Source organism: Peromyscus maniculatus, chromosome 4 (genome assembly GCF_049852395.1).
Source record: "Peromyscus maniculatus bairdii isolate BWxNUB_F1_BW_parent chromosome 4, HU_Pman_BW_mat_3.1, whole genome shotgun sequence".
Classification (NCBI taxonomy): domain Eukaryota; kingdom Metazoa; phylum Chordata; class Mammalia; order Rodentia; family Cricetidae; genus Peromyscus; species Peromyscus maniculatus.
Genome location: NC_134855.1, coordinates 56,815,014 through 56,948,471, shown reverse-complemented (window position 1 = coordinate 56,948,471; position 133,458 = coordinate 56,815,014). Strand labels below are relative to the sequence as shown.

Genomic DNA, 133,458 nt, shown 5'->3' with positions numbered 1-133,458 from the left:
AGCTTCCTAAATTTTCCTAATTATGTCTTCAATTCTATGCACATTTATGAGAGAACTCAAAATAATTGCTGATGCTGGTGTAGTAGAGTATACAAACATATTTTGTTTTAAAAAGAATGCAGCTGTCTTTTTGAGAGCCTTCAGGAGATGAAATTACATGACTCACCCACGTGGGATGGTCCCAGAATTTATAGCTTGCACATGGAATTTTTCCAACACTTGCTCTTTACATTAGGAATGAATGGTTAAATTTGGAAATGCTGTCTTCCTACTACACATTGAAGACTTCTGCTGTATTTCTGAAGGTTTTTTAAACCCAGAGTGCAAAGCTACATGTTTTTAAAAAGCTATGACCCACCTTCCATCTATTGCAACTTCTAATGTTGTTGCAAGTTCAGATGTGAATAACTCCTCATCAATATTGAAGTGTTTTAGTTTGAAGCAATTATGTCCTGGAGCAATAGCAAAGGATTTGAGAGCATAATTATAAATAGTGAGATGTTATCCCTACCACAAAAGAAAATGTTGGCATTCAACCCAATTATTTTACACAGCAAATAATGGCATTTTCACCTGATAACATGAGACAATAGGAAAGGATATGACACAAGGATTAGGCAGCATCTGGAAATTGCAGAGGATTGTATCAGCCCTTGTTTTACTGTGGAACACTTAACTCACTCAGAGCATCCATCTTTCTCAAGCCCTACCCACAGTGATTAGCTAGGTCTCATCTACAACCTTTCAAAACAATACTTCAGCTGGGGATCTGGGATTCGAACACATGAGTCCACAGGGAACATTCCAGACACAAACAGCCTCCCGGATCTATACCAATGATACTTCCTCTAGCTAGTCAAGCCCATTAAGCCTGCATAAGGAACAGAAGTTTGTAGGGATTTACATCCTTAACTCTGATTGACCTGGTAGGCATAATACCCTAGCTTCCTGGGAACTGCCCAGGACAATCTCTGCAATGTACTCACATAACTGGAGAGTGGCTTTGTATCTCTAGGGCTCAGTTCAGCCTTGCACTGGCTTGGCCTCCTTTCCTTCCTATTACCAGTGTCTAGATAAGTTATTCTCAACCTGTGGGTCACAACCCTTGAAAAATAATCCCTTCACATAGGTTTCCTATGACCATCAGAAAATAGATATTTACATTATATTTCTTAACAGTAGCAAAATTATAGTTGTGAAGTATCAACAAAAATATTTTTATGGTTGGGATCACCACAACATGAGGAACTGTATTAAAGGGTTGCAGCATCAGGAAAGTTGAGAACCGCTGGTCTAGATCTTCCTAATTATTTTTCTTGGTAGAATTTCTCAGTAAACTGATTTCCCATAAACTTTCACCTAAGAATCTGATTTTAGGGAGCTGTAATATAAGACAATGATAGAGAAAAGGGGGAGAGAAAAAAGACATAAATATGATAACATTCATGTGTCAACTTGAATGAGCCACCAGTCCCCAGATGTTTGCTTAAACGTTATCTCTGGATGCAATTTTGAAGATGTTTCTGGAATACCAATGTTTGAATTGGTGGACCTAGGGAAGCATAGTGTCTTCTCACTGTGATCATCATCCCTTGAAGGCTGGAGCAGAACAGGAGGCTGGGCAAGAATGAACTCATCCTCTCTTCCTGATAGTCTTTGAAATGAGGTACAGTTTAGGCTTTTCCTGACATTAGCCTGTGATTTGGACTGGTGTTACTAGATCTCTTAGTTTCCACGTCTGTGGACTACAGATCTTAGAACTTCTCAACCTCAGTAATGCCATAAATTAATTTTAATAAGTTGGTATCTGTATCTATCTATAATCTACCTATATATTTCTATTTATCCATCCACCATCTATTGATATATCCATCTATTATTTATCCATTCACCTATCATCACTTTAGTTTTTTTGTTACTGTGACAAAGGACCCGACAAAAACAACCTAAGGTTTTGTTTTGGCTTATGTTCCAGGGGACAAGTAATCATGGTAGCACATGCATGACAGTGAAAACAGCTTTATATGAGGCAACAGGTGGCCACTTTGTGTATGTACATAGTCATGACACAGGGAAAAATGAATACTGATGCTCAGCTCATCTTTTCTTGATTTAGTCTAGGAACCCTGATATGGGCATGTGATCGTTCTATCCACATTAAGGGTGGGTCTTCCATCCTTGATTAGGCTTTTCTGGATGAAATAAATTAGACAGGGTCTTGCGATTTAGCCAAGGATAGCTTGGAACCATTGTCTTGGCTATATTTCCTAAATGTTGAAGATTATAGGCATATACCACCAATTCCAGTTGTGAATATTATTATAAATGAGAAAAAATACAAGAAATTTTAATAAAGTACAAGTCTTGACAAACACAGAAGTTCAGAATATACTTTATTAATTATTGTCTCCATAAACTCCTTTTCCGCACATGCTTGGTAGTGTAAGCTTTGATTAATTCAAAGAGTAAATAGAAAGATAACTTTGTTTGGGCTTCTGAGTAACAGAAGGGTTAGAGTTTAATTGAAAGCTGAGAAACAGTTTTATTGATTTTAACATCAGAGCATTGGAATTCCAGTGATATACTAAGTTGGTTTTTCACATTTTAAAGAATCTGTCAGTCTTCTTTTCTCTTTCTCTTCCTTCTTCCCTTCCTTCCTCTCTCCCTCCCTTCCTCCCTCTCTCTCCCCCCCCCTCTCTTTTTCTTTCTTTTTTGGCTTTCACCAACATACCTCAATCAGTTTTGTGTGCACGATGATCTGATTGACAATTATGAAGAATATATAAAATCCATCTGCTTAAGTTTTACATGATAACAAAACAAATACTTTTTATTACATTTGTCTCTGTGTGTGTGTGTGTCTGTGTGTGTATCTGTGTGTGTGTCTGTGTGTGTGTCTATGTGTGTCTGTGTGTGTCTATGTGTGTGTCTGTGTGTATGTGTCTGTGTGTGTGTTTACATGTGCACAAGCATATGCACCACAGAACACATATGGAGGACAATGTGCAGAATTTATTCTCTCCTTCCACCATGTGGGGTTCAGGGATGGAACTTGTCACCCCAAAATGCTAGAAGAAAGGATTTTGCATGCACTTACTATAAATAAGTGTTTAAAGGATGAGAAGGCCCAATTGGTTGAGAGTGCTTGCTGTGAAATCATGAGAAACCAAGTTTAGAGTCCCAGTACCTATGCAAAAAAAACCCCAAACAAACAAACAAACAAACAAACAAACAAAAAACGGATCCTTAGAGCCAGAGCTCACAGGCCAGCCAACCTAGCTGAATTGGTGAGCTTCAGGTTCAGTGAGAGACCTAAAAACCGAGGTAGAGGGTAACCACGAGAGACACTACAATGTTGACATTGAACCTCCACATGCAGGCACACATATGTGTGCATGGGCATGCCTGTGTGTAGACACACACATGGAGCAATGATGAATGTGCTTAATTTAGCACAAACTAAGCATTACACAGTGGAGATCTACAGTGAAATATTATATGCTGTCTCTTAAATATGTGTAGTGTATCTGTTCTATGTATTTTTTCCAGTTAAAATAATATCTACCTCGTAATAGAAGATGGTAAAACTGTGTGATCAAATTCTTCTTCTACAATATACATCAACTTATTGATATATCTGGCTAAATTATTTCTACAAAGTAAATAGGTTTTACAGGGTTTTCTTCTGAACTTTTAATTATGAAAAACCTCCAAATACAGAACAGTAGCACAGTAAGCATCCAACATCTTCTGCCTTTACTCAACAACATGGAGCACTTTGGCCATGTTTCCTTCATGTCTGCCTTTGTCAACTCATGGCATCATTGACAAGTTTGTACAAGACTCTCTCTGACTCTGCCAAACTTCTTTAGGAAAGATGAACGAGATTTTCTAAAATATGATAACATATACTTAGATGTGTAAAACATGAAACTTCTCTCAAAGACATTCATTGTGGAGAACAAATAGGCTGTCTGATAATAATGATAAATTATATTTTCTGCAATTCTATATGTACTGAAATACTATATGTACTATTTGCAGAATTTACTGCATATGCCCCATTAGCTAATGTCTTTCTGACAGGAACCAACTGTCATAACCTAACGATGCAGAGAAGCTGACTGTAAACAAGATAAATCTTTTGATCTGCTCTTGAACAGAAGCCCCTAGATGCTCACAGCATTGCAATGCTGTCCCATTGGATGGTGTGTTGTATGACAGGTTGAGGCATACCATGGGAAAAGACAGAGTAGGGAGGAATAATGGTCTGGCCTTGTATGAATGTGCTCCCTAAAAGTTCATGTGCTGAAAACTCAACCCCAAGTTTATGATCATGGTGTTTAGAGGATGGGCCTCTGGAGGCAATGAGGGTCAGAAGGGGATTAAGAGCAGGGCCTCCATGATGGCATCTTTGTCAGAAGAAGCACAGATATGACATACCATGCTCACTCTGTCTCATCATGCCATGCCCTCCACTGTGCTTTGATGTAACAAGATGGCTCTCACCAGATGTGAATCCAGATGGTGTGGATGTGGAAGTACATTACACCATTTTTCAACTTTTCTATGGTTAGGGAAAGAGTCTAAAATTAAGGTATCATATGACACTCGTGAACTCAGCAGAGAGGAAGCTGATGCCCAGGACAGCCTAGGGATCTGGCCAAGATTACAGCACAGGTTCCTCCTTATAGCTACTTCCCCTGATTAACAGAGGCTAGCTCCCACCTCAGGGATGTGGCTTTGTTACAATAAAGGGTAGACCTGCACTTGCTCCTCATCCTATAGGTAGCATCTTCTTTTCAAGACAACAGAAATGCACCGGGATTGGAATAACAAGCTAACAATTGATTTCCAATATTCTCCTTATGAGGAAAGTTCCCACTCATGTTTTAGGCTTTGACTGATCACCTTGGTGAGTCATTGACTGAGATGATTACTTAAGCTCCCTTTATTGGTATATGTGGGTTTAAAGACTTTCTTGTAGGGTCCTCTTCACCCCTTATTATTTAAGTATACTTACAATGATTAAAAATAAGGAATAACTACAAATCTATACAATGCATATGTTTCCTTAAACATATAGTTCAACTCTTAATACAACTTTAGTGGTAGAAACACCCTGAAGTGAAAATTAATATAGAAGATATGTAATTGTGCCCTTAGCTCTGATATATTCAAGATTAAAATTACTGTCAGCTTCAAATAATGCAAAGACAAAAACACTACAGGTTTTAAAATATATATGTATATTTCAGATCCTGTAATACAAATTTAGTGAGGGAATTATTTTTGTGAATGTGTGTATGTATATATAATACACATGCAGATGCAGGTATGTGTTCCATTGATGCCAGAGGTCTTCATAAGTCATGTTCTTTGATCACTCTCCCCAAATATTTTTGAACAAGGAACTGCCATGGAACCAGAGCTCACCAACTGACAAGACTAGCTGGTCAGCGAGCTGAGGGGTCCTCCTGTCTCTGTCTCTCATCTCTGGGATTACAAGCACACACGGTCACGCCTGGCATTTTTTCATGAGTAAAAAGGTGATCCCAATTCAGGTCCTCATGTTTGATTATCAAATACTTTATCTACTGAGCCCCAGAAAAATGTATGTCAGGAAACTATTTCATATGACTATCAGTTCACTGTTTGTATCTGAGCCAGTCATTCTGTTGACATTTCAGGGGCACAGGAGGTTTTAGGCATAAAATTTGGTCCTTTGTGAGAGATCTGAGATTCAGAAAGTAAGCCAGGCCTTTTCTGTGCTGCCCTGGGATGGATCCATATGGTGTTGTTCTCAGTTCCCAACATAACTTAAAGAGAAACTTACAGAATGTCTGGAGCCCTTGACATCCTGCAGATGAAGGAGGAGGATGTCCTCAAATTACTTGCTGCAGGAACCTACTTAGGGGGCACCAACCTTGACTTTCATATGGAGCAGTACTTCTACAAAAGGAAAAAATACGGTATCTACATCATAAATCTGAAGAGGACCTGGGAGACGGTGCTGCTTGCAGCTGGGGCTATTGTTGCATTGAGAACCTTGCTGATGTCAGCGACATCTCCTCCTCGAGGAACACTGGGCAATGTGGAGTGATGAGCCTGAGACTTGATGGACTCAGGGACCTCAAAGAGTGGCAGAATGATCTGCTCCCATCCTGTCAGTTTGGCTTCATGTCCTGACAACCTCAGCTGGTATCATGGACCTTGAGGAAGCAAGATGAAGACACAGGAGGGGAAATCCCGGGACACTTTTTTTCTAGAGATGTAAAACACAAATAAAAAGCCTCCATGGACTGTGGGGGGGAAAAGAAAATAAGTCAGTTAGTAAAGATTGTGTGGGAATAACATTCAAATCACCAGACTCTTAAAATCTACTCCCACCCGCCCACTTCTCTTACTGGAATTTGTTGACACACAGTCTTTCTAGGTAGCCCAGACTGGCAGCAAGCCCCTAATCCTCCTGCCTTAGCCTCCGTATTGATGGGATTGTAGGCCTATTCCATTACATTCACCATTCAGATTTCTATTATTTAAGTAGAAGATGTGAGTCTGTATTTATAAAATTAAAAAACAAACAAAAAGCCCCATGCTGTCCATAAAGGTTAAGAATTGTAGTTAAAGAAACAGAAGGTTTCTTCCTAAGCATCTCATATCCCCCTTTTGAATTTCACTTTAGTGGTGCAAGCATGTGTCTTCAAGGTAGAACATGTGTCCAATCTTGAGTTTTACATGATCATTAGTGTGGAGACCTTCAAGTCAAGCGCACTAATGCCCTTTTAGAAAGGGTCCTTGGAGAATTGCTAACTGAAGAGAGCAACTGAGTTTATTTTTAAATGATTCATGTAATTAAAGTTTAACATAATTGGACATGAATTGTTATTGGAGTTTCATTTCTGCATCCTGAAGTACACATGGTGGGAAACTTTTAGTCATAAAGCATTTCTCTCTCAAGGATGTAAATGCCTTTGACATTGCTGGATGGTTCTGTCACTGAGGGAATGGGCACCATCTGTCCCTGCTTAACTGTGCTCCGAGCATTGACCTGACAGCACATGGGGAAACTGGAGAAGCCTGAAGGAGTATCACCATTCCTTTTTAACCCAGTAATGAGTTATCTGAAGTGTTAGAAAACCACGAGTTTCTCTGAAATGAAGACAGTGGAATTATTGTCAGTCTGGAAAAGATTAATTATGCAGGTTCAGAGAGAGAATGAGACAGAAGCTATCTGGGTTCAGAACCAATAACCTTTTCCAGCTGCCATAGAGAAGTAAAAAGGGAGAGAGACACTCTCTATTTGCTGGGGATTTCACGGAGACCGCTGAGTTAGACGGAGGTAAGAAAACATAGCAGTACAAACAGAGGCTAAGCAGTGAGAGAGTTAGATATTCAGATGAGGACAATGTTGTGCTTAATCTAAACAAACTCAGTCATTACAATTCACCTTTCATCTTAATCCACCGTAGTCAGCCCCTAAAGAGAAATGAACACAGGTGTCAGATCATCGGCAGGGGTTTAATTTCCTGTGACCCACACATCTAATTTTATAAGCAGTCTATTATCTCTACTTACATTACATATGTGTAGCTAATTAGCTCGTCATATTCTCCCTGAAACATTGGTTTCCTCTTTCTTTGGTGCTTCCACTTTCTGTTCCTGGAAACAGCATTACTTGTTCAAAGTCTCAACCCCACCATAAATACCACCCCTCCCCCTTCCAGTTACTAGCCAACTGGTTCTACTTCCAGAATACCTCTCCGCCTTGTTACATTCTCTTTGTGTTAAATAACACAGCCACAGTTCAAATCCTTCCTCATTGCCATGCATATGCATTCTAAATATTATCCAGTGATATTCCTTATTCTCGGTCCTCTCTGGAGTCTGGTTTATAACTTGTTTTCCTGCAGAACAGTTTAAATCTCAATAGTCCTATGTTCTCAAACTTTAGCTATTCTAAAAGTATCCACAGAATAAGGCCTAAGCACAGGCAGATACCATGATTTCACATCCAGTGAATAAATGCTTTTGATCTAACTCTGTGCTTTTTGCCCTGGATATTCTTGCCTGGATACCTAATTTATGAAAGTTCTAAGGGTCTAGGTGGTCATTACTTTCTTTTTGTCCTTTAAGACCTAAGTCAAAGCTCAAATCCTCCATAGGATTTGATTCTTGATTTCTTGATTCCTAAAGCTATAAATAGCATTAGTAGTTAATAATCCCTGGGATAGGGTCAGAAGAATCCATCTAAGAACATTATAAACATTAAGACATTAAAATCATATAACCCTGGACTACATACGCATTTTGTCAGTCCAAAGCATCTTTTTAAAAAATGATTGTTAGTTGGCCAGCACCAGTCTGTAGCCTAAGGAACATTCCAAAAAGAACATTGAAAATAAAGATGGATGAGGCCTCTTACCATACTTGGAAGTCTGGATCAATCTATAATAATAATAAAAAAAAGTACTGATGAACGTTTAGAGTACACTTGCATGCCACCTGTGTTTTCAAAAGGAAACATGACTGAATAATGTGGTATTTGATAGAGTAGATGAACATGAAAGTGAGACAGAACCCAGAGGTACGGTTTTATATGTTGATGATGAAGGAACACCTGTTCTCTGCACTCCATGCCCACATTCTGTGATGTCACACACTGTTCTTATTTGCCCTTTCTTGTAATTCCACACCTGTTCATTCTCTTCTCTGGACCAGATTAAAATCACTTCTTTTTTGAAACCCACTAAAGAGAAAAGTAAATTCACTTTCTTCTTCAATTGCTGGGCCTGTCGTAACTGCAGTTATGACGGTCTTCATGCTGCTGCCAGGCTTACTTTGTTTGTGTGTTGTTTACACCATCCCTATACTCATAGATAAGGTCCTGAGCTGTGAAAACTGAAAATTAGTCAACCTGTGAAGCATTAGGATTTAGTAAAATGCTAGATGAGTAGGTTTTTGCTAAGTACATATACGTGAAGAGATGTGTGCATATACAGCAAATATGCAAGCTCTAAGTTTCAGGAGAAAATTCAACTAACTTACTGGTAAGGAACCTAAGATTTCAACCCAAGACTTCTTCCTCTTAGGACAAAGCTAACTCCTCCAACTAGACCGGCGCCCATGAAATTGAGCATAAAGCTTTGGGTATTGAAAGTAAGGGCCATTCTTTGAGACTTAAGATTTTTAAAAAGTAACAACTTCACACAGAAGCTTAACTTTAACAGGCTTTGAATACAATTACATTTCTTTACGTAGCACATTTACAACAGATTGTTCAAGTAAAGCAAAACAAAATAGAAGTGATGAGAGAGGCATATGTATCTGTAAATCTGCTCTTCACAGGACTGTCAGGTCATTAAACTCAGTGGATCAGGGCCTGAACTAGTATTTGACTGAACTATATTTCAGCATGAAAAAATAATGAGGAATGTCTCCCCAGTGTTTCTGGTTCCATGGGATATGAGACAACTAATGCAGCCTGCTCACCATGTCAACTATTATTTTAGTCAGGGAAAGGAACCATGTGACTAGTTTTCAAAACAAATCGACTATTTCAGGTTACTTGAGATTCTTGCAAGTGATTGCGAGCAGACTAATGGCAGCCGAATCTCAAGTCCATATTGTAAGCTGATTAGCTAGGTATCCCATTTCATAATTGAGTCCAGCTGTGTCTATTTGGGACCTGGTGGTTGAACAATTCCAAGAAACATTTCCTCTATCAACACTATCTTTAGAAATGACAAGGCTACCAGTAAAGTTTTTTTTAATGGTTATGCTTATGCCAGCATTGAGATAAGACATTCTAATTTTAACAAAGGCATAGGACATTACTAAAGGAACCGTGCAGCTCTGTTTGTAGAAAGATCTCTTTTATTGTTGGAGTTTATATTCCCATACCCAATCACATTGGACATCAGGGAGTGAGAGAGGTCAGACCATGTAGGTCATTGGTATGATGCGTTCTTGTTTCTTCTTATGCATTCCTTTTCCATACCAGTTTTAAAGAATCATTTGCAGTTTGCTGTCAATTTATGCAGAGCTGCTATGTTATGTCATTTTGGTCAAAATTGGATTGTACAAATTCAGAACTCTAATCTGAGATCATTCAATTTCCAAGATTACTAGATTTACATATTAATAACTCATGCTATTTTCCTTTTTACTAGCTGTAATTGAAACCAGAATTTATGGCTTGGAATCTTTAAAAAGTCCAAACGCACTAGCCAAGTGCATCAAGCCTGTAGCCTGGCTACACTGTCATGGAGACACAAATCTAGAAGGCTGGGGCTCTGCATTTCACTCTGCTCTTCCCCAAGGGATGGTTCTCACTACATTATTTAGTATGTACTCAAACACACCCAGCAAACCCCAATGTCAAATGATAAATATAGGAGAGTGTTTGTGGCCCATTGATTAAAAATGTGATCTGTGATCACTTTATATCATTTTTTATCATAACATGTACATAAAAACAAGTAAATCACAATATTCGCCTCTGGATTTATCTTGCCAGCTCCCATAGTATCGATTAACAGGAAAAGAAAAGGTAAATTTTTTGCTTCTGTGTGCATGTGTCATGAGCTATGGATTTGGGGTGTCATACTTCTGAAATAGCAGGGCCTTCTGTAAAGAAAGGTATCTAGAAAGTTTTGACTCATTCAAATCATGCCTGTTCCCTTGACTGTTAGGGGAAAAAAGCAAGCAATGTTAGGTGATGTAATTCTCAGTTCAGTTTGGAGAGATTTTATTCCCATGCTTAATGGCCAATTAAAGAGTTATTCCAACAGCTATCGTCGGCTGCCTTTAACTTCAAAATGCTCTTGCTTTTAGTTAACAACAAAACGAATGGGAAAATGTTGCCCACTGAAGCTCTGTTTAAAAGAAAGGCCTCTGCAATGCACGGCTTGCTTGGATATTGTTTAATCAAAACCCGGGAACAGAGACTCAAATCAGAATATAGCTGAGCTGAGGAATGCGGTCAGAGATGGTAGGAACTGAAGAAGTTATATTTCTCAAAATAAATTCTCTGTATAGCATCTAATTTTGCCCATAATTTTTAAAATACTGCTCTGCTCAGGACACAAAGAGAGCTGCTCCAAGGAATGTCCAGCTGTAACTCAGTTCCCACATCTGCACCTTCTCACAGGGCTGGCACTCATGAATGGTACAAGGGAGGAGGTGGCTGCGATAGGTGCAGATAACAGCTGAACAGCTCATCAGTTCATCCACTGACCAAGGAAAACAATAAAAGCTTTGTAGACTAGATTCATGTATGCCAGACCTAAGAAAGGAAATTTTTGTCAGGTTGAAGGAGGAATATATTCTAGGTAATATAAATTAAGAACAAGTCACACAGTATGGGGAAAATATGGGAACAGTACTTGGCTTGATTGACTTGGAGACATAGCAAAGAGGAGACAAGAGGGACATACTACTAAAGTCCATGAAGGGTTATATTAGAGAGAGGCTGAAAGCTTCATGGCCTTTTTAATTTTTAACTGTTTCTGTTGGCCAGGAAGTCTCCACTAGGAAATCCCAGTGAAGCCAGGACAAACTGACTTGGCCTGGGTTGACCATTCTTAACTCTTACTTCACATGGGGACACCAGAAAGTTCTTTATCCTTCATTATTTGTAGCTATTCAGATACAGTGGTCTAAAAGGAGCTTTGGAAGGGCCACTAAACCAGTTTCTCCAGAAGCCAGCTCCTCAGCTTTTGGAATATATTAGCAGTGATCCATGTCCCTGTAATTGAGACTACCAGAGGTGACCTCATGCCTTAAGTACAGCATGGGCTCTAAGGACAAGTTGTGAGGATTAAATACTGACCTTACCACATACCATATAGGTAGTTTCTATAGCCACACACCCTTTAGCACCTTGATTTAATTATAAAACACAGTTACAAGGGTCTCTTCTTCATAGATGTGCTCTGGAATTTGAATGAGGCAGCATTGGTGAAGCATGTACTTAAACTTCACTGGGAAATTAGTGAGTACTCATGTTCAATATTAATTGTCACTATTTTCAGCCAAATATAAACACTGCATTCAGCCTGATATGTTACAGCAGAAGCAAGGAACATAGGACATTGATGTATTTCTTTAGGGCACTTGCAGAATTCCTATTTGTTTCTCCCTGTCTCTGTCTTTGAGGTCTGTTCTTTATTTCTACAGAAGTAAACAGAAACACTAACAGTCAGTGACTTTCCAAGATTCTCACAGAAATCCACAGGCAAAGCATCTATGATAGGAGTCTGAGTCTTCCAGCCAGGAGGTCATAAATCACTTTCAAAATACAAAATGGAGTTCAGCCAGTTACTTGCTAGCCCTTATCTTTTAGAAGCCACCCTCACATCACAGAAGCTTTCACTGCTCCATTTAACATGGCTGAGCCATGCTCCTTATGCAGATGCTCTAGTTTGTGATGTCTAGAGATGCAGCACATGGTCATGTTGACAAGATAGAGGAATGGAGGAGGATTAAGGCCGTTCAGCAGCTGAAAACTCATGTCCCACTATTTTTAGATGACCATTAAACTCACTGCTTTTAATAGTATTTGAAAGTTCTATTTCCCCACCCACCTAGACTACAGTTACAGAGGAGGAAAAAAATTCAACATTTTGTCTGTTTATCTTCCAAATTTCCCAGGAGACAGCCCTTGAGACCTTAAAATACTGTACTCCATATTAGGTAACACATGGCAGGCTGTCTGTATAGGCCACTTCCTTTTAATGAGCAAATGGGCTCTAACCCTCCCCTTCCTCAGCTCCAGGAAGAAGGAAAGAATATTTCTCAGGCCCCCTGGCTCTCTAGATTGTAGATAGGCTTGGCCCTTGGGAAACAATGATGAAAGATTGGAGGAAAGGCTGAGGAACAAGGTCAAGGTATTTCTCCTTTTAGCTCCCTGCCTCCCAAGGCATCTTTAGTACTGCCAGCTCTCCCAATCTGCAGATGGTCGTCTCTCACTCTATGGTTCCCACTACCAAACTCTGGCCACTTGCATCTCCCCTGACCCTCCAGCCCTAAGTATGTGAGGTTTCCTGCTAAAGGTAACCTCTGGCTTATTCACCATCTGTTTGTTCCTTGGCCCACAAACTATGTAAACTGTCCAATGTGGAAGTTCCTTTGTTTGTAATGTTCATGTTGAGTATTTCCCACCTGGGTTTTATCTGCCATTTAAAACAAATATGTTGGTTGGAGTTTTCCTTAATGTCCTTACCCCAGGAGCAAATCAGATACCATTTCAAATCTTCACTGTTCCCATTTTACATATGCATCTATTTCAATGCTTGCCAGGGTCCCAGTGGCTTGGTAGTGTCTTCAGATTTTGCAGTCACTAATGACTTACCCTCCTCTTTCCCTTTCTAGTCTATAACTTCTCTAAGTGCTCACTGTCAGAGATTAGAAAGCTAACTCATTGTCTTAACTTTCAATAAGAAGATTATTTGCTTAAAGTACAATCTTAGTTGTATGCATTGTATACATGCATGTGTGTGTGTGTGTGTTCATGCTGTGCTGGTATATATTCATACACCGACTATAGGACAACCCTGAATATTGTTCTTCAGGTTCTATTCATCCTGTGTCTTTGGTTTTGTTGTTTGTTGTTTGAGACAGACTCTCACTGGACATGAGTCCATTGTGTATGCTAGCTTGTCTCCCCATTTCTGGGATTGCAAGCATACCATGATGCCTGTTTTTCTAAGTGGCTTTTTGGGGTCAAACCCAGGATCTCTCAATAGGAAGGCAAGAACCTTCGGACTCCATCATAGTAAAAACTATGCTAACACAACACCTGAGACTAGAGAGTTCACAATGAGAAAAAAAAATGTTGGCTTGTAGTTAGTCCTAGAGTTTTGGAAAACCAGCATCAGGGGATCAACATCATCAAGGGCCTGATATCTGTGGAAGTCTTTATGGCCAAGACATCCTTTGGCAGAAAATGGAAAGCAAGAGCAAGAGGATAAGAGACCTAAACTCACCTTTTCATAACATTATCAATCCACTTATAAGAATATATAATACCTAAGGTGCTAATCATTTCTTTGGGCTTCATATGAATAATGTTACAATAGCAACTAAATTGCATCATGAGCTTGGAGGGTACAAACTCAGATTATAGCATCCTCTATACCTGGAACTCCTCCAGTTTAGCCTGTGTTTTTAGCAGCATTTATGCTGTCTTAATTATCTTGCTCAAAATGCCACACAATTCAAGTCCACCCTCATCACTGTGATGAGCAATTAGTTGCTACCAATAGTCAATGTTCACAATGGCTCCTGTAACCACTTTCTTTCCTCAACATCACTGCCACATTCAGACCCACCTCAATTATACCTGGATGGCTGTTTAAAGCTCACTTGAACCTGCTTGTCTGCCCCTAAGTGTCTGCAGTTCTTATTAGTATTATGTAAAGTTAACCAACCATAACATCTTTATCATAGCTCTTGATTATAGCTTCCTTTTGCTGATATTGCTAATAAGACTGTTCAAATTTAACTTGGCTTTGATGGTCTCCATAGTCAAAACGCATTCTCAGCAGCAATCTAATGTGTAAAACATCTCATCTGGTCATTCTTATTAATACAAGTTAGATTCTGTGATTTACTTCTTCAAAATTGACCCTCAAGGTAGATATGATAATAAACAAATTATACACTTGATTTTTTTTTTAGTTCACCTACTCATCAAGTGGCTACAAGTTCTACAGGCAGTTATATTGTTCTGTGTCTCTCTAAATATTTGGTGTCTTGTCCTACCTGGTATTAATCTCCTGGGTTCCTGAAAGACTGAATCTGGCCTAGTGAAGAAGGCATACATGTGTGAAAATTGGCTTTGTGCTAACTTAAATAATCTGTTGTGAATATACTGATGCTTTCTAATTTTCTTGTATATAACCTCTGAGTTCCCCCTGGAGGCTTTGGAGACAAGATAGCCCACAATACATCACATCGTTTTCAGAAACCCATTTTGGTCCATACAGAATTCATGAAGTGCTTCAGAAACAAATAGAACTTAGATGACATGAGCATCCTGGGGAGGTTGGGATCTGGTTGAGCACGTTCAGATGCCTTCAGATCAAATCACTGCTTCTGTGCTCAGAACCCTTGAAATGGCAGGCTCCAGGCTTATGGACATATTCAAGGACTTCCTGAGGGACAAGCTGGCTGACCGATGATATTTAGGAGGCCTCTATAAAATGATCAAGAAAGGAAAAATGAACTTGCATAGTTTACTGTTGCCAATAAATACACTACTAATTTATCTGGGGTAATGAAAGCTTCAAAACAGTTCCTAAATCTTTTGCTGAACATCTGTGCTAAATGTGGGTGGTCATGATAGCAGCAAATAAACTCAGTTTTTTGTTATTTATTGGCATGAGTTAAAATGTGTAATGCAATTCGTTTACTAAAGACACGGTGCTGAAACTATAGCACACTGCTTTTGATTTGAAGAAATATATTTTCTTCCATATGGAGTTTTCTAGTAAAATTCAGCATTCTAAAATTAGTTTACAAAACAATTTAGAGAGAAAAAAATCCTATCAACCCATATAAAAAGTGAACACAAAACTATTTGTAAGTAATGGTTGGAACAGTTTTTTTAATTTTCTTTAGTGAAGCTATGTGTTGGCATTCATCTCCTCTTCCTTCCAGGCTGGGTTAGTCTCCTCCTGGTTTCTAAACTTTAAGCCATAAGACGTTGTAGGAGTATTGGAGGACTAAGTGTATCAAGCAGCTTGATCCTTTGCTTTGCTCATGAGCTCAAAACTGGAAGATTGTAAGTCCCACAGCTCTGATAAATGATTTTACCACATGCCTCCCAGTCATTAATCCCTGACCTATCTCCCTTAATTCTGTGCAGTTGCAGCACTTGACAGGCAATGACAAAGGCAGCCATTGTACCAACCCAGAATGTACAAAGACACTACACAAGACTGAAAAATCCGGGGCAACCATTGTATCAACGCAGAGTGTACAAAAACACTACACAAGACTGCAAAAGCCGGGACCACCCCCCTCAAGTCCACCACTCCCAGTAACCAAAAACATGCAACTTCATTGTCAAGTAACATACATAGAGAGTTCTTAAGTGAAAAGATTATGCTCTCGGGATATATAATACATAATATGATATATAATATGCTCATACATACATGGTCACAGGAGAAAATAAATCCATGTAGTAATATGGAATTGCTTTTTTGAACTTAGGCCTGGACATGTAATAAATTGTGACAGAAAAAAATTCCTGTCACTTAGAGGCTAAGTAAAGTTTGACATGATCAAGACATGAGAAGTAGGAGTGAAAAGAGAGTAAGGGGAAGCAGGAAGCCAACCTCTGAGGTTTTATTAGTTGTTGAAATGGTGAAAACTTTACAGTACAATATGTGTTCCTCTTCTGAGGCAAACCAAAGGTATATTTCTCAAGGTTCTGCTGCTATTAGCAGCGTTGATGGAGGATTTTTTATACATTTGTAATAGATAGAAATAAACCAGAAAAAAAAAAGAAGAAAAAAAAAAGTGGTGGAGGAAAAGGTGAACACTGCAAGAATACTCAAAAGGGCTGAGAGTTGCGAATGCCAAGAATGGCTTTGCATAGTAAATGGAATAGAACAGCTCTGAACTATAGCTTACTTTTCCTGGTTTGGTCTGACAGAATGATTGAATGCTTTTGTACAAAAATCAGAGCCTTAAAAACAAGGATTTGGTGAGATTGTAAAAATGGTGTGCCACTTTGGCAAAACAGTTTGGTGGTTGGTCAAAATGCAAAACATTGTTACTCTGTTACTCAACAATTCTACCCTTAGGAATATATCCTCAAACTACTGAAAATGTGCACCTATGAAACATGTACATGAAGGTTTACAGCAGTGTGTTGCTAATAGTAAAAAAGTTAAAACAACTCAAATAGCTATCAAATACTGGAGAGAAATAAAATGTGGCTTATTCATACAATAGAATATTATTAAGACATAAAAATGAATGAGAAACTGACAGATTAAATGACTTTGGTGAACCTTCAAAAAAAAAAAAAAAAAAAAAAGAAAATGGTGGCACTCACACCTTTAATCCTAGCATTCCAGAGATAGAAATCCCTTTGGATCTTTGTGAGTTCAAGGCCACATTGGAAATAGCCAAGCACGGTCACACGCCTTTAATCCCAGAAAGCCAGCCTTTAATCCCAGGGAGTGGTGGTAGAAAGTAGAAAGATATATAAGGCGTGAGGACCAGAAACTAGAGGCATTTGGCTGGTTAAGCATTTGGCTGGTTAAGCATTTGGCCTGGTTAAGCTTTCAGGCTATGGAGCAACACAGTACAGCTGAGATTCATTCTGGATGAGGACACAGAAGCTTCCAGTCTGAGGAAACAGGACCAGCTGAGGAATTGGCAAGGTGAGATAGCTGTGGTTTGTTCTGTCTCTCTGATCTACCAGCATTGACCCCAATAACTCGCCTCGGGTTTGATTTTATTAATAAGAACCTTTAAGATTCCTGCTACACCCAACTGCAGCCTCATGCTCTCCTCCCACTCCATCCCCTGCCTCCCGCCCCCTCCCCCAAGCCATTTTCTTCGTTAGTGATGGGGGGGGGGCAGAGCACTGAGTGGAGCCATCCCTGGGCTGGTGGTCCTGAGTTCTACAAGAAATAGGCTGAGCCAGGTGGCTGCTGTGGCACACGCCTTTAATCCCAGCACTCAAGAGGCAGAGTCAAGCGGATCTCTGTGAGTTCAAAGCCGGCCTGATCTCCAAAGCGAGTTCCAGGACAGGCACCAAAACTACACAGACAAACCCTGTCTCAAAAAAACAAAACAAAACCATGCTGAGCAAATGAGCAAGTCGGTAAACCGCACCCTCCGTGGCCTCTGCATCAGCTCCTGCCTCCCGGTTCCTGCCCAGTTTGAGTTCCTTCAGTGACGTCCATGTGGAAGTGTAAGCCAAATAAACCCTTTCCTCCCACAAAAAAAAAAAAAAAAAAAAAAAAAAAAAAAAGAAATGGTGAAAAAGACTCAGAGCATCATCGTTGTAATAACAGAACATTAGCAATCCTGAAATTAGCAAACGAGAGCCCTAGGTGTCTTTATCTGTAAGACTAAAAATTTATACTACTGATCTAAATAATAGAAAAAAATGTGGCTTTGATTCCCAACTACTTAAGTCATGTGTCTTTCCCTGGCTTTTTCCCCCACAGATAAACTGTATCACTTGATTCTGATCTGTAATTGTGAAATGTAATTTGGCCTAAACAGAATGATAGGCAAGGGGCAGATAGAGACAATTATTTTCATGCCCTAATTCATGAATGTTAACAAGCCCTATAGACAACAATAATTAATTGCTTTTCTTCCAAGTCTCTTGACTTAATTTAACAAAGAAAATACTAATGGATTTTGAGAGAAACTAGAATTATCTGTATATAGCTAATGAGGAGACTAAAAATATGCTGAAAAACTCATAAATGCATGAAGGGAAGCATCTTGAACAGAAACAAAGGCTTTGGAAAGCTAAATATACTGTTGAACCAGTAAAGGAATAAGCAGTAATGTGAGTATGGGAGGAGTAAAGTACAGAAATAAAGATAATTAGCTAAATTTAATATCGAATAACTACAAATCAGTAAGAAAAAGATGATGGAGTAAAACATCCAAAAAAGAGCTAGTAATAAATCTATTTCTATGTGCGTGTTCACACATGCATATATAATTAGATTGCCATAAATATTTCCAAGGTAAAGTGCTTTAAAAATGTACAAAATATTTAGGGAAAATAGCGGTGAATATAATTGTTCCTTTATGATAGGGTGGACATTTTTAGTTTTAAAAATATGAAACTATAGAAAGTGTTGAGTCACAGATTTGAAAACATAATAATGTCTCCACCCCAGCATCAATTTTTATCTTTACAAAAAGGGGAAATAGATATTTACAACATATGTGAAAGGAACCAGCTCTATCTCATTTCCCAGCTCAATCTAAATGGTCTTATGTATTTATAAAACAACATTTGGCGATCATCAAAAGATGTTGTTTGGCCATGCATAATCTCAGGTTTAAAGTTGCCGTGAAATGCTCCTTTTTAAATGCCAGGAAAATGCATTCATCTGAGGGAGTGTCTCATACTGGAAACTTACTATACCCATCAGGACCAAGTTACAGCATAATGGTGAAATCAGACCAGAGGAAAGAACAAAGATGGTGGCCTGCTGGGGGGGCAGGGCCTGGGAGCTGGGAGTGGTGAAGTCAAGAATAAGGAGTTAGGAGATAGAAGTATCCTAGCCCTGTGTTCTTGAATAAAACCCCAGATACTAGTGGAATTTTAAGAAGGCAGAGAGGTAGAGGGACGCAGTTTAGTTGTAGAGTGCTTACCTAGCATGTGCAAGGCCCTGGGAGAGAGAGAGGAGGTGGTTAAAGGGTGGAGAGAGGCACAGATGGAAGGTCTGTGCCCCTCTCCCAACCTGGAAACCTAGAGAGATGAATTGAGTACAAATGAGCATCTCAAGTGCTCAGTAAAAGATGAAACCCTGAGGGAAAGAGCTCCCTTGAATTCTTGGAGACTGAATATGACCAAAGCTTGAGTAGAGCCAATTCAGCCACAGCAACTGAAGTGCAAGAGGATTCTGGCTGAGATGTAACCAGAGAAGGCAAGTCAGCGTCCAGACTCTCATCAGGCCAAGAGAACAGCAGTGGGCATATCCTGCCAGGCAGGTTGTTATTGTAATATGCAGAGTCAAGTGTTGGGTGAGGCCACTGATGTATTTTCTCTTCCAGCAGCTGGGATAGCATTTCTGGCACTATGTAAGCTGACCAAAAGGAAAAGAGGGATTGATTTCTCTATGCCCTACATCCAAAGTGAATGCTTCCTTCAGCAATAGAGTCTTACCGTTTAATTTCGGTAGGCAACTGAGAGCAGTGGCAATAGCCTACACTATTTTGGGTGTCTCTATGGCCTCCCTCACCAAGAATTTGTAGGGAGCTATTTCATGACTGGCATCGACATTTTCATTTAAAAACCCATGTTATTTCTGGATATTATTGTCCACCCAAGGATGGAACTCTTGGTATCCTGTTAAAAGTACTTTTTAAACATATATATATATATATATATATATATATATATATATATATATATGTATATATGTATATATATATTAATTAGCTTAAAAACTAGAGGATTTTGGTAAGACTTTTTCATATATCATTTTAAAAAGTAGGATAAAAACATAATGCAAAAGACAAATTTAAAACTTACACAATAAAATAATCTGTATCACTAATAATCAGTAAAGGAATATATGTGAAATGAAAGCAACACACCCTTTCTTTTCATTATGTATATGTATGTGTGCTGGTGCAGGTGGGCTCATGCTGCAGTGACATGGAGGAGGAAGAGGACAAATGTGTTTTTGACATGGGTTCCCTTTTCTACTTTTACATGGGCCACAGGGAGTGAACTCAGGTTTTCATAGCAAATGCCGTTACTTGATGGGCCATCTCATCAGCCCAACACACCCTTCTGTGCTGCCACACAATTCAGCATTCACTGTTATACACATGGTGCTGGAGATACTGTTCAGTTGCTCTTCCAGAGGATCTGGATTCTACTCTCAGCAACCATATGGAGGCTCATGAACATCTGTAACTCCTGTACCAGGAGATCCAACACCCTCTTCTGGCCTCTGTAGACACTGCACTCAAGTGGTATACAGACAGTCCTGCAGGCAAATGTGTGTGTGTGTGTGTGTGTGTGTGTGTGTGTGTGTGTGTGTGTACATATATATGTATATATATATACACATATATGTATATAAATTATTTTTTTAAATGAAAACATTTCTTTTTAATGCTATATGTTAGAGAGAATACATAGATACAGTTCTGGGGGAACTTAGTAACACATGTTTAAAATTTTCAATTACTTTGATAATGTTCCTTCCAAGAGAACAATCTAAGAGTTACGTGAGAACATATCAAAGAGACCTTCTATGAGGTAATTGGTCAAATTCAGCTTCCTACAAGAAAGATGATCAATATGAAGACATCTTGGATGTATAAATACAGACAAGGAGAGGAGTTCCATGATACACTGTTACAGAAAGCCAGTTCTAAATTAATATGCAATTTAGAAAGCATAGAAAATTATAGCTGAACAGACCCAGTCAAAGCCAAACAGTAGCGGTAGGCTAAAATATTTTTATATAATAGAAAAGTGGTATTCAAAATTTGTTAGTATTTTTAAAGAATACTCGTTGTTAATGATAATCTTTGGGGTAAAACATAAAACTCCACACAAACAAACACCCATGCAGTAAGTACTTTGAGTAGGTAGAATTCCTCATACTTTGTCTATATTTTTTGACATCAAGTATTGAAGTTTCAACAACAACAAAGAACAACTTTATCTTAGGAGAAATAATATTGGCTAGTTCCATTTAGCACTGAGCAGTTCATTTTTTGCCAGCGTATCTAATAAAGGAGTCATTCCGTAGCTCTGGTCTTAAACAAACTGGACGCATTTTCCTTTGTTCTTTGGCAAGAGTGAAAATTGTGATAATCTTTCCTTTTTCAGCTCAGATGATAAATATCTTCATTCAATGAACACAGTAGAGAGAATTCACAGGATTTCCTCTAAGTGGAATACATTTGGAGATGGGATGTAAAACACTGCACTCACGTCATTAAAGTTTTATTGTTTGGAGCTTGTATTCTAGGTTCAAATTGGTGAATGAATAAATAAATAAATAAATAAATAAATAAATAAATAAATAAATAAATAAATAAATAAATCAGATTTGTGAGATGGTGTTATTAAATGCTGCACTGCAAAATGGCCCATTGCTTTTAGAAGACATTAAGCATTGGCAAACTACCAAGTCCCTCTGCAGACAAAACTATGAACGTAAGTAAGAGGCCTTTCATCATGATGCCATTTGGAGATGAGGCTCTTCTTCTCCCTTCTCAAGGAACAGTGTCAGTGGATTTATCATCAAATACAGAGAGAACTCCTGTCCTCTCTAAGTTCTCCATAGTGCCTGGGGAAAGGAAACACCTTCCTATACATAGATACTACTCTCTTTCAGCTCCTTAATACCCAGCTCATACACATCAGGAAGTGCTGTGTCCTGTGCAGGCAGCTGGTTAGCAGAGTCCATCAGGATTAGTGACACACTAAGAAATGTTGGGAAGGTACCAAAAGAAAATTAGGACATTAAGACATCAGATAATCAAAGTATGTTAAGCACCCTTGAAGGGTTCACATTTGCCATTTTACAGTACAAGAAACAGTTACATCGGCAAGTATTGGTAACTAAAGGCAATCAGTGTCAAGACTGTAGAGCAGATCTTTTCCTCCTAAACCAAGGAGTCATTCTTAAACCATCAAGTATTACAGCTGCATGTAAATAAACACGGTTTCAACTTATTATGGATTGAGGAGTATTAAGAGTAACTCTTTATTCCCTGAGACTTCACTATTAAATTTCCAAGCATACTTTGTGCACATTGTATAGTGTATATTTGTATGTAGGGGTGCAGGGGTGCATGACTGTGTGTTCACATGTGCGTAGAGGCTAGAGGTTGATGTCCATTGTCATCAATCACTCTTCAAATTGTTTTTGGTGACAGGATCTCTCCCTGAATTGGCTAGACTAGGAGGCCCAGAACAAGCTCTAGAAATTTCCCTAACTTTGATTCCCCATAAGGAATGTGCTGCCTGCCATGCTTGGCTTTTTGCATGGGGTCTAGGTATCCTGGTTTGCACAGCAAGTGTTTTCCTGCCATTACATACTTTTAGTAACTGACTCATTTGATCATGTTAGTTTCTTCTCATGAAGTATGAACAATTTTAAGAGTATGCTTAGATAAAGGACAACAATATACTCCAGAAAACTACAATCAGCAGGATGCACATGTGGCTGTGTGTTTGGGAGAAGGATTATTAAAAATGAATAGATTCACACAAGTTGGTCAAATCTAGTCCTTGGTAAAGGTAAGCAGGTGGGAGACTACAGAGAGCTATACTCTGAGGTCACAAGCAGACTATCAACAGCAGTCCTTCTTGCTAAGGGAGCTCAGTTTTAAGGACTTCCATTGATGGAGCAAGGCCTACGTATAAGACAAAGGACAACCCACTCTAAATCCTGCCATTTAAATGTTAGCCTCTCCAAAAATACTTTCACAGAGGCATACAGATTAACGTTTGATCACATGTCTGCTCCAGCAAAGGTGTCAGAAGATTAAAGAGCATGAGCAAGGATACCAACCAGATCATAATCTCATAATCTGTCTGACCGTAGCCAGGTTTGATCCTAAACCACAGGTTTCCATATCCTTAATGACTGGCAACGTCTGACCGGATGACATGGTGTGCTTGTCTGTGTGAGTCCATTGACATCTCAAAGCATTGCTCATTCTCTTTATAAAAAGTCGTACAAAGCTGTACATGTCAATGTGTCTTGCCACAAATTCCCACGTAAAGCAGAGACCCGTGGAACTGCTACCCGAAGCAAGCACTCTCAGGCTTCTCCACTCAAAGCAGCAGAGAGTGCTACGTAACCAGCAGGCCTTGGAGAAAGCACCCGCTCGGTGGCACCGTTAGGTGTTTCTTGACTCCTCAGACCTCCTGAAACTGGAACAAACCTTCATATGGAAATGGGATGTGGAGAATGCCTGGTGCTTGGCTGTTTAGTGACCTGCAAGATGCCTGGAAATTTAAAAACAAAAACCTAGCACTCTTCAAAGACCTGGATTAAAAAAAAAAATTAAGAGGAAGGAGACAAGGCCAAGGTAAAACTTTTCTTTGGAATGTGGGTTTGCTTGCCTCCCTCCGTAGGGAGACGCAGACATTCTGAAGCCCTACCTGAGGCTAGTGTGCAGCCTCACTTAGAGAGCGCTGGGTAATGTGCTGAAAGGGGTATTTATTCCTCTCCTCCAATAACATAAAGCCCAGGCTTCTGACCTCAAGATCCCAAACCTTAATGTACAAGGTCAAGTTACATTTCTCTGGAGCTTAATGTAGGAAACAAGAAAGTCTTACTCCCATTAACTACTTCCAGCCAGTGCCAATGAGAATTGGACTCCCACTCTCTTTAACACTTACGCAACAAATTATACTAATCACTAAAATATGAACTTCACTAAACTAAATAACCTACTAAATGATAATGGATTTCAAGATGCTTCCAGACTCTGCAACTACTAATTAAACACAGATCAGTATCTGGTGTCATGGCCTCTCCCTGGATCTGTGGGGCACGTCAGGCCGTGGTGATGAATGAATGCCCTCTCCCAGCAAAAGAGCCTTTCATCATTCCCAGTCAATGCTGTGGTTGTTTGAATTTATCAGGACCATGGCAGCGTAAGTGTCCTGTGATCATTTAGAGCATAAACAGTCTAATAAAAAATATATTCCTTCAGAATGACATCGCAAAATCACTGACTTCCTCGATGATCTCCATTCATTCATGGAAGGACACTTTAGGATAACTAGATGACTTTTAAAGCCCAAAGATGTAAAAATGAGAAATAAACTAAAACTCAGAGGGAAACAAAAACATAAATGAGTCTGAATGTTTCAATGTCTCAAATCATGTTTCATCCTACACTTTTCAAAGCCAAAGTTTGTTGATAAAATAATTTGGTGTGGATATGTTTTTGATTTTGTGAGAACAGGCTTGCAGACTCAATTCATACATGTTAGTGGGCACAAGGATGCAATTCATTTTTATTGATAGCAATAAAACTTTAAATTCCTCTTATTTTCCTTGGCCTGATATGGAATTCTCAAAAGCAGTATTTTTATCACTTTATTTCTGGAAATATAACCAGGATGATCCTAAATTAACATCTCTGGTCTTAAATTAGAATTTGTGATGAAGGTTAACACTATGATTTGGAAGGGTGCCCTAAAGATGTGTGCTAGGAATCTAATCCCAGGGCAGCAGTATTGAGGGGTATGGCTTGTGAGGGGTCACTCTATCTGGAGGGTTCTGCTCTCATGACAATGGGTGACTTATTATGGGGAGTGGGTTCCCCACAAAAGGGTGAGTTAAGCCCCCTGTGCATATTCTCTCTAGTCCTTCTGCCTCCTGATACCACAGGATGAAATATGAAGAAAGCCTTGACTAGATACTGTCTTCTCAAACTGTAGACTGCAAAAAGGAAAGTATTGCTCCATAAGTTACTGGGTCTCAAGAATCATGTTATAGTAGAAAAAGAAAGAAAAGCAGAAAGAGAGAGAGAGAGAGAGAGAGAGAGAGAGAGAGAGAGAGAGAGAGAGAGACAGAGACAGAGACAGAGACAGAGACAGAGACAGAGAGACAGAGAGAGAGACAGAGACAGAGAGAGAGACACAGAGAGAGACAGAGAGAGAGAACTGCTGGTTATTTACACTATTTCTATAGATCCACTAATAGAAAAGGTTCTGCTTACACAAAAATCTTTTCAAGGTTTTGGAAATACCCAAAACCCATATTTTCATGATTTGGGTTCAATGGTTAAGCAGATGAGAGTAAACATTTTAAGCTATTCTCTCTGCTTAAAGAGCAATGTCTGCAAGCACAGGCATAAATGTATGGATAAAAGTTGCATCAGTTCCCATTTTCACAAAAACTAGCTGCATAGTGTTTCTTCTTGACAGTTAGTTAGAAGACAGTGATATTAGTTTAGATAAAAATTATTGAAAAGCATCAACTTAAAACTAATTTTTCAGCCGGGCAGTGGTGGCGCATGCCTTTAATCCCAGCACTCGGGAGGCAGAGCCAGGCGGATCTCTGTGAGTTTGAGGCCAGCCTAGGCTACCAAGTGAGTTCCAGGAAAGGTGCAAAGCTACACAGAGAAACGCTGTCTCGGAAAAAAAAAAAACAAAAAAAAAAAAAACTAATTTTTCAATTCCAACATTGGAAATAGGGGTAATTTTTTTCTTTCCATTGTAGATTTATATACATAGAGGTAGGTTAAACTTCCCTTTAGCTAACGCTATAAAAATGAATAAGAAAAATTGTCACAAACTTCTTCACCTTTTAATATTTCAAGTGGAAAAACAACTATATCAATTTATATGAGAAAACCCAATTTCTCAAAAAAGAAAAAGCTGCAAGTTCTGGCATATAAGATCTGGTAATGCTATCACTGAGGACTGTATATGAAGAACTTCAGTGGTTACCAAGAACCATCCCATAAACAATGCTACCATGTGACTAACCTGTAGTTAGGTGTTCTTTTTTTTTCATTCTTTGGGGGCCTGCCACCCAGCCCCCAAATACATACATGGAGACTTATTCCTACTTATGAATGCCACGCCTTATCTTGACTTGTTTCTAGCCAGATTTTCTAACTTAAATTATCCTGTTTCTCTCTGCCCACCAGCCCCTCCTATTTCCCTCTCCTGCCTAGCTATTGAGTGTTCAGCTTTTTATTAAACCAAGCAGATGTTTTAGGCAGGCAACGTAACACAGTTTTACAGAGTTAAACAAATGCAACATAAAAGAATGCAACACATCTTTGCATCATTAAACAAACATTCTGCAGCATAAACGAATATAACACATCTTAAACTAATATTCCACAACACTCACTCAAGCAAACCTGGCAACCTTCTTCAAACTCTACTCCTGATAACCAGATATAGAGTTGTCTCCATCTTAACAATGCCTGCTAGGAACTGCCATCTCTTTGCCTCTGCTTCCACTCATCTAGGCTCTCTCTCTCTCTCTCTCTCTCTCTCTCTCTCTCTCTCTCTCTCTCTCTCTCTCTCTCTCTCTCTCTCACACACACACACACACACACACACACACACACACACACACACACACACACGAGTAAGTCACCTTCAGTTCCTGGACATGTGTATTTCTTTCTCTCCCAGGATCTTGATTGGCTGCTAACCTTGTCCAATCCTTATGCACACTATCATTGCACTCTTATATACATACAAAGTAAGTAAGAAACTGTTTTAAAATTATTAAACAAATATTATACACCTTTTCAATAAATTAGGTGTATCTATCTTGTACAGCTACCTGCTTCCAAAAGCATATAAAACAGAAGTCCAGCGATTCATAGTAAGACTATGACAATCAAGTTATATAAAATAAAATGAAAAGCCCAATTCTCAGATACCCAATTACTTTAAAGCTTCTATTCTTTGGTTCTATGTCAATTCTGCAAAGTAGAGCAGCAATGATCTTCAGAATTATGTGGATACTTACAATCTCAAGATTACTTCACGTAACTTAGCAAGGTGAGTTCCAAACTAGGATGACTCTTTAGTTCATAGATGATGGACAGACCCTGAAGTAAATAATACCTTGTCTACATTACTAGGCTAAGTTGAAAGGCAACACCATCACCCAACCTCCTGTTGTCTAATTTTCTCCAAAAAATTATTGTATATTTGAAAAAGAAACATTGACTATCACCAACATTACTGAAGTCCTACTGCGTACGAAGGGGAAAAAATCCATTAGCACCCACATCCTCCATGTTTTACCTCAGGACTCAGTTTAGTAATGAAAAATATAACCACAAACACATTAGAGGAACTGAAGACTGGGTGGGGTCACAAGAGTCTCTCACAAGGTGTCAAGAGTAATGATAACCCAACCATCTTGCTATCAACTTACAGTTTAAAACATAACTAATAATGTGAACATTCTATCCTAAACTCACTACCAAGTGACTTTTTGACAAGAGTTTCTATTGGATTGTTGTGTGTTTAAAGGAAACTTTTACATACCAAAATACTGAAAGTCACAAGGTGATGCATGCTCCTAACTCCTATTGTTTGAAGAAAATTTTGGTAGGCTTAAATGCTTCCTAGACCTAGGTAGAGTACATTAACAATAAAGTAAGTAGGTTTTTGTTTTGCTTTTAATAAATGGCTAGCTGAAAAACTTGAGTAACACAGTCTAAGAATTCACAGTATTTCAATAACATTCCTTATTGTGATTTGTGAATACTAAAAAGAACAGTCAACATGTATCACAGAGTTACTTATTTTGGGGGTTAACTTTGGACTGATACGTTGGGTAACTACACATACCACTTTGTGGTCCTGCTGTCTCCGTGGGGTCAAAAGCATTTATAGTAATGGTCCTAGTGACTTTTGTTTTTAATGATATCACTATAAATACATTGAAATGAGTTACACTCTATAAACAAGGGCAGCATCAAGAAGCATCACCCACCTCTGAATTAGGAGAAAAAAATCTTCATCTAGACTCACAGTTCTGCCCTGGTTCTAGAGAAGTATGCCAGCTAGTCACTCTTCTAGATGGTAACATTTGTCTTTCCAAATGTAGTCTAATTGAAGTAGAATTGCATCACTTTGCCCTCTGCTCTTCCTCCTTCTAGCCATTCCCAAGTACTTTCCTTCCAACCCCTCCCATATCCACCCCATTCTCAAGTTGATAGCCTCCTGTTCTTTGAATATTATTGTTATACGTGTGGGTAATATATAAATACAACCTGCTAATTTCTGTTGTTTATGTTGGTTTCAGGGATGGCCAACTACATTGAATAACCAATAAGGAGCCTCATCCTTGGGAGAGGCTAAGTCTTCCTCTCCCAGCAGTCATTAGTTGCTCATAGTTCTTTGTCTAGAGGCATGACCCCAGAAAATCTTCCCCTTCCACATTAGCATGTGCATTGGTACTGCCATTGTTCTGATCTTGTGTATGCAGCCATTTCTAAAAAAGATTGCTTCACAGCAGGCTTCCTGGTATTCTGGCTCTTACTAGTTTTCCAATCCCCTGTCTGAGATGTTATCTGAACCATCACAGATGCAGGAGCTGAGATGTAGATATATCCACCAGGGCTGGGCTCACCATTGATCTCTGCATTGTGTCCAATTGTAGTTTTCTGGGATGGTCTCCATTTGCTGTAAAGAGGGCCTTTTTTGATGAGGGGTGGTAGCTACACATATCTGAGAATTTAGATCTAAGAGAGCAGATGTGAGAGAATATTCAGTTTGTCTTTCTGGATCAGGATTACCTCATTTAATGCAATCTTTTCTAGATCCATTCATTCACCTACAAATTCCATGATTTCATTTTTTTCTCTACAGCTGATACAGCTGAATAGCAGTTCATTGTGTATGTTCATCACATTTTCATTGTCCATTCATCCTTTTAAGAACATTTAGGTCTGGTCCATTTCCTGGCTGTTGTAAATAGGATGAGCAGCTACGAACATTGCTGAACAAGCATCTAAGGAGCAAGGCGTCAAGTCTGTGGACACACAGGGTAGATTAATTTTTAGCTTTTTTGAGGATTCGCTATATCAATTTCCAGAGCAGCTGCATCAATGTACATTCCTACCAACAGTGAATGAGGGTTCTCCTTTCTCCACACCCTCAGCAGCATTTGTTGTCAGTTGTTTTGTTTATCTTCGCCATTCTGGTTGGGGTAGGATGAAATCTCAGTGTTGTTTTAATTTGCATTTCCTTAATTGCTAAGGATGATGAACATTTTTAAAGGTATTTCTTGTTCCTTTTTATTTATTCTTTGGAGAACTCTCTGTTTAGTTCCCTAGTTCATTTTTTAATTGGGTCATTTGTTTCCTTGACTCTTTGTTTTTTTGAAGTTTCTTTTCTTTCTTTTTTTTGTATATTCTGGATATTAATCCTCTGTTAAGTGTATGGCTGGCAATGATTCTCTCCTCTTCTGTGGGCCTTTTATATACTCGACTGGTTCTTTAGCTATGTGGAAGATTTCTGGTTTCCCACTTGTCAATTGCTGGCCTCGATACCTGGGCAAATGGAGTCCAATTCAAGAAGTCCTTTCCTACTCCTACATTTTGTAAGATACTACCTATGTTTTCTTCTACAGATTCAGTGTTTCAGATTTCAAATTGAGATCTTTGGCCCATTTAGATCTAATTTTTATGCAGGATGATACATGCATGTCTAATTTTATTCTTCCACACATGGAGATCCAGTTTTCTCAGCATCATTAGTTGAAAAGGCTGTCTTTTCTCAGCATAGGTGTTTTGCCTCTATTTCAAATATCAGATGGCTATAATAACAAGTACTCATGTTTAGGTCTCCTATTTTATCACGGGTCTGCTGTCTGTTTTTGTGCTAGTATCATATTGTTTTTATTACTATAGCTCTATCATAAATCTTGAAGTCTTGAACAGCATTCTATCCTGAGTTCTTTTTTTTTTGCTTGAGATTGCTTTGGCTATCTAGGGTCTTTTCTGGTTCCTTACGGATTTCAGATTTTTGTTTTGTATGTTTCTCTTTCCTCTTTCTATAAAGAATGCTATGGGCATTTTGATTGGGATTGTACTGAATCTGTAAATTTCCTTTGATAGCACAGTCTTTTTCATAATATTAATTCTACCAATCTACGAACATGAGATGTCTTTCCATTTCATAGTGTCTTTTTCTTCAGATATTTTAAGTTTTCATTATATTCACCTCCTTGTTTAGGTATATTCTAAGATATTTTATTGTCTTTAATGCTACAGTGGCATTTATTGAGTGCTTTTGATATGCAGGGACAATGCCAATCTCTTTACAAATATTAACTAACTCACCTGGTCCATCCTTGTACACAGCTGACACAGAGAGAAATCAGGACACAGAGGGTTTCGTAGCTTGTCTGAGGTTTCCAAGAAGTGGGGTCATAGAGCTAGGGCTCAAAGCCAGAATGTCCCTATCCAGAAACTCACCCTTACCCTGGTCGAGTTCCCCACCTGTCTACCTTTCTGTAGCACCCTGCAAATATTGTCTTAACAACTGGTTAAATCTCTCCTCAATTCCTATTTGATAGTTTCCTTCTTATGAAAGAAGCAATAAAAGAGCTGGAAACTTTGAGTTTTATGACAATGAGTTCACTAAGGTAGCAAGGACTTTAAAATTCAAGGCTGGCAATTAAGCAAGTGGGGACTTCACAGGAAATGTTTATTTGTCCCCAGGGAGTCATTACATCTCTCCTCATTTAAGTGATTCAGTGTATGCTTTCGAGGGTTCGACAAAACCCATATGTCAGCTGCCCCAGCCAGCATTTTCGAGATAACTCCAAGAAACCAAGGCCCTGTGCATGTGTTTTAAAATGTACTAACAGTTGGATATTAACAGTTGGATACTGCCAAAACTCAAGTTCCAAAGAGTTAGCCCAAACACATGGCTTTTATCAGCTTCCCAAAGCCCAAGAGAGGTTTCATCAGTCACTGATCAAAGGAAGCAGCAGGAATGGATCCAAGCACGAGGCAGGACATGTGGAAGGTCCTCCACTCAAGCACATCCTGGCACAGAACTTCGCTGGGTATGGGCACAGCATAGAGGCCCTGGTTAGATATTCTAGTGAAGTGGCACCTATGTAAAGACAAGGCCCTGAGTCAGTCTTGGGTAAGATCTTGATGCCCACCCTCACCTCGCCTGCTCTACACTGCTGGCAGAGACATTTTAACCATGTGAGGGCCATGCCAGTTTGTTTCTAATCACACATGGAGTGAAGCACGAGAAACATGGAGTTCTCAGGTGTGCTTAGCCCTGCACACATAGAGCTGCTTTGTTCAGAAACATGATGGAGGACGGAAGGCATCTGCAAGCCGTGATGCTTCTTAAACAAATTTGTTTTCTAAGTCAAGTACTTGAGGTACTCACAATCCTAATTAATGTCTCTTACACATGCAGCCTCAGAGCTAACATTCGCTTCCCTAATCCAAGCCATATGTTCCTTCTATCATGCTAATGATACAAATGGAAAGTATGGGGTTTTTAATCACTGAATATTTCTATCATGAAGAAAAATTATTTTGTCCAGGCTGATGTTGTGTGCTGTGATCAATGCATGAGAAAAATCTTTCTAGAAAAAAAGCTCTCACATGTCCCTTTACATATAGCCTCTAGGCAGAGAGGAAGCCTTTCATGTACTACATATTTATCAGGTCTGAACTTCTACAGAGTTAGAACTTTTCACACCAGAAAAGATTGCAACTGAGTGGGAGGACAGCTGGACACAGCACAAAGTAATAGCCTTTGCAGAGCATCTCTCAGAGGGCAAGAATGGTTCACACTTAATATAAGGTTTTGAAAATAGGTTGCTTTTACCCAGAGCTAATAGTGTAAGTCAGATTCTCTTGCCTTCTCTAAATACAAACATTCACATTTTTTCCCACTAGGACAAATACCTTTATGTATGTGATTGTAATAAGAAAGATGTGCTGGTACACAAGGCTTTGGTGCTAGGAGACACCTAGCAACCACTAGACAGGCAGGTGTTTATGCTCATGAGATACCCCAATGCCTAATGAGCCTGAGAATTCTGCCCCCAAGATCTAATAATTCAATTTCTCTGAGATGGACCCAGTAAAGACAGCTGCAATGTATTTCTAAATGTCTGGATGACTCTAATATGTAGCCAGGTTTAGGAAACACTAATCTTGTCCATCTATCTCCTGGAGAGCGGGCAGTGACATTAGGCTTCTGCCATTGCCTTCTTCCCCAGATGCCAGCTGAGTTCATGTCACCATGAAACCACACAATTAGCATAGAAGTATTAGCAAAACATTCCAGAATTGCCTAAATACATTGATATGGACAGTATAAAACCCAAAAAGTGGATTCGACTCTCTCTTGTGACAGAAAAGCTACAGTGGCCAGATAAGTGCACTGTGCGGGGACTACACACCCTGGGGGAATGGGCTGGTGCGTTACATCCTTGTAAATGCCTACACGGTCAGTATCTTATTATGCCATTTCAAAGATAAGGAAACTGACACTGGGTGTGGACACACACGTTGTATCCCCAGCACTCTGCCACACAGCAAGTTTGAGGCCAACCTGGGCAACATGAAATACATGAAAACCTTGTTTCAAAAAACCAAAAGAGGAAATGGGTGGGGGAGAATTTGTTATACTAAAATTTAAATAATTTCCTCAAGCAGAGTCCTCAAATTTAAGTAAGTTTACTCGGTTAGGGACTGTTAGTCAGATGGTCTTTTATTACTAATATTTTAAGTTTAATTTTAAATTCATAATGTGAAAATGCCATAAAAGGGCCGCTTATGACATTTACTCCAGATAAACTCCTATTTACAAACAGTGCTGTTGGTTGTTGAAGACAGGGTATCACTCTGTTGCCCTGTCCATTGTGTGGCCAGGCTACCCTCAAGCTCATCAGGCAATCCTCCTGTGTTTGCTTCCAGGATGCAAGATGATTGGTGTGTGCCCCCACACCTGGCTACAGGTATTATAGGAAAAATATTATACTCATCTTGTAGCCATTCTTATGACTGTATTATATGCTGTATTGTCCTCACCATTTTGCTGGAGAGGGACCAACACTTGGGAATATTCAATGCCCTCAGAAGGTAAGAAGTGGCCAAACCTAACTTGGCACCTCTGTGAGTCAATACTCAGTGCTGTGTTTATGCCCCGCATTGCTTTCCATCTGAAGACTGTTTCATGGCCCTGTCAGGTATTTCCTATGATCAGCCCTGCCTGGAAACTACTATAAAACTGAGAACACACAGCCAAACACAAACGCTTGTCTATTCAGATTAAGCTATTGATTATACAGGAATTCGTGGGCGCATTAAGAAACAACATAATTGTGGTGAATCTCCCATAAGACTTTCTTGTACATCCTTCTATCTTTATTCACACAGTCTGTGTTTACTGAGCTGCAGTAAAGGATGCGTGGACTATTTTTATTCGAATCCAGGCTGAAACCCCAGCCAAGCAGAAGGACCCATCCATGACCAGAATGCAATGGCCTTCATTATCTTCCAGCTCACTCCTAAATGACTTGCAGAGTGTTGCCAGATGGTGTTTTCCCTCACCCCTTGCCTTGCACTCATTTAATTATTTTAACACAGCATTTGTTCTGCTGCTATGATACCTAGCAGGCGGACATATTGAAGAGTTGGTTTCCTCTGCTAATACTGACCAATGCATCTAGAAAGTTTTCAGCCTGTAAGTTCTCCATCAAGGGAGGGAATAGCATAACGGTGACAAGAACATCTGTCATCAATAACAACACATACCAGCTCCATCCGATAGGGCAGATAACGAGACAATGAACGTACACAGATTCTCCATTTAATCATTCAACAAGTCACAAATGAGGAGGCTGAGATTAAGAAGCATACCCTGGGCTAAACAGCTTGGAGAGATTTGAGAGGTGGGGCAGAGGACCTGAGAGAAGCCACTAGTGTCGACCACTACGCATTGTCCATGTGGTAGAAGTTATATGTTCAACAAGCAGAGTTAATAGAATACCACAGAGTTAAAGAAAGCCACAGAGTGAATGTCTAACCATTCGAAAAGAGGTAAATGTATAGACATTAGGAGTGGTGAGACATCCGGCAGCTATGGGAAGCTCTGCCCTCTCCCTCCATCAGCCACAGAAAGCTCAGATACTTCCTGCAGACTCTAGCTTAGCCACCTTGATTGTGCCTCACCCTTCCTGGGGCAGTCTGCATCCTATACCTGGGCCATGTGTAGGTATGAAAGCCAGCCCCGGATAGCTCAATGGTCTGATGGACAATATTCTTACCGGGTGGCCCAAGGCTTTTTAAAATTTTAGCTCAATATTACGTTTTCTCTGTCTGATACTGTTTTTGTCCTCTGTCTCCAACTTGTATCTCCACATCTAGAAACCTGAGGACGTCTGAGCTGTAGCCATACTTCACACTCTTTCAAAGAGAAGAAACTCATCACTGATAGCTTAAGAAGCTTTTGAGTGTTGAGAATCCACGCACATAGATGCACCAAATAATACATTTTTTATACTAGTCTCCAGGCACCATGTGTTCACAGGAGTGAAGGTGGTCGGAGACAACCACCTACCAAATCTCCTTTGGACTACACTAATCAAGTTATTCAGAAAAAGAAAAATAACCTGCTTTTAGCATAAAACAGGGCAGAATCAATAGGTCCATGGAATCTCACAGATGAAGGCCCTTACAAGCCACTACATCTTCAAAGGCTATAGTGCTTCTTCTCAATAGCTTACTCTCTCTGTGATTTTATTTAAAAGCAGCAAAAGCTAAACTATATTAAATAATAGGGTATTTGGAACCAAGAAAATTTGCAGAACAAAGCAATCATAATGGAATTGAAGAATGCATGTTCATGTTTGAGGACATTAAAACTTCCTGGTGCTATTGCCAGGCTTCTAGAGGGAGCAAGTGTTAAGGAAGGCACAGAGCTGCAATACCCTCTCCTCTCTCCAGGATCTCTTCAGCAGAGAGCAAGGGGCATGCACCTGTGAGTTCAATAACTCTAGGATGATTTTAAAAAGTGATCACAACCAAAACGGACTAAAAGCAATCTTCATTTCTTAACAGTGGAAAACCCTTCACTCTGTCTTAGAGTTTTAATCAACTTTAATCATAATATAAGCAATGTATCCTGACTTATCTTTCTTTCTCAAGAAAGATAGAGGAAGGCATGGAGAAAGGAAGAAATGTCTTAAAATTTGGTTTATGTAGAATTTGCAAAGACTGGCAATCTATGAGTAATATCAATAGGTCAGTTACATGAGCAGTAGGTAATTTTAGAAAACATGATCAAATATTAGTGATAAGATGGAGAGATGGCTCTGTAGTTAACAGTACTTACTGTTCTTGTAGACTACCCTGGTTTGATTTCCAGGACCCAAATGGATGCTCATACCAGCCATAGGCCATGCATACAGTACACATTCACAAATGCAGGCAAAGCACTGTGTGTGTGTATACACATATATAAATATATATGTATATGTAAAAATAAATTTAAAAAGTTTTTTAGTGTATTTAAATTGTACATTTACACAGTTTTTAAAAAAGCTAGTCACAGTTGAGACTAGAGAGATGTCTCAGTAGTTAAGAGCACTTGCTGCTCGTACAGAGGACCCATGTTCAGTTCTCAGCACCCACATCTAGAGGCTCACAACAGCCATTAACTCCAGCTCCAATAGATCTGACATCCTCTTCTGAGAGCATGCACTTGTATGGCATACACTCATACACATGCATAGTTATACATGTGAATGAAGATAATAGAAATAATTTTGTAAAAAGTTACAAATCATTGATATAGATATACTTGAACAATAAGAAGAGAAGAAATACTTATTTGAAACTGACATGATTTGTTTCCTTTAAACACAAATCTTACATAAATTTTAAGTCATGCCAATTCTCTTTCAGTTACAGAGCTTCATTTATCTTCATTTTCCTTCTAATGTTAACTTAGGTATGTCGGAAAGCAACAATTGAAGTGACTCCTGCTCAAAGCAGGTTCCTTTAAAGGCGCATACCATAACAAAATCTTTAGATGCCACCTGACCAAAGTCAATTACTTTTGTTCATGGGAATGTTGGTAAAATCCTGTTAAGGATCTAGGTGCTCCTACCAAAGAAGCACGGCTACGTGGGGGTTTCCTGCAGCATGCCGTGGGCCCCTCCTAGGAGTCCGGTGTGGCTTCTGTGCTTGGCCCACACTCAGTCCCCAGTTCCTGCTGCCTCTGCTCATCTGCGAGGGAGGGCGGCAGTCACTGTCCTGCCCTCTTCACCACAGAGCAAGACTTCAGTGATTGGTGAAGGCATGAGACAGGATACAGTGTCTCACTTCCTCTATTCTGAGGGCAGATGATGTTGCAAGTCTGAAAATTTCCAGCCCCAAACTTCTTTTGGTAATTTTTTTGAACATTTATTTATTATTATCATCTGTAACCTTTATTTTTATTATTTTGAGATTATATCACAGTTCCCTTTCCTCCCTCCAAGTCCACCCACATATCCTTTCTTATTCTGTTAAATTTGTGGCCTTTTTCATTAATTAATTTCATTAATTCATGTGTATATGTATATATATATATATATATATATATATATATATATATACACTTACAATTATATAAACAATATATAGGCACATATACACATTCCTAGATGCATAAATACAATGTGTTCAGTCTGTATAATGTTGCTATAAGGTGTGTCTTCAGGACTGACCATTGGCATTGGATAGCCACTTGGGGGCTCCTCCCTGAGGAAGTCTATCTATCTCTCCTGCTTTGGTTGCCTGTAGTTCTTTGTGCAGCTGCATAGGGCTGAGGCTTCCTGGGCTCACTGGACCCCATATCCACATTAAAAATGTCCATTTGTTGTCCTTTCTCAACTCATGTTTAGGCAATTATGTTGGTTAGAGACAGTCTCACAGCAAACTCCCTAGTCCTCTGGCTCTTAAAATCCTTCTGTCCCATCTTCCAAAATGATCCCTGAGCCTTGGCTACATGAGTTGCATTATATATGTATATGTTGGGGCTGGGCTCCAAAACTCTGTGTTTTGATTGGTTGTGGTTCTGTAATGCTCCCTGTCTATTACAAAGAGACATTTCCTTCATGAGGGACAAGGACTACACTCACCTGCGGGTATGAAGACAAATATTTAGAATGTGGTTAAGGATAATGTTGGTTTAGTAAAGAGTTGTAGGTTCTCCTGCAAGATCTATGAACTCACTAGCCCTGGGGTGTTGGTTAAGTTTTCAGTACCAGGCAAGGAGGATTCCCTCATCTGGTTTTTGTTTGTTTGTTTTGTTTTTTGAGACAGAGTTTTTCTGTTTAACAGTCCTGGTTGCCCTGGAACTCACTTTGCAGAATAGGTTGGCCTCGAGCTCATGGAGATCTGCCTGCCTCTCCCTTCCGAGTGTTGGGATTAAAGGCCTGTGCTACTACCACTGCCCAGCTGTTTCCCTCATCTTGAATGGATCGGTCTTCACTCCAATTAGAGAGCTGTTTTTGTTACAGCCAGAGTGTGCATGTCACTGCTGCTCAAATCTATTTTGTTAAATAGGAAAGCACTGACAGACACAAGTTTAATACACCCAGCAGAGAAGAGTCACCAGAACCACTCATTTTTTATATGTTATCCTGGAGCCATTCAACACTCCGGTCGTGAAACTATCAGAGCTGCCCGTGGTCAACTGCCCTCATGGCCAGGTTGCTATGTATCTTTGATTTTACTTAGTTTGCATTCTCTGTAAACCTGTCTTAGTTTAAGTGAGAACTGATCTTGACACAAAGCATAAAATTATGCATACTTTTACTTACTCTCTCCAACATTGACGTCAAAAAGCAAAGTGACTGTAGCTCAAGATTAAGTGATTGTAATGCTACGAAGGAAGCATAGTGTTCTCCTTTGTTTCATAGGTCACAGTGTGCTGGCTCTGGGAACTCACACTAATGGACCCATCAACACTGTTTGCATGTAGACTATGTGCCTAGCCAAATTCTTTTCTCCTCTTAGTGAAACAACCTCAAGAATCACTCACTCCCCTCAGTTACAGGTATGTCCATCATTTCAGGGCAACTGGCTTTGGGGCACTTTTCCATTGAGCCATTCAAGTGATGTGATGTATTACTAGTTTTTCTGTACTTCAATGTTTTTCTAAGTGTAAACTCTAAGTGACCTCTTCTTTTGGAGTGGGCAGTTGGAAGTAACTAAAAAACTGTATGCAAATTTTCAAGCTGGATGCTTTCGGTTTGATAGATGATGAATACATAGTTAGTAATAGCGGTTGCAATAGTCATTAAAAAAACATCATTTGTAGTTATTCCATGGAGAAGCTAGCTTAAAAAAAAAGTATGATAACCACAGCCTCCCTAGTGATTTCTGTCAAAACAAAACAAAAAAACAGTGACTGTGGTACCCAGTTTCTTCTCCCAGAGTGAAATGTCAGGAGTGAGAGAACACATGCAAAGGAAAACGTTCTTTGCCACACCTCCAGTCATAGATATAAGCAGAAAATAGAAGCACTTCATTTATTTAGAATTCAAAGAACTCATCTATCTTCAACTTCTCTATCACTATTCATTTTTATCAGGGCAAATTAGAATTTGGTTCATCAAATATTTGGTCCCAAATGTGATTTGCTTTCAATGTACTATGATCTAGGTAGAAAGAGGAAAGCTGAGTGGTGTTTAATTTTCTTTTAGAATCTAGAGTCTACTGGAGAAAATGTTGGTGTGTTACAAGGAACAGAACAAGAAGAGAATCCAGAAATCAAAAACAGCAGAGGACAACACTGAGCAGCAAGGAATACCCCGGGGTGGGTGGGTTGAGCCTAACAATGCTTGTACCATCTTGCTATGTTCCTACTTATGTCCATATAAACCCTTGATCACTTCTTTAAGTGTCTTGTAAAGCATCCTTTAAGAAGGGAAAAAAGTGGGACATTGGTTTAATGGTAATATAATGCATCATTAATATCGTAATTTTAATAAAAGGGCTATGCTGGTCATTGGGCAGGTGTGATATCTCATTCTTCACTTATGAGTAGGTTAGCAGTTGAGGCACATATCACATAACAGATTAATGAGAGGAAAGTATACAAATGTATTAATCAATATTTTGCATGGCATGGGTGCCTTCTAAAGAAATTAAGACCCCAAATGTGAAAGATACCTTTATATTTTAATACTTGTCTTGATGAGTAGCCAGTCATTGGACAAACAGCATGTGATCTGATGGTAATGGTGATGGTGATGAGCTGGGAGGGGCACTGCTTAGCACAGCCTATTGCTCAGACTCTTCTCAGTGTCCACATATCTTTAGAGATAAGGACATCATTTTATCTGGCAATAGGAAAGGGGGGGTGGAAGTGCCAAAGACAGATGGATATGCCCTTCCTGCCTCTGCTCTTCTCTCAAATGCTTCAGTCTCATATTTGAGGTGGCATGCCCTGAACCCCATCACTACTGAAATCAAATCTGGTAAGGTGACATCTCAAATTCTATTTCTCAGACTCCTTTTTAGGAACAGAGATATAAATTTTAGGTGTATACCAACACACATTCTCTAAGTTTATTTGACTGTAACTGCATTTGCTAAGTGATGCTAGATATGCAAAACACAAGTTCTTTTTAAAACACAAGTATGATGATAAAGTTTGGGAAAGCCAATGGGAGGGATCAACAGAAATAAATCATGTGAAAATCCCATACCTAACTAACCTGACCATGCAGTAGCCATTATCATCCCTCTGGGGAACGTCTAGTCAGGAAGATGACCACTTATTAGCATCAGCATGAAATGGTCTAACAGGCCCTTCCACATACTGTACTGTAGTCCGGGACTTTCTTTTGTGTTGAATGTTTTTTATATAAAACCTTACCTCTGGAAATTCTGGAAGTTAGTACTAAATTCATTCTCAAGCAATGTATTGATGCCATCACTGAGACCTAAGCTGGTTTAAAACAATTTTTTCCCCTGACGTATGACACAAAGTAAGAAAAAAAAATCCCCTTTTATTCCACAGGCAACCTATGATATATCCAAAACCATATTTTTAAAGTATGTTAATAATTTATACCCATCTGTGGTGAGTTTATGTAATTTGGAGAGTTTGCCAACTCATTGCTGAATCGGATGTAACCACCCATCAATAGATGGGTCTCTTCCTAACCTACTCTCTTAACTACTCAGGATGTTAAAAATAGATAAAAACATCTACAGTTAGCATTTTCTTATAATTGTGTCTACAATAAATACTCCAATGCCTATAAGAGCTGTGTGTGCCAGGGGATGGGGAGACCTTAGTCAAAGCAGACCACATCTAGATCACAGTGTGAAGCGTGTCAGGGGGATGATACACAATGCTAGTTTCACACACTCATATCTGAAGAGTTCTATATGAATTGCGACGGTCACCACACCCAGAACAGTGGCATGTTCCCATAGTAACTGATCTGTTTTATGAAGAAACAGGAATGTTAAGGGAGGAGAAATTAAAATAAAAACTGGAAGTGATTACTCTGAAAATAGGATGGCAGTGGGGGGAAAAAGACTTCAGGACGCATCAAGAGGGAGTTTTGCCACATAGAAGGTGTAATGTAGATCTTGTGTTTCTTTAGAATAGTCTTTAAAGTCTGAAACAAAACCAAGAATAAAGCATACAATAAAATGATTGAGAGAGAACAAGGAAGAAAAAAAGAGAAGAGGAAAGGCAGCAAAAAAGAGAAGGAGACTTGGAAAGAAGCAAACGCCTCTCCCACCCCCCATCAGACCCACCATCAGGAAAGCAGCAGAGAGAAATATCAGCGATTGCCTCACGGCTGGTTCTCAGATACGATGACCAATTGTGAATGCCAAGAGGGAAACGTCCCTGATTAAAATTGTACACTGTAGGCGTTCACAAAGGTCCTCTCTGATTCTAGTTGTCACTGTGATAAGAAATGTTCATCCTGAAGGTGAATTATTGCAGAAGTCTGAGTTTAATCCATTCAGCCAGTTTTGAATTTTGAGAACAGGGAAACATATGTTCCATTCCCCACTGATGTTTTTCCCACTCGTCTGTGTCAAAAGTAACTGTCTAGTAAACAAAAATCAAGGTTTGAAGAAAAGCCCTTATAAGCCCTCATAGGCATAGTTCTAGGTATTTGTCAGATGGAACCTCTGATATATGCTTTAGCCATTGCATTTTCCCATCTGAGTTGATCTTTCTCCAGGCTTACTATAGCACTTAAAATGTACTTTATGGTTTTCACCAAAAACTAGTTCACTAATACATGATTGTCGCCAACTGGTCACCAAGAACTGATGTCCAACTTACGTTGCAGAATGGAATAAATTCATAATTCAGGCTATATTTACAAAGTGGCTTGCCTCTGAACACATCAGCCTTTATAGAACATCCCCTAATGACACATCTGGAATCACCATGCTGATCAAACAGTGAAGATACTGTGCTTTGGGCCCTCCCCTGAGCACACAGGTTTTGGTTCAAGGGATCTAGAATAAGGCCTAGTGTTCTACCTTTCAGAAGCCCATGTTAAGGGTACTGTTGGTGGGATCACCCCACTTTAAGTACTAAAACTTCAGAGAACGACCATCTTCTATTAAATGTTTTCCACTTTCTTTCTGAATTATGAGCAATTCCTTTGCACCCTTCACTTGGAGGCCTAACAAAGGTCTCTGCCACATGATAGCTAAAAAAAAGAGCTACATAAATGGGATTCCCTTAGACATTTGCCAGAATTGCTTCCTCACAGAAACATCTGTCTGCTTGCTTTCCTGTCTGCTTTTGGTAGTAGTTCATAGTTTTAGTTATCTGGACTTTAGTTTTTATAACAAAATTTACCACATTTATAACACATGCTGATATAAAAACATAAAAAAATGTAGTCATAGATTCAAAACACAGACCTGGGCAGCAATGATGGTTTTGGCAACACATAGAGGAACAGGAAATTGTAATGAGTTTCTTTTAGTCCCCTCACACACACACACAAAAAAAAAAAACCCCACAAACTACATTTCATACTCTTATTAGAACAACAGAATCAACATTCTCCATATGGGCCAGCTACACAGACACTATTAAAATGTTATTAGAAGCCATGAATTGCAAAAGAGTGCAGGTGAATAGCATAATCGTACAAGCAGGACACAGCAGGAGGCCAGCAAACCTTCAGGGATGTGCTATGGTCTCAAATACACTAAAAAATACACAGATAGATGTGGCAGTGGTTTCTTCTGCTTTTAATTTCTAATTTTACATTCACTACAGTCCAAACCAGGAAAATCCTCCTCAATGATGCCTGAAGCTCCACGGTCATTCATTGCAACCTTGATGCATCCAAGCATGCTAATCCCCACTGCAAGTTAGATGTTCAGCCACTTCCGGTGAAAATTAACAAGGTCAAACTTGACCTTGTAAAAGTAAAGAGAAGAAATGATAGCTACCAGACTGAGGGAGCAAAGCAGCAACATCCACCAGAAATTATGAAATTTCAGTTACACAGAACAATTTTTAAAGTTTTTCTGTGTAGAACCAGTGATTATGTTAATACTAATATGTAATATACATCAAACTTGTTTAGGGGGCTCTTAGATGTTTTCAATGTACACATAAATTAAATATGTGAGGTGATATATTAGTTTGTTTGGTTAAGTCACAATGCATGCATAAATAAAAGCATCACATTGTCAACTGTACACATAGACAACCTAATAGGTATGTCACAGAGATGTGGGTATTTAATCCTCTTCAAAATATCAGTTCAGATACATTGAACTCAGCAAATATTGCTACAAATTATTACAAATTGGAAGTGCAACTTGAATAATTTCAATATACTTCAAAATACTATTTATGTATCAATGAATGAATCACAACGGCTTAGAAACAGACTGACCCTGTCCCATCCAAGCAGTTAGTAAGTAGATCCCAAGCCCAGAACTGAGACAAGCATCACAATTTCATCATGATGTTGAAAGGTAAATTAGTCTCTTTTATTTTCTGTGGAGCCAAAGGTAAAACCCAATCTCTCTAATCCATAAGGTTACACAACCTCTGCTTTAAAGTCCCAACTACACAGAAAATTGGAAAGAAGATGTTTCTCTTGCCTTTATTTTCAGTATTTTGTGTGCTCACACCCTGATGTGAAAATCACACCCTAGTTAGTAAGGTTTTTTGCTTCATTGAGAATGGAACTGTAAATTTCAACCATTTAGAGAATAGCCTATACAGATTAACACTTTCAATTATGTCTGATGTATTTGTACTTACTTAAATCTGACCATATACTGAATACATTCTTAACATTAATAATGATTCACGTATTTTCTTATCACGTAAATAACAAGAAAAATATTTACTGAATTTTGTACATTTTTATGCATGAAATGAATCAATTTCTCAAAATTATGAGGCTTCACTATATATATGTGCTATATATATGTATATACACATATATATGGAGAGAGATTATATTTAATACATATCAGACATAAATATGGTAAATCCAGTTCCTGACCTGTAAGGACATCTTATTCTTCTCAGTTAGTACACAATGTTATAGAACACTACCTTTACAGTTGCCTCACACCTCAATGGTTCCTTGACACGTTTCTATTTCTCTAATCCAGAAGACTGCAGCCAAAGGGTCCAGACCACACTCACAAGTGTACATGGCTTGAAGAGTATGGGTTTTGTTTTGTTTTGTCTTGGTTTAGGTCTAGTGTTTAGAAGGCCTTTGTAATTTGGTGCTCTGACAGTATGTTTTAATTTTCTTTAGAATTTTGCAATTATTTTGTTATATTCTGAGCTTGCCGGTTACCCAACTTCTTATTTCGCCAGTTTTTTTTTTATCATCTTAGCCCCTGTACTCACGTCTCGTATCTCTGTGTTCTTTGCTCTAAGCTCTGCATGCTGAGCAAACATCACTGCAACACACACACACACACACACACACACACACACACACACACACACACGCAAGCAAAGCATCCACTATGACATCCCCAAATGCTAGGAAAATGATCCTTCTCTTCCCCTTACACCTATGTCTTTTCTACTTTATGGGGCAGTGAGTCACACTTCTCAGTGCTAGGGAATACTCAGCACAGACCAGTTTGGACAGCAGCTCAGCAACTCTCGTGCCCCTGGGTATCCTGGACCACTGCCTCCCGATCTGTATGCTGTTCAGCTGTGGGTCTTAGCTGCCGGCAACATTATCTTGTTCTGCGGCATGAAAAGCTCAAGTCTTCTCATATCCCTCTCTCTGTTCTCTTCAACTCTCAGACAATGGAATTTTCTATTAAACGAGTGAGCACAGCTCTTGCAGGGAGAAAATCGGGTGTTTGTTCTCCTTCTTCTGTCCACTGTAATACAAAGCCTTGTTCCTCCTCTCGGGAGGACGGGAGGCTGGCTGGCAGTCAGTTTGACAGAAGGAGAGCAGTGCAGCGGAAAATTGGATAACAGGATAAAAATCTACGGGGCCACAGGAATCCCATCAAAACTGGCTCCTCCTGTCAAAACCAAGACAGAAGACAAGGACGGATATAGAATGTTATTTATATTTAAATATTTCTAATGATATCATAATTATTCTGCTGCCTCTGTTAGGCAGCCATTTTCCTGTGAGCCACAATTCTGCAAACCAAATGTTGTGTGTTGAAGAAAATCTACATAAGAATCAGACAGCTTCAATCAGACATCTGGAAAACCCTATAAACTCCTCAAATAGCTATTTCTAAAGGACAGGGCATAATGACTTTTTTTTTTTTTTCCGAAGACCTTTTCCTTAGAGCACAATAGTCAAGTTAAGAAGTACAGGTCACTCCTGACTCTTCAGCAGGAGAAAACCAATCTATGAAGCAGAGAGCTAAAAAATTAATTTCATGTAAAATTAAATTTGGTATTTTGGAAAATACTCTATTTACTTTTTTCTACAATATGTTATACTGGGCTATTCTACAGTTTTAATTACTGACGAATTCTTTTTATGTATTCAACTTTATACTAAGTTCCCCAAACTGGAGTTTTAATTGCCTGAAGATAAAAAAAAAAAATTTCTTATTTACAAACTTGGACCAAAGTTTTGATATAGATATTCTAAATCAATATGTATTCTAATTAATTCTGCCATTAAAACTTGGCATTTCCGAGCATTTTCTTAAGAGAGTATGTTGTAAGTGATGTCAGCGTTTATACCATAATGAAAGACAAAAGTGGATGGACTTAGAATGTATAATGTTAATCAATGTCATGCAATCTCAGGAAGAAAAACAATTGCACATTCTCCCTCATATGTGGGATCTAGTCAATAACTGATGTATATGTGTAAACAAATGTGTGTATATGTACAGTATAATGTCTAAAAGAACAAGAAAGGCTGACTATTAGGGGGTGAGGGAGGACCAAACGCAGGTGATGGAGATGACTCACGAAGGGGGATATTAAAGCTAATTGTTTCTCTAGCTCTAAATCTCCTGGAATTTTGGGTTTACGGTAGATAACTGCATATGATTTATTCAATAGTAAAATCCAGTGTAACCACACAGCTTCCACTCCAAGTAACTATATTAACTGTGTATGAGCTCATTGAGATGTGTAGACTCTGGGTCTGGGTAATTTTGTTGTTTGATTTTTTTTCCTTTTATTTGCAGAGTTTTTGAAATAAAGTTTATAATTTTTACTTCTAAAATGAAAAGATTTAATTCTAGAATATACTTTATGTGGCATGTCCATAGGATTTTAATTCTAAAGTTTCTGAGGACTTACTGGCTATCTTTTTTTAGCATATATTTGTTCTTTGTTATAGAGGAATGGATATATACAAACATGAACAAAAGAAAACAAGGTAGAACACTATCAGGAGAGGATTGATTTTAGATCATTCCTTTATGTAAGGGCCGATGTAGCCATTGCTTATAGTAGTCAAGACATTGTGACAGCGGTTCCGGTGAAACCCAGCATAGATGGGAACTTCATTCACAACATTACGACACTCAAAGCTTATGCTTCCGTGCAGACACAGAGGGTGAAGCAAATGAGGATTCTCCACTGTCAAAATGCCTTTGGCTCCAAGGTTTCTGACCATCTGAACCCATTTTATGGTACAAGTTCAGATTCCTGTTACTGCGAACTTGCTGCTGCTACCTTGTTCAGAAGCCTCTCTCTTGCTCACGTGTGCCGTTCTCATTCCCGCCTTCCCCAGCTCATGCTCATTTTCTGCCTGAAATGCTTCTGACCCCGCCTTCTTTTGTCCAAAGTCTAGTCCTTTCACACACAACTGATTGTTTAGTTGTTGTTGTTGTTGGTTTTTTTGTTTGTTTGTTTGTTTGTTTGTTTTTTGTTTTGGTTTTTCGAGACAGGGTTTCTCTGTGTAGCTTTGCGCCTTTCCTGGAACTCACTTGGTAGCCCAGGCTGGCCTCGAACTCACAGAGATCCGCCTGGCTCTGCCTCCCGAGTGCTGGGATTAAAGGCGTGCGCTACCACCACCACCACCACCACCGCCCGGCATTGGTGGTTCAGTGGTAGAATTCTCTCCTTTAGTTTTAATGTTTTGTTTTCTTAAAAAATAAAATAAAATAAAGAATCTGAGACAGGGTCTCATATAGCCTAGGCTGGTCCCAGAACTCATTATGTAGCCAAGGGTGATTTTGAAATCCTGACCCTCCTGTCTGTAGCTGCTAAGTGCTCAGATGGTAGAGGAGTGCCACCACACCCAGAGCTTCCTGAAGGCTAAGCATGCGCATTACCACCACCACCTCTCTTGAAGCCTTTTTCTGACACAACCAATGTATTAGTTACCTTGTATGAGATAATGTTTTAAATTAATATCACATATGACCTTGCTTAATGTTATAAAATCAGTGATAGGTAAGACTCCATTATAAAGCAGAAAAAGCCTAGAGCATTAAAAACAAAAATACTCATATAGCTAAAAAAAATAATAATAATAATTGCAGAATCTAGATTCAAGTCCCTTCTGTGTGAATTGGAAAACTATACCTGTCTTTATTCACATTATGTAGCGGCTTCTTCTCCAACCTTCATACACTGAATTCATTCTAATCTTGATGGTGCTGTATAATTTACATTTGTGTATCTGTGTCTATGTATTCTAGTCTAGAATCTCCCATTGGACTAGAACTATGTGGGCTTTTATCGATCCTGACCCCAGTCTGAACCTAACATTTAATTTATTGACGACCTGAACACGGCAAGTCAGTAACAGTTTAATAAATCAGAAGGAAGTTAAGAATTTTAGGTACCTGTTATAGTTACTACTCTCTGAGGGTATTCATGGTTCTATGACCCTATGGAGCTGTTTTCCCTTTGGTGCACTGTAAAAGAGTTCACAAAAGTCTTTTAATTTTCACTCACTAAGTCTCGGTTATATGAATATTACTTCCCCAGGCCTATGGGAAAAAAAAACTAAAGGGTTAACACATAATCCCTGCTTCTAAGAACTGTATTAGCTTCTTGCAAAGAAGTGTCATATATATCAAATCACATATAACACTAAGCATATGTTACATGGATATGCAAAATCAATTTACTTTGTGCAATGTTTAGCATGTGTTAAGAGCTTAATAAATAAAAATACATCTATCCAATAGATCTAATGGAAAGCATGATAATAGTAATACAGTATGGCATCCTGAAAATTTTTAAAGTAAAATTCAACTGTTTTGCCATGCATTTTCAAGCTAATAATAATGTGAAGAAATAGATATGCTAATTGACTTGAATGTAATGGTCATTCCACTATGAATATGTACATAAAAATCACATTGTACAGAAAAAATAACCCATACAGTTGGTCATGGTTTCTCCATACTAAACTGTCACTACTGGGGATTTGCAATGACCAATTATAACAATTTTAATCTACTATCAAAAGCATCTCAACAAATGTCTACTGCGTGTCTGTCCAGTGCATTCTGGACTTGCAGACTAGCAAAGGTTGTGTTGAGAAGAAAATATAGAAATCATATGATACTAAGTCTTTTTTGTTATTTTTTTAGCTTTATGTGTGTATACATACTCATGCCATTGTCCATATCCCCATGTGTGAGTGCAGCTCATAGGACAACATAGGTGTTAGTCCTCACCTCCACCTTATGTAAGATGGTCTCTTATTCCCTGCTGCCTATGCCAGGATACTGTTCCAGGAGCTTCTAGGGATTCTTCTGTCTCTGTTTCACAGTTGTAGGAGTGGTAGAATGATAGACCTTTGTGACCTCATCTGTCTTTATGCTGATGCTGGAGATCTGAACTCAGAGCCTCATACTGTGCAGGAAACACATCACCTACTGAGCCATCTCCCCAGCTTGGTGGCTTTTTTTTTTTTTTTTTTTTTTTTTTTTTTTTTTTTTTTTGTCTTAAGGTGAGCTCTTCTAAAAACCTCAAATGGAAATGTCTCTGGAGTGAGGTCACTTCATCCACTACCCATCCACTACCTTTTCTTTTGAATAGAGCCAAAAGGATTTTTGAGTATACTTAATTTAGATCAACCCTGGATGTCATTTTTATTTTGCTATTAATGTAAATATATAAACGCTCTCTTGTGTTTGTTTTTCTTACATGAATTTGGATACATTAGCCTAGGTTTAAGTAAATTAAATGAAAAATATCCCCCATAGTTCTAGCATCAAAACAAAATGTGGTTCCTTAGTTCTGTGATTTATTTAGTAGATCACAATCAGACATCAACTAAAGGCTTGTGATTTCAATTATGAGCAGAGAGGTTCAGAGCTGTAGCTTATTCATTAGCCACACAGCTCTAGCTGAAGTAGCAATTTAGAGTCATGTGTGTCATATTAATTGTAATCTTGTTTCCAAATGACAAGATAAATATCTCAAGGAACATAATATATTATAGTCATAGGTCAGCCCAAATGAATGTCTAAAACAGATTAGCACTAAGTATGTTCAATATATCATGTTTATAAAGTTATAAAAGGATAAATTGTATTAACATTTAGCAGATTGTTCATTGTACATCACCCATGTTTAACTTTAAGCAAATTAATACTCCATCTAGTTATAACACTCTCTGAAAATACCACACACAGAGAAATACAAAATCTCTGACTCAAAATCTAATACTGGCGTTTACCTAGATAAACACAAATTTTACCTTTCCCTACTAAGAGTTCACTGCTTTGATTCACACACATGTAAAATGTATATGTTTGGCCCCCTGTGACTCAACTAAAGGACCATAGAACAATTAACAAAATATAATTATCACAGTGCAGGTTCTACCAATGCATGCTGATTAGTCTCTACTTATACATCTTTCCCTCATCTGGGGCTGTATTAAAACTTCATCTGTAGTCCTAGAGCAGAAAACAAAGTTGTCCATAAATGCATGGCAAGATAAGTACAGGATAAGAATGAAGGCTATCCTTCTAATTAAAGTTGAGAATTACATTTCAAATCTGAGCAAAAATAAGCTTATGTGCAACGTGCATACCTGTTGGTACTGAGAATATGGGGGAAGTATGTAATGAACTCTTTGTTTTACCATGTCTACATGTAATTGCATGCTGCTATTTTCTCAGATCAGAATCCTCATTGGAAGAAGCCTCGGCAATTCTTTGTATTTCTTGGATGAATTTTCTGTATTAGGTATGTATTAATTTCTCTGACATAAAGAAGTAAGTCTATTGCGGGTCACAGTTTAAGGGTAACCCATCATGATAGGGAATACATGGCCACAAAAGCAGGAGGCAAAAGGTCTCATTGCATCTATAATCAGGAAGCAGAAAGCAATGAATTTTGCCCAACTCACTTCCTCCTTTTTATTCAGCCCAGGAATTCATCTCATGGATGGTTTCCATTCATATTTAGGAAGAGTTTTCCCACCTTCACTAACCTAATCTAAATCTCCCTCATAGAGATACCCAAAAGTTTGTTTCCATGGTGATTGTAAATTTTGTCAATTAGACAATCAAGAATAACCATCAACAACGTGTTGAAAGGTCTCTTTGGGCACAGTGATGAACAGTGGAGAAAGATCAAGCCATCTGATTTCAGCTTGCAGAAGTGGGTTACTGAGCTCTCACAGGGGCTGCCCTTTGTGTGACTGTTTAAATGTTTGTTGATTTTACATGTCTTTACGGCCAGGATAGCTACCTCTAATTGATCAACAGCTTCTTCCTCTCTGGACTCAATCATACCAGGCCCAAAGCTTCACCAGTGTTCCCTGTAGACAATGGAGTACCATCAGTGTTCCTTGTAGACAGTGGAGAATGTTATAGAGTACCACTTCTCCTCTGAAGATGGAACCTACGCTTTGCTAAGTGAAGTTGGAGTGAAAAATGGAATGACCAAGGCAGCCAAGGGGGGTTCTTGGGGTCTTTGCACGAGAGTTTTTTTTTTTAAAGATAGCCTTTCAGATTAACAAAAGAGAACCTTTCCAAATGAACAACAAACTCTCTCATGGGAAGTTTCACTAAGTTTCTGCTGGGCTGTGTAGGCTGGGAATCCCATCATCCACACAATACTTTACTGGGACAAATGCACTCCAAACTGCAGTGTTCTGGAGAACTGCAAAAGTATTGGATGTCCCTGTAAGGCAGATCATCCTGGACCACATTTGGATAGCACCAGCACAAAGAAGGAAATCATTGTACTGAAGATATTTTTTCCCATTTAATGTGTTCACTGGGAGTTGTATCTGACACAGCTAAGGATTCTGACTGCACTTGAGTGGCAGCTAGGAACTGGGCTCAGTCAATCTGATGCTCAGTTAGACTCAAGAGAGTGAAAAAAAAAAAAGGACAGAGTGACACTGAGAGATTTTCCACCTCGGCCTTTCCCAGGCAAACATTCCAACATCTCTAAAGTAAAAATTGTCAACATTCGAGGAAATTCAGAATGGATCTTTTAGTCAATCTGTTCAAATGAGGATCAAAACAACTTTTGAAACTTCACTGGAAACTCACTCAGAAACTATGCCAACAGTTTTAATTTACACAGAACAGGGCATTCTCAAGACAAGAGTAGCTTTAGAATTTCCCTGCCAGGATCCAGTGGGTTGTAACCCAGAAGATTCACTTAAAGAATTTCAATCCCAATTTTCTTCTCCGAAGCTGGGTGAACTTAACATTTTTTTTCTCTGCCTTGATTTTTTTTTTCATCACAATTGAAGATCTCAAAGACCAGGTGGAGGTGATTAGCATAATGAATAACAGGGACAAACCAATAATCAGAGCAGCATGACTCCTGTCTACCTATGGTAGTGGCTAGAATTAGTCACCTAAGGCTGTCATAACAAAGTGCCACAGACTGAGTGGCCTAATAACAGAAATTTATTTTTCCATAATCCTAGAGACTAGGAGTCAAAGATCAAGTTCTTGGCACATCTGGTTTTTTTGGAGGCCTCTCTACATGGCTGGCAGATGGCTGTCTTCTTGCTGTGTCCTGTTGTGTTTTTCCCCCCTAGATAGATACATTTTAGGCTTCTCTTCTTCTCCTTAGAATCATATTGAATTAAGACCTAGATTTGATGATATTTAACCTTAAATGCACCTTAAAAGACCTAGCTTCAAATGTAGTTACACTGGACTTAGGCTTTCAACATACACATTTCGTGATACCACAAGTTAATAATAGACACTAATTGTGCCTACCTCACAGGGCTGGTATGAGGATTAAATGAATTCATGCTTGGAAAGAATTTTGAACAGTGGGTAACATGAAGTCCTGCCATGCAAGTATTTGTTAATGGGTTTTGAAAATTAATTTTAACTAATATTTGAGGGTCTATGAGCAGAGTCTGATGATTTGAGTTCTCCCCCAGGACCCATGTAAAGGTGATAGGAAAGAACTGAGTCTACAAAGGTTGTTCGCACATTACTACATGCATGCTGTGGTACACACACACACACACACACACACACACACACACACACACATATATCACACATGCATATATACAATTATAGTAAATAAAATAAAATAAATTTAAATGAGACAGGAACTCACCATGTAATACTGAATGTCATTAAACCCACAGTCTTCTTGCCTCTACCAGTAATTATCCAATTATCCACACATAAAATTCTTTTTTTTTTTTTTTTTTTTTTTTTTTTTTGGTTTTCCGAGACAGGGTTTCTCTGTGTATCTTTGCGCCTTTTCCTGGAACTCACTTAGTAGCCCAGGCTGGCCTCGAACTCACAAAGATCCACCTGGCTCTGCCTCCCGAGTGCTGGGATTAAAAGTGTGCGCCACCACCGCCCGGCCAACAACCAAACATTCTGTTTTTTAACCTGACTTAAATTATTCTTGTATAAAATGAAAGGAATTCTGTCTCCATGTCAAGCAGGAATCAGGCCTGAGCATTTGTTATTTCTGCACTACGATTTATCTTAAAATTTAGTGTATGGATATTTGTGTCAACTTAAAGGGACTGAGAGACACCTAGATAAGTAAAGCACCCTACTGGATATTTCCAGAGAGAATTAGATCAGGAGGAGTCTGATCTAATCGATGGCATATAAAATTGATAGATTGAGAATCTGAATGGATGATCTATTGGGAAGTATAGAAACTTCAAGGTGGGGCCTGGCAAAGGAAGTAGGTTACTGGAGGTGTTTGTCTTAGGAGGGCATGTCCTGGCCTAGCTCCTTCTATCTTCACTCTGCTTCCAAGATGCCATAAGCCAATGTCTCTGCCTCACCATACCCTCCTCACCATGATGGATAGAAATCTATGAAACCAGAAGCTGAGACTGATCTTCCCCACTTTCCTTGTTCTCTCGGGTTACAGCAGTAAAGTCCAACAAGCATACCTACCACTTTAAAAAAAAAAAAAAAATGAAGCACTGTTGTTTAATACAGTTTCTATGATTAGATTTAGGCACAGCCGGGTTGGGATATTCTGACCTAGTCCCTCATAAGAGAGCAAGACATCATTGGAAGCCTTGACTGGACTGATCACAAACTTCCAAGACGGACAAGTTGTCAGTATTTGGGGGCAGCAGTTCCTCATTCTGTGGACTGCCTCAAAGAGCTGCTTAAATGCCCTTAAAATTCCCCAGTGCCTTTTATGAGCTGGACTCAAGATTTATCAGTCATAACATACACCATTCTCTGGTGGTGGAGCAGATCAGTGCCATAGAAGGGAACTACAAAACACACTGCCACACAGCAAACATCCACAGGAGCTAGCAATGGAACAGCTACCATATCTGATCAATTAGATGTTCCTGCCAGGACTGTGAAACATGTGGGGTGATGGGACAAGGCGGTAACAATCAGATATTACAGCTCAGCACAAATGTTAAGTTGGGACAGCACCAGTTACCACATCTCAGACAAAGAAAGGCTTTCCTATATTCTGCACTGTGTGTATTATTGCTTTGTAATTTTTAAAATTCTTTACATTCTCTACTTTTCTTTCTCAGTCTCACAGTTCTGGGGCAATGCCCCTTAATCTCTTAATAGTTTTTTTTTTAATATATTTTCTGGTTACTCCCTTAGATTGTATTGTTTAAAACAAGAGCCTTAAATAATACAATCCTTAACTTTTCCATCTTTCCTCTGCTAAAATTCATTCCTCCTTTTCTCCCAAACTTCCTGTCCCAGGAACCAGGCTATGTTCTATGGAAAACTTTCTCTGACTCCCCAATCTAGGACAGACATCACACTCCATGTTTCAGTGGCACTTTTGATTTCTCATGCTTACCTCTATTAACCAAATATATGCCGCAAATACTTTTCTAACTACCATTAAATAGTCAATTTCCCTCCAGTAGAATTTTGCTTCTAACAATAACAAAAAAAAAGTGCAGACATCATGAGAATCTTGTTCATTTCTTAAATCCCCAAGACCCCACACAGTGGGTCTTCCCAAGAGTCAATAAAAGTGAAACATTTTTTGCAGTTTTTCATGTCTTTGTGAGAGAGCCGACACCCTGAAATACCATCTTTAGTAAGAACTAAGTGTATGTCTTCATTTTCCATGGTTTACATTTTCTGATGTATTTTTACTGTGAATTTTAAATCAACATTTTTCAAAGATATGGGATGTCATTACCCTTTGACACAGTGGATCTCATGTAAATATATTCTCTTTTCAGTGATTTCTTTCCCTATCAGAAAGCCAAAATACAATTAAAAGTTTGCTTAATAAGCATCACATTGGAAAAGGGAGTTATTGTTTGATTTTATCACTCAGTGCCATCTGGTGAAGGAGGCATGTCTGAGAACTGAGTAATGGGTCCTCAAGCCAGCTTTCCCTCTGGAAATATGACCAACCACCTCCCCTCCACCAACTGCCTCATTTACTTCCTTTTTTTTCCCCCACATCTATCCCATCTGTTTTTTTCTTTTTTTTTTTTTAATTTTTTTCTTTTACAATACAATTCAGTTCTACATATCAGCCACGGATTCCTTGTTCTTCCCCCTCCTGCCCCCCTCATTTACTTCTTTGATATGCGATTGCTTTCCAAATCCACATGTGATGATCCAAACGTAATTTGTTTTTTTTGTTTTGTTTTGTTTTGTTTTTGGGTTTTTCGAGACAGGGTTTCTCTGTGTAGCTTTGCGCCTTTCCTGGGACTCACGTGGTAGTCCAGGCTGGCCTCGAACTCAGAGATCCGCCTGCCTCTGCCTCCCGAGTGCTGGGATTAAAGGCGTGTGCCACCACCGCCCGGCCCAAACGTAATTTGTTTTAAAGACAATTTTTCATTGAAGATTAAAGAAGCAAGAGAAAGGAAGCAGAATTTTTTGTAAAGACTATAAGGTTTGGATTTTTTAAAAGCAAATGCTTTAAAAAAAAAAAAAAAAAGACTTGTGTCATCAACCCGAGATATTATGAAGTTCACAAATATTTTTAATATTCCAATTAATCCCTTAATCCCCAAGATGAACACAAAAGAAATTCGGAGGCAACCTCTTTAGGGGCAACCTCCTGAATCCCACTCTTTCTTAGCCAAACAAAGAAAAGTAATGGAAGTTTGCACAGGACAGGGAGTTGCTATGGTGTTACCTTTAACAGAGCTAAAGCTGGAAGGCCTAGGACGGAATGGGGAAGAGGGCACTAGAACTTCTAACCAGGCACCACTCTAGCACTCAATGGCCAGCTCTGCTGCTACTGTCGTCTGGGGTGGGAGGTCTTTCTGTACGCTGAATATGTGTTACTCTCATTGGCTAACAAATAAAGCTACATTGGCCTATGGCAGGGTAGGACGGAGCCAGGTGAGAAAATCCAAGAGACAGTGGGAGGAGAAAGGAGAGTGGATGGAGACACCAGACTGCCATCCAAGGAGCAGCATGTAATGGGATGCAGGTAAAGCCACGGAACACGTGGTGATACATAGATTCATAAAAAATGGGCTGATTTAAGATGAAAGAGCTAACTAGCAAGAAGCCTAATATAAGCCTCTGAATGATTATTTTATAAACAGCTGTGGGACCTCGGGCCTGGGTGGGACCCGAGAAACTTCTGGCTATAGCCGTCTACACCCACTGCACCTAACTGATCCTCTTCCGAGCATTCCTTGAGTCCTTTGTCCTGCTACATCTAGCTCCAGTACTTGCACTGTTTCCAGCTAGGCCACTGTCCCATTAACCATGTGTTACAACAGGGAGGCTTTCCAGCTGGTCCAGGGCAAAGACTCCTTCATGATGTTCTGTAACCGAGGAGCCAATGCTTCTCCTCAGGGCATGGACTCCTTTTGGTAAAATAGTTTAAAATCATTTTAACCAATTTGATGCTCTGATAGAAGTGGAATGAAATGTAATAGTGAAGAGATTCCATTCTCTCCTAGAAATGCCCAATAAAGCACATTTACTTGTATAAATGCAAAAAGTACATGGGGAAAACAACCAAATCACAAAATACCCTGCACTTACTATCCCTAAATCAGTAGGTTCCTCCTCCATTTGTATAATAAAGATGACTCTTCTCTTTCCCTAAATGATGAAAATCTGGTCCAGATAGGACTCACCAAACTAGAAAAGCAACTTAGAGATACTGAGGAAAAAAGAATTTTCAATTCCATCTTGTGCTATATGCAAAGGTAATACAAATCCATGGCTATTAAAGCTACTGTATAAAAATGTAGACTGATTTGAAAGACATAATGCAGTAGGCGACTGAACCAGTTACCGTAGATTGAACAGCAGCTCAAGTGGCCAAAGCAGTAATCCTTCTTAGACACAGCCTGTGTATATGGCAGGAACGCAGGCATTTGGAGGCATTTATCTCAGGCCTTACCTTAGTCCATTTCTGTTCACATAGCTATTGGCTCTGAAGGGGTCCATGACTCAATGTCAGCTATGAGTACTAGGGTTTTGCTCTGACATCCACTGAAGGGTAGAATGTTTCTCTCCTGTTAGATGAGCTGTGCAACCACTAACCAGCCTGCTTGAAAGTGGAATCAGCAGAGAGGAAATGAAACTAGCAATAAATCCTGGGCCCGTGAGAGACAGAGTGCTCCACAAAACGCTGAACTTCCCTGTGGGCTGAGTTATTTTGGAGGGTGATTTTTGCTACTTTTTATCAAGAGGTTTTTATGATGCACCTAGCTGGTTGTTTACCAGGAGGTTTAATCAGTGTGGTAGTGCATAGAAGGGAAGCACATTTGGGTTAAACCCATGCCTACTGTCACCACCCTAATAACAGGAAGTAGAGTTTAATTGGAAATAGGCGAGATGGCTCTAAGAATAATCATCCAGGGCTAACTGCCTGAGTGGTTTTGATGTCAGATAAATTGGCTCTCTTGTTATAAAGTGCATCTCTCCTGATTAGTACTTGATTAAACAACAACAACAAAAATAACCTCTTCAAGCTGAAATATCAACAGCCTTCTGGGTTCCACTTTCCTCAGCAAGATAATGAGCATAGCACATTGTTTAGCATGTTTTAATTGGATGAATATTTGATACACAATGGTTTTTCTATCACCTTCTGTGCTAAAAGTTCCATTACCACATGAAGAATTGTCCTGTATTTTCTATCCCTACTTAGAAAGACAATTGCTACACCTTGGCCGTTTACATATTTAAGTTTTCTTTTCATTTATCCATTTGTGTTCATCCAGCAGTGGTTGAAAGCTCTCTGCTTTTGACCATAACTTCTTCTTTCCAAAATAAAATTTTTTATTATTATTAAGAGATTTTCTATTCATTTTACATACCAACCACAGATTCCCCTCTCCTCCCTCCTCCTGCCCCCCAGCCTTCCTCCCTAACCCACCTCCTCCAAGGCAAAATAGATTTTTTAAGAGTTAAAATTGAAGTGGATTTTTGTTACACCATTAAGTTCTAAGCAGTTACTGTTGCACTTTGTTCTATAAAGAATACACATACACACACACACCAAGGAATCAGAAAATGTGGTCCTGGCCCTCTAGAATTTTGTAAGCTAGCTTAAGTTAACAAAATAGGCAGGGTAATGAATTCCTTTAGTTAGTTTTAGTTGTCAGTTATAGAGTAAATGACAAATCAGTGTAAAAAGAATCATAAATGAAAAAGAAAATAGTGGAGAGGCTCTTAGACCTTGCGAATTGACTCATCGGACAGGAATGGACCAATCAAGAAAGGGTGTGTCAACCTTACAAAGCCACATGATACTCTAAAGGGAGAACTTTTTAATTGTTCATCTGTTGTTAAGTCTTCTTAAACTTATTCCACTTTTGTAGCCCCTTTTGTCTGAGAAAAATTTACATGAGCCTGGGTATAGGCATATAAGCTAGGTAAATAATCAAACATTTACTGATAATAAATCATGAGGAAATATAGTAAAGAATTTTTTGTATACAAAAAATTATAATTTTTTAGACAGAACTAAATTAACATACTAATGAATTAGCAATCCTTATTTATTTTACATAAAAGAATTAAAATATTGGCTGAATATTTGACATTGTTGGACACAGAGCATCTTCAGCATGTTTCCAAGTTAATATTTTAATTTGATAATTATCAATACTGAGAACACCACTTTGCAAATCTACATATTAAAATCTGGCAGAAATATATTTATGGCCCTTTCAGAAACTTAGAATGTGCATCTCTATGCATCTTCTGGTAATATATCTTTAATTCCCTGCTTTGGGCTATTTGATACATTTAGTGTTGTTGCTATAGATATATATGGACTGGCTAATACATGATTCTAGCCAAGCTGATGAGATATGGACGATCACTGAAGAGTTCAAAGCTTCCGGAAAACTTTTCTTCTTGATAGACCATGACAGCAACTTGACCCTGGATTGAACCTTAACTCCCAACTCACCTTTTATGCCAGAGGTCAGTTTGCATCAGATCTCTCAATACCTTATGTCAGCCCCAGAGCTCAGAGAATTACAAGCACATCAAGAACATAAAATCAGGAAAGGAAAGTTTTTGTCACATAGAAGGTCTGATCAATCTGAGGCCATCTCCAGGCTATATGGTGCACAAGTTCACGGCCTGCAGAGCAACTGGCTGATCAGAACACAGAATCCTCAAATCACATAGAAGCCACCCCTGCCAGTGATATCAGGATTATCTGTACTTCAGGAGATAGAAAAACACAGCCAACAAAGGCAAACTTATAACACTCACTGAAGGCAAAAGGACAAGGAATATTTGTGTTGGGCATGTGGCTGAACACTAGTGAAAGTCAGTGTGTTTACTTCTTAAATTTCCAAATGTGGAAACTGAAAAGAAAATGACAAAACAAAATAATTTGTTCACAGAGTATCTTTGCAAACAATGAGAGAATATGGAAACATAGGGTGTTATGACAACAAGTGAAAACAGTATCAAAATTAACACCTGTTTCAAAAGACTTTGAAAGGTGAAAAGTTTGCAAGAATCTCTAATATTCTCAAAAATTATAAGATCTTTTCCCTCAAATGAAAGCAAGAAATTTCAAAGGTCTTTCTCTTAATACCTTCCAAAACAAGCATAAGAGATGTCAGAAATCTCTAATATAATGGTCTTTGTTTACAAACATAAATTCTAGCACATTTTCTCCCTGAGCTTCGCCGTGTACTTGGCATACAGGTTGTTAAAATGTGCCTTTGGTCAGTAAACAAATGCAAAGAGATATAGGCAGTCCCCACAAGTTTACAAAGGGCTGGTCTGCATAAACACAAATCATATCTCCTAAGCTCTATTGCCATGCCTAGGTGGACCCTTTCTACTGTCCTCATGATAAGTGGAATTAGGGAGGGTACAATTCCAATATTGCATAGACTGGAGCTTCTTCTTTAGAAAGAGCATGATAGAGAGTGCTGTGTGGGCCATTACTTTAATCCTATGTGAAAATAAAGAACATGCCAGTTATGCAGTTAGTCACCAACCAAGTCACCCTTTGTCTGTGTAGCCTACTAAACCTTCCCAGATGTTACGATCTTGTTAAATTGGAGAAACTCGTGGACCACAGCAAACAGATGCTACAACAGAAGGAAATTTTCTTTGGGGGCTAAGAGAAAGAAATTTCCAATTAAGAAATGCCTGGACATTTTCATCTCCCATCTAGTTGATTGAACCCTGAGATGTCCTAATGTCACACTTCAGAATTAAAAAAAAAAAAAAAACTTTCTATTTCTCTCCAACTATTTTTCATGTATACATAAGCATTAGTTTAAAATAAGCTCACTTCTGTGTCCTTTTAAAATTACTTTGGCACCTTCAAAAATGGAAAGCAACGTTTCCATGTAGAAGTGGTTATAGTTACTCCTTTTGTCTTTATCCATCTGGTGTCCACTTTGCCTCTTAACTTCCTGTCCATTCAGGTGTGAAGTTATACAGTATCTATGGTGTGCCTAACTCTTTGGTGTACTATCAGCCATCTATCTATTCAGGCAGAGTCACCACAAAATGCAAAGGAAATAGATCTTCTATGCAAGTGCGGGACAGATGTCACAACTTCAGTACCAACCATTCACCTTCGATCAAGTGCAATCCGCATCAGCGAGGTTCTGTGCTATCTTTCTAGCACAAGATGAGACCATCTGCCTGGAAACTGCTTCTCTGACAGTTGCCTTCACTGTTTCCTGCATGTTTCTAATATCCCTCACCACTCTACACAGTTTCCAAGCTATTTCTTCTCCCCAATAACCACTAGACAGCAGACTTCATCAGAGGCCCAAGGCCCTGGGGGGTGGGGGTGTCCATGTGAACTCAAAAAGCAAGTAGCTATCGATTTTTAAGTGATCACATTTGTTCTTTAAAGGTCCTCAGCCATATTTCACAAAGACTATTTTCTTAGATCAGTTTTAGAGACTTCCCATAGCTCCACATCTCCGTAGGCACGTGACTCCCTCCACAATCACCCTCCTGAAGCAAAGTGGCAAGTGATCCAGGGAATGGCTCAGCACTTCACAGTTTACAGGTGAGTTGTCTTCATGCCATGAGCTTTGAATGTGCACGACATGCCTCCGCTATTGTAGTACCATGCGTTGTAGTTCCCTTGCCCTCAAATTTCTTTGTGTTCACCATTCATCTCTTTCTCTTCTTTATCCTTTTAAACATTATTGCCCATGATTATGCTTTTTCCAGATTGTTCTATAGCAACTGTGTGACACTTCAGAAAAAGCAAAGTCATAGATGCTACCCAGCTCACCACACTAGCATCTTCCAATGAACCATGGTTTATTTACCCACTCACTTGTTAAGTATCTTAATTGATTCCAAGTTGGATCAATAATGGATGATGCAGGTATCAATTTTCACCTGCAGATTTCTGTGTGGACACGAATTATAACTCATTTGAATAAATATCAAGGAACATTATTAATGGATTATATAATAAGAGTATAGTTAGTTAAAAAACTGTCAAACTTTTTTCCAAAATGCTAGCCTGCTCCTGATGCTCACATCTCCCCATCAATTGCAGGTAGTGTTTTGAATGTTGGTCATTCTAACAGGTATGCCAGTTCCATGCCATTGTTTTAATTGCCAGTCCCTTAATGATGTGGTAGTCAACATCTTTTGTAGGAGACAAGGCAGGCATGACCTGGCAGCCAGCCTACCTAGCACACTGTACTTCTAAATAAGAAGCATGGCATACCATGCTCTTGAAGGTAGAACATTGATTCTGAAGGAGCATGAGTGGCTGGTAGCTGGCTCATAGACCAGTCTGCACTTTCCTGGTGGTATATGCTAATTGATAGGATTCCATTATATAAGCGGTTGCTCATGTGCAATAAAGCAGAGGACATTCCGGGAAACGGTGTCCAGAGTGGTTTATCTCTAATCCGTTACCAACCCATGGGCACTGTGGTCTTGTCAGGGGACACCCCCTACATCATAACAATGCCAATCTTTCTATATGCTCTTAAGCTATCTCTGTATATTATTCAGTAAGGTGTCTGTTCAAGTCTCTTCCACATTCTTAACCAGCTTATTCTTTCTCCTATCAAAAGATTTTATAAGTTCTTATGTATTGCAGATAATGGTCCTTTATCTGGTACTGTTTAGAAGTTTTCTCGAAGTCTGCCTTTGTCCTCTCACTCATTCTTATAACACAGGTCATAGAGATGTTCCTCATTTTCATCCAATCTACTTTATCAATTCCTTCTTTCATGAATGATGTCTTTGGTTCTGATCCAAAAGGTAATTCCCACAGTACGATCTTTTAGATGATCTCTAACCTATTCTAGGACCTTCCGAGTTTCATGGCTTACCAATGACCCATTTTGAACCAATTTTTGTGAATGGTATAAGGTCAGTATTGAGATTGTTTTATTTTCTGTCTCAGCACTCACAGCTATTCTTTCCCCCAGTAGCTGAGATTCTAACATCCCTGGGTTCTCATAATTCCTGCATATATTTTTCATTGTGAAATAGTTTTCCTATTTTCATCTGATGAAGTTATCCCTCATTTTTCCAGAGGGATCACTATAATAACCAAGTTCACTAATTAAATCATACCTACATATTTTAAAGGGTGCCCAACTGCTTGTCCTCTACTAAAGCATAATAGTGAGCATTTCTGGAGAGGAGTAGTCATTGAATCTGCCTTTAGTACAACTTCAAATAAAACATCCTAGCCAGGAAGTGGTGGCACATGCCTTTAATCTCAGCACTTGGGAGGCTGAGGCAGGTGGATCTCTGTGAGTTCCAGGCCAGCCTGGTCTACAGAGCGAGATCCAGGACAGGCACCAAAACTACACAGAGAGACCCTGTCTTGAAAAACATAAAAGATAGATAGATAGATAGATAGATAGATAGATAGATAGATAGATAGATAGATAGATAGATAAAACATCCTGAAACCATCATGTATGAAAAATTAATGAATCATTGTACTTGCCAGTTTTCAGGGTTTAATGTTGTGCTTTTCCACTTCTGATCTGTCTTACAGCTTTCTCTTTCCCAATGTTTCATGAAATGTGACCACACCAAAAAAAAAGGGGGGGGGGAAGGGTTTACTGACTAAATTATGCCTGAAGAGAAGAGATCTGTTGTGTTACTCATGGTCTGTAGGATTTATTTTAAAAAATCTATTTGTCAATATGTACTCTATATCAGAATTCAAATGTTTATGTTCTTGTCTTTCTTTGTGCTTCTCTAGGATTTAAAATAATTCAGTATACTATTGAAATAGATAAATGGGTCAGAAAAAAAAAACTCTTCTTGATATCCATTTCCCAACTTAAAGGAGGCATTGCAAAGAACAATGATTCCATTTCCAATATTACTAAGATTTATTGAACCAATTGTTGATATTTGTAAAATAAAAAAACAGTTTCTTGTTTTAAAGGTTTATTTTACGTGTGTGTGTTTGTGTGTGTGTGTGTGTGTGTGTGTGTGTGTGTGTGTGTCCATGTGTATGTGTGAACATGTGTGCAGGTACATGGGGAAGACAGATGAGGGTATCATATCATTTGGAGATGGAATTACAGGTGTTTCTAAGCTGCCTGGAGTGGATTCTGGGATCTAGACACCAGTTCTCATGGTTGAACAACAAGTGTTCTTAACTGCTGAAATATTTCTCCAACCCTAGAAAAGCTTCTTAGGAAATTATGTATAACCCCTATTTTTGATGAAGACATAAAAATTATGAGGAAAGATAAAATACTAAGGGAAAGCAAGAAATGGCTATTGAGATATAATTGAACCCTGAGAGCTGTAAAGAGGACATTAAAACAAAATGGCCGTATAATTAAAGAATCCAGTATTACACCATGAACTTCGTTTCTTGAAATCCCAACGACATCAGGGCCCATTAGTTTTGAGTAAATGAAGTTCCACTAATGTTCCTCAGAGTCTTAAGCTTTAAGCTTCTGTAAAAATATACCTTAATTGATTTAGAAGATTTAGGAATATTTTACAGACGCTAACTTAAATGCAACAGGAGTAATCATCACCATCCATTTGTTTCAGCATCGACTGCTCAGGCTTACAGCAACGGTATATAATGGTTTTTATAAATATGTATAAGGCACTTCCTTTGCTCTTGGTGATAGCTAGACATTTTCTTAGAATCTATAAAGGCAAGTACACAAACTCATGGGTCCTCCAGTGGTTCCTATGGAGAGCTGAAGATGTGATGACCATCAGTGTGAACTCTCCTCCCTGGAAACTCTCTTTGTGGTCCAATCTTCTAACACATAACCGCTTCCCACTCAAGAAAGAAGAATAACACGAATGTCAACGTATTATTTTCATCTGACAGTTCAAGCAGTAAGACTGGTCTAACTTAAGATTTGGTACCAGTCTAAATGACTGGAACATATGATCTCAGCCTCATCACAGAATGGGGGTTTGGTTACACTTTTTCTCTTAAATTCTATTTAGTTTCAAGTACACTACAAATATTTTGTTATTTTTCAATAATGCCTTTCTTTGTTTTTCCAAGATAAAAAACATGATGACCCCATGGTTATTGCCAAGTGAATGCTTTGCAGTAAAGCATTTTCTCATTTTCATTGCTCTCTGTTAAAAAAAAAAAAAAAAAAAAAAAAAAATCAGCAGGCTGACTGCTGCCCTTACAAGCCAACAAAATAAGATCACGTCTGAAACTTCTGCCCAGACCTCCATTTGGGTCTGCTTTTCAAGAGTGAGATTACATTTTCATACCACTGAAGCAATAAAACTCTCTTCCAAATGACTCTGCATTCCTACAACCGTGTGGATGTTATAGTTAGTATGCAAAAACAAGGGTCGCTGAGTTGAGGAGGAAATATCAGGTTCAGAACTCTGGCTGCCTTAGCATGAAATGAGGTCTTTTTCATGTCCTTGTATTCTCGGCAAACAAAGAGCCCCGAGCTTTAGAATAGCAATGACAAGAAACAATCATACTGGCAAGATGCTTTCTAAGTCATCAGCAGAGCTGAGATATAAATGGGCTACCGAGAGTCGGACCCGGTACGATTAGTTAAAGAATGCCCGTAAGAGCCGTCTGGAGTGACAGGCCGCCACTTTCACCAGACCCACGGGGCGCAACTGCAGTAAATGGTGTCCACACAGCTGTGGGTTATTGGGAAGAAACCTGAAATGAACACAGGGCCCCTTTTACCGTCATTCTCTGCTTTCACAATGTTAACTGTGACTTGCTGGTAGTGAAACCACCACGTAGAGTGGACCGGTATATCGCCATTGTTTGAGGTTGACATCAACTACCGGGAGTTCGGCGCATGTTGAGAAAATAATTTTATAGTGATCTTCAGAGACTAATTAATAAACGTGGCTCTTTTTATCTGGCTGTTGGGATCTTACCATGACCTTATGAAGCAGACTTTTGTTTGAATTATACCCAAAAAGAAAAAAAAAATGTGAGGAGTTTCTAAATAGTTTTTGAAAGCCTCATGTGAATCATCAAGTAAAATTATAATTTATAAGGAACATTATATTTTAGAACGATAGTTTGAGTAAACAAGACTCCTTTTCTCTCTCACACACATTACATATGTAGTTGAATTATCCCAAAATTATTTTAATATTTCAGATAGTAGGTTTAAAATACACTATTTATTAGTAAAACTTAATCATGATGTAAAACACAATGGTTTAAAGATAATCCAACCTCACTCCGTCGTTTTATAGTAGGGAAGCCGGTTTATTTCCCTTTTGAATTTCAAGTATGCCAATATTTAGAAAAAGGTTGTAATAAAATAAAGATGAACAGAGCAGCCTAGAAATAGCCGATGACTATTGTTCTTTCAACAAGCCAGCACTTCGTAAGCACCTGTTGTGTCTACGAGCCTGCGACCTCCAGTGATTCATTACTGTGACTGGATTTAAGAACTCTTTTGAGGGGCATGATTGTACAGGCTTGGAAGGAAGAGGCATGGGGATTGTGAATTCCATACCCGCCTAGACTACACAGTAAGACCCTGTTTAAAAAACCCAACAGGTGCCAGGCACTCCTCTGCTCTGGGACCACAATGATTCAGTAACTGCTTAAGAGAAAGTGGACAAAGCCTGTATGCTTCTACAAATTAAAATCATAGTAATAATTAAAAAAATGAACACTCTTTAAAAACTGAATCTGCTCACTAGTTTAAAAATAATAAATCCTTGAAAACTTTCCCTTTATATACCATGCAGTGCTAGGCAGCCATATGCCTTAGGTTTGGCCTCAAGTTTGAACAGCAGCCCTCTTGTTTCCAAGTGCCCTGGCAGCTTGTGTGTGGATTCGTAGGACTGTTGCAAGAACTGTATTCAGGGATATGGGTGAGGTACTTCCAACAGTATCTAACACTTTGCAACAGTTCCCTGATATTATATCAGTGGGTACCACTAGGTTTACACATTTTACATTATTTTTGTTTATTTTTTTATGTGCATATGTGTCTATGCACTACTTACATGTCTGGTGCTCATGAAGGCCATAAGAGGGCATCCCCTGGACATGGAGTTACGGACTGTTGTTAACCATACACAGGGACTGGGAATTGAACCCGGATCCTCTGGAAGAGCAGTCAGTGCTCTTAACTGTTGAGCCATCAATCCAGGCCCTGGGTTTATAGATTTTAAATTTACTATTATTTATCTATCTTCTTACAAATATGTGGGAAATAAATATGAAGATATCTAGTGTGTCTAGAGAAGATATACACTCACTGTGTGTAATATGCAATATTTGGACCTGAAATGAAGAAGTCAGTTGGTTCTTTAAAATTGGGATTTTGCTTGTAGTTAAAAAAAAAAATGTAGAGTATAATGATTATGAAATACCAAGCTGCGATTTTTCTTTCAAGAAACTTTAATGGGGCTGGAGAGAAGACTTAGATTAGGAGTGTATACTATTCTTACAGAGGGTCAACTCTTTTGACACATGCATGCCAGGTAGCTCACAACTCCCTACAATTGAATCTGCAGGGTTTTGACACCTCTGGCCTCTGTAGGCACCTCCACTCCCTACACATACCCCAACACAGATGCATGCATATACACATAATTTGAAATCATAAAACAAATATTTTTAAAAATATTTATCTAGCCAGGCGGTGGTAGCACACACCTTTAATCCCAGCACTCAGGAGGCAGAGGCAGGCAGATCTTTGTGAGTTCAAGTCCAGCCTGGTCTACAGAGCGAGATCCAGGAAAGGCGCAAAGCTACACAGAGAAACCCTGTCTTGAAAAACCAAAAAAAAAAAAAAATTATCTAGAAATTAATAAATAGTTATGTTTTGGTATCCCCAATTTTATAATAACTTGTTCTTAATCCATTAGAATTATAAATAAAAATAATATTTGAAAACTACATCTATTTCCAAGAATACAGATATAAGCTAAACAATCTTTTCATATATTTGTATATAAGGTGCTTTAATTCACACAAAAGGACACTGATGGAGCTGGGGAGCTGGCTCAGTTAGCAAAGTGCTTTTTTCACATGTGTGATCCATGTTCAGATCTCCAGAACCTATGTAAACTGCCTGGTGGTGGCACGCCTATAATCCTAGAGCAGGGGAGGCGGAGACAAAGGAATCCCTGAAGCTCACTGTCTAGTTTTGTCAAATAGGTGACCTCTAGGTTCTGTGAAAGATGTTGTCTCTAAAAATAAGGTGGTGAATGATAGGGAAAGACACCTGATGTCTACCTCTGGCCTCCAAGTACACACACACACACACACACACACACACACACACACACACCACAAAGACAAAGGGAAGATGTTGATAAATTGACTACATTAAAACTAAGCCACAATGTAAGGAAAACAGAAAATGCCCCTTCAGCCTCAGCAGCCCTTTTCCCATACCTTGCCAAAACAACAAGCACAAAGGGAAAGGGGTGAGGAGCCTGATATATGTTCTCTCGGCCTTTTAGGGAAGTTGATGTTGTTCCCTTGGCCACAGGCATGCAAATGTACAAGAAGTGTGATCTGGTAGACATCAAGGCAATGGGTACTGTGAAAAACAGGAAAGGCTCATAACTGTTACCATGGTAAAACTGATAAGAGTCCACAACATCACTCAGCATGCCTTGGGCATCATTGTAAACAAGCAAGTTAAGGGTTAGAGCATTAGCAAGAGACTTAATGTGGGCACTGAGCCTGTTAGACACTCTGAGAGCAGAGACTGCCTGCTGAAGTGGGTGAAGGAAAACATCAGAAAGAAAAGAAAAGCCAAAAAGAGAGAGATGTGGAGCTTTAGCTCCAGCCAGTTGCACCCAGAGGAGCTGTTATTGAGGATGAGAGGGAAAAGACTGGGAACTGCTGGAGCCCAGTCCCTGTGACTTCATGGCTTAACATACAAAAAGAAACTTACAACGGTCGAATTGTTTTCCTTTGAAAACAAAGGAAACAGCAAAGCCAACCACAAACAATAAACATTTGTAACATATTTCCTAAAGGTGTCAGTATGAAAAAGTTAAGTGTGTAAATTGTAAAGATGAATAATAAAAAATAACAGAACATAAGAAAAAAGTATTTTACTCAAAAGAAATACATTTGGCCAGTGACTAAATGAATTGATTGGTCTCATGAAAATGGTGTTGTATTGTGATTTGAATATCATATTAAATTCCTGGAAATTTTAAAGAAATCTGGAAATAAAAATGGGTTCCTTTTGCACATGTATGAAATTGAGTCCAGTTTTGAAAATGATTTTTTTTTTAATTTTAAAGCTGAAGGAGTCTCCTAGTTGCATACCCTATGACTGAGCAATCCCCTGCTGTATGCACACAAGGTAAACATTTGCATGTACCAGGAACATATATGGTGAGTCTTGTCATCACAATTTTAAATGAAAAGCATGTTGAACATTTCAAATGCCCATTAACAGAAAGTCATCAAGTAAACCACAGCATACATTCAATGGTAAGTACTTAGTAGATAGCGTAGAACAAAGTCCACTGTCAACTTTTAAAAGATAAGTAGTTATTTCTGTTTGAAACAACCAGAGAGAACATATATGACATAAAGTTTTTTCTTAGGTTTGAAGCTGGAAAAGCTCCTAAAGTCTATAAATATTCTAGTTATTACTATGGTGTTCTAGAGAAGCGCAGATTCTGGCCTCTTGGGCTTTGTACACAGGCAATCCAGAAATTGCACAAAGAATGTAGAATTTAAAGTTATAGTAAATGCCAATAAAGCATCAGAGACAGACCAAGACAAACTCAAATCAAAAGCGTTTCTGAACAGGAAGGTGGAAAAACTCCATAGAGGACAGTGCAGAAATGTCTTGAGGAGCCTTACACAGACTCAGCATTTGCTCAAACTGGTGGTGTCAAGTTCAGCTGAGGGTGCATCTGTTTCTTCACATGGCTATTCCTACAGCTACACTTCATGACTCATCTAATTTTAGCTCTTTCCAGTTCAAGAGGAATTAGGAAGTGCAGTAAGTAGGAAAATGAACAGATATACATGCTAATTTTCACTTATTTAATACATATTTGTATCTTTTGTACACGATGTTGGAGAATGACACTATGCAAATGTGACAAGACTCCTGCCTTTAGGCAACTTACAGTCTCCTGGGGACTGCATACCAATGGCTGGAGAACTGGATTGCTGGGTAGAGTGTATAGTCACAAGAGAAGCAGAGTATTGGAATACTTTCAGTATCTCTACGTTAGGAACACACAACTTGGCAGGGGAGATAGCTTAGTTGATAAAGCCAAGAATGAGGACCTGAGCCTGGTCAGAAGGTCAGAACCTACATCGAAATGATGGCATGGTGGCATGAGCTTGTAATACCAGCCCTGGGGAGGGAGAAACAGAGGAATCCCTGGGGTACACATGCCAGCCATTCTAGAGTAATTGGTGGAGTGTAGCTGGAGAGTTTTCTCTCCAGGTTCCGCCAAGCCCTGGCAGTCCGACAGCCCACTTATAAAATAAACACACAGATGCTTATATTATTTAAACTGTTTGGCCTAATGGCTCAGGCTTCTAGCTATCTAGTTCTTACATCTTAAATTAATCCATTTCTATAAATGTATACCTTGTCATGTGGCTCGTGGCTTACCGGCATCTTCACATGCTGCTTGTCATGGTGGCAGCTGGCAGTGTCTCCCTCCGCCTTCCTGTTCTCTCAATTCTCCTCTCTGTTAGTCCCACCTATACTTCCTGTCTGGCTACTGGTCAATCAGTGTTTTATTTATTGACCAATCAGAGCAACACATTTGACATACAGACCATCCCACAGCAGGTGAGCTCCAGGCCAATGAGAGATCTTGTCTCAAAGGAGATAGATAATATTCCTGAAGGCCATACTTGAGGTTGTCCTCCAAATTCCACAAGTCAGACATGCATGTGCATGGGTATCCACACATGTACATTCACCCTCACACACAAGAAGATCCACAGGCATGTGTACATGTGGGCACACACACACACAGAGAGAGAGAGAGAGAGAGAGAGAGAGAGAGAGAGAGAGAGAGAGAGACAGATAGACAGACAGACACAGAGAGATAATAGATTAGATTAAATGGATAGATAGATAGATAGATAGATAGATAGATAGATAGATAGATAGATAGATAGGAATCCACAAACATATCCCCACATTAGTACATTTGTCCTGGAAGATTCCAAAGTCAGTGGAAGCTCTATATCTTAGAAAATGGAAGTTCTAAGATTAGATTTTAAGTGGGGACAAGGTAGGCTAGCCAGAGTTTGCCTGAGAAACACTGGTTACAACATGAAGAAACTTAAAAGGCCCATTAAGATGTTTATATTTCATCTCAAGGAATATGGGAACCTTGACATGATCAGCAGCTGGAATGAAGATCACTCTAGCAGTTTTTGGAAGGACAGACTGGTTGATCTGAACTTGAGTAATGAGGGAGAATCAGCTGGATCAGGCTGGTTGTGAGAGGAAAAGAAATGAAAGGTTTCCTGCCATGCTGCTTGGATAACTATCTAACAGGCGCTGGCTTGGATAAGGAACATTTAAACATCATTCTACTTAGCTTAAACTTATAGTGAATGTGGAAAAACATGTCTAGATCATTTTTATCCATCTAGAAACATGGATATATTTTTATACATTTGTGTATGTGTATATGTACATCTAATTATATATAATCTACCAATCCATGTCTATTTAGTGTAATTCATAACAAGAGAACATTTTACAGGGGGCTATTGGCTATAAGATGATAGGAAAGTTATTAAATAGAGTTAATTTGGCTTTTTGTCTGTTTTTAGAGTACAATTATTCCATGATACAAAGTTTTAATTTCGGAATTATTGGGACTTTTTCAGTTCAAAACTAGTTATAAAGTGTAAGTGGTCTTCTTTTAGATTTCACAGAAATGAGCTATGCCTTGACAGATCCTTGGAACATTCTAGAACAGTGATTCTGAAACTGGTCTGCAAATTATGGTCACCTGGAGAAGTTACAAGTCCCAAGCCTTGTTGCAGAAATGACAACCTCTGCAGATGAGATGCGAGGCAGGGACAGGTCTCTATGTGCTTCAGGTGGCTACTACACGCAGACAAGTTTGGGAGCCAGTGGTCTAGAACAGGAACACAAAAGTGAACTGAAACTGCTCACTGTGTGCCAGAGCTGCTCTAATTTAGAGACCACAAAATCAGGTGTGCAAGAAATAGCATCAGTCCTCGGCTGAAGTTAGTAATTTCCTTCAATTCCACAGCACAGGAGAAGTTTGCTCTGGGTCCATTCAGATATTCTCTCTCTTTTTCCCTATACTGTTTCTTAGCTGCAGCTGGATGTGCAATCCATCCAGTAAGGGTCATAAAGTGTCAAGGAGAAAAGAGAGCTTAAGAGTGGCCAGCATCCATATAATTTCCAGCTGTGATCAATCCAAGTTGTCTTTGTTGACTCCCTCAACACTTGTCTTGTCTGTCAGTTTCTGAGGTCACTAACACATCTGTCTCATCCCATCCAACTGTTGTCTATGGTCCCTGGGCTTTCTGCTCATAGCCTCACTGTTCACATCCTCACTGCTCACATCCTCACTGCTAACATCCTCACTGCTCACAACCTCACTGCTCACATCCTCACTGCTCACATCCTCACTGCTTATATTCTCACTGCTTGCTAACATCCTCACTGCTCAGATCCTCATTGCTCACAGCCTCACTGCTCACATCCTCACTGCTCACATCCTCACTGCTCACTCACATCCTCACTGCTCACAGCCTCACTGTTCACATCCTCACTGTTCACAGCCTCACTGTTCACAACCTCACTGCTCACATCCTCACTGCTCACTCACATCCTCACTGCTCACAGCCTCACTGTTCACATCCTCACTGTTCACATCCTCACTGCTCACATCCTCACTGCTCATATTCTCACTGCTCACAGCCTCACTGCTAACATCTTCACTGCTCACATCCTCACTGCTCACATCCTCACTGCTCACAGCCTCACTGCTCACAACCTCACTGTTCACAGCCTCACTGTTCACAGCCTCACTGTTCACAGCCTCACTGCTCACAGCCTCACTGCTCACAGCCTCACTGTTCACATCCTCACTGCTCACAGCCTCACTGCTCACAGCCTCACTGCTCACATCCTCACTGCTCACATCCTCACATCCTCACTGCTCACAGCCTCACTGCTCACATCCTCACTGTTCACAGCCTCACTGCTCACATCCTCACTGCTCACAGCCTCACTGCTCACATCCTCACTGCTCACAGCCTCACTGCTCACATCCTCACTGCTCACAGCCTCACTGCTCACATCCTCACTGCTCACATCCTCACTGTTCACATCCTCACTGCTCACATCCTCACTGCTCACAGCCTCACTGCTCACAGCCTCACTGCTCACAGCCTCACTGCTCACATCCTCACTGCTCACAGCCTCACTGCTAACATCCTCACTGCTCACAGCCTCACTGCTCACATCCTCACTGCTCACAGCCTCACTGCTCACAGCCTCACTGCTCACATCCTCACTGCTCACAGCCTCACTGCTCACATCCTCACTGCTCACAGCCTCACTGCTCACAGCCTCACTGCTCACAGCCTCACTGCTCACAGCCTCACTGCTCACAGCCTCACTGCTCACATCCTCACTGCTCACAGCCTCACTGCTCACAGCCTCACTGCTCACAGCCTCACTGCTCACAGCCTCACTGCTCACATCCTCACTGCTCACAGCCTCACTGCTCACAGCCTCACTGCTCACAGCCTCACTGCTCACATCCTCACTGCTCACAGCCTCACTGCTCACATCCTCACTGCTCACAGCCTCACTGCTCACAGCCTCACTGCTCACATCCTCACTGCTCACAGCCTCACTGCTCACATCCTCACTGCTCACAGCCTCACTGTTCACATCCTCACTGTTCACAGCCTCACTGTTCACAACCTCACTGCTCACATCCTCACTGCTCACTCACATCCTCACTGCTCACAGCCTCACTGTTCACATCCTCACTGCTCACATCCTCACTGCTCATATTCTCACTGCTCACAGCCTCACTGCTAACATCTTCACTGCTCACATCCTCACTGCTCACATCCTCACTGCTCACAGCCTCACTGCTCACAACCTCACTGTTCACAGCCTCACTGTTCAGAGCCTCACTGTTCACAGCCTCACTGCTCACATCCTCACTGCTCACAGCCTCACTGTTCACAGCCTCACTGCTCACAGCCTCACTGCTCACATCCTCACTGCTCACAGCCTCACTGCTCACATCCTCACTGTTCACATCCTCACTGCTCACATCCTCACTGCTCACAGCCTCACTGCTCACAGCCTCACTGCTCACATCCTCACTGCTCACAGCCTCACTGCTCACATCCTCACTGCTCACAGCCTCACTGCTCACATCCTCACTGCTCACAGCCTCACTGCTCACAGCCTCACTGCTCACATCCTCACTGCTCACAGCCTCACTGCTCACATCCTCACTGCTCACAGCCTCACTGCTCACAGCCTCACTGCTCACAGCCTCACTGCTCACATCCTCACTGCTCACAGCCTCACTGCTCACATCCTCACTGCTCACAGCCTCACTGCTCACAGCCTCACTGCTCACATCCTCACTGCTCACAGCCTCACTGCTCACATCCTCACTGCTCACAGCCTCACTGTTCACATCCTCACTGTTCACAGCCTCACTGTTCACAACCTCACTGCTCACATCCTCACTGCTCACTCACATCCTCACTGCTCACAGCCTCACTGTTCACATCCTCACTGTTCACATCCTCACTGCTCACATCCTCACTGCTCATATTCTCACTGCTCACAGCCTCACTGCTAACATCTTCACTGCTCACATCCTCACTGCTCACATCCTCACTGCTCACAGCCTCACTGCTCACAACCTCACTGTTCACAGCCTCACTGTTCACAGCCTCACTGTTCACAGCCTCACTGCTCACAGCCTCACTGCTCACAGCCTCACTGTTCACATCCTCACTGCTCACATCCTCACTGCTCACAGCCTCACTGCTCACATCCTCACTGCTCACATCCTCACATCCTCACTGCTCACAGCCTCACTGCTCACATCCTCACTGTTCACAGCCTCACTGCTCACATCCTCACTGCTCACAGCCTCACTGCTCACATCCTCACTGCTCACAGCCTCACTGCTCACATCCTCACTGCTCACAGCCTCACTGCTCACATCCTCACTGTTCACATCCTCACTGTTCACATCCTCACTGCTCACATCCTCACTGCTCACAGCCTCACTGCTCACAGCCTCACTGCTCACAGCCTCACTGCTCACATCCTCACTGCTCACAGCCTCACTGCTCACAGCCTCACTGCTCACAGCCTCACTGCTCACATCCTCACTGCTCACAGCCTCACTGCTCACAGCCTCACTGCTCACATCCTCACTGCTCACAGCCTCACTGCTCACAGCCTCACTGCTCACAGCCTCACTGCTCACAGCCTCACTGCTCACAGCCTCACTGCTCACATCCTCACTGCTCACAGCCTCACTGCTCACAGCCTCACTGCTCACATCCTCACTGCTCACAGCCTCACTGCTCACATCCTCACTGCTCACAGCCTCACTGCTCACAGCCTCACTGCTCACATCCTCACTGCTCACATCCTCACTGTTCACATCCTCACTGCTCACAGCCTCACTGCTCACAGCCTCACTGCTCACATCCTCACTGCTCACATCCTCACTGCTCACATCCTTTCTGTTCACATCCTCACTGCTCATATGCTCACTGCTTATATGCTCACTGCTCACATCCTCACTGCTCATATCCTCACTGCTCACATCCTCACTGCTCACATCGTCTCTGTTCACAGCCTCACTGCTCACAGCTCCATTGCTCATAGCCTCACTGTTCACATCCTCACTGCTCACATCCTCACAACCTCATTGCTCACAGCAATTTCTCTAACTGAATGCACAAAGCTTCAATACCGTGGGAGATAAGGAAGGTGAGGATGGTCCTGCCCTTGGAGATTGCCCAGCACTCCATCTGCAAAGCACTTGGACTTGACGTGACTCGAGTCTGGCTGGTAGAAGAGCAATGTAAAATTCTTTTATGTGTTATCCAACAATTCAAGAACACAGGTCAATAAACTGAGCATATGGCTCTGCCAGTACAGGGCACAACTGTCCACTTCAGAAAAGTTTTTCTACATCTGAAAGTTGATGAGTGAACAAGATTGGTAAGGTTATATTTAAGTAACAGCATGTGGTGTGTGTATGTCAAAGTATTCACCAGACTGAACTCTTTCAGATAGAAATGACTAAATTCCAGCACACTCACTCATTTTGGAATTTGGTAACCTGCTGGTGGACTGTTATCTAAACAATAGTTCAGGACTTCACATGGTCTAATAGTACAAGTTCAGGTTCAGAACACAACTCTGTACCTTGTATGTCATTAGCTGGTATATGGAATATTGCATAGAAGAGCTACAAATGAGAACAGGAATATGCAAATTTGTACAGTTGTTGCCTTTGCAGAGGAAATAATAGTATTCCACCCTGTGGTAGCTTGAATGTAATTGGCCCCCATAAACTCAGGGGGTGACACTATTAGGAGGTGTAGCTTTGTTGGAGTCAGTATGGCCTTGTTAGAGGAAGTGTGTCACTGTGGGGGTGGGCTTTGAGGTCTCATTTATCTTCAAACCACACCCAGTGTCTCAGACCACTTCCTGTCACCTGTGGATCAAGATGTAGCTTCTCTGCTCTTAGCTCCTTCTCTAGCACCATGTCTGCCTACATGTCACCATGTCACACCATGATAATAATGGACTAAACCTCTGAAAATGTAAGCTACCCCAATTAAATGATTAAGCTTTATAAGAATTGCCATGATCATGGTGTCTCTTCATAATGATAGAAATCCTACTGAGATACATCCTGACTTGATCACCTTTCCACCATTTTAACTTGATTTATTTATTCAATATTTTAAAAATATTTTTACTTTATTTTGTTTGGCTGTTCCCCTTCACTACCATGCTACTCACTATGTGGTCCCGGCTGGTATCTGACTTGTGGCTGAATCCTGCCTGAGCCTCTCCAGGACTAAGTAGCACCAGTTTTCTATATGGCAATGGCCATCTGGTACCTTGATGATTTTCTTACTTGCAGTAACCTGATGCCATGTGAGTAAACTGTAACAATGGAGAGCGTTCTTGAAGACCCAGTGTAAACAGCACTGGGTTCTGAGGAAGAAGACAGGGTCAGGATAGACTCACCCACTTTGATAAGAAGCAGAGGGGGTGGAAATCTCTAAATTTAAACAAAAATGCCCAAATGCAGATTCCTTTCTCTTCTCATGTGCAAGAATGTGTTGGGTCTCAGGCACATTTGGGAGCTACTTACAAAGGCAAGAGTTCCCAAAGATGATTTTACATTAGAAATATTTTTCAAATAAGATCATATAAAGAATTATTGTGTGAGGCAGAGCTAAGTAATGAATGGGCCATAAAAGATATGACTCAATGTCTTGCTCGGAGCTTTATGGGGTACATGGTTTTGAGCAGATAGGGATAATAGTACAATTTCAATAGGTTGGATGTGATAAGATTTTTCAGAGGGTAATTAGGACAGGAGCCAAGGTGAGAGGTCATGATGGGAGAGTGCTGGATCATGTGTGAAGTAGAAAGACATTACCACAGAAAGAAGGAGTGACAGACTCTGAACTGAGTTAAGCCAACTGATGACTTGTTTGTCCTACCCAATGTTTAGTTTTCTAACTGCAGAAACAGTTTTTATTTGAATTAGCAGCCAATGTTTAAACATGGGGAGATTGCCTGCACTTTTTCTAAAGGGTTTGCTTCCCTTGAAAACCCCGAAGTTCTGATCATAACGCTGGGCCTGCAGTGCCATGTCAGTAAACAGTAGTGATCATTAGGAGCAGACCACCAGGACAGGGCACGAGCTCTGTCAACAAACATGTTATCCAGCTCTTCTGCAAATGTCAGTTGCCATTTGTTATGGCTACACTGACTATATTTCTGCTGGTGTTTTGCAGTGCAGAATAATGTTTTCTTTATATCATGCCTCACATACTTCTCAGCTATCTGGTCTCTGTATGTATTTGAGGTTTCGATCTCCACCATAAGGAAAGACCAGAGGACACTCAATCTCAGCTGGATGCATTTGTTTTTCAGGTGGTGGGTGGACAATCACAAAGCTTGGCAGTAAGTAGAGGTCTTCAGCAGGTGGCTAGAGATGTGCTTGTAAAAATTTAATGTGGTAAATGGAAGTAAAATTAATTAAAGGAGAAGGCAGAGGTAGAAAACCCAACTAGAAATCCCTTCATCATTCAAGTAAGAGGTAGAAGGTGGCAGTTTGGCTGGCATGAGTGGCAATGAGAATATAAAGAATCAGACCCAAGATGTTACATGAATAGAAGCTTCTAGAACTGAAAGGGGAGATGAAGAAAGGGCACTGTAGAGCATGGTCACTCGTGCCATCAGAAGAAGGGAAAGCAGTGAAAGTCTGGGGGAGAGGTCAGTTTTCTTAAGGAAGATTATCTCTTGCTTTGGGGCATCTTGCTTTGAGATGCCTCCTGAACTTGTGGGTGGACAAAGTCATCAAAAGGCAGACATATTCCCACAGGTCAGTACAGCCTAGGCTAAAAGTTAAAAGCATAGGCTGTGGAAGTAGGCAGAACTCAGAGTCATTGTGTACATAATGAGGGGATCATTAGGTCCTACTTCCCTTGAGAAAACATGCAGTGTATGGTGAGTGTTCAATAAAAAAAAAAATGGCTCATTAGATACATACAAAAATTCATGGAAACCACAGATGTGGAAGAAATAACAACAGAAAGGATTGCAAACAAAACAACAATAACAAAAACATGGGTCCCAGTCAAAAGTAACTAGAAACTCAGCACTACAAACCTTTTGGTGAGTTTAGGTTCAAAAGAGTCTAGCAGTCATTGATTCAGAACTGAGGACCAACAGATACCAGCTCTAAATTCCCAGTTGGTCTCCCATTGTGGTGACCTGGTTGCTCTATTCCAAATGGCATGGACCTTTGGTGATGTTAACTGACCTCAAGACACATTACTGCGGGTAGTTTAGATGATCAATCAGAGCAGTCTCAGTGTCTTATGGATGAATGGGTAGATTAACAGAGACAATATATTGTCTAGTCCTTTCTGAAGTTAAAAGGGATGCTGTCTAAAGGTCTTGTATGGGGTTAACTAATTCAGAAATACAGCAATACTTCTGATTTTACTAAATTTGACATTTGTACTTTCAGTATCTCAAAAAAATCAGTGATACTTAGACAAAAGAGAAAATCAGCTGGAGAGTCCTGCTAGCTGTCAAGATTTATATCTAAATATGGCTCTCTTGTTTTAAAGACAAACTCATTTCAATCTCTAACACTCTTCCCCAACACATTTAACCTCAGAGCTGGAAGTAGAAGTCAAGAAGCTAAAGAGAGCAGTGGCTGCTGGTAAGATGGCAATGTTACATTCAGGAGTAACTTGGTGCTTAGGACAAAAATGAACACTTCCCTACAGAAGCAAGTAAAGGCAAGTGATGAACCACCTGCTCCCGCCATTGTGAAAACCGATCACTGAGTGATGCAGAGCACTTTGTTAAAAGTTGAAAAGATCATTAAAAAATGTAGTAACGTGCACAAATACTCTGCTTGGTGACTTAGGGATTGATAAGCTCTCATGGGTTAAGAGTCCGTGTTGTTCACAGGGCTATATTTTTACTCCACTTATTCATGTATCTATGTATCTATCTATTTATTTTTATATAGATGTCTAACTGTGTGTGTGCATATGGACACACCAATGCCAAGGTATATATTTAGAGAACAAAACACAACTTTCAGGAGTAGGTTCTCTCTGTCCATTATGTGAGTCTCCAGAATCAAACTCAGGTTTGGCAACAGAAGCCATTTACCCACTGATCCATCTTACCAGCCCAGGGCTATATTGTCATAGAGCTGTTTAGAAAAAAAAAAATTACTGACCATTCAACAAGAGAAATGGACGTTTAAATCTGATTACTTTTTAGCCTATCACTCCTGTACTCTGTCATTTAGGTGTTTATGTACTTAATCACCTGAGTCCCTAATTTACTTAATATACAAAAAAATCAGGTTACTAAGTTGAACTAATTGAAATCTAGGTTATAAGACTTTTCAGCTCTGACCATATTTTACCTGCTCCACAATATGTACTGTATTAATATCCCATTGTTCTTCTTTAACATTCCTCTAAATTGTATGTTTGAGCTTAATGAAAGCATTCCTGTTGCTTTCATGGGTGATCTTGACTTTAGTTGATTTTTCCCCAGTACTGGGTTTCAGAACGACTGATAAAATGAAGCCGTCAACAGGAGCCCTACCACCTATAATAATGGCTGTCCTGGCAAGATCTGCCCACTGGTGCAGTAGTGGGCACGTATGGCCCGGGAATAACAAACCACTTAATAGTCGCATTCAAGGCCCATTCCACAAGACGGAACTTCTGTCTGTCACAAATCTCTGGCTCAAATGCCCTAGGCGAGAACCTACTATTATTATTCTGCTAAGTGGATATAGCTTTAAATAGGTTTCTAATGACTTCTCACTATACCCATGATTGGGGCAACTCTCACGACTCACCAGCAAAGTGTCTTTTTGGAGTGGATGGCAACTGACATAACAGCTCCCACTAGGCACAGTGCAGAGAATGAGACATCAGATCGCTCAGCCCTAAAGGGACATCACACCCTCCTGCTTAGACTCAGGGGGCATCATAGAAGAGGAGGAGGAGAGACTGTCAGTGCCATAGCAGTCCATGGCTATAATGAGACAGTATCTGGGGACACAACAGGGCGCTTGCACACATGAATTCTTCACAGCGGCTGTGAGAGCATGATCAAGACGTACACGCACACAAGTTAGACAAAATCCTAACATGGACTGGGGAGTCAATACCCATGTGCACTCAAGTCAGACAAAATCCTAACACGGAGGGGAGAGTTGGGCATGAAGTCCCACCCTTCTTTGAAAAGCTACTGGTAATTTTTAGCTGTTGGAAGAGGGGGAGTTGGTGTTTTTAAAGAACGTGGTCCTGGGTGCTGAAGACATGGCTCAGTGGTTAGGAGCACTTATTCTTAGAGAGGATGTGGATTTGATTCCCAGCACCACATGGTGGCTCACATCATTTATAGCTCCAGTTCCAGTGGATTTGATGTCCTTTTCTGACCTCTGCAGGCACCAGGCATGCACATAGTGCACACACATACATGCAGGCTAAACACTCAAGCATATAAAATAAAATAAGTAAACCCCTCCCCTAAAAGAAATATTACCCCTGCTAAGTTATAAAATGCTCTCTGAGATGGCTCCACACACATGAGAATTTGAGCAGCACAAATTAGATTTGATAGTTTTCTTTAAAAAAAAAAAAAAAAAAAAGAGAGTGCCAGTTTTCTAAGGTATCATCTCTCAAGAACAGCACCTAATTTTAAATTAACTAGGCAGGAAGATCACAGAGGAGCCTTTGAGAAGATCTTTGCACACAGCCTCTTGCGGGCCTTTCTTCCCGTCAGTTCCTCAGCAGAACCAGCACCAACTTTGATTGTGATGTTTGTCAAAATTTTCTGATTGAAGCAAGAGATAATGGGGCAACATCTCTCCAAAACACTGCAAGCTCACAAATAAGAAAGCTTGGTCTGGTTGCATGGATCGTTGTGATCCTTCACCACTTCCTAGTTTAGGCAGAACATATTATGGACACAGTCTCTGATTCCTTACTGAACTAGCACCAGGTTTAACAGATGTAAAAAAAAAAATATTCAGATATAGTTTTCTATCCAAAGATACATCTATTGTTCTTGTTCAAGTAAATTCTGGTAATCTGGAGATCCTGCAAAACAGTTTGTCATAGGGGGGAGAAAGATTTTTTTTCAACAGTACCTTAGTTTCATCATTTTAAATGTTTGGCATTTAAAATATATTTTGAAATACTTGGTCTGAACTAGTTAAGCTATGATATATGTCCATAAGTTTAAGGTCCTCTTCAACCTCCACTCTAAACGCGCTCACAATTCTCTAAGCTTCAAATTGACATCATTCAATTTGAGACACAGAAGCCTCTTCTCCTGGCTGGATATGTCTGTGAACAAAGAAATACGTTCAAAACACAAACCACTTTATGATCCTGTGTTGTAGAATGTTATTTTAAGGTGTGTTACTTTTGTTTATGTTGAATTTGTTTAACTCGGTGAAGCTGTGTTACTTTACCTGGCTAAAACACCTGATGGTCTAATAAAGAGCTGAATGGCCAATAGCAAGCAGGAGAAATGATAGGCAGGACTGGTAGGCAGAAAGAATAAATAAAAGGATAAATCTGGGAGGAAAAAAAGAAAGATCAAGAGAATAAAGAAAGGAGGATGCTAGGGGCCAGCCACAGGGCCACACAACCATTCACGAAGTAAGAGTGAAAGTAAGATTTCCAGAAGTAAGAGAAAGCTAAAAACCCAGAAGCAAAAGATAGACGAGATAATTTAAGTTAAGAAAAGCTGGCTAGAAATAAGCCAAGCTAAGACCAGGCATTTATAATTAAAAATAAGCCTCCATGTGTGATTTATTTGGTAGCTGAGTGGCAGCACCCCAAAAAGAGCAAAACAACCAACAATAGCCCTGTAATGGGCAAGGACCCTTTGGAGATACAACAAGGTATTCCTAATTGGTTTTAGGCAGTTAGGATCTACAAGTAAGATATGTATTCAGAATATTAAGACTTCACAAGAAGATTTCATCAGAAGTCAAATTTCTGATGAAGGTATGGCATGTACCTGTCACACATTTCAGTATTTCTCTCTTGAATACAGTTTCACAATAAAATTGGATAATCAGAGCTATTCTTGGTGTCTTTGCCTGGGTCCCATGTTACATATCTGGATTTTTAAAGTAGTACTGGAAAATATTAAAGTTGTTAAATATTCCCTTTATGATTAGAGCTCTTTAAACTTAATATGCTATTCAAACAAAATCATTTGGAAGTCCCTTGCTTTCTCTTGCTTTTACAATTTATTCTATTCATCATCTCACTTCAGTAAGGTTCTGGATGACTTGTTTCTATTCTAGGTAGCATTTGTGTAAGAATGGTTTAATCATATTAATGACTGCTGGCCCATCCCTGTGGCCATGTAACTTCCATAAAGTCAAATACCTTTCAAACCCTGCTAACCTTGTGAAGGCATGTGCTGTCCACATGGGAGTTTTTGACATGTTGAAGATGATTGCTTCTTTGTTACTGTTATTATCTTCTTCTAACAATACAGTCTTTTCTGATTTTTCAATTTACTACAGGTGCAAAATCCCTGAAAAACCCAGGGCAGTGAACAGATTGAATCACTTTCTAACAGTTTGAATCTTGAATGAATTCCAAAGTGCTTAGAGTCAAGCTGGTTTTCCATTTCTTCAGTATTTCAAGTTAAATCATTTTCTTTGAAAGTTGGCCCATGGTACTAGTAAATTATGAGATTTGGAAGACCACATTCTTTATCAAATAAGTACTTAGACATTGGAATTACACTGATAATTTTAATTGATGTTGCCATAAATTGAGAGCTGGAACTGTGTCTTCAAATCTTCCTTTGTTATACATGCTGAAACTCTCTGAAAGAGACACAATTCCAAAATTTCAAAAATTAAAACATGATTGAGATGTTTTTGCCTGTAGGTGTTATAATGGGGCAGAAGTAGAAGGCTTTCAACACTGGATACACTAAGGGCATTTCAGAATAGTCTTTCAATGAATATGCTGTAACTGCACTTGACACTACACAGTTTGAAGCTAAAATTTCCAACAGTTAAAACAAGGAAAAACTGTGCAGGGAACTTTAAAAGATGGTTGAAAATCTCTAAATCATAATGCAAGCCAGAAATAGGGGATCATGCCCATAACACTAACACTTAGCAGGTTGAGGGAGGAGGATTGTCATGAGTTTAAGGTCACCCTATACTGTAAGTGCTTGTCTTCAAAAGTATGAAGAAAATGATAATGCACATAACAAATCAAAATATAAAGCTTGTCCAGCTAGCATGCTAGATCTAGTGAAAACTGATTTTAATATATCTAAAATAATTTCCTTCTCTTTATTGACTTAAATGTACAATTGCTCAGGAGAGAGCTATATCACTGATTCTGGATGTAGAGGAAGTAAATAATGCTCATAAGACTTATCTCTGTATGAGGAGAAGGTGCTCTTTATGGTTGTCTTGTGATAACAAAGCCCCCTCAGTTGAGCCCTCTCATGCACCAGAAACACCATCATAATCACTAAGGTCACTGAACATTCTAGAAATGACATTGTGGGGTGAAATGAGCCCCAACTTTGCTCTCACTATTGGGGTATTGAGTCATAGATAAGCCAACACTCATTCACAATGAATATGAGCTATTTGGGAGAGGAAGACATTCATCATAAAGATCATTTATCTTAACAGTTGCTTTGGAATTTGAACATTTAAAAATTCAAACTTGGCACCTGGCTTGTACAAAATCACAGCTACCTAAGAAAGCCCCACACACACACACACACTTTTTATGGGGAAAAAAAGAGAAAAAATTCTGTTTTCCCAGTTGCGCTGTTTGAAAGGGAATCTGTGTACCAGAAGGTTGTTCAGGATTATGAAACTTAACGCATTTTATCACAAGCAAATATAAACACTTTCGAAGAAGGCGCAAAGCAGGAGACAGGGAGACCATGTGTTTCTAGTGCTCTCCATGTCACAACAGTACCGATCTCCAGAAAGGAGCTGCTAGCTGTGATGAATTGTTTCGCCAGCTAGCTTCCAAAAGTTACTTGGAAGAAAGTGCAGTGTACTCCATGTTCCATGTAATGGATAAAAATAGATTTCCCCAGACCAAACATATTACATTCATGAGCTATTTTACAGGCTATAATACTTTATAAGATTTCTGAGTTTTATTGCTCTTGGGTTAGCAGCAAAGGTAAAAATGAGATAAGAGAGAATAAAGGCTTAATTTTCCGGAAAATTTTCCTTAACAAGCTGTGGAAACTCCTCTTACTCAAACTGGTGTTTTGACTGCATAAACAAAGCAGGATAATTTCCCTTCCCAGAGGCTGAGATTTCTCTCCTCCTTCTTCTGGCAGCAGCCTTTCACTGTTCACAGGCTCTCTCCCTCCCCATCTCTTTCTCTGTGACATAGCACAGAACCAACGGAGAAAGGCATGGTAGAGCTTAGGAGAACTCTAAGCAGCCTTCTAGCTGTGACATGCCCCAGGCTTGCCTTTTACATCTGTGGCCACATTGTGTGCAGATGCTCAGATTGCTGTAGTGGTATTGTGTTCCCCAAAATATTGTGTACCTTAATAAACTTATCTGGGGTCAGAGAACAGAAAAGCCACAAGATACTTAAGATTGGCAGTGATAGCACACGTCTTTAATCCTAGCATTCCAGAGGCAGAAATCCATGTGTTCAAGGATACAGCCAAGCATGGTGACTCAAGCCTTTAATCTCAGAAAGCGAGCCTTTAAGCCCAGGGAGTGGTGGTAGAAAGCAGAAAGGTATATAAGGTGTGAGGACCAGAAACTAGAAGCATTTGGCTGGTTAAGCTTTTAGCTGGTTAAGCTTCAGGCTTTCGAGCAGCAGTTCAGCTGAGAGCCATTGGAATGAGGACACAGAAGCTTCCAGTGTGAGAAAATAGGACCAGCTGAGAAGTTGGCCAGGTGAGGTTAGCTGTGGCTCGTTCTCTCTGATCTTCCAGTATTCACCCAAATAACTGGCCCTGGGTTTGATTTTATTAATAAGAACTTTTAAGACTCATGCTACAGATTGCTCTTTCAGATGGCCTCCTGAACTGCCAACAAGGGAAGACCAGCAAGATGGAAGAATTCTCCAGTTTCCGGTAAGATTATCAGGCCTTACCAAAATTTTCTTCCAAATCATTTTCTATTTTGATGACACATAATTTACTTCCTATTCTGTCTGTCTGTCTGTGTCTCCCCCACCCTGTGTGTGTGAGTGTGTATGTGTGTGTGTGTGTGTGTGCGCACGCGCGCACATAGGACAGGATCAGCAAGACCCTCTCGTGTGATTAAGCTCTGACCATCTGCCGAGATTGGAGGACACAGAATGCACCAGCCCAAAAGTAGTTAGATCATCAGATGGGAGTTGATAGTAGAAGGAGAGGAACTAGCAGCCAAGAACCTACCTGGGGTGATGGAAACCACCAGCTTCTGTTCCATCAGCCTACTGGACTTTTCTTACAAACTACAACATCAAAAACACAATTACTCAACATTTAGATTGCTGTCTCTAGAGCCAGGACCATTATGACCCAACATGAAGCACTAGGTCACCTTCTCCTGAGGCCAACCTCACTTCCATGAAAAAAAGCACCCCAGAATCTCCTAGTTTTTTGTCCCTAGTCTGTCCCCTTGTCAAGCAACCGTCAACACTTCTAAGGACTCTCTTAATCAAAGGCACAGGCTTTCTTAGACACAAATTTTACAGCAGTTGTTTTTTACCAAAGGCAAGAAAAATTTATTGTTGTTACTATTTTACAAATGAGCAAGCTGATTCTAGGAGTACTTATATAAGATTTATGTTGTAGATATAACTTTTAAAAATCACAATTGTTAAACTTCTATTACTCATGACACAGAGCTGAGGAACAAGTGCATGATGAACATTTCTCAATATACAGGTGGCATCTGATAATTTTACAACTCTCAGTTTTACCACTCTCTTTTAAGGAAAAATAAACATATTGACTTTTTGAACAGATGTTTATGAAACAAATGTTTTCACATTTATTATGGCTTTTAAAGTAAATGCATTTTTTTTTTTTGGTTTTTTGTTTTGTTTTGTTTTTCAAGACAGGGTTTCTCTGTGTAGCCCTGGCTGTCCTGGAACTCACTATGTAGATCAAGCTGCCCATGACCTCAGAGATCTGCCTGCCTCTGCCTACCAAGTGCTGGGATTAAGGGTCTGTGCCACCAATGCCCGACAATTTTTTTTAATGATTTTGTTTATGTGTATGGATATTTTCCCTGCACAGGTGTCAGCACACATTTGCATGCCTATAACTTACTGAGGCCAGAAGAGGGTGTTGGATCTCCTGGAACTTGAAGTGTAGACAGTTGTGAGCCACCATGTGCATTTAGAGCTGAGCTTTGGTTCCCTGCAAGAACAACCAGTTCTCCTAACTACTAGGCTATCTCTCCACTTCCGTGAATGCAAATCTTACTTAGAAAAATTGAAGTTGGCTCATAGGTGGCCATCATTAATTCATTAATTGCTTGTATGTTATAATGCTTCCATTATTTTTCCATTGACTTATGTCTTGTAAGTAATAAATACCTAATTATAATCTTACTCTTACCATAGTCTTGAAATGCATTATAAGTTCAATCTCAATTTTCTTGAAATGAACATATATCTGAATGTATGATAACATGTTTTATGTAAATTTTTGTTTAGTCTTTAATTGACACTAATTAATGCAAAATATAATCACATTATTAAAAATTTGAAATATAAGGGAAAATTAACATGTCAATTATAATCTTACCACATTGAAATAATTGTAGTATTTTCATTCTAATTTCATTATATAATAACAATATGCAAGCATACTGTAATTGACCTGTTTAAAATAATACCAAAATCTAAAACCAACTCCATACATAATTTCGGCAAGTCAGAGATATGAACTAACTCCTTTTCAAAGTTTCCTTCAAGTAAGAATTAAAATTACAGCTTCTTCTCTTAAATCTTCCAAAGCTTACAGAAACACCAATGAATTGTATATACTTTATTAAAAGTCTTAAAATTTAGTGTCTTTCTAAATTTTAGTATGAAAACAAAATCTCTAAAGTTCTTTAGCTATACAGGAATATATATAAATTGTTCCAAAATATGAACCATATTGAATATTCTGACCTGGAAGTTTATACATACAATAGTTTTTAACCTATATCTGCTATTAAAATGAACTCAGTTTAGGGCAAGGGATATAGTTCAGTTGTAGGCTGTTGGCCTAGTATGCACAAAGCTCTGGGTTCAATCCTTAGCACTGCAAAGGAAAAAAGGTAAAAGGTGAAGGAAACATCATTTGATGCCAGAGAGCCATTTTAATAAGCAACCATATTTTAGACCTGCTATCCTTATTAATGTCTGTATGTTCAGGTCAGAAAACGACATTAGTCAAACTGACATGTCTAGGAGTCCTTTAAGACCCCATCATTAATGGTACATTCTTTTGTTTAAATTTTTGTTTTGGTTTGAGTTTTCATTTTTTATTTTTATTTTTTGAGAGAAAGTCTCACTTCATAGTTGTGACTGGCCTCAATCTTGTCATGTAGACCATGGTGGCCTTGAACCTGCAACACTTCTGCCTCTGCCTCATGAGTACTAGAATTACATACCCAATGTTGACTCTTCCTAAACAGAAAAACCACCATAAGTCACCTTGTAACATCCCTAGACTGTCATTCATTCCTTCCTGGTAAAATATAGTGTAGTCTCTTTGTATTACAGTGAAGTACTCAATCCAAATCCCCTAAATTAATTGTAAAAATATTGAAGAAAAGAACAATGTATTCCATTTTTCCTACAGTCCTTAGAAGTTTCTAAATCAAAAGATTGCCTTTTAATGTTTGTTAGTCAAATAAGTTTGACCTCAGTTTACTGTGAGCTGCCTCATTAACAGTATTATGAACTTCACATTGATCAATAAAACTCTCATGTAGTCTTTTGGGAGGACCAGTATTTGAGAAGACAGGCCAAGTTCAATGTGTGAGGACTGTCAAAAGAACTAATGGCATTTATTAATACTTAAACCTGAAGCCGTTACCTGGGAAACCAGGGTTTTCTTTTCTGAGTTCTCAGTCTTGTTAGTAAAACAATTCAGAAACAGACACAGAAAAAAGCTATAGGGCAACTTAGGTGGAGTTTGGGAGATGTAAACCTTAGCAGCTCCTGTGACTAAGGAGATAGAAAAGAGAAGGGAGAAGGCCAGGGTCCAGGGTAGCTGTCGTGTTCAGCAATGGAGGTCAGTGGTCAGGTGACAGTTGTATGGTTTTAGGACAGTATCTGAAAAAAAAGGAAATAAATAAAGGGAGGGAAGGAAGGAAAAGAATAGAGAAAGAAGGAGAGGGAAAGGGGATGAAGACAGAGAGGAGAGAAAGAGAATAGCCATGCTTTTCTAAGTTAAAATTCAGAGGAAGAAGGATAGACTCCCAGCCAGGAAACTGAAAAGCCCAGTTGCATTAATTCTTAAAGGAAGAGACAATTGTTTGTAATATTCCAATCTTTAGTGTACATCAGCGTGTCATGTCCCCACCCAGGGCCAGAAGTATTGCATGCTTTTAATCTAAAGTCTAAGGAGGAGCAGCCATGGTGTTTTCCTTTCTAGTGCTACGAGAGAAAAAAGAGGCAGAGTTAAAAGACCACAATGAAGGTGTGGCCCACCATCAATGGCCTCCAAGACTATAATCCCCATGCGTCTATCTAACATTCACCCCCAAAAGTTGAGATGCTCAAATCATTTAGGAAATGAGTTGAAGTTGAAAAATAGATAGAACACATTTCTACCATGAATATCCAGAAATTCAGTTCTAAAGCTGTTCAATGTCTAGACTGGACTTTTGATCACACCCTCACATGTAGCTTCAGGGCAGGGATGCTCCTTCAGGAGGACTGAGATGAAGAAAAACTGCATCTCCTGCCTGGCATCCCTGACATCTAACCAGAATAAAGCCAAGGATATTTTGGGCTCTGGCCAAAGAAAGGGATGAAAATGCTTCCTTTGGGGTCCTTGCAATGTAAATTCTTATTTTGTGTTCTCAAAGTGTTAGGTTCATGTCCCAGTAATTAGCAGGAAGATTTCACTGTTTTGTAGCCTTTTCAAATACCCCCTCACAGGGACACTACAGTGATGAGTTTCTAAAAACTTGGTCCATTTTCATCTCTAGAAATAATTATTTAAATCCATTCTTTCACATTATTAAAGTTACTGTTCTGTTAAATTACATATATATATGCCTTAATGTCTTCACAAATATTTATGGTGTATCTTTGTGTCTATGCTAATTTTGTTACTCTTATTGGCCTGTTGGAGCTTATAAACATTTTTGTTTGTTTTGATTCCTTTAGATCTGATTGTTGAATTTTTCAAATGCTCATAGGAAATGAAAATAAAGTAACAAGCTCATCCCCAGACCTTAACAATAATTTAATAAAAGTTTCAGTGACACTTTGTTTACCAGAGACCTCATGTCAAGCTGTCTCGAAAAGCTCTGATTACGTCAACAGCATGAGAACCTCAAAACAAATTATCTTCAGGAAATGAAAACACAAACCACATGTCAGCCCTGAACTGTAGCTTTAAAGTCAGGGTGGGTCCTACAATGAGGCACATTGTTTACAAAATAAAGCAATGCAAAGAACATTATAGCAGAAGACTGTGGGTGGGATGGGCAAGTCAAGATGCCTCTATGCTCCCAGTGCTGTGCTGGGTCCTCACAGAGGCCACATGAGAGTACACATATGTTTGAGGGCAATAAGGAGCCACTTAATTATGAAGGGAAAAAAAATCATTTGATAAGCCAGAAAAAAATCATCTCATTGCTATTGAATTATTTGTTTACATCCTATTTTATTTTCAGTGCAATAGATGGTTTATCTTGTTATTGAAGTACTAAAAGGCATATTGAAAATAATACACTCAGAGTTTAGGTAGAAAATCCCAACTTCTTGGGTATCACTTTCCCAAAAGGGCATGCCAGACTGCACAAGACCCCAAGCAATGCATGTCACCAATGACCATATTTCCAATACACTATGAACAATCTTAAGCTAAAAAGTGAAAGAACAAAGCAGGTTCTGCTTCGTTAAGTCACCCACAGCAACATTTTACAGGAGCTGTCCTTCCCCTTACTCTTCCAGGATCACAATCTGATCTGACCTGCTATTGGCTGTCCAGTTTCCAAAACAGCTAAGAGAGGAGAAGGGGGTGAAACAAACCGAAGTAAAGTCAGGTGAATTCTACCAGTTCCTCACTCAAGGTCCAGTGATGCCCAAGAACCAGAACAGAATTGTCCTAAGACCTTGGGTTGTCTTGTAGACTCTGAGAAGCAGTGTGTGGACTTTCTTTGTGTGTGTAGATCCCATGACACCCAAACAAAAGTAACCATTATATTTTTTGCCATATTTCTGATAATTTCATCTCCTTCCTTAGAGAATCTGGTTTCACTCACCTTGTCTGGATCCATTTGCTTAAATAATCTTTTATGTATATGATTTAGATTTAAAGATTAGTCCTTGTAGTGGCTTTCCTTTCAAAGTAATACTTAGAGTTAACTAAGATCCTTGCTTTCCAGAAATCAAGCCAAGGTGCCAGCGAGAAATAAAAGTCATTTCACATTTCCATTACAATCAACAGTTTTATCCATGTCTCCACATGGAGATAAAATATTCAAACTAAATATTAGATAAAATATTAATAAATCTTGCCACTAGCATATTCTAAACCCAGCCAATAGAAAAAGACACACACCTACAATGCCATACTACATCCCATAGTCATTTTCTACAGAGAAATTATGGAATTAAAAATCTTTTGTTTTCTAGATACTGCAAAATATCTTTAACTAAAGAACAATGTGAAGACTGGCACTGAGTTTTCTAGTATACTGTTCCCTTTACATTAAACTGTGACTTTTAAGAATTACTTAACATACTGTCTCTAACAGCATGTTTCAGCTCCCTAGCTGTTTCTACATATATTTTCATTTCAGCTAAGACAGGTGCAGATAGCCTCTTACATTTGGTGACAGTGGGTAAGTTATACCTGTGTATAGTCTGCAAAACATTTGGCAAACCTTTCCAGCTTTACCATTCAAAAAGTACATCCAATCTCACTAATGGATCCTTAGGACAGGGAGTAGAAATAAGAACTGGTAGAAGAGAGGAGAGTCTGATCTGGTGGAAAGTGCATAAACAGAATCAGGGCTGGGACTTGTGTGTGCTTATCAGGAGGTGAGGGTATAAGAAGAATAGTCCCCTAACCCCCTTCCTGTTAGTTGATCCTTTTCATTTTCTTGACTTATTTTGGGTTTGTGTGTTTGGCTTGTTTTCAGACAGGGTAGAAAAAGTACACTGTAAAACCACAAAAATATATAAATTTGTATGCTATTGATAATAATTTATTATCACTCAAATTTGTGTGCTATACTGTAAGTAATTTCATGTGCTAGCCACACCTTGTTTGTTTGTTTTTTGTTTTTTGAGATAGGGTTTCTCTGTGTAGTTGTGGTGCCTGTCCTGGATCTTGCTCCTTAGACCAGGCTTGCCTCAAGCTCACAGACATCCACCTGCCTCTGCCTCCCCAGTGCTGGGATTAAAGGCGTGCACCATGACTGCCCAGGTGCTAAACACAGTTTTATGACCAGTAACAAAGTAGGTTTTGTTTTTTTGTTTGTTTGTTTGTTTTTCCTTAAACATTTTAATAGTGTATTGTACCATAGTGATACAATGACTATGATGTCACTACACAATAGGAATTTTTCAGATATACTGCAATCTTATAGAACCATTTTATTCAAAGTTGTATGTTGGTGAGGCCCGGTGATATTTTCGAAGCATAAAAACATGTGTGATATATGACACTAGAAGGTACACTTCAATTGGAAATTGCATATACTGATATCTACAGGAGCCACACAATAAACATATTTCTTAATGTTCCAGGTAGGACACTGGAACTACCTGTAAAATTGATTTGTTCTAATCAAGCATAACTCTTGCTGTGGGATGTAGCAGTGTAGATCAGTATCCAGGGATAACCAGAAAGCAATCTGATGTTAACACACCCCTCCCATCCCATCCTTGTTCATGATGCTTCTCTTTTCCCTTTATTTGTTCCCTAGTAGTATTAAAGGTAAGATCCAGTGTCATTATGATTCCATCTGACAATTCATCCTAACTGAGATTACCATTCTTCCTTCATCTCTCACTGTCCTTCATTCTAAAACCCATATAAAATGCATGCTGACTTACCTATTTTCCCACTAGTAAAGGTGTGACAGTGAGAAAAATTAAACTGAATAACTTTTCACTAAAGATTGGAAGCCATATTTCTCCCACAAAACAGTATGAAACAATGTGATTTAGTAAATACAAAAGCAAAAGTAAGGCTTCTTATATATTTGCAATATGCCACCATTTGCAAATCCAAAATTTCCTTTTAACCATGCTCAGGGCTGCAAACTTTCCAGGTATCAACATAGCTATACCTGTTCCTTTGATCCATTAATCCATGAGACATTCAGCCTTACCAGTAGACTGCTGTGATGTTTAATCTTGATTATCAAATTGACTGGACTGAGAGACACCTGGATTAGTAAGGCACACTTCTAAGTGAGTCTGTGAGGGGCTTCAAATACAAGACTAATGTGTGGAACAACAATTGAGAAAGAAACACCCACCCTGAATTTGTGCAGCACCATCCAATAGACTGTATAGTATGGATGAAATACAACTGAAAAATGGAAGTAAGCCGATGAAGAAACACTCCCTTCTTCCTAAGCAAGTATATGTAGAGCCATAACTATACCCCTTACCCATGGGCATCAGTTTCCAGTGTCTTTGGCTTCTCAGTGCAGAATCATCCAGGGGTTTTTTCAGGCCTTCAGCTTTCCACTGGGGCCTCATCATTGGTTCCCTTTGTTCTGAGGCCTCCAGCTTCTGGTACTAAACAGCTGCCAGGGTTCCAGGTCTTCAGCATGCAGAAGAGCATACAGTCTCCAGTCTACCAGACAATATACTGTATAGTGAGTCCACATATATAATTATATATACATATCACACACACACACACACACACACACACACACACACACACACACACACGGGATGTATGCATGAATGTGCATGCATTTTCTTGATTCTATTCCCCTAAAGAACCCTGCCACAGCTGTGTTTGTAAATAGAGCTGATAATGTCTTCATCATCAGATGTAGCTACAGTCCCAGGATCCCAATCACTTCATCCCAGCAGACCCTCTTCATCTGATCCAAACAGATGGGCCTTAAGGGCAGTCACCATCTGAAGTGGGCAGTTTCAATGCAAGATTCACTGGGATCACATTGTTACTAATCCATAAAAAATAATTTCCAACATTTTTCTCTTTAATGCCTAATAATGTTAACAACTCCTGTTCTATATTTTCCCAAATGTATAATTCATGTGCAATAAATAAAAGGCAACATCTGTGAACACATTTTAACTTTGTGGGTAGCTTAGCACTGTTGGCTGAGTCTTGAGCACCCATACTGTCAGGAGACCGTAAACTATTCCTTTGGCATGTTGCAATTGCGTTGGTCCAAATCATGAAGTTTCACATTCCCACAGTGGCAGCAGTTTTTTTTTTTTCTGGATTCTAGCCTAAATCAAGGTCAAAAGAAAGATTTTGAAGTATCGTCTTCGCTCACCCTCTTTCCTCCCACAACAACAAAGGCTAACATGCCGTGATTTCCCATGGTCATTTCTTTGACTGTCATAACTTGTAGTCTGTAGTTTTACTGGCAGAAGACAATAATCCCAAAGCATAATTGTTTACTGTCTGAGCTAGAAAACTGAAATTACACTGGAAATCTAGCCCCTAAGATATGGAGTCAGTTATAATGAAAACTGTGGAGGCAACAGCTTGGCCAGGCTCATATCCCCTTGTGACTGATAAACTCAACTCAAGACCCTTGCTGGTTGACACATACAAGTGGTACAGCCTGATAAGCAGTTTCTCTTCTCTGTAACTGCATCTGTAGACTCACCAACTCCATAATGATTACTGTGTGGGTGGAGTTTTCAGCTTCCTGAGTCTTCCAAAGTGAAGCATGAAGTATCTATAGCGATTATACTACAGTAGCTCGCCGGAACAGCACAGCCCATTCCCTGCAGTACTTCAAATGTTGTTGTAAATCCTTTATAATTTCATATCCCACACATAACCTCCACCAAAGAGCTCAAGAACACTGTCTAAGAACCTAAGAGCATCACAAGACTCAGAGGGACTTTGGGAAATCATTGCAGTTTCTTGCTTTAAAGTCATATTGCATGTAACCCATGTCAGAAATTCTCTTATATTCTATCACAGAAATATTTTCCAGTCTTCTTGAATATTATATTACAAACCTATAGTATGATCCTTTTGTGCAAAAAGCATCTTTCCTTTTTCCTCATATTACCTACTTATTTGCATTCTAATCAGTTTTTTTCTTTTTTAATCCTTTGTTAATTTACCAGTTCTCTAGTAAATTTACTAGAATGTGCCTTGCTTTTATTGCGGGTGCCAAAACCATTTTTTCAGTTTCCAGTGTTCTTAGTCATGAACATCTTTTTTTCTTATAACTATTAATCTTTGGTGAAATGAAAATGCTATATGTTTAATGCCCAATTTATGTTTCAAGTACTCAACAAGATTCCTGAAGTCCTGCCTTAAATGTCTGGATGTGAACCCACTAATGCTGACTGGCTTCTGTGTTTAGGAGTCACAGGGAGCAGTGTGTCTTTCGCACTGTTGTTCAGAGTGTCACTGCCACAGTCACAGGAGGAACCCCATACTGACTAAAGGGGTCTCAGGCAAATATTGTTTGATAAGCTTTGACTTTCTGGCATGGTTTATACACCAATCCTTTGGGGTTACACTTGTTAGTCTCAAGTGTAACCATGAGGTGAGCCCTTGAAAACTGCAAAGTACTTTTAAGTCAGTATTCTCCTGCCACACAGAGACTTCACTAAGAACCATGCAAATCACAAACATATACCAAAACTGAAGTGTCCACAATTACCCTCTCTCGTATAGAGAGAACATTCTTATTCTCTTAAGTCTTACCGCCACGACTTACTGAAAAATAACTAAAGCAATGCTGGATTATAAAACTCAGTATTTTTTTTTAGCACTTTCAATCCATTGTTTGCCTTTGAAACTGCTTATTTTTCTAGAGAATTCAATGTGACCCCTGGAATTGGGACCATGCCAGGGACTCCCTCCACTCTCCTAGTGTGCTTACTGCTGCTGTTCCTTGCTCTCACTCTCCTCCTCTGTCACACGGTGTACACAGCCATTGCCAGCCACCCCAGTAAGTACTGTGTACACACTCCTTTGTTTCAGTCTCAAAAGATTCTGAAAGGATGCTATTCTCCCCCCATACTAAGGCCGAGGTGACTTAGACATTAAGTAAAATACACTCTGGAATGTGTGGCACTGACTCCCATGGTTGTGCCACAGTGCACCCCTGTCTCTATTTTTATAAAGTACAGTGACACATTGTATTTAATCAAGTGACACCAAAAGGTAAGCCTCTGTTGAAGCTGGCTTATGAGTTTTCAGTTTTATAATGGCGGGGAAGTAGTATACACTCAATGGACATCATTCTTCCACTGTTGAGTTCTGACCTTTCCCTGGCTAGCAGAGTGTGCTCTGTTCTCACGGTGCTGGCCCCAGCTCTCAGCTTCAGCTTCTTGTCGGCTGCACGATCACCAGGTGATGCTGCTACTCCGCAGTTGACTGTGCTATGCAGTGCTGAGGTCGAAATGCACTTTCACTTAAATGAGATTCTTTTCAACTCACAATAGGCTTATCAGAATATATCTCCATTGTAAGGAGAGGAGCATTTGTATTACATAAAAATGTGCTTATTAAATATGCTATACAGTTATTTATTACTGATTATACATACAATTACATAGTCTTATTTATGCATATAAACATATAGCAATTATATATAAAATAAGCATAAATAATCATGTATAACTTGGCTATCAATCATATATGTAACATAAATATATTTTATTAGAGAAATTATAACTGTATTAGCCAGACTTTTAGTTGCTTTTTAAAGAATATTTGACATAAAACATTATTAATAGAAGAAACATTTACTTAGATCACTGTTGCACAGTTTTCAGCCCATACCTAGTGGCCCCCATAATTCAAGTCAAACATCCTGATAGTTGGTGCATAAAATGAAGAAAGGTTTTGTTTTTTTTTATTCATGGCTAATGGTGATCAGAGATGGAAAGGGGACCCTGGGAATGAGACATAAGCTTTAAAAGCTTGCTTGCTACTTCCTCCTACTCTCAAGTAGGCTCCACCCTGTGAAGTTTCCACCACCTCCCAAAATATCTTCACTTGCTGGAGACCAAGAATTTAAGCCCAGACCATGGCGAACATTTCATATACAAACTAAATCAATAACATAATTGAGCACATTATATATGCAATGCATACATAATATTATAGCACTTGCATTCTGCATAATGCACATATTTGTAATGACTTGAGATTCAAACTGATTTTTATGAGTATAATTGTAACTGATAATTACAATTCAATGTACTTTAATCATATGTTCTATATTCAAAACATCCTTGGCACCAAAGCCATAGAGTACCTGCAATAACAAGTCTAATGATAACAGCCATTCTAAGGCTTCCTCACAATCAGCCTAACTTTGACCTTGACTGTTATGTGATCGTATAAGAATTATGACTGTTCATTTCAGTCAACAGTAAGTGTGAAAATACTTTGTTAAACCAGCTTATTTGTTTATGTAGAATACTCTAAGAAGATATTATTTACAAATTAGTCCTTTGTTGTAAGTGATGTAGCAATGCTTAAATAGCATGAAAGCACAATGGTAAAACAAATGCATTGTTACTTTTTGATTCTAACAGTTAATGGTATGCTAGCTAGCACCGAGGGAAGTAGCTTGTGCCCCTAATGATTGGTTGCTGCCTGTGCTACATTAGGTATTAAATATTTCATACTAACCCAAGTTACATAAACGTATATGACTTGAATTATCCTGTGATTGTATTAAAGTAGAAACCACCAGTCTTTAATAAGTAACCTTCACACTTATAATTTTATGTATTATAAATATTTGGCCTATAAATAGAAGCATATAGCTTATTCATGGACCATTTAATTCATTTTCAAAGTAAATGAGCTTAACTTAATATTTTGCCCAGATAAGCTTGCTTCTGCTGGATAAAAGTAGATGATAGTGTTAGTGTTGAGAATGTAGCTCAGGGCTAGAGCACTTGCCTGGCATTCACAAGACACTAGGTTCAATCTCCAGCATCATGAAAATGTAAAACATATAAAGGTAAAAATATGGAAATAAACTATGTTCTTAAAATATACAGTCTGAAAGCTGGGGGAATGACTTGGCTGGTGATTGCTTGTTATATAAGCATGAGGCCCTGAGTTCAGATCCCTAGTTGTACACATTTGTAAACACAGCATTGGGGGATGGAGGGGGAAGGTGGATTCCTAGAATAAACTGGCCAGTTATCCTAGCCAAATAAATGTGTTCCTGTACGAAAGCCTATGTTTAAAAAAAAAAAAAAGGTGGATATATGCCCAAATCTTGAGGTAGACCAATTCCCAACTTTCTGAGCCATATTGATTTCCATAGTGGCTGTACATGTTTGCACTCACATCAGCAATGGATGAGTGTTTCCCTTACTCCTGTCTTGGGCATATATTCAAAGGACACTACCACAAGGACACTTGTTCAACCATGTTCATTGCTGTCCTATTCATAATAGCCAGAAACTGCAAACAACCTAGATATCCCTCAACAGAAGAATGGATTTTTAAAAAATGTGATACATATATACAATGGAGTGTTACTCAGCTCTTTAAAAAATGACATCATGAAATTTTCAGGCAAATGGATGTAACTAGAAAAAAAAATCATCCTGAGTGAGGAAACCCAGACCCAGAGAGATAAATATAGTATGCATCTTAGCCAATGTTCTATTGCTGTGAAGAGACACCATGTGGCAAGTCTTATAAAGGAAAGCATTTAGAGTTTCAGAGGTTTAGTGTATTGTCAGCATGGCAGGAAGCATGGCATCCATCACACAGGCAGACATGGTGTTGGAGGATCTGAGAGTTCTACATCTGGATCTGAAGGCAGAAGGAAGAAGAGAAAGAGAGCCACTGGGCCTGACTCCTGCTTCTGAAACCCTAAAGCATGCCTCCAGTAACACACTTCCTCCAACAAGGCCACACCTACTCCAACAAGGCCACACCTCCCAATCCCTGCACAGCAGCACCACTCCCTAATGATCAAGCATTGTGAGCCTAAGGGGACCATTCCTATTCAAATCATGACAGCATATGTTCACCTACATGTGGATATTAACCATTACATAACAACCTATGATCTGTAGACCCAGGGAGGCTAGGTATAGAGCAAGGGACTAGGGATGACACATGGATCTCCCTAGGAAGAAGGAAAAAGTAGAATAGATGTTATGGGTGGACAGGTGGTTGGAGGTGGTAACAGGTGGGGAGGGAGATGGAAAATAGGGTTAATGAAGGGAATGCTGGGAGATACTGTTGGAATTGAGGGGCATTTGAGAGATTGAAACCTACTGCAGTGGAAGCTTTCTAAAATATGTAAAGGGGATCCTAATGAGGTCTCCTAATAATGGGGGAGATGGAGTCCCAACTTGCCATCTCTTGCTACCAAATGAGGCTTCCAGATCCAGGATTGGGTTGCTTTCAATTGAGGTGTTGACGAGGGGATTGGATCCCACACCCACGGAAATCCCCACACAACTCAGGCTGTGGCCAAGATGGTCAGTTGCTCTCTGCAGACTAATAGCAGGGCCCCATTGCTGAGGACAGCACCTGAACAGCTCATTGAACAAGGGAAAGTTGAGCTGGTGTGTATGTGAAGCCTTCACCCCAAAAGAAACATAAACACCAACCCAGCCACAAAACCTTTGACCTACAATCTATTCTGCCTGAAAAATATGCTAGGGTGATGGTGGCACAGAACTTCTGTTGCCAACCAATGTCTGATTTGACTTAAGCTCACTACACTAGATGGAACACATATCCAACATTGCTTGGGTGACTCAGAACCAGAGACTAGATAGTCCAGAGACCAAACACTACTGGTCTTTAAAGAAAAAAAAGTGTAGCAATAAAATGACACCGAATGATATGATATATTTATAGATAAGTGTTTTATCCAGTCATCATCAGAGAAACTTCTTCCTGCAGCAGGTGGGAACAGATGTTTAGACCCACAGACATTACACACACACACACACACACACACACACACACACACACACACACACAGAGAGAGAGAGAGAGAGAGAGAGAGAGAGAGAGAGAGAGAGAGTTCATTCTCAGAACACATAGCTTTAAATGGGATATCCCCCATCAAATCCTTCCCATCATAGCTCAGAGAGTCCCTCAGAAGATGAGGTGGAAAGAGTGTAAGAGCCAGAGAGGATGGAGGATACTAGGAGAATAAATCCCTCTGAATGAAATAAGCAAGGCTCATATGAACTCAGAGACTGACTCAGCAAGTACAGGACCAACACAGGTCTACACCAGGTCTTCTGCCTACTATATATTCTAGCTTTCCGCTTAGTATTTTTATGGGACTCTTGAGTGTGTGAACTAGTGGGTCTCTGATTCTTGTGCCTGCTCTTGGATCTCTTTTCCTTTTGATTGGTTGCCTTGTCCAACGTTGGTGTGATGGATTTTGTTTTATCTTATTATATTTTGTGTTGTCATGTTTGGTTGTTATCTCCTAAGAAGCCTGTTCTTTTCTAACAAGAGCCAGAAAGGGAGTGGATTCAGAGGGGAAGGGTGGTAGAAAGAAACTAGGAGGAGTAGAGGAAGAGGAAACTGTAATCAAGATATATTGTATGAGAAAATCTATTTTCAATAAAAAGAAAAATAAGGTGGAGACTGATAAGGAATATTGAAATAGGGGAGACTGGAAGAATTTCTTGTTAAGAGAAATACATTGTTGTCAGCATAAATCTATAATCCCATCACCCAGGGGCTGAGCAAAAGGATCATCATGAGTTTCAGACTAGCCTGGGCTATGCAGTAAGTCCCTCTCATGAAGGAGAGAGAGAGAGAGAGAGAGAGAGAGAGAGAGAGAGAGAGAGAGAGAGAGAGAGAGAGAGAGAGAGGAAGAAGAAGAAGAAGGAGGAGGAGGAGGAGGAGGAGGAGGAGGAAGAAGAAGAAGAAGAAGAAGAAGAAGAAGAAGAAAAGAAGAAGAAAAGGAAGGAAGGAAGGAAGGAAGGAAGGAAGGAAGGAAGGAAGGAAGGAAGGAAGGAAAAGAGAAAGAGGGAAAGAGGGAAAGAAGGAAAGAAGGAAAGAAGGAAAGAAGGAAAGAAGGGAAACATTTTAAGGATTAAAATAATTTTTTAAAAGTTGAATCAGGCATGCACCAGCACACTTGTGTTTGATAAATCTATCTTTATTTCCTACAACAAATGAAAAAGACACAGAATTGACAGCTTGACATGGCCACTGCACAAGCTGCTGCCTGGATACTCCTCTTTGCGCTGAGAATATAACTTTTGTAGTTTTCTTATCTGTACCATTCCTCTATAGTCTGGTGTGTCCAGCAGCAACTGCAAACAGAAATGTCATTGTTTTCGCACGGTGTTTGGCAGAGCAGCAGTTTCACTGGGCCAAGCAACAAGTGATGCAGGGCAAAGAGTCTGAGAAAAGAAAACTAAAGAGCTGGGGGATGCAAAGTCAATTGTGAAGCCCAGTTAACAGCGGGTGACAAAAAAAAAAAATACATATATAACACCAGGGCAGGCCTGGGAAGATATGCAGTTTGCTAATAGGTGTGAATATAACATAAATGTTTGAAGAAAAGGGTGTAAAGTAAGGTGAAAGATAAATGAGTCACATGTTCACAGCTGTGGTTCCTGAAAGGACTCAGTGAGAGTCTCACCATGAAGACTGAGCACAAAAAAACAGCACACCCCAAAATGGAATCCCTCCAACAATCACAAGTTTATAAAAATCCCTAAGATGTCAAGACCGCCATGGCCCTGTTGGGTTATGGCTGAGAACAACTTGGGATTCAAGTTAAACAGTTTTGATACCTTAGAATTCTGCTGTGTTTGACTTAGAGTTGAACCAAGAAGAATGACAGTATGCCTCTCATTCCCAAAAGCTAGGTAGTATGTCTAAGAGGGACGATAGAGCATAATTTGACATCTGAAAGTAGTGTGGGGTACTGGGGAAAACTGATGCTGAACACTTCAAATGTTTTCCCTGGTCTAGAACTGCCCTGTAATTTTCATTATTCACCAAGCTCTTATACAGTTGCTTATTGTTTTAGCTGAAGAGTAGCTTACTGTCTTTTATTAGACTCTTCCATCTTGAGTTCACCCTGTCTGTATATTTACCCTGTCTACTTCTTCACTGTGGCTGTTGTAATAGTAATAATCTAACTGTCACAAATGACTTCTGATAAAAAGTAAAACTGCCAAATGGGTTTAGTTAATGATCTGCAAATGAGTTCCTCAAAGCAAACGTTTGCTTCTTCAGGAGCCCTTGGTGATAACCCAACAACCTTGAGCACTTTGTGCCTGTGTGCTCAGTGGAGCTTCCAAGTTTCCTGCTGGCTGCAAGGTTGGAAGAATACTTATTTCTTCTCTTCTCCAGGAATCCATTCATTCTGTTTTCCCCCACCAGCTCCTCTTTCTGTAGAGACCAGAATTATTACACCTTCCCATTAATTTTCTGAAGATCTGTGAGGAAACTCTAGAATATTATAAAGCAGAACTGGTCTGCTTGAAGTTCCATTTTTTTTCCACTTCATATACCATGAAAATAGGAGGAAGACCTCTGTAAAGCGGAAATTGAGGATTTAAAATTCCCATATGATTTTGTTCTCTTCAGAATAAAGTCCAAACACAGAGCTGTGGTCTGACCATTGCCTACATTGTTCATGCTCTCCACCTCCTAGATAACACAGCCACAGTGCAGAAAGGCCAGTCTGTGGACCTTGAAGCTCAGATAGTGAGGCCTGATTATCTCTGTACAAACTCGACTCTGCCAAACACCTCCTATTCAGTGCCTGCTCTCCGGGACCCCTTTCCTGATTCTATGCTCTCCTCTCAGTCAGCCGAGTGGGTAGGGACAGGAGGTGACCGCTTTGCTTATTCCTCAGATGTCTACCACCTGAGTGTAACTCCACCATTGCGCTTTCATTATTTGCATACTTACCAGTCTTCACTACCACACCATGACTAGGAGTGCAGGGACTTCCAGAACCTCTTATTGTTAACGCTGAAGCTTTAGCAACTAGACTAATGTAGAGCATACAATGAATATTTCCTCACTGAAAAAATGAAATATATTGCAGGTGGGCTCCGGTGAAAACATCCAGATTTGATCCCTAATTCAGTTTTGCTAAGGGCATCTCCATGCATCTGTGTACTTCAGTTTGAGTCTCGCAGTTCCCTTGTCTAAACTGCTATGGCCCTGTTTTATGAGGAGTTGATCTGTTTTGCTTGTTTTTGTGTATTGTTTTGCTTCTGTTTAGTTATTTTTATTGTTCTTGTTTTTTTTTTAATTTTACTCAAAGCTTGTCTATTTATACTTTTTGTATTTTCACTTTGGCCTTTCTAAATTTTATATAGATATAATATTAAAATTAATTAATTTTTAGAAAGTAGACAAATTAGCAATAACCTTGGTTTTAGAGTATGGTGATCTATGAATTTTCAAATTTCAAAGCTAATTGTTTATCAACTTCTTTCCCTCAACTACAAATGTCCCAATATTTTTCACCTGTAATTAAGGCACAGCAACAAATAACACACCCAAAGAAAGAAGCTTTTGAATGTTTAAAAAGTACTTCACTAAATGTCACCTGCTCTGGTTACAGGATTAATGTGAAAAAAAAAATGGCTGTCTGTAGAGTAAGTTTAAATATCTCAGAGTATGGGCCTTCACCATCCAAAGGCTCAAGGCAAAGACAACATATAAAGTACACTGCAAGGCAAAAACAGCACACCAACCAAGTAAGCAAGCATTGAGGCGCAAATAATATAACCATGTGACATTTGTATAGTGTGAATGTGTGTGTGAATCTGTGTGATGTTTTTGTCTATATATATGTGACAACTTTGTGGTGTGTGTGTGTGTCTGTGTGTGTGTGTGTTACATCTTTGTGTGTGACATCTTTGTGTGTGAGACATATTTATGGTTTGTATATGTGTAACAACTTTGTGTGTGTGTGTGTGTGTGTGTGTGTGTGTGTGTGTGTGTGTACATGTCAGACATAGCTTGAAAAACTGACTTTTTAGAAGTCTTCTTATCCTAAGCCAGCAAAGGGAGCAGTCTGCCTTCACCTTTACTAAACTTGGTTGAAACAGATGTTCATTTGCTCTCTTATGCCATTCATTAAATTTAAAAAGTGGTTTTGTAAATTTTTTAATTATGTATGACTGAATTTGAATTTGATCATTTATTCATTCCAGAGTATATTCCCCTGTTTTGCGGGATAGAAACCAAATGAATATAAATGATTCTTTTATAATTAGTTTTAGGGTTTTTTGTTTTGTTTTGTTTGTGTGTGTGTGTGTGTGTGTGTGTGTGTGTGTGTGTGTGTGTGTGTGTGTGTGTAAAGTTTTGCTGTGTATCCCAGACTGGCCTTGAGCTCACTATGTTGCCCAGACTGACCTTGAATCCCCTGCGGTTCTTCCTCCTGCTTTGGCACCCTCCATGCTGGGATTATGAGTGTATGCCACATGCCCACTGATAAATGATTATTCCAGTCACACTTAACCATGGTACAGTCATTATTAAGTAGCACAGAAACAATGCGCCTGGACTAGAATGGCGGTAGGAAGTCCCCATACGCTGCTTTTCTTTTTCACTTCCTCACAGAGCACAAGCCAACCTCTTACTCGACGCTAATGTCCTTCTTTGACCAGATCACTTGCCTGTCTCACCGCGCTCGTCTCCATCTTCTCCTCTGTCTGTCCTGGTTTTAACACAAAGATGTGGTGTAATGGACACAGTTTAAACACTTTACTTTTAACCATTTTTCTGTTTTATTCTTTTTATTTAGTTAAATCCTTTCAAATTTAGACACTATAGAAAACTATTATTTGCCTCATAATGGCCTCTTCAGTGTGTTTCACAGTCTTTTGTGGAAAATAATGACATAATGATAGTGTTCTCAGACCTATATTTTCTACTTGATAAACTAGCAATTATATGATTAAAGCATTTTTTAGAAACCCACATTAAGTATATGATACTCTAGAAATCAGTCCATCATGTAATTACACAGTCAGGAGAGAAATAATTTGCATGACTAAAAACCATCTGAACAGTATCTGTGACCAGTGTGTGACTTTTTAAATGGGTAAAGAATTAAGAAATGTCAAATGGTTCTATATATAATGTACTTTTAATGTTAGGACTATAACTTCTGTGTTTTTAAAATTAAGTTTCAATTTTTATTTTTTTGTCATTAGTAACAGGAAGCTGTTCCAACTCTGCTGGAAACATGCTGAATACATTAAGACAAAACACATAAATCTGATGATTTCTCTCCAAAAAAAACAAGTACTTACAAAGAACAGAGACAAGCAGATAAGGCCTGGGTGTTGAAGTTTCTGTGATACATACCAACTTTGTAGTGACTTTTCTTCACTATGTCATCAAGTCTAGCCATCTGGTTTGATGACTAGAGCTTCACAATTTTCTTGAAAGTCAAATCATAAATCAGAAAAACAATATTGTGGTCAGGTAGAAGAGGTATAAATATGTCCACACACATCATTTTTATTAGAAAATAGAATGGACATTAGCAGGATGTACAATGGGTTCTATCAGGAAATTTTGAGGTTCTCTCAGGAAAGTTTGTGGGCCCATCTTCAAGACTAAAATCTGCTACTATATACCCTTCATTGATTTATTCAACTCTTTAAAACCAATCACCCTGCTTTCCCCACTGTTCTTGGAGGAAGACTCTAGAAGAATTCAGAAGTCTGACTTTAGGATTTACACTTCAAAAGAATAATCCCACAAAGACCCATGGACTAGTATTGCCTAAAAATGAAGCTTAGCTATATTAATAAGGAATATTCAGTGCACCAATCAACGCATGTTATTTTGCCATTTCTGGAGTTTTTGAAGAATAAAACATGTATACACTCAGACTGGGCTGCATTTATAAATCTCTTTAAGCAGAAAGAGGAGAGGCTGGAGAGATGCCCCAGTAGAAAAGGACATATACTGTTTTTTCAGAGGACCCAAGTTTGGTTCCCAGCACCCCTGTTGGGCCACTCATAACCACCTGTAACTGGCTTCTGCAGGGCCCACACACATCTGTGCACACACTTACACAGGCATACACACATAAACATGAATAGGTTTTTTTAAAGAACACATAGGAAACCTATAAGAAGCGTCCCTCTTTGGCCAGGATTAGATAGGATGTATGTGAATTAGACATTGAGCCAGGGCAGTAAAGAAGACTTTTACAGAGATCTACATGCTTTCTGGTCATTGAGTCATTTGCATTCTCTACTCAAATACTAGGTCTTTAAAAAAAAAGTGAGATAGAGCAAATGTTCTTAGCTCTGAAGAGCTTTAAGAATGAAAGTCACGACCCCTGGGTTTAAGCCTCTAGTACCACAAAACAATGAGAATAGAAATCAACAAACATCTTCGCCTCTTGTTACAGCCGTACTCCATTACTACCACAGCCTCTCCAACATCACTGGCTTCTATGATTTCTAACTCAAAACAAGTTAGAAAGCACAACACATTTTGTATTACAATGATGGGTTCACAACAGAATGAAGCCGGCATGGGATACTCGGGCGGCCATGCCTAGTGATAAGAATGATGGTAAATACATTTCACTCTTCCTGAGAGATTATGAGAGAAAACCAGGCACCACCATGCTCAAAGTAAACCTTATCTTAGCCTCAGTAATGTCTCTTGGGACACACATCCTCAAAAGTCCTGCCATTCAAGAATTATAAGGAGCTGAGAATGAAATCAAAGGAAGACAGAGTACACCCACTCATACCATAACAACCAAAATGATATGAAAAAAGGCATCTGCTGTCATCCAAGTCTTCCCATTGACACTGCCTGGGTCATTCTTATTGGACTAAAGGATCACTCAGTTTGTCATTAAGAAAAGAATACAGGAACTGTTGATCTGCCAATCCTTGTATAAAGAATGAATGTGATGGAGATGCCCTGAGACAACTGATAAGCTCACAGACTATCATCCCACACAGACAGCAATGAGAGGCAGGTGGAACAGGGACATCACATACTTTTTCATCAATGAAGAGTGAAAAGCCTGCTTGAAAGTGAGCAGGACTCAATCTCAGGTCTTGTGGGCTTGTGTTATTTGTTATACACCAGAGTCTGGATTTTCTCCTCACAGAAGCAAGAAAGGCTTCTGCTGTGCTGCCAATTCCACACCAGAAGAGAGCCATAAGCTACATTTTTTAGAAAATATTTTTTCTACACTGTGGAAGGAATACAAGCAATTAGCAAGTATGTTTCTAAGTTTTTGTATGGAAGCATGTTTATTATTTGCCTTTTTATTTTGTCTTTAATGGAAATTTTAAGGGAATGATACATAAACATGTGTTGCAACTGTGGACTGTTCATCTTAGAATATATGAACATGACCTCCTGGAATTTTGATCTTAGATAGCCAACTGAAACTTCCAACATGACCTGGTCTGATCTCATCAGTTTACATTTGGAATAAATGAATGAAACGTCCTGAATTTTCCCCCCTGTGCTACTTTATCCAACCATATGTGTCCCATCCTCCTAAATATGATGGAGGCAATATGTTTGCATTTCAATAAAACACACTGTAGAAAAAAAATGAAAAGCTGACAAGAACTACAAAGCACACGGTACCTTTGCCTACCCAAGTACAGGAACACGGGGGTCTTCTCTGATTTCATTTTTGTTGCATGTTGGTTATGCTGGGCAAATTTCAACACAGGTCAGCACTTGGACCTTCAAAGTGAAAATGGGTTATCTTGAATCCACTTGTTTCCTGTGTAATTAAACTCTATAATTTTTGCCATGCCATCACAATGATGCTACTTTAACTGTTTTACCATCTATATAAATGTTCTGCATTGATTGTTACTCCCACCAGCTCACATAAGAACAATGAAGCATTAAACGCAGTTTGAGATCATGTTTTACCAGACATCCATACTAATGTGTTCTGAAGAAGATGTCCTTTGCCAGCCTTAAAGTAATGAACATTGCTCATGTAAAAATATAAAGTTGATATATATATATATTGATGTGTGTGTGTGTGTGTGTGTGTGTGTGTGTGTGTGTGTGTGTGTGTGTCTTGGTTAATGAATTTCCTTAAAGAACTATTATTTAATTTTTATATTTTTTTAATTTTTGAGATAATAATAGATTCATAATATTTCTCCCTTCCCTTTTCTCTCTTGAAAACTTCCCATATACCCATCCCTGTTCTCCTTCAAATTCAGGACCTCCTTTTTTATTAATTGTTATTGCATACATATATGGATATAGATATACAAACTAATTCTTAAATATAATCTGCTCAATCTATAATGTTCCTTGTATGAATGTTTTCAGGGCTGACTGTTTGGCACTGGACAAGCAGTTGGTGTGCTTTTCCTTGGGAAGACCACTCTCCTGTTTCTGGCATTCCACAGTTGTCTACAGCTCTGTGTAGGATTGAGGCCTCATGGGCTATTCCCTGCCCACTTTGGCGTACCCATTGGTGTCATGTTTTCCAGTTTGTGTTTAGGCAGACATGTTGATGAGACTGTTGTTGTAGCTTCTCACATTAGTAGGAATAGGTCTCCCTATTCCCTGACTTTTTCTAAAATTTCACAGTAAAGTTCATTGAAACAGGGCATATTGCAACAAACTGTTTCGGCATATATTGAATGGAGCTTAGACTCTGCTTACAAATGTGCACAACAGACCCTCCTTACAGTTGCGCATCCTAGAGCAGACTGATACACAATTGTAAGTAAATGAGAGATACAAACAGCATACAGCCAGGGAAGGTAGTGTCTGTCCCTGACTTAGTTATCTGCTTTATGTCTGAGAATTCTACTGCTGCTTTCAAGATTTTAGCATGGAAACCATGATTTTTGTCTTACAAGGCACTCAGGGGAATTAAATTCTGCATGCAAGCAAAAACACCTAAGGATGCTGTATAAATATAAGGAACTCATTTTGTAATTACTAGTATTGAAATCATAGTGACAAGCACAGTGATAAGCTTCTGGTCTGCCATGCCAAGCACCATGGCCAGACTGCAATCCCAGCACTTGGGCGACTACAGCAGGGGAATCATCAATTCAAGGCCAATCTTGGATATGGAGTAAGACCATGACTCAAGTGGGGCAAGGACAGGAGGGCGTGGTAGAGAGAAAGGAGGAGGGGAGAGGAGAGAAGAGAGAGTCAAGGAACACAGATTTTAAAGGCAATACACAAATCAGATAAGCTGTCATCTTTCCTTAAGTCATCATAGGGTTACAAATGTTCATCTTCTGTTCCTGCTTGCTGGGCAGAACACAAAGATGCTAATGACTTTCTTAAAAAAGAAAAAAAAAAAAAGAGGGCAATACAATGGTTGAGTTTTTCAATTCTATGAATGTCTTGACCAACCAACTCTGTAACCTCAAACAAGTTGTCTAATCTCTCTCCCAGTTTCTTCACTAGAAAAAGGGATGAGGGCTGGAGAGATGGCTCAAAGGTTAAGAGCACTGACTATTCTTCCAGAGGTCCTGAGTTCAATTCCCAGCAACCACATGGTGGCTCACAATCATCTGTAATGAGATCTGGCACCCTCTTCTGTATACACAATAAATAAATAAATCTTAAAGAAAGAAAGAAAGAAAGAAAGAAAGAAAGAAAGAAAGAAAGAAAGAAAGAAAGAAAGAAAGAAAGAAAGAAAATGGGATGAAACAAGTGCCAACATCTCATCTCAGAAGACAGGCAGGAGTGATTCATGGGTAATCACAGACTTAGAGTTAATGCAATGCCTAACACAAGTTACTTCAAACATACTGGCCAATTTCCTTACTTGTCCAAATGATCAGAGTCCATCCCAGATTCACCTTCCTTCATAAGCCTTGATTTGCACTGTCTTTTGAAATGAACTCTGGGTGATCCCTGTGTTCAAGTCCACTTTAGTAACCAAGACATCTTATCCTAGCTAACTGGCCTTATAACAATTATAATAATAATAGTGAATTATGATATTGTATTCCCCCAAATATTGTGCATGCTAATAAACTTCTCTGGGGTCAGAGACAGAGCAGCCACAATATTAAACATAAAGGATAGGCAGAGGTAGCACACGCCTTTAATCCTAGCACTCCAGAGGCAGAAATCCATGTGTTCAAGGATACAGACAGGCATGGTGACTCATCATGCCTTTAATCCCAGAAAGCTAGCTTTTAACCCCAGGGAGTGGTGGTAGAAAGCAGAAAGGTATATAAGGTGTGAGGACCAGAAACTAGAAGCATTTGGCCTGGTTAAGCATTTGGCTGGTTAAGCTTTCAGGCTTATAGCAGCACAGTTCAGCTGAGACCCATTCAGATATGAGGACACAGAAGCATCCAGTCTGAAGAAACAAGACCAGCTGAGAAGTTGGCCAGGTGAGGTTAGCTGTGGCTTGTTCTGTCTCTCTGACCATCCACCATTTCAACCCAATAACTGGGCTCAGGTTTGATTTTATTAATAAGAACTTTGAAGATTCATGCTACAGTGAATTCATTCCAAATTCTTGCCATGTGACTTGACTGCTTCATTCATCTTAAGAAGAAAAGAAATGGTATTTTAAAATCTCTAACACATACTAAGTATTGCATTAAGCTGTACAGTGGAAGGTATAATCTTTGCCTATCCATGGGAAACAAAGACAAAGTATAACCAAAGTTATTACAGAAAAAAATTAAAATATAGCTGTAAGTAGAGATCTCAATGAGGAAAAAAACCCACAGAGCTGTGGGTCTGTTACTTTAAGATGGAAAAAAAAATGAAATTATAATGCTGAGGGCAAGTCTGGGGGAGGGCCGGCTGCCCTGAAGGTACCAAATTCTAAACACAGACCCCCGGGGAGATGGGAGGGACCATGGAGCCTTGATGGCTGTGAAAAACCGCAGCTGGGACTGATGCCCAGAAAGAGCGCAGAGCAAGTGGCAGAAGGCTGGGAGCAAGCCAAGCTCACCTCCAGGTGAGAGAGGTTCTAATACCAAGCGCGGAAGGAGTGGAACCATGGGCACCTGGCAAGTTCTGCAGACAGGAAGGGCCCGTATGATCAACTGCCCCGGATAATCAATTTGAAAAGGCTTCGAGTGATTGTTCACAAGCTGGTTAGAAGGAAGCCTGGCTTCCACATGCATGGGACTGGACCTCTGAGCAGGGCAGCTGAGCCAGAGGTTTTGCAAGTGCTGGAGAAACAGCTTGGATCGCATAAAATACACCGTTTCTCCTTTTGTTGCCCAGCACATCATTCACATAAAGGCACTTTCCTTTTGGAATATTCTAAAGAATCCCAGTAAAGGTTAATGGGGGGTAAAATGGTGGCTTCCACACACATTTGAATTCATGAGGGAACAGTCAAAATGCCAATTCCTAATATAATTGGTATTATTTCACTCCAGGTGAAAGTCCTTGTTTGGTACTGCTATGAAACAACACTGGAAAAAAATCCATTGAAACACATTTTTACTAGGAAAATAGTACAGATTAACACCATTTATAAGAAATTGTATTAAAAAGTGGCAAAATCATGGAACCCAAGGTAAAAGAAAAGAAAATACATGTGTGAACTTCCGAGGGTCATAGACAACACATTCAATAATAATAAAATCATCAAAGGCCTTGCCTTTAGAATCTGCCGGACCAGAGCCTTAGGGACATTGACTCCCATGCTTTGACCACTAAGCAACTGTGGGGTTTATGTCTGATGGCCAAGGCAACTGAGCAAATGCACATGTGTGCACACACAGGCACAGACACCGACAGCCCCATGACAGGCTAAGTTCATACATCTCACAGAACTAGGCAGAAAAACAAAAGGAATGCCTCCCTGCCACAAGCAGACACACAAGACATCCCTTAGAATTTTCTCTAAGATAAATCTTTCTCTCCTAAAAGGAAAAAAAAAATTAAATCATTGGCAGCCTGACTCTCCCTGAGTGGAAGTGAGACATTAATTTCAATCATGCACATTGAGAAGTTATTGCACGGCAGGGATTTCCAATTACATAATGCAGAACCAGAACTCTGCCGTGTCACTTGGCTGCCAGCATCCATGGGCGAGCTGTGCGACACTGCTCTGTCATGTAGCTCATGTGAGAAGAGAATTCTGCTCTTCCAAGAAATGGCACTCATCTTGGAGACCTTCCCAGTTACACAAAAGAGCATAATTTCCACATTATCCCCAGGCATACTGTCTGAGATGATAAGTGTGTGATAGCTTTATGTGTAAATTATAGATGTAATCCTTCTGTGGAAAGGCACGCGGACTGGCTGCTCTTGGGTGGTGGGCAGTGCAGAGAAACAAAATCAATTTGTTCTTTGATTTTTATGAAATGATAGCTAAGCCCTCCTTTGACAATCAACAGACACTTGAGGGTTAGATGGCAGATAAGGTAATTGCATGGTGATTATCTATAGAGCAAGGCAGGAGCGGGAGACTTGTGTGGAGATGATGCAAGCTTAGTAACGAACTTGTCACAGACTGGTTCATTATTTGGATTTTAAATCCTTCACAGTTCAACCCTAGTATTTATCTGTTTTTCCTTAGGGACTATGCATACTATTTGCAAATAGTATACATAACACACACACACACACACACACACACACACACACACACACACACATTCACACTTTTAAAAGGGAGAGGAAGTAAAGGATGTATCTTCCTTATTGGATGGCCAAGTTCTATATGTAATGTACACTGTGTGCCAGATACAAAGTTAAGCTTCGAGAAATTCTTGTGTGCTTTTCTCCTGAAAGCTCATAAGTCTTTTCAATAAGAGTCAAAACTATGCCCTTTCCACACTGGCTATCAGTATCATTTGGAGGATTTCTTCTTATGATTAAGTTCAACCATATTTTAAACTAAAGGAAACAGGAATTAGAAAACAAAGGCAGGCAGACTGATTCTTACTTCTCAAGCATTTACTTTATCCAAGTATTACTCATATCCAACCCCTATGATAATTTAGTCTCTACATTTCAATCTTCAATGTAAAACAAAGAAACCTGACGATCCTGGGACAGACATAAAGAAAGGGACTCTTTATTCTTGCCTCCATCCCTACCTCCAAGAGTGTTCAGTGTCCACAAGGCAATAATGGGACAACTCAGACTGATTCAGAGTATTGTGATGGTAGAGTCTGGATCATGTAAGGAAGTGGAGTGTGTGGGGAGAATGGCATTGATTGCCGGCCTGAAACACAGTCTGAGTCTCTAAGAGAGACTCTAAGTGTATTTGAAACTCTGGCCGGGAGATTTTAACCTACTCCAGCCCTTCATCCCAAAGTCTACCAACAGCTTCTGAGTTATGAATTTTACATTTAGAATTGTCTACTTTACAGTCAGACTGGCATGACACACATTTAGTAGAAACCGTGCTTCAAATTCTGAAAGTGGATCTCTTCTCATGGCATGAGATACAATATTATATATAGAGAGAGTTATGATTCATATGTCATATGACATATATTATAACTGTGTTGGACAACAGCAGCAGTGAACTGCATCTCAGAACTAAACTTGAGTTCATGAGAATAACAACGCTATAGAGTCCTGAATCACTTAGCGAGGATGCTCAATCAGTTATATTTAATGGACACCCAGTTTTATGATTATTTTCAGTTTGCAATGGTTTTATGGGGATATTCCTCCATCCTAAATTGATAACTGATTGAATTTCTTACACCCAAGCTATGATGGTCCTTTAAAATCTGTTAGATAGCCACTCTTATACTTAAAACTTTCTAACACTTGTGTTGACTAGTTTTATGTCAACTTGACACAAGGTAGAATCATCTGGGACAAAGGAACCTCACTTGAGAAGATGACCCCCACCAGACCGGCCTGTGGGAAACCCTGTGGTGCTTTTTCTTGATTAATGATTGATATGGGAGGGCACGGCTCACTGTGAGCAGTGCCACCCCTGGCCTGGTAGTCCTGGGGGTTAAAGAAAACAGGATGAGGAAGTCATGAGGATCAAGCCAGTAAGCAGCCCCCTCCATGGTCTCTGCATCAGCTCCTGCCTCCAGGTTCCTGCCCTGCTGGAGCTCCAGCCATGACTCCCTGCAGAGATGGACTGTGTTATGGAACTGTATGAGGAAATAAGTCCTTTCCTCCATAAGTAGAGTTAGCCATGGTGTTTTTTCACAGCAATAGAAACCGTACTGAGACTTACGCCAAAGAGTAAAAGTCCAGGTATGTACAATGCTGTACAAAGCCGGCACGATGACATTAATTGGTGCTTTTGTTTTTAACTTCAAAATATAAATTCCATAAACACATACTTATCATTTTTAGCTTACTGCTATATCCCCATCACAAGATTAGCACCAGGCATTTGTAACTGCAGGAAACTTCATGGAAAAGCAGTAACCGAAAGTAGCACAAGCAGCAACCAGAACCTGATGGACAGGGCAGTAGAGAAGGAAATAGGAAGAGGAAACCATACTGCATATTGTACAGTTGCTTCACCTCTCAGTTTCTCAGTAAGGATCATCTTATTCAAGATGGCTGGTTAAAAACCACCATGGCCAAAGTTAATAATGATTAATCCCTAGTTACCTAGTTATGGATAGGGCAATCTGGTCTAGTGAAAGAAGGAAGGGGCCAAGAACTTAGATCATAAACTTTGACAAACACCGATGTTCAGACACTACATTTTGACTAGCACTTTTAGTGTAATAGTTTTAGAAAAGTTAATACCTGAATCTATATCCCAGCAAGACAGGTTACCATGTACAGAGAACAAAGAATCAGCTCAAAGGGCTCATATTAATTTAATAGTTGTATTTTGATCAAGTCTAAATATTACATAATAATCTAATAATATTGGTTACTTAATGTTTGGTGAATCCCAGAATCCTGACACTGTTATATATGAAGTCAGAATTGTCTCTTTTCAAATATGTATTTGCAAATGTTTATAGGATGCACTATGGTCGTTTAGTACATGTGTAATGATCAAGTCGACTGTCTTGGGAGTCCCGTATCCAACTCCCCACTGTCCCTCCTCCCCTACCCACCCTCCCTAGCTTCTATTAATTACTACTAAACATTTTGAATGAATTTTCCAGCATCAACATATGAGAAAGGACATTTTATAGTTGTCTTTCTGTCTCTGATATGTTTCATTTACCATACTGTCTGCTATTTCCATCCATTTTGCTACACATGATAGCATAACATGTTGCTATCATTCTCATTCTTCCTCCTCCTCTTTTTTTTTTTTCATTTGAAACAGGGCCTTACTTATGCAGTTTAGACTGGCCACAGAATGTCAATCTCCCTGAGCAATCTCCTGAGGTATAATTATACACTACTGTGTATTTTTTCATGGTCACTTACTATTTCATTGTGTTCTTTTTTCATCCATTTCATGCTATCCATCCATCTTTAGATTCTATGTCTTAAATACTGTCACCAGCAATGAACATAAGCATGCAGGTGCTTCTCTAATATGATGATGTCATTTCCTTTGGATATGGACCCAGAGTAGAGTACCAGGATCATGTGATAGGCATTAGTGTTCAGAGTTTCCTCACATTGTTCTCTAAGATGGATGCTCTATCTCATATGCCCCACTAACAAGTGTGTAAGTTCTCTTTTTCTAGTGTCACCAATATTTCTTATTTTAAATCATTTTAATAACAATTCTTTAAGACACTACCCTATTATAGTTTTGATTTTAATTTCTTTTAAAAGGTGTCTATTAATATATTTTCCCCATATTTAGTTCGATTATTTAGGGGTTGTAACTGACTTTTAAAAGTTCCTGGATATGTTGGATATTAGTTACTTGAACAGCTTGTGGATTTTTTCCATAGTGAAAATTGTCATTTTGCTGTTTCTTTCACTGAATAGATTTCTCATAGTTTGAAATCATTTCTTTTATCTATTTATTTCTTTTTTTGTTTCTTTGTTGTTGCTGTTGTTTGTTTTTTTGAGACAGGGTTTCTCTGTGTAGTTTTGGTGCCTGCCCTGGATCTCGCTCTATAGACCGGGCTGGCCTTGAACTCACAGAGATCTGCCTGGCCCTGCCTCCCAAGTGCTGGGATTAAAAGCGTGCGCCACCGCCGGCTGACTCTTTTATCTATTTCTACTTTTGTTTCTTGTACTTTGGGGGCTCTTAGAAAAAAATCTATTGCCTATAATTATATCTTGAATTATTCTGAGCTTTTTATCTTACTAATTTCATGTTCAAACTCTTAAGTTTAGATATAATTATTTATTTTTATTTGTTTTTATAAGTGAGAGAGGGAAATAAAATATCAATTATCTGCAAATGTGTATATGAAGATCAAGTTTGCCTAGCACTACTTATTGAAGAGGCTATACTCTCATGCTCTGTCTCTCCAGTATGTTTTGGCATCTTTGTCAAGAATAATTCAGCAGTCAATGCACAGGGCTATTTCTGGCCACTCTGTCTTGCTATAGTGGTGCGTATGTCTGTTTTCATGCCAATACCATTAAGTTTTGATAACTTTGCCCTTGTAGTCTATTTTGAAAGGTTCTCAAAAGTTAAAGTAAAAAAGTCTAAGTTTTCTCCAGGTAATACCTCTTAGAACAAGTAGATTATTCTTTAATCATGGAGATTTCATATTTATAAGTAACAATGGAAGATTTCTAGCCCTAGAAAATAATACCAAATGTGACTTTATTTTAATGTTTATTACATTTAAGTGTGTGTGCGCGTGCGCATGTGTGTGTGTGTGTGTGTGTGTGTGTGTGTGTGTGTGTGTGTGTGTGTGTACCACTGTATACATGTAGAACTCACATTGTAGAAGTTGATTCAGTAGTTCCCTGCTTTCCCCGTATAGGATTCAGGTCATGAGGTTTGGTAGCAAGCACTCTCGGAACCATCTCACTGGGCACAAAGGTGATTTTAACTCAAATATATCTTTCTTTTGTGTGACAGAATATTGAATATCTGTATGTAGCAGGCAGCCTCATGTGCTAGGTAAATAGTACTGAGTTCAAAAACTATAGAGGCCAACATATAACATTTTTGAAGAGCTATAAGATTATAAAATAAAGTTGCAAACATAAGAATAAACATAAGAAGCAGGCACTATGAGAGCAAGTAACGTGAAAGGCTTAGCAAAATGGGATAGCTAATGAGGGTTCTTCTTGTTACTTAAAGAGAGGTTGGGCTGTAGAACAAACTTGAGGAAGAACAGTTTATGTGGTGACAAGATTTTAATGCCAGATTTTCCTCCTAGAAAATACTAATGCCAGGGTAAGGGATCATAATAAAAAAATAAGTAAATTGCCCAAGATATGGGTGATCAGCTCCTTCATACTTGTAAAACATCGTAAGGAGTTCAGATTTTTATTTTATTTGAAATAAGAAGTAGTTTTAAAGACTTTCAAGAAAGCCTGATTTGACCTGCTTCCCACATTTGGGAGCTCACGGGTGTTCAGTGTGATGGATGGCTATGGTAAGGGACAGAGGGAAACAAAGGAAGAAAGAGGGAAAATAATTAGGAGATTGTTGTTATCATTTCAGTGAATGGGGAATGAGGATTGGTCTCGGGTGAATAGGATCACAGAAATGAGAAGAAACAAAGGAAACGGATTAAAGATTTAACCTGTTATGTAGATAAAGATGACTTTTAGGTCATGATGGAGAAGGGAGAAATCAAAAGATACTTCTAAATGTCAAGTTTAAGCAAGTATGTGGTTGGTGGTGTCATACAGGGAGAGGGTAAAAAAGAGAAAAGTGTTCAGAAGGGAAGTTAGAGCTCTGTTCACAGCCAACTTGGAGGTTGACTGTGAGTCATCAAATAGAGATTTCCCAAGACTAATTAGAAAAAAATTAGTTCAGAGTCTCCAAAAGAGGCTCCACAGGGTAGCACTGGAGAAAGGAAGTTTCTAGGTACTCTGAGTTGAAGAAATGAATGTCAGAGTCTAGGTAGATAAGAAGCCCCATGCTGGCTGTAGCTCAGCTGGTAAAGTACTTGCCTAGCATGCACAATGTCTCAGGTTCCATCCCCAGTACCACATAAGGCAGGCATGGTAGCTCATTTGGAAAGTAGCTCAAGGCCATCATTAGCTAATGAGTCCAAGGCCAGCTTGGGATTCATCAGAACGTGTTTCAAAAAATGGGATGGTGTTGGGGAAGCAAGAGCTTTCTGGGTAAGTGTGAGGATTACTTAGGTCTTCAGAACCCATGTAAAAGCTGGGCAGATGTGGAAGCTGTAATCCCAGCACTCAAGAGGCAGAATTTTCAGGGGATTCATGGGACAAACTGACTGACCAGACTAGCCAATCAGTAATCAGTTCAGTTAAGAGACTCTACCTTAATAAATGAGGTAGAGAACAATTGAGGACCACAACCAAGGTCAACTTCTGGTCTCTACATATGCACCTGCACTAGTACACACATGCATGTAAACATGCATAAACACAGACAGACATAAACAAGCAAACCAGAAAAAAAATGTGGCTATAGTTTACAGGAAAATAAAACAAATGAAAAGAACTTATGGAAGTTGCATTGAGTCACTACAAGTCTGAAGAAAGTCCTTCTTCAGTTCTAAGTAGTGCACTGGTCATCACAGGCATCTCAGGAAGAGAAAAATCTGGAGGAAATTATCCTATTTACAACAGCTAGACAGTAAAAATCCCATAATCTAGAACTCTGAGTAAGTACTCTCAGGAACCTTACCTTAGTACTGGGAACTGCACTAGGCTAACACTACTATGATGCCACCTGACATTTTGAAAAAAGGATCTGAAAGGATCACATTGCTTTTCAACAACAGCATCGCAGAATGAGACTCATGAAGTATCCATATGAATTAAAAAAATACACAGTAAGATAAAATTCACAAATGTCTGCCATCTAATCAGAATCGTAAGACATATGAAGAAAAGGAAAATATAACTCACTTAAAGGAAAATAAAATAAAACGAATCAACTGAAAGCAGTCAAGAGATGATAACAATGTTGGAGTGAGCACACAAGGGTAAGTCCCACCTTCTGAAACACTGAAACAGATGTGAAAGATATAAAACTGGCAACACAAGACTATCATGACTGAGGCTTCCAAGTGTAACAAGTTAGGCGAGTAACACATTTCATATTTTTAAAAAAAAAAAAAAAAAAAAAAGATTCAATGGACTAGAAAACACAGCCAAAGAACTATCAAAATGAAAACCTGAAGAGACGATAACTGGAATAATAAGTACTTCACTGCAATAATTTAAAACTTGAAATGGAAATGCAAAGATTTAAAAAATTGAAAATCAGCACTACCTCATTTCAAAATAAATATCACCAAGGGAATGGGTTTGGGCATAAAAATAAACAAACAGATCACTAGAACAGGACACAGGACATAAACACCCATCTACCCATATATAGACAACTGTTGCTTCCATCAATGTGAAAAGTCAGTTCAATTGAGAAAGAACTCTGTCAAAAAAATAATATCAAAAAATAATATCACATATTTTCAAATTTTAGTATAAGAGAGAATAAATGACCCAGCTCAAAATGACAGAATATTTGAACAAACACTTCTCTTAAAGTGAATACAGACAAAATCTACAATACCATTTGTTACTGGTATATTTAAGTCAGAACAACTGGATATAATAATACATAGGTATTTTTATAATTAAAATTAAAATACTGACCATGCTAAGAATTTGCAGGATGGGGAACAAAGAGCTTTCCTTTACAGCTGGTAGGAATGAAAAATGTACAGCCACACAAGAAAAAAAAAATGTTTGGAAAATTCCTAAAAATTAAAACCTAAAGAATTTGGGATGCTATCTGAGGCAGCCCTGCCATTCCTAGGTATTTGCCTAGGACAGATCAAAACATATAGCCCTGGAAGAGTTTGTACATCAGTGACCATAACAGATGTCTGTATTACAGTCCCAAACTAGTAACAGCACCAGTATCTCCCAGCTGGTGAGCAGATACTTGAGGTGTAATGGAGTCCTACCAGTCAGTAATCACTGGGATAAATTGCTGAGGAATACAGCAGCATCAAGACTCTCAAAATAAGTATGCTGTTTTTTGTTTTGTTTTGTTTTGTTTTGTTTGTTTTGTTTTGTTTTGTTTTAAAGGCCAAGCAAAAATGTGTTGTTCCTGACAGAGTGTAAAGAACCTGGAATGGACTGACAGCATGAGGAGACTTCTTGATGTTCACTGTATTCATTGTTCTGCTTGGGGTGATAGTCTCACCTGTAAGCATATATATCCAAGCATACCAGAGTGCACATTTTAAATATGCACAGTGCATTGTGTGTCTATTACTCTTTACTCGACTTTGTTAGAAATAAATTCAAGTTGAGAAGCAGGGTAAGGAGAACAAAGTAAGCACATTTTGGTTTTCTTTAACTTTTTATTGATTCTTTATGAATTTTACATCCATGCATCCTAATTCCACTCATCTCCTTGACCCCTTGCTTCTGCCCTCTGCCCTTGCAATCTCACCCCCAAACAAAATTTAAAAGTAAAAACAAAAACAAAAACAAAAAACAAAACAAAACAGCAACAAAAACAAATAAAACAAAATCTCAGCGTGAAAGCTGTAGTGTGGCCCAGTGAGTCACAAAGTATACCCTTTAGTCCATACATCTTTACTTCAAAGTGTTCATTACCATGAGTCATTGGTATGGTTCAAGGCCTCTGGCTTCTGCTCCACTGTCAACGGTGGGTCCTCACTGGAACTCCTCTTGGATATCCTATAGTTGCCTTGTGTCATGGAGATGCTCTAGCTTTGGATCAGTAGGTCCAGCCCCTCACACACTCCAGCAGTTCATAGATGAGGTGGGTGTTAGAGTGGGCTACCTTGTAGTTTTGGTTCTGGGCCAGAGTGGTAGTTGGATTGGTCAATGCAACAGCTTTTCCTCATCTTCACTACCTGGGCGAGCTCTCCAGCAATGCCCTGACTAGCTCAACTCAATGCAGCAGAAAAGCAAATAGCGGGGCCAGTTCTCCTGTTCTCACACCCTCAGGTCGAGCTCACAGGCTTTCACACCCCCAGGGCCAGCTCTACTGTTTTGCCCAGGTAAGGGGCAGGGCCTGATCTCCGGGTTGCTGCACTTGATGAGGGGCAGAGCCAGCTCTCCCGTTCTCACACCCCGGAGGCTGCCTCTCCTGCCTACCACAGGTGGCAAGGAGTGGAGTGGGGAGGGCATTATTTCCCTTAGCCTTGGCACTTCCTGGCATATGAGGGAGGGGGCAGGGCAGCTTTCCTGCTCTCAAGCCCAGAGGCCTGGCTCAGCTGTGTACCCCCCACCTTCCCACCCCCACCAACAGTGTCATCTCCAGTGTGCTACCCAGGTAAGGTGCCCTGATGGCTCTCCCATGTGCTGCCGCTGGTGAGGGACAGGGCCAGCTCTCCCATTCTAGTGGCCCCAGGACCCGCGCTCTCCCCTGCCGTAGATGGCAAGGGGCAGGCGACAAAGGGCTTTTATTTCCTCACCCATGCCATCACATGACAGATGGGGGTGTGTAGCCAGAAGGCTTCTCAGGTCCTGCCTGGCCCCCTGCAGACCCGCAGCCACTTATAAAAAATAATCATTTAGAGGCTTAATGTTATTTATAACAGCTTGGCCAATAGCTTGGGCTTATTACTGACTAGCTCTTACACTTAAATTAACCCATAATTATTATCTATGTTTAGCCATCTGGCTTGGTACCTTTTCTCAGTTCTGCCTTGTCATCTTGCTTCCTCTGTGTCTGGCTGTGGCCTCCTGACTCCACCCTTCCTCTTCTCAGCATTCTCCTTGTCTGATTACCCTGCCTATACTTGCTGCCTGGCTACTGACCAATCAGCATTTTACTAAACCAGTGTACAAGAGCATTATCTCACAGACAGGGGATCAGTACTCCTGCTCTTAAGGCCCCTGGGCTGGCTCACCTGCACCCCTGCCAACAAGGTCAGCTCTATTACTCTCTCCAGATGAGGTGCAGAGCCTGCTCCCCAAAGTGCTGCTGCCAGTGGGGGGCAGTGCCAATTCTCCCACTCTAGTGACCTCACAGGTGGCGAGGGGTAGGGTAGGAGGGAGGTCATCCCTCACTCTCCCACTCCACTAAATGAAGAGTGGGGCCAGATCTTCTGTGTTTGTAGGGCCGGATCACCTGCCCTCCCCGTGCCCCATCCCCCCCCCCCTCAACAGGGTCAGCTCTACTGTGCTGCCTGGGCTAGGTACAGGACCCATTCTTCCAAGTGCTGCAGCTGGTGAGGGGCAGGATCAGCTCTCCCACTCTTGTGACACCAGGATCAGCTTTTCCTGACTGCAGTAGGTGGCAACGGGTGAGGAGCAAGAGGAATATCTCTCTCTCTTGCCTGTGCCACCGTGTGACAGACCGTGGGGCTAAGCTCTGGGCCAGCTCACTTGCACCCTCGCCAGCAGGGACAGCTCTACTGTGTTCCCCTAGGGAGGTGCAAGGCCCAGTCTCCAGAGTGGTGCAGTTGGTGAGGAGCAGGGCCAGGACTCCCTAGTGCTGCAGCCAACAAGCTGTGGGGCCAACTCTGTGCAGCCCTGTCCTCACCGCTTCTCGTGTGTCACGGTGTTAATAAGACATCAACACAGACCCTGGCTGCAGCAGGGCCACAGACCCAGACATCGCCCCTGGCAACAGCCCAGGCCCTGAGTACACCATGGTACTGGGTAGCAGCACAGGCTACTCAGATCTGCATGGCCCCAGCATAGGCTCAACCCTCAGACACGAACTCGGCCCCAGATGTCTATGTGACCCTTATTGGCGCTACTAACCTAACCATGATCCTTATAAAGAGAGTACTTTAAACTTCGGGAGTGAGTGGAGTCCACTGGAGAAAGATTAGCATGAAGAGAGATGAAGATCGAGGGTAAACCCTAAACCAACATCAAAACAAGCTTTAAAATGAAGCCAGTTGTGATAAGCGGGGTGGTTTCTACATGCTGCTTAAATCTAAAATCAAATCTGAAGCACCCGATGACACGTTAGGTGAAGCAATGTGTATGCAAATCATTTAAGATCATTTGTAACTGGTTATTTTATAGTCATTTCTAGCCGTAAGGACATTGTTACTGATTCTGACTTACAAATGCTGGTTTTTTTTTTCCATGTTAATATTTATAGAAATCCCACTCAAAAATGGTCTATCACAATGAAACGATGTCTTGTGTGTTCGGAAGCTATAAAATATGCCAGCTTACCCGACGTTCAACTGGTAGCATTGCTCATGCTATACTGAGCACAGAATACCAAATAGCCACAGAAAGGAGAAGGCAAAACCTTTCATTTGAACAGGTGTTTATGAGACATATACATCAGCATATATCCTGAGCTAAACATGCTAAAGCCCAAAATTAATTTTTTTTTGCCTTCAAGCTTAAGGTAAATTATTTCAAGTGACTGAGTTAATTCTGTGTTTCAGATCATTTTCTATGTTTATTTGTTGTTTGCCTTTGTAAAACCACAGCCAAGAAACCCCGTAAATATTACAGAATCATTTCAGGTGAAATCTCTGTGTTTATAATGCAAAACAATATTTCACTGGAACTATTGCACATGCCTCTTTCCTTACTCAGCTTACACACTCCACCCTCAGCCCTTTGCTAAACGCTTGCACAAGTGTGGCTACTATTCCCTCCCTCCTCTTCCAGCTCCCAGACAGGCTGCTTTCCCAGAAGGCTCCCCCAAAGCCTACTGAGAAACCCTCCTCGTGCTCCCACATTTTCTGGGAGGAGTTTGTTCAACACTGGGGACTGCCTAGGGTTCTATTTTTTCCAATAGCTCTCTCACACTTATTCTTTCTTTTCCTTCCTTCCTTCCTTCCTTCCTTCCTTCCTTCCTTCCTTCCTCCCTCCCTCCCTTCCTCCTTCCCTCCCTCCCTCTCTCTCTCTCTCTCTCTCTCTCTCTCTCTCTCTCTCTCTCTCTCTCTCCTCTCTCTCTCTCTCTCCTCTCTCTGTCTGTCTCTCTCTCTCCTCTCTCTGTCTCTGTCTCTGTCTCTCTGTCTCTCTCTGTCTCTGTCTCTCTCTGTCTCTCTCTCTGTCTCTCTCTCTCTCTCTCTCTCTCTCTCTCTCTCTCTCTCTCTCTCTCTCTCCCCCTTTACTCCTTTGTCTCTTTGTTTCTTTTGGATAGTACAGAAATGTTAGATAAGATACTATCTCCTCTTGTTTGCTGACTTCCTGGATGGCCTTATCACCCATCACCCATGTCTTTATCTCCAGCTTCCTAAACTATTTTTTATTTATATGAAATAAAGACACCTCTGGGAGTGAACCACACTCTCTATCTGCCTAGCTCCATTTATTTGCTAGTTTCTGTAGGACCTGGATAGCTAGGGTCATCTCTGATGCTTAGAAGGCATGCTTGTTCAACAACAAAATACATGGTCAAGGTATAAACCTTCCAAATAGTCATGACATGATGATCTGTTCCAGGTTGTAACAAATTTATTTCAGTGACACTTTTCATAAAAAAACGTACATCCGCTTGTGTTTGTCAGTCCTGGGCCAGTGCAGAAAAGCTGGGGGAAGTGACATTTGAGAGTGGAATCTCAGCAAGTATGAATTCATTTGGTCTGAAGCCAAGGCTTCAATGTTCATCTCATATTAATTTCCTGTACAGCTTAAAGTAAATTAAAATGAAATGTGTGACCAAACTCACAGAAGTATGCTGAAGTCTAGAGAAACTCTATCCCGAATGCCTGTGATACTTCTATTGCAGAGGAAACCAACTTAAAATTCTGATCCTTAAGTCACTTAGATCTTGCACTTCCTGGGCAAAATCCAAGGTTTAACTACAGGTAGGTCATTTTAGTGGCTGAGGAACCAAGAGGAATTAGAAATGCGTTGTCCATGCAGATGCTGCTTATGAAAGACTATGTCTCCTCTTTTCATAGCACCAGAATTATTCACTCATCAAGTTCTTCACGTTGATCACAGTTTATAAGTAATAAAACATGTGTCATCTATAACTGTGCATTCCATAAGCTTAGCCTTCACAAAACAACTAACATCTTTAAAAATGTGTAGGAATACTTTCTTTACATTTTCTACACAAAATATTAACACATATAGCTGTAGTGATCAGAAACTGTATGTAAACCCAATCTTTAAATTTCTTTGGGATATTCCATGCTTGCATTTAGTAAAGTAAAGAGGACGTTTGAATGTTGATAGAGATAGAAAAAATGCAAAAGAAATAGGGATGAAATGATGGTAGAGAAATGAAATGTTTTTCAAAGTACTTTATCATGTTAGATAATGAATATACGGTTCATACAATGAAACAGCAAATGGTTTCCTACACACAGTAGGTTTGAAGGTATACATTTTTAAATATTTAGTTTTAAAATATTTCCACACTGAAGTGTAAAGAATGTTTCCAGTAACATGCATGTTTTTCTTAAACTTCGAGACTGGTGATGATTTTCATAACTGAAAGCACTTAGTGAACCCTCTCAGTGAAACTGCCCTTCCCTCCTGTTATAATTCTCTTGGCACCTTCTTATATTTACCAAATAGCAGATACCATCAGTACACATACACAGTTTACAGAGGAACCCATTCTCTTCAGTATTTGATAAAGCCTACTTGAAAGGAATCCACATTCATGGAGTTTTATCATGTGAATAGAATATAATGAATCTCAGGGTAATGACTACAGGTACAAGGTTGGTAGGTCAACAACTTTTATAAAAAGCATTATCTCAATCAGCTGTCCATCACTGAGCCTCCCAGCACACTGTGGTGCAGGAACACTTACACACAGGACAAGGAAAGGCCTTCTACACTCTTCATTTCAATTACTGAAAGGTTCTCTAGCTGTGACCAGAGGCATACATCATGAAAGGTCATCGCGGTTGCTCAGTTGATTTTCCTAACACTAATTTTCTCTACTAATAAGATTGATTAAAGTTTGAAGATTTGTGAAAGAGTAAACATATTAGATTTTGCTATTAAACAAAAAATGCTAGGGTATTGAAGCAAAATTCTAGACTCTAAATTTTTTTAATTAATTAGCTTAAAAAAAAACACACATCTCTTCAAAAGTTACAGAGTTGACGTCTAATACCTGTACTGACTTTTTCAGAACACACTCAAATTACAATCACAAATTCATAATGAAAGCAAGTTTCGCCTCTGCTTAACCGGCACAAGCTTTCCCCTCTCGAGTCTAATACTGTAGTTTTTCATCATGCTGACATAATTTCAGAAGTCTAAGTCTAAATGCGTACAACACAACCATTCTGTAGGCAGAGGACCTAAGGCACAGCACCAGCCTGTGGAAGGGCCACCATGACCTGATGCTGTCTGCTCATTTCAATCCAGTTGAAAACAAATGAAAGGATCATGAAGAAGGGGAATTTCTCTATTCACATATCTTGAGCTACCCCAGTTCAGGTAATCAAAAGACTTCTCCTCTAAATAAATGATTGTCAAAGCCCAGTATTTATCATGAAAAGAAACAATTACAATTTGGTGCTGCCTCACAACTCACACATGCGTGTGTTAGAAATGCAAAATTCTTTTGTTGTTTTAATTTGTAATCTCCACCCCCATTTTTCTCATGCATATTATGCATATTTTTTAAAAAATTATAAAATTTGCATTCATAATTATTTTGATGGGGAAAATTATTTTAAAAAGAAAACCTAAATCTCAGAAAATGAACTTCGAATTTATTTTGTACAAATTCCAGGGCTCAAACAACTTTTTTCTCCTCTAGAAAAAAAAAATAATGCTAAACTAATTTTATAATGCTCCAAATGGATCATGATATGAACGGCTCTATTTTACTATATTTTTTCCAAGTTATGCCATAGATAATCATCTTTTAAAAAGTAACAAGCTGGAAATCCTATAACACCTGCATTGTAGCAAAACAAGTGTATCTTCTCAAATCAAAATCACTATGAAATGTTCATCACACTTTCAGGAAACTTAAAGGTAGAAGTAGCTCTCTAAACTGCTCTGTTTAAAGTGTACATATCTGTCTAAAAATCATCATCCAATGTCAATGAAGAAGAGCTGATGCAAAATATAACCAAGACTAATGAATGTGAAAATTCAAGTCAGCGAAAACTATGATAAAAGGGACACTCTTACCATGAAATATGGATTTTCTGCCTATATATTATATTCTTAATTACTCAAGTCACTTATTTTGCCTTTATCTTTTCATGTGTTAAGACAGTGCCACTTTCCTTTTTAAGTTTGTGGAGCACAGTACCACTGACTCAATGCCATCTTCCTCTCAGGCACACTTCCTGGCTCAAGACTCCCATGTATAGAATGACTTTGGTAGTCTCAAATGCCCCAGAAAGAGCAGGTGATGGCTGTAAGAGCATTAAGGACTCATGACATTATAGTAAGAATAAATTGATCAGTAAACAACAAAAGTCTTCCCCCCACCCCAGGGACTTTCAGAGAGATTACAAATGATAAACAGACAAGAATTGAGCACACTATCAGGAACCTGTGCTTTAGCATGCCAGAGGATTCACATGAAACTCCAGAGAAAAATTAATAGTGAACCAAAGCTCAGTAGGTCAGAGCTGAACACCAAGTCACACAAACAGTGGAGATGGAGAAATGTCAGACTGATGTTACTATAAAGTTGTGCATTGGCCAGACCTTTTATATCCACTTCTGCATTCATGATTCTTCCATACTAAGCTTTGGAGATACTCAAGAAATAGAGGGCCATCACCTCCTCCTCAACTGCATATGTTCGTTCATGTCATAAGTAGACAAACTTCACCCAAGTATCCTTGTATAGTTAATATTGGCCTTTCTTTTCTTTCTTTCTTTCTTTCTTTCTTTCTTTCTTTCTTTCTTTCTTTCTTTCTTTCTTTCCTTCTCTCTCTCCTTTATTTCTTTCTCTTTTCTTTCTTTCTTTCTCCCTGTTTTTGTTGTTGCTGCTGTTCATTTGCTACTAAAAACCATGCAACAGCTCCTTGTTTAACAACCTATACTTGCCTGTTTAACTCCAGAGCAGCACAAAGTCCCTGTATTCTTAGATTCTAGTGGAACAGACAGGCAACACTTTAATAAGCAACAGGATGTTATATTTTTATAAAGCTAAATGAGAGGAGGGTAAGTTACAGGAAATTTGTTACTTTAGATGGTGTGATAAAGAAAGTTGTGTTTGAGAAAATATGTGATCAGAAACCGCCCCCCCCAAAAAATTGAGAAGTAAGCCATGAGGTGTTTTAAAGGATTAACAATACAGTTTTGAGGAGAGAGAATCTGTAGGGTGATTAATAATGAGTGGGGATGCCATTGCGATTGATGTGCCATGAGATAGAGGCCTAAAAAGGTGTCAATTGCATGTTGGCCAGGGGCCAGGGCATGCAGCTTGGTAAGTGCTTTAGAAAATGCTACAGCAACATTCACTATTGCTAGGCCAGTCTCCCAAAGGTGCTGTCACTCATCAACATTCTCTCTATGAAAACAGGCCGAGTGTCTATGCTCAGCTGGGTTGGAACATCTACAAAGCGGTCGGCCAGCCATTTCAGTTTGCTTTTGAAAATCTACTTGTACCTTGAAATGGTATGAAGAGAATAACGTTATAAAAGCTGTCTGAACACAAATATTCCCTAGTGTCTGCTGTGTTTTTCAAGCCCAATATACCTAGCTATTAGACCCATTGGCAGGAAACAGGACAATTTCACAGCCTGAGAAATTCTAGTATAATAATCTCAAATCCAGTAACCTCTGGAATAATAATTGCTGGTGCTAAAACAAGAACTTCAGATTAGTTTGGCCAACACAAAGCTATTCGACAGAATAAGTTGCTGAAAGGCCCAACATAAATCAGTAAGACAGAATTTTCTAGGTTTATATTAGATGGAAATGGTCTTGCAAATACTTGTTATGTTCCTCCGTTTACAATGGAGTTACTTCCTCATGGGTGATGTTCAAAAAATTGAATATACTTATAGAGAAAGGAAAGGGAGTGGTAAGTGATATAAGTATAATATCAAAATCCTAAAAATATTGAATATATTTGACATATTTATATACAATGACACACATATATATATATATACAATACATACAAAATATATTAGAAGCCTCTCATCTTATTGCATGTACATTGAAAATGTATTTAGTTTGTACACCTGCCCCTCCAAACACCTCAGCTTAACAACATAGTGCTTTGTTTGGACCAATGCATCACTCACCCTCTTCATCTCACGGCTAGCTATTAACTGTAGCTCCAGCCACTGCCAGCACCATGAGCATCCTGCTACAGGTCACTATGCTAAGAAATGCAAAATGACACAGTGCTATGCACACTCCTACTAAATGGGCATTGCTTTTGTAAGCCTCCTTGCTAAACTGTTCATCTTTAACCATAATTGTTATAAAGCAATTTAAACCAATAAATATGTCTATGATGAATAAGTAGAGAAGGAGTTTGTGTTTGTGGTGGCCATGTAAACTTGTCTCAGAACTTCTAGTTTCTGCTTCTTGAGTTGACAACCTTCCTTCCAAACCCAGAGCACTTCCTCCGGTCTAGACAACAGAACCTGCTTCCATCTCACACAGGACACTTGGGAACCCCAGATCTATCTCATGTCACTCACACCCTATGTGATGCCACATAAGCCAGGCCTGCATGTCCCCTCCACACCCCACAGAAGGGCCCCTGAAGGCTCTTCCTATCTGTGAGCCAATGCCTTCACCAGATCCCACATGAAGATACCTTCCGTCCTGTTTTCTTTTCACTTACCTTGTGAAGTCTCATCCCCATGACCCTGGCGGTGGCTTTGGGTGTTGGCTGAAGAGAAAGCAGCAGCAGTTAGGAGGTGATTTCCTGTAAAGCAGGCAATTAAACACAGCTCGGGTCAAGTCACCTCATACTCAAACCGAGAAGTCAGCAGCAGGGCAAGGTTGGGCTGATGAACTTTTTCACTGAGTTGCACCTGCAGTGGAACCTCTGACTGGTTTTCTTTCTAGTCACTTTTCAAAACCTATTTTCCAACTTACAAATCTTTTCTGAGAGCCTTCATTCTGTCAGTTATCCAGGAATCATTATTTGTACCGCCCACAACAAAATGGATATTTTAATGAAAGCATGGTTTTAACTATGAAAGAGAACTCATTTTTTGGCCTGGAGACTTCCAAAATACCCTGGGCCAGGAAAAGGTGGGGGCATTCTTTGGTTCTTACTTGTGCTTGCTAATTAAATGAAGGAGAAGAGAGGGGTGTCATTTATCTTATTCGGATGAGAAAAATAGGCTGAGCTTAACGAGTTAAAAAGCTCATTCAGCTACTCTGAACCTGCTAGAAGAGAAAGTAGGAAGTAGTCTTGAACACATTGGCATAGGAGATCACTTCCTAAATATAACACCAGTATCACAGACACTGAGAGAAACAATCAATCAATGGAACCTCTTGAAACTGAGAAGCTTTTGTAGAGCAAAGGATACGGTCAACAAGGCAAAGTGACAGCCTACAGAATGGGAAAAAGTCTTCACCAACCCCACATCTGACAGAGGACTGATATCCAGAATATATAAGGAACTCAAGAAATTAGACATCAAAATGCCCAACGGTCCAATTTAGAAATGGGGTATAGAACTAAACAGAGAATTCTCAACAGAGGAAACTCAAATGGCTGAAAGACATTTAAGGAATTGCTCAACATCCCTAATTATCAGCGAAATGCAAATCAAAACTTTGAGATACCACCTTACACCGGTCAGAATGGCTAAGATCAAAAACACTGAAGACACCTTATCCTGGAGAGGATATGGAGCTAGGGAGACTCTCCTCCACTGCTGGTGAGAATGCAAGCTTGTACAACCACTTTGGAAATCAATATGGCACTTTCTTCAAAAATTGGGAATCATTCTCCCCCAAGATCCAGCTATACCACTCTTGGGCATATACCCAAGGAATGCTCAATCATACCACAAGGGCACTTGCTGAGCTATGTTCATATCATCATTGTTCGTAGTAGCCAGAACCTGGAAACAACCTAGATGCCCTTCAACTGAAGAATGGATAAATAAAATATGGTACATATATACAATGGAACATATGGTACATATACTCAGCAGAGAAAAACAATGACATCATGAGGTTTGCAGGCAAATGGATGGATCTAGAAAAAATCATCCTGAGTGAGGTAACCCAGACTCAGAAAGACAACATGGTATGTACTCACTCATAGGAGGATACTAGATGTGGAACAAGGATGACTGGACTGCTACTCACATCACCAGGGAGGCTACCTGGAAAACAGGACCCCAAGAAAGACACGGGGATCGCCCAAAGACAGAGAAATGCATGAGATCTACATGAACAGCCTGGACATGAGTGAGGGTAATGAAGGGTGAGGATCGAGGGAAAGAGAGCTTGGGGGAGCGGGAGATCCCAGCTGGATCAAGAACAGAGAGGGAGAACAAGGAATAGGAGACCATGGTAAATGAAGACCACATGAGAATAGGAAGAAGCAAAGTGCTAGAGAGGCCCACAGAAATACACAAAGATACCCCCACAATAGACTGCTGGCAATGGTTGAGAGACAGCCCAAACTGACCTACTCTGGTGATGGGATGGCCAAACACCCTAATTGTTGTGCTAGAAACCCCATCCAACGACTGAGGGATCTGGATGCAGAGATCCACGGCTAGGCCCTGGGTGGAGCTCTGGGAGTCCAATTAGTGAGAAAGAGGAGGGTTTATATGAGTGAAAATTGTTGAGACCAAGGTTGGATAAAAACACAGGGACAAATAGCCAACTGAATGGAAACACATGAACTATGAACCAATGGCTGAGGGGCCCCCAACTGGATCAGGTCCTCTGAATGGCTGAGACAGTTGATTGGCTTGATCTGTTTGGGAGGCATCCAGGCAGTGGGACTGGGTCCTGTGCTCATTGCATGAGTTAGTTGTTTGAAACCTGGGGCTTATGCAGGGTCGCTTGGCTCGGCCTGGGAGGTGGGGACTGGACCTGCAGGGACTGAGTCTACTAGGTTAATCTCAGTCCTTGGGGGAGGCTTTGCCCTGGAGGAGGTGGGAATGGGGGTTGGGCTGGGGGGAATGGGAGGGGGGAGAACAAGGGAATCCGTGGCTGATATGTAGAACTGAATTGTATTGTAAAATAAAATAATAATAATAAAAAAAGCTAATTCAGTTCCAAAATTCTATGTGCACATCTTGTTGACAGTCAGGATTTGGGGCACTTAGCTTAGGCTTCAGTACCCTACCTAGTGAGCATGGTATTCCTGAGAAAACATGAATGGATGTAGTCTAGTGTATGGGTTTCAGACTGTCAAGACTGGAGCCCTAAAGCACATGTATTGCAGGGAATTAACTTGAAACTTAGGAAAGAGTTTGTAGTGCTTGTTAAAAAGTTCTATCTAGTCAGACTAGATGAAGACATAGCTACTCTCATTTCAGCTTTATGTATTATAAATTTGCACATACAGCCTGATTCACTATACACTGCTTGCGGCCACTATATCTAGCAAGGTAAGCGCTTTATAACTTGTTTGTACATGTGGATATATTTTTTTGATGTACATTTTGAATGTTATCTCTAGTCTTATTTTTATGAGTCCCACAAGAAGCAACAGAGTTTGATTAGTATCCATTCAAAACTTCTCTGCAAGATCTCTTTTTTTGCTTAGGAAAGAATAAATCAAAGTACCTTGAAATGTATCTTACATCCTGACACAAATCCCACACCTAGACTGGGCTCTTCGCTATCTTTGAGCATTCTTTGTCGTGTAAGCTTTAGTTATTTACGTTCATTTCTGAGTGGAAGTTAAAAACTCCCCACCTAGTTCCCTGTAAACCGAATCACTCCACCTGGAAACAATACTGCAGTTTTGAAAAGTTTAGTTCTTTATTCTCAGCTATAATGAGATCTGTTTTCTGTACTTTTCTAGGGAAGATGCAAACAAATACCTCTCACAACAGTTAAGGGCACCAAGGACAGACCAAAGTCCAACCAGGCAACCCAGTGAGTTTGTTGGCCTTGATTGTGGACGAACACACATCGGTTTACAAACTTACCAGAGCATGGGTAACCCCTGAAGCACCCCAGCTACACCAAAAACTCCACCTTCGGCCTAGAAACCGTCACGTGCTCCCTCCACTTTCTATTGACGCCCTCTACGTACGCCAGTGCTTGGTTGTTTTTGTTTTTTTTTTACAGTTATTCTAGCCCATTCAATAAAAACCTGTACAGCATTTCCGTTTCTGTTTAGATGGCATGTTGGCAAATAAAATCACATATTAAACACACAAAACAGAGGGAAAAAGGCTTGTGATTCATTTTGGCTATAAAATATTAATCCAAATTATTCTAGTTTCTTTGTTTGGGGCAAAGAAAGGTTTAGTTCTTAAAGAGGAAATAAATTCCCTTTTCCCAGGTTGGTGGTTAGAGAGAAAAATGTCTAATTAGAAAGTAAAATAATAATAATAATTTTAATAATAACAATAAAAGTGGAACCCTATAAAGACTGCAAATGAATGAAGAAGCAAGTATATAATTAATAATGCCTCACACAGTGGCTTATTTCTATCCCAGATCACAGCTACTCAATTTTAGTCTGGAAAGATAATGTGAGTGTACATCCCTCTGAATTTCTCTTCATCGTTGGCCTGAGTGAATGGGAAGAGAAGCACTTCAGATCTCTTGCTTGCTATTCCTGTTGGTCTGATCAGACACAATTACCGTAGAATATTAGGTAAGGCAGATAGTGGGTGGCTTGCCAATCACATTTACTATGGAAAAAATGTTGCCACTTTTTGCCACTTCTGACAGTACTGCGAGGAATTAAACAGTGACATTAACTCAACACAATTAGACTAGAGACTGAGTCAGTCACCAGTTTAGGCCCCCACCCCCAAAAAGTGGCAGGTAGAGATGGACTAGCCGCGGCTAATAGCATGAGTGAGCTGGAGGCTCTGGCCAGTAGATAAGCATTTACGGGGCCTTTGTTTTTTTTTAATTCATCAGGCCATATGCTGCCAGGCTTTCATGCAAATAGACAAAATTACAAATAATAAAAAAAGAACCAACTGTTTTAGTGGTCAGCTGTTTTCTGTCCTCATTGCTATCCATGTGAGAGGCCAGTTAATGAAAGGGGGGGGGGAGTCTTGGACTTCCAGCGACACCAACCTAAGAGATAGACGCTTCAAAAGCCAAGCCTCATTGGAAGCATGTTAAACCTCTGCCCTGGAGTACAACCATGCCAAGTGTCTATTTGGCTGAGAAGCAAGGATGCTGGCCCTCCAGCTGGCCTGGACTCTGGGCACAAGGCTCAAGTGCCCCTGCAGCTGAGGCCCATTGTCCACCGATGTGAGAAGAGATAAGAGGTTAAGTTTCATTTAGGCAG

The 133,458-nt window shown here is 39.7% G+C and overlaps 3 long non-coding RNA genes across 3 annotated transcripts; 1 reads left to right on the top strand and 2 right to left on the bottom strand.

The window, feature by feature from the left end:
- Nucleotides 1–42,464: 42,464 nt before the first annotated feature.
- Nucleotides 42,465–48,573, bottom strand: LOC121828712 (uncharacterized). The gene is made up of 2 exons (XR_013050549.1): nt 48,346–48,573; nt 42,465–42,651 (listed from the first exon to the last, which is right to left on the bottom strand). It is a non-coding gene; the product is annotated as an uncharacterized LOC121828712 (long non-coding RNA).
- A 19,453-nt stretch (nt 48,574–68,026) lies between these two features.
- LOC121829072 (uncharacterized) lies at nt 68,027–85,705 on the top strand. Its single transcript, XR_013050548.1, has 3 exons — nt 68,027–68,324; nt 84,845–84,905; nt 85,071–85,705. It is a non-coding gene; the product is annotated as an uncharacterized LOC121829072 (long non-coding RNA).
- On the bottom strand, nt 82,559–129,227 carry LOC143272907 (uncharacterized). Its single transcript, XR_013050547.1, has 4 exons — nt 128,836–129,227; nt 92,626–92,813; nt 85,212–85,270; nt 82,559–82,647 (listed from the first exon to the last, which is right to left on the bottom strand). It is a non-coding gene; the product is annotated as an uncharacterized LOC143272907 (long non-coding RNA).
- Between the last annotated feature and the right edge of the window lie 4,231 nt (nt 129,228–133,458).